At 41.9% G+C, this 132837-nt stretch overlaps 3 protein-coding genes across 5 annotated transcripts; all 3 read left to right on the forward strand.

Annotated features, from left to right (window-relative positions):
• Positions 1-10942: 10942 nt before the first annotated feature.
• LOC115390943 (E3 ubiquitin-protein ligase RNF38-like) lies at positions 10943-37760 on the forward strand. Of its 2 annotated transcripts, XM_030095000.1 has the most exons (13): positions 10943-11065; positions 11944-12639; positions 26249-26310; positions 30944-31146; positions 31820-32210; positions 32285-32449; positions 32709-32879; positions 33818-34003; positions 34081-34184; positions 34279-34363; positions 34448-34569; positions 34665-34764; positions 35190-37760. In XM_030095000.1, the coding sequence occupies exons 2-13, from the start codon at positions 12021-12023 to the stop codon at positions 35250-35252; spliced, it is 2271 nt and encodes a 756-aa protein (XP_029950860.1). In that variant the 5' UTR covers positions 10943-11065; positions 11944-12020; the 3' UTR covers positions 35253-37760. The 2 variants fall into 2 exon arrangements, with proteins under 2 accessions (XP_029950860.1, XP_029950861.1); XM_030095001.1 differs by lacking the exons at positions 10943-11065; positions 11944-12639; positions 26249-26310 and adding an exon at positions 30633-30861.
• Positions 37761-53987: 16227 nt separating this feature from the next.
• LOC115390967 (neuronal acetylcholine receptor subunit beta-2-like) lies at positions 53988-62838 on the forward strand. The gene is made up of 7 exons (XM_030095033.1): positions 53988-54125; positions 56457-56501; positions 56596-56705; positions 59054-59580; positions 60777-61267; positions 62247-62392; positions 62775-62838. The coding sequence occupies exons 2-7, from the start codon at positions 56475-56477 to the stop codon at positions 62788-62790; spliced, it is 1317 nt and encodes a 438-aa protein (XP_029950893.1). The 5' UTR covers positions 53988-54125; positions 56457-56474; the 3' UTR covers positions 62791-62838.
• Positions 62839-80602: 17764 nt separating this feature from the next.
• On the forward strand, positions 80603-106959 carry LOC115390950 (neuronal acetylcholine receptor subunit alpha-3-like). 2 transcript variants are annotated; one of them, XM_030095011.1, is made up of 8 exons: positions 80603-80824; positions 92410-92549; positions 94491-94535; positions 96657-96766; positions 97632-97839; positions 100058-100669; positions 102919-103191; positions 106688-106959. In XM_030095011.1, exons 1-8 carry the CDS (start codon positions 80767-80769, stop codon positions 106811-106813), a joined length of 1572 nt encoding a protein of 523 aa, XP_029950871.1. In that variant the 5' UTR covers positions 80603-80766; the 3' UTR covers positions 106814-106959. The 2 variants fall into 2 exon arrangements, with proteins under 2 accessions (XP_029950871.1, XP_029950870.1); XM_030095010.1 differs by having other exon boundaries at positions 80701-80824; positions 102922-103191.
• Positions 106960-132837: the final 25878 nt, after the last annotated feature.

The following is a 132837-nucleotide window of genomic DNA, read 5'->3' on the forward strand; positions in this document are numbered from 1 at the left end:
TCAATCTGATTTTCTTTCTATATAGTGGATATTGCATGTACTAATTATACTCTATTAATCCTATTTCTAGGGTACGATGGGAAGCCTCATTATGACACTTAATAATAATAAGAAGAAGAAACAACTATACACAACTACTACTATACTATACTATACTATACTATACTATACTATACTATACTATACTATACTATACTATACTATACTATACTATACTATCGATATCTTATTAGAAATACACACTTTGTTGACGTGGGTGCTCTTTTTTATGCAGAATATCTTCAAACCATTTCCCTTTTCTGTGGAAGAGTTTATTTCATATTCGTTTTCTGAGGTCAGGGTGCGGCTTGGTTATAGCCAAAATGTGCTTCTTTCTCTGCTTGGTTCTTAAATCCTTTCCTTTCTCCCAGAAGACTTTTTTTTTCGTCTTCAGTATAACTAGCTCAGCCTTGCTTTTGGTTTGTTATTTGCAAGATGTGACATTGCATTGAAGGCTGTGCGTGAGGTAATGTTGGCTTTGGACCGCAGCCCCCATTTCAAACCGCTTGCTGTCATTATAACACGACGGGCCTCTTTCAGGCTATTGTATGTTAATGCAGGAACCATTTGAGGGAACGTTCACGTTAAAGGATTTTCCTCTTCCAAGTAGCTGGAGACAAATTTTCAGAACCTACAGGTGTCACAAAACCTGTTAAAAGTTTGATGATTCATTCTGAATTGCTGGTGAAAAAACACCGCCGCAGTGCAACATGCATGCGACAGGACATCCTCGCCCTCCTCCGGCTCTCCCACCAGGCGAATGTCCTCGTCCACCACCACTAAAGAAATGCTCCGTGGGACAGAAACCTGGTGACTTGGGAGGCCATTTGAACACAATAAAACCTTCTGTTGCAAACAGTTTGACATTATTTACCTTTGTTACAAGGCATGTTTCCCTGCCAGCCATCAGAAGGCTCGAAGATTACACGGTGGTCAAGACATGATGGACGTGATAAGCAACAGTTCTCATGCCGGCTGTGGTACACAAGTGTCTCTGGCTTCGTAGTGAGAGGCCCAAACTCCAAACAAGAAAGCTTCGTTCAAAGTCACCGTACTTCAGTCTGATGCTCAGTCTGAACTCCACCAGGCTGTGCTGAACGTTTGCATACCCAAAAGCATGTCGTGACAGTTTGTTCAGAGATTTGTCTTCTTGGGTAAGGCCACACGCTGGTGTAGTGCAGGGGTGTCAAACATGAGGCCCGTGGGTCAAAACCTGCCTGCAGGAAGTTCCAATCTGGCTGTCAACCCATCGAGAAAATTGTCAGAATTTCATATAAAGCACTGATTTAAAACAAAACAAAACAAAACAAAACAAAACAAAAAAAAGTTTAAAAAGAGTAATGGACTCAACACTACTCTGAGACCTGAGCTGAAATATGAGATACACTGTCATAAAAGATATCTATCTGGTTGCTAACAATCTGGTTGCTGTCAAGATCGTATTCATTTTTGGTAGTAATTATTTATTTTTTGTTAAAATATGGACATTTTCAAAACTTATACGCTGTGCTGTAATAAGGAAACACTTTAAAATTTAATCTTAAAGGTAATTATGACACTATTTCACCTGCTGACCCATTCAAGATGGAATTGTGCAGTCCAAAATGTGTCTGGCCCCCTAAATCATGCAGAAGCCACCAAAAGTCACCTGTCAGTAGCTAACGCCAAAAATATTCTGCCTGATTAGAAATCTGTTAGAATCTGGGTAGAGTCTGGGTTTGGGGTTCAGTAGTTCCTCTGATTTCCTCCTACAATCATTAAGGGTTAATTAAAGGTGTGAATGTGTGTGAGTGCGTGTGACTGTCTATCTCTGCTTGCTATGATAAGCACGCCGAACCCTCAGTCATATGAGAGGATGAATGAATGATCAGAAAGCTAAACAGATGTACTTGATGTTCTGCTCAGTGGACATATCCACTCGTATTTTCACCAGTCCTACAATGCATTTAATGTTTTAAAGTCGATCCTTCCAGTCCACATTTACATTTGCATATCATTTCTGTGACTGATGAACTTCAGAAGGCCATGAAATATATGAAGTATTTCATCATTTGCATATTTGCCAGCATCCCTCTCCTGTGTGTCATGCTTTGCAGAGCGATGGAATACCAAGTAGCTATTTCATCTGACCAGCCTTCCCTACAGGATAACCTATCATGTCTTTCCATCAGCATTCATTGTGTGTGGACAGCGCTGGGAGAGTTACACCCGAATCGGAGGCCTATACGCATGCATGGCTCACAATGATTTTCAATGCAAATGATGATGTCCTCATTTTAATAAAGAGGAAATATTGAATATGCACAAAACAGCAGAGCCTGGTGTCGTTAGATTGAGTAGCAATAGCTGCAAGGAGAGAAAAGTGGGAGACCTGCGGGATGAAAATGAGGGAAAAGGAAGTGAACTTGGAGAAAATGGATGAAAATTAAAAGAGAAAAAACAAGTGGAGCATGGCGAAGCAGTGGAGATGTAATTGTGAAACAGAGAGAGGAAGGGAACGAGAAGAGAGAGGGGGCGTTAAAACCACATTTCCCGGTGGATCTTTTGGTAAGGCTGCGTTAAGAAAACTGCCAAAACTCTTAACAGACACATTCCCGAACTGGCACGCACGTATGCATGCCGCACTTCTGCCAAGTCATATGAGATACACCAACACACATCGGATGGAGAGATGTGGCGCTATGTGTGTACGAAATATGAAGGATTTATTGTAGCATTCGGTGAGTGGTGGAAAGAGATCGGGCTTGAGAGGACAGTGAGAAAGAATGAGAGGGAGGGAGAGAAACACTGGCTCCTCTCCTCTGTGTCCTCTAGTGGGTTGGATCTGGCCGAGGCCAAACCCTCCGACGCCGGCTCTGAGGATTGTATGCAGGGGGAGGTGGAGGGGACACAGGAAGAGGCTCAGGAAAGAGAACGGCTGGAAGGATTCCTTCTTCCCACACATAAATGCACCCTCGATCACATGTGCGCACACGCACACACACACACAGCAGAAGGAGCTTTGGAAGGATTCCTTTTTCCCCACTCGCTCTCACACACCCACAAGTCATCACGTTTCAGCTCTTGGCATCCTCCTTTCTCCTCCAAGCCCAGAATATGACATGGCTTTGGGGTTGCATCTCAGCTACATACACACAGTCAGCCTCACAGTACGAGTCACATGGCACAGAAAGTCAAGTAACATTTTAAATATGTGACAAATAAGAGAAAAAAAAACAAAACAAAAACAAACTGTGGTGATTCACTTCATGGTACCTGTTTGAAACACGGAGATTCTATTACTTCCTTCTCATATCATTTTCCTGATTTCAAAATATGACATTTCACAACTGCCTTCATGTGCCTCAGCGATTGGACAAAACAGAAGAAGCCATTTTTAACCGAACTGACTCTCTCGCCCTGTGCTGTTACGAGCCGTTCTGGTGCTTATTTGACATGGTCAGATGGATATTTTGGTATGCTGTGCTCTGCGGTGTGGTGAACCATTTCTGGAGAGTGTGTTTTTCACAAATATCTCCCCCACTGTGACGGCCTTCCCGGAGTCAGGCCATCTAAAGGCCATAATCCCCTACTTTAGGGTATCAGTGGATGGAAAAGTCAGAAAAATAAGTCCTTGTTTTTCAGTATTAATCTGGAAAAGCCCATAAGTCCCCCTCATGCTCCTGTGCGTTGATATGATTATAGCATGGCATCCATTACGTCGTGATCAGTCGCCGTTGAGTGGCAGCGTGAGCCCGGTTTTCATTAAAGGATATTCTCATGTTTTGTGTAGGAGTGTGTGTGTGTGTGTGTGCGCACGTCCGTTCCAACTGATGTTGTGGCAACGTATTTCTTTCTGCCCAGGACCCCACAGTGACAAAAAGCAATTTGCCGTGATGTGAATTATGACATTTTTAGGTGAAGTCAGTCTCATTTTAAGGTGAGAGTAATGGCTGGGTTCAAGTAAATTACAGTTGTGTTTATAGTAGTGTGTGTGTTTATGTGTGCAGTAAATGAGGTGGTAAAGTCGTAGATGGTGAAGCACGTGTTGGCCCTGATTTGGCTTTTTAATCACTGAACGAGTACTGAACAAACACACTGCTCTCAGGACCCGGGTGGGGGTCATAGGACCGCAAAGTCACACAAAACAACAAAGAAGAGACAAAAATGACCATAATATGACATAACTGTCCCACAGAGAGACGCGTAAAGGATTCAAAACTAATGAAACCAGTATGAAAATAATGTGGCTAGCTGAATAAATGGACATAAGGAAACATGAACAGACACAAAACTGTCCGAATAGGACAGGAATTCATCCTAAAAAAATTAAACTGAGTCGGAAAAGAGACTGAAAAAAACTTCAGTGGTGTCAAAATTTGTATGAAGAAGTGAAGCTGTGAGAAAAACAAAGTCATAACTTCACAGACACAAACAACTAAAAAGACAAGAGAAATTCTCAAACATTATAATGTTTGAAATCATTATAATCTCCTCCAATATGAGGCAGATGCACATTCCTTTACAATTTATCCCAACATATATCCAAGTTGACTGTAGTTTGCATCTCATTGCATTATCAAAAGTTTTCCCATTTAGCATTTAACTTTAAATGAGGAAGAGGTTCAGATCAATAAAGGAAGGGTTAAATTCAGACTTTGAGATGTATTGAGTCATCCCAGAGACAGACTGGTCTGCTCGCTGTTGATTGAAATGCTTCATGGTTGTCTGGTGTTCTTCAGGGACGTGTCGTGGTCAGAATTCTTGGTTTGTTTTCTCCAAGTACTCAGGTGTCCTCCCACGGTCAAGACAAACAGTGAGGCAATTAGAAGGTCAGGAAGAGGAGTTAAGAAGCAGAAAGTTGCAGGAACAGCAACAGATACTGGTCCTGCTAGTCCCCCGAGCAAGGCCCCCAAATCCTCCTCAAATACTGCACATTCCTCCCATCTGGCTCTTCATCATGAGTTACACGAGGAGGGAAAATCTCAATGTACAACTGTATACATTACAAATACCAAGCTGGACCAGGACCAGGAGAATCTGGACTGGGAGTCATGACACTCTGGAGGCAAACGTTGTTCTTACTGTCCATCTCCAGAACCGGTGCTGAAGAACGCTTTACTGCGGATGCAGTGCGCTTGTGCAGTAGCAGCATCTCCGCCATCTACACCAGACGGAGCCGAGGGTCTCCAGAAAGTTGTATTTTCACCGGTTTCCACGGAGACGGAGTCAGAGCTTTTTTGAGAACATCCACCTTGAGAGCCATTCTCAGAAAATTTGCATTTTCAGTGACTGTTGTGTAAACGTGCCCTGTGATGTTTGTTTTTTTTTTGTAGTCCACTTCTTTGCCGTCATGTTTCCATTGCTTGAATTTTCCTCTAGTCCCAGTTTATGTGACCTCAGCTTTGATACATCTCCAAAATGCCAGTAAAACCACGATATTCCCACCAAACTCTGTTTAGATCTAACATCACGATACTAACCAGACCAAAATGTTGCATGCTAAACACTATCATTGTCCAACATCATCATGTGGGCACTGATATTTTTAGCTTGCTGGCGTTTGGCTCAAACTAATGCTGTGCTGATACAGCCTCACACGGTTGCTAGCATCATACTGGATGCTCTGGATTAAACACAAGAAGTGAAGATTTCCAACGAATAGCAGACCACCCAAAGGTTTTTCTTGCTTTTTCTTTTTTTTAGCCAAATAATATATTGTTCCTTACTTGTGAATCAGCATTGTGAATCCCAGAATTGTTTAATCCTGCAGAATTGATTTCATCTATTTAATCTTTATTTAATCAATTGTAGCCCTCAGCTTTGATACATCTCCAAAATACCAGTAACAGCACAATGTTCCCACCAAACTCTGTTTAGATCTCACATCACGATACTAACCATGCGTCACGCGAAATATCCAGAAATGTCTAGATGTGGTTTGTACCACAATTCAATAATGCAACTATGAAAACAACATAGTTTTAATTGGGTTTTGATATTTCAGTTCATTCCATATTTTACACTTACATCAAATGCTGTGAACCACTTTATCTGCACTGGTAAATCACTGATTTCATAGGTAATTTAAGGTGCTGGCCTTTTGAAACAAGCATCAAAACAAACTACCACAATATTATTGCATTACTAAGACGTCACATTCAAGCATGTTGATTAAAATGAAAGACATGAGAGCTTTTTAAAATTACATTTTCTGCCATCACACTCAGATTCTTGTCGTATCGTTTTTCATTCAGAGCTTGGCCCTCTGGCAGTGAGGATGACATTTCTGCAGCCGTCACAATGATCACTGTTCAGCGTAAACAGATAAAATGTGGTCCATTTGGAGGAAGTTCATTCATACAAGATTAACTTTATGGCCCACAAGCTTCTGTAAAATCAAGGAACTTGGATCTTATGATTTCTAGCTGAGGCCCCCAGAAACATAAAACTTCCATTGTGTTTTGAAAGTCCGTTTACACAACGGATGGTGCTCAGAGCCACTGAAGACACAACTTTTTGAAAAAGGATGGGAAACGCAACTTTTCAAAAATGCTCACGCTCAATGTGGAAACGCTGCTACTGCAGCTACTGGTTCTTCTGCTCATGTGTGAGTAGATGGACATTAGCAGTGTTTTTTCTCCAGAGTGTCATGACTCCCAGTCCAGGACTCCAGTCTCCTGGACTTGGTAGTTTTAGAGTTAACAATCACTGTAACAAGAATCCAACCTGGTCACCTGGTCTGTGTTAATGTTTTTAGCTTATTTTTGTCGTTGCATGTTTGGTTTCAATACAAAAACAAGTAACAGCTCCCACTACTGAAAACATGAAAACTACATTGACATTACTGATAAACTTTTCGCAGAAAACGATGCATTTTCACTTGATAAGTAGTCGTGTTAAACGGGGCCCCGGGGCCCGGGAGAGCTGATTTGGGTAAGTGAGCAGGGTTTGACTGCGTCTCACTCATTTCTCCAGGCCGGTCTCACCTATTGTTTGGATCTGCTTGGGAAAACAGAAAAGCAGGCAGAAGGAAAGAACCTAATGTGTTGCTTCTTGCCTGTGCATTCTTGGCATAGCTTGTTGCCCTTTTCATTTTTTGACTGTGATTTTTTTTTTTTCTGCCTTGCTTTAATAGTGAAGCCAAGGGTCCACAGCCAGCCAAGTCCCACCGCTCCAGTCTGGTTAAGCCACAGAAAGCTTGGCCTCCTCTCCTCTCTCTCTCTCTCTCTCTCTCTCTCTCTCTCTCTCTCTCTCTCTCTCTCTCATTCTCAATCTATGATGCTATCCACTCCTCTTTGTGTGTTTCTCTAAGTCACTACTTGTCTTTTCTTTCTTGTTCTATTTTTTGTTTTTGCCTGTGTTGGTCAATCTGCCTCTTTGTCCCATTTTCTCATTTCTTTCTTGCCTTGTTCTGACAACACACACACACACACACACACACACACACACACACACACACACACACACACACACACAGACACACAGACACACACACACCCTCTCCATTTCCCTGCCTGACAGTCTGTCACAGCCAGAGGACTGGTTTAGCAGGCGGGGTTCAGCTGGGCTCCACAAACACATGGCACTCAATCTGCCTTCTTGTGTGTGCTGGAATGGTATTTCTTTTTTTTTTTTTTTTCTATGCTGTTAAAGCATTTTTATTTATGCTAACTTAAATTTTATGGCTGTGTTTGAAGACAATCTGTTAATTCAGATCTGTACAAACTGCTGAGACAAGCATCGCACCGTGACGCGCCGTTATTTGTCTAATGCACATATGACATCCAAGACATTGCATAACACTTCACTGGAATCACAAGTCACCTAAATTTTGACAGCTGCTCCTAAAATATTCCGGTTTTCTTCAAAAACATTGACTAAATATGGATTTGGACAGGGTGTGAAAGGGATGGTACTTGAACTTCACTCCTCAGTTTCCCTGTTATGCATCAGAACCAGGGCCTGTTCACACGGCAATAATTTCAGGTGAAAATGCAAACTTATTATGCTATTTTTCTTCAATGGCTTCCACGGTGGAACTTTTAGAAAACGCTCGAGCTCAGTCCCATGTAGGAAATGCTGCTACCGCACTACGGTCTTGGTAAATAGTTCATGCTCAGTAGATGGACAATAACAATGTTGTGTGAATGTGAAACTCTTCTGAAATGAAAACGCAAAAGCGATGCGGTTCCACTTGAAACATTGTCATGTAAACGGTGCCCCACTTGCAAGTACGACACAAGGAATTGTCCAACTCAAACAAAGCCGGCGTCCTCCTCCACTGCGTCTGCGTCTCTGTGATCGGCCTCATTCATTCTGCCACTCAAACCGAAATCTAATTAGAGCAGAATATCAACATTAAAACACGTATCTGCCCCTCTCCCTCCTCTCTTTGTTTCTCTGCTCTTCCCTACAGCTGGTGAGAGTATGGTTTTGTGGCTGCCCCTCCCCCAGCGTTTGAACAAGCCAATAAGAGAGCACGTCAGCAGAATAACCCCCCCCCCCTCAGAGTCCACACACACCATCTCTCCTTTTCCCTTACCACCCTATCCATTCCCAATCCCCATCCCCCAGAGCCCTCTCTACACCCCATCCCCCTTTACCCACTTACTCATCCTGCCTCCACCCTCCCACACACCCAGGAGACACCCCCGCCCGCCCGCTTCCCTTTCTCACCCATATAGAGTCGCCCTCCCTCGTACCCCAGTCCTCCTCTTCATTCTTCTCACCCCTTATTTCTGGACACACTTTTTTTTTTCCTCCATCCTCCCTTCCTTCCATCACACCCACTCGCCATTTTCCCAATCCCCATCTCTGCTGCTGTTCTCCCCACCTTTTCCCTCCCTCTCTCCCTCCCTCCCTCCTTTCTCTGTGGCCTTATCTTATGAATATCGGTAGCACACTGGGTGAAAAATTGATCCTCCCCGCCTGTCTGTGGACGCTGCCACAGTGCATTAGCTTGTGTGATGTGTGTGTGTGTGTGTGTGTGTGTGTGTGTGTGTGCGTGTGTGTGTGTGTGTAGGCTTGCTGCCTGTGGGAGAAAGAGAGGGAGGAAGGGAGGAGTGAGAGGAAGGAGGGAGGGAGGGATATTTGCATATCATCAAAGTAGGGAAAGGGAGTGTAATGAGGAGAGAATGTGTGTGTTGTGAGTGTGTGTACGTGTGTATATTGGGTGCATGTGTGTGTTGATGGGTTGGGGTTGAATGTGTGTGAAATGAGGGAACAAGACCAAGGGAATAGGCTCCGGGAGGCAGGATAGACTGGGATGGGATAAGGTGTGAGTGCCTGTGAGAGGAAGGACAGAAATCACAAAGCTGTTTTCCTTCACATGCGATCTTTCACACCATCACACCCTCCTGCCCACCAACATCAGTATTAAACATTATGCACTGTAGCTTGTCAGGGGGGGAAAAAAAACTTCGAGCTATTATACAACAATATTCACCTTCTTTGTAAGTTTCATTAAATTTGGTTATGTCTCCAGCCTTTCGTTTTTTACAGTTTCAAGTCTATTTTCTTTGCTTACAAAGACATTTTATCTGTCACTGCAGTCAATCTGTGTTTTAGGTGTACTTTTGTTTCCTGTTAATCTGCTGTTTGTCTACATTTATTTTTATTTTATTTTCAAACATTCCCAAAAATACAGTGTTAAGATAGTTTTCCAGAGTGTGAGCATACATCTGTCAGTGTGAATCTATAAGTGTGTGTGTGTGTGTGTGTGTGCACGTACACATGTATGACTTTGTGACAAGGGTTCCACCAGCATTTTGTTTGAGATTACTGTCATTTTTATGAGTTCTGCTTATTTCTGCAGTTGTTTTTTATTTAATGTGATATTTTATCTGATATTGTCACCAATCTGTGTTCTCTGACATTTAAGATATTTTTTTAATGTTTTTTGTGTTTTTGTATTGATTTGTGTCTTGCGTCCTAATGTTTTTGTTTTAATCAAACACTTCCTGATAAGTAAAGTTTTCCCATGTGCATGCATCTGTCATTGTGAATCTAAGTTGCGTGCATGTACAACATTTATGAGTTTTTATGGTAAAGGTTTCTTTCTGGGGATTGCAAAGCATTTTATATCACAGTGCTGCCATGTATTGTATTTTTATACATAAAATACATTTATACAAAAATGAATAATGTACATCCAAGTATACACACACTGACCTACAAATTCACACTAACATAATTACACACAAATATGATACATACATCTAATTCAACATGTCTAAAAAGGGGTAGGAATAGTCCACTACATTATTAATGTGAGCTTTGACTGAGCATATTGATCTCTATAATCTATTTAATTATTACCTTGTATCAGAACTTACTTTCACTGTGTTTTGAAAGTCCGTTTACACGACAACGGTACTCAGAGCCGTGTGATGAAATGTTTGAGAATGTCCTGTAGTGTTTTAGGAGTTCGTTATATTATTAATGTGTGTTTTGGCTGAGCTTATTGAACTCAGTAGTGAATAATCCCTTTAAAAAAACTACATTTTTCTTTTTCCATCACAGTGTTTAGCAACCTGGTAGCTCGTGCAATTTTTCAATACACAGAGATTACCTCTTTTAAAGCAAACTCCAGAGGAAACAGCTGCAATGTGAAGGTTTGCTCTTTGTAAATAAATAATTTAAATCCCCTTTTAGCCTGCCTCTCTCATACCCACTGCTTCTGATTTGACAGGGAGTCATAATCGATGCCCGATAGGAAATAGATTCGATTTAGTACAAAACAACACTGTTTAAAATCGAGTTCACGTGAATGAGCAACTTTTAGGAATTTAGACTGCGAAATTTGAATGTTTTCGTTATTTTCTGAATCGATTGTATCCAACATGAGAAAGTATCAAGTCGCTCTGTTTTCGAGTGTGTATTGGTTTGGTCTGGTAAAATCCGACCGGAGCTTTGACGGTCTGTCACATTTCACGCTGACACACACAAACACGCTCTCTCACACACACATACACCACACAAACTCACTCACTCACTCACACACTGCTCACAATATCATACACACGGACAGGAGAGCGCACACGGGGTAAGTTCTTTAAAAAACAGTGGATTTAAAGTGGGAGATTCCTCCCTAAAGCCGCGGTTCTTTGTATTTTGACCACTTTTGATTCCCTCTCTGCGCCTTTTTCTGCGTCTCTTCAGCCGGGACGCGTTGTGGACCAAACTACCGCCCTCAATTCACCCACAACAAGTTCGGATTTTATATCTTTTTACCACCATCCAAGGGTTTTTAAAGGGATTGGAGGCGTGGGTGGCTAGCTGCGGGATTTTTCTCCGTTGTCGGTCGGTGAAGGAGGAGGAGGAGGGTGAGGAGGAGGGGTTGGCAAGCTAGCCAGCGACGTTACGCAGACTGGATAAACTAGTTAAAATGCTCGCCAAAGTGAATAAAGTTGGCCGAAACTCGGCGGAGGTACGGGGACGGATGCGAGCGGGGCGGCAGACGTGACAACACGGTGGTTTGTACGCTCGGAATGAGCGGAATAACCGCGTTTGTCACAGTGTGCGGTGCGCTCTGGCGCTAGCATGCTTCCCCTCTCAGCGCTAGCCTCTCTCCGGAGCCGTGGCCATTCTCGCCGCTCGCTCGTTACGAAGTAAACCTTCCTGGAAATCATTTAAATGAGTCAAATTTCTGTCATACGTGCGGATAAATCACCCTCGGTTTCCAAACGGTCCGCGCAGTTTGTGAACGCCCGGTGCGCGTCGGAACAGGCTGTTGAACCAGTTTTGGGGAATCGCGCTGTTTTTGGTCACAAACTTGGGGGAAGTTACACACTTTAAGTTTCTCAAGAAGATTACAACATCCACGTCTATGTAAATAAGTAGCAGAAAAATAAGAGAAAAACTTCATTGTTTGTATAGATTTCTTTCTGGTTAACTCTTTTTTTTGTGTGTGTTTTTAAACAGCGTGAGAGGAAACGAGGAGAAACGCAGAAAAAAAAGAGAGAAAAAAGAAAGAAACAGAGGAAATCCCCCGAAAGGAAATGCCAATCGCAGCCGCTGGACAGCCAACGACTCAGGAGCCCAGAGTTTGCCCCCGGCTGCCCTCCAGCCCGGAGCCGGTCCCTAAAGGGGCTGATTTATTCGAAGAGGCGGGGGCGGCGGAGTCGGCGGAGCGCACGGAGTACGGGGGCGCAGAGGGGGGCAGAGGACCAGGGGGTTTCACTTACAGCCACAGCGGCTCAAGGGGCTTTGCACAGCCCGGATCGACCGTCGGCTCTCCGCCGCAGTCCCCAGCCGCGTCCTCCTCCTTCCTCTTCCACCCCCTTCACGCCCACCAAATGGCCATGGAACCCCCAAGGACTCGATCTCGTTCTCGGTCTGGATATTACCAGCAGTACGGCGTTGGGAATGGAATAACCAGCAGTGGAGTTATGGTGTCGAGCCACCACCACCACCATCATCTCCATCATCATCAGCAGCAGCAGCAGCATCTTCATCCCCATCCCCAGCAGCAGCAGCATCAGCAGCAGCAGCAGCAGCAGCTCGGTGCCGGCTGCGCACCGCTCGGAGCTCACAGCCTCTCCGACAACCAGCAGCGAGCCTCTCCCGGCATCCAGAGGCTCCCCTCGGTCCCTGGAGCGCACCGCATCCCCACGGCAGGTAAATACTCCCACTGCCTCTGAATGACAGCGATTCCACTTTACCTTAACACCATCTCTGAGTTGTGAAGGTGTTTTAATACCTTTTCTTGAGAGCAGTGACGTGCGGTGAGGTTCCTAGCAGGTGAGGCACTGGGAACTGATTCCATCAGAATCACATTTACAAATATTTGCCCCCAGCCGAGTAGATTATTCACTGTTCGATCAGCAGCAGTGAAGAGGCTGTTTCAGATCACATATCAGTATTCATTCTGCAGGCAGAGAAAATACTTCATTAATCCGTCCATCTTTAACCTGTTCAGGGTTGCAGGGCGTTGGAGCCGATCCCAGTTTACTGTGGGCGAGGGCAGAGTACACCTGACCATGTCAGCAGTCCATCACGGGGCACAGATAGCCACTCACACCTAGGGGCAATTTAGGGTCACCAATTCTGCTCGCATACAGATTGTTTATGGACAATACACACAAGTAAAGCACGCAAACTCCACACAGAAAGGCCCCAAATGGTGTTTGAACCCTGACCATCACCAACCACTGCACCACCGCGTTGCCCGAGTTGAAAGCGAAGGTGTTTAATACCTTTTTTTTCTTCAGAGGCAAATTGGGACGGCCCCTGGGGTGGCATGACAGTAGTGTCTGTGCATGTGTGAACACACTGGATGTATTTTAATGAGATGGGGTGTTTTATAGTGCTGCCAGTGTGGATGTGGTGCACAGTTTGCGCATACAGTAGGTAATGAACAACAGCAGTGTGTGGTTTGGTGTGGACTCGGGTAGCCTGGAGCCGGTGTAGTTATTCAAGCAGACGGTCTCTTAAGGCATCGTGTGGTATGTCTACTTTTAGTCAATTACACAAATATTGATGTAGCTAGGTAACAAGTCCAACAGTGTGGCGAAGATAATCCCCGTCTACACGAGCAATAGTCTGTTTTTTTTTTTTTATTTATTAAAGATCCAGATAACACATGGGCAGGCTTTGAGGGTTGCTGAGGGGAAGTTGTGAACCTTAATTAAACCAAATTGTTAGCTCACGAGGGGGATGCACGCTCATTTTAAGTTTATCGTATAACTTGTCAGGTAGACGTGGTCTTTCCAAGAGAAACTGCCTGGTTAACTCACGTTTCCATGAAAAGTTAAACCCCGTGGCAGCTGGGTGCTGAATACATCCGAGAGCACTCACACATGGGACCGCACAGCCAGAGTTTCACCATCATCAGGCAAAAAGTTTGTATTATTTATCGTATAAACTGCATCTAACAGCCTGCTTTGGTCAGAACTGAGCTATGTTCCTCACTCTTAAGAAATTTGCTTAAAAAAAAAATCTTAAATTGATGTTTTCTTTGAAGTTTTTACAATTTGCTTGGTGGTTTAGTGGGCCGGATTACAGCCTCTTTGGTGTTGATTTTGGCCCATAGACCTTATGTTTGACACACCTGTTTGAAGCTAATGCCCATAGTTATTTTTCAAGATTTTCAAAAGGCTTACAACATGGGATGCTTTCAGATCAGAATCAGAACGATGTTCATTACCTGACACACATAAGCATCAAAAGGTCAAAGGCATAAAAATATATACATGTGAGTAAAGGAGGGAAGGTCCAGGCTCGGAAGGGATGAATCTATCGTCAAACTGTTATACATATTTTAGGGGAAAACACCTGATCTGTTCGGTTAAGGCCGTAGTCCATTTCATCAGAGGTGTTCAGCATCATGAAAAATCAAAAGCAACTGCTGGGCATCAATTTAGCGAGACAGTTGACAGAGTTTTAAAAGATCTGAATCTGTAAAAGCAGCAAAAGTGCAGCAGTGGCCTCAAGGTTAGAAAATTGAGCTTGTGACCAGTTTCCTGGTTGAAGTCACAACACTGCCAGCAGCTTCCACACTTGGCGTGGACGCTGCAAACTGCTCCCAGGGCGCCGCACTGTGTGTAGTTAAGGTCAGCTATGAATAGGACGGGTCAAACGCGGTGAACTAATTACCCCAATGGGATCAATGAAATGTCTTAAAAGTGGAACTCGGGTTTGGACTGTATTGACCAGCTGGTTTCACATAGTAGGATAACTCATCAAGTGACTAACAGGCCAGTCACTGCTCTTACTCAGCAGCTCATGTATGGTCGTGTTGCGTAGCGAGTCTCAGCTCAGTGACTGCCTCGCTTTTTCTTTGAAACTCAAGCAAATATGTCTGAAAAGCAGAAAAACAAAACAGTGTCCGACCGATCCAAGATGATTTTTCTCCCATCAGTGACAGTTTTCTTACATTTAAATAAACAGCTTCAAACAGGAGGTGTCTGCATACCTGTGTACACACACACACACACACACACTCAAGAAGAAAAAAAAAAGAAAAACTGGGCAAGTGTATGTGTGTTTGTTTGGAGACTGGATTTACCTGTCTGAGAGGGAGAGTTTTAAAAAAAATACTACAGCTGAAACCACATAAACAAAGCGCTGGCTGGACTACCTGTGAACATGTTGTGTGATCAGCCCGTCGGCCTTCGGGTCGGCTTGCGGGGTTACAGGAAGACTGTGTTTCTGTGTTGTTAGAATAAGAATGGAGGAAGAACATGAATGGGATTGTGAATTCACACTGCGTCACTGAAGAAGTTCTGGCCGTCCGAACGCCGCATTGATCGAGTGTGATTTGTGACCTGTGTGCTGTCACAGTAGCTTGGCTTTGGCGTGGAGACGGACTCAGATCAATAGATAGGTTGGCAGTGTTGTATTTCCATCTAAATTGATCTCGATTCAAACAGGAACTGCTGGATGGAAATTCTGGAGATTCACCAACTCGATTCGGAAGCACTACATATTTGTTTTTATGTACTTTCTGACATTGGCAGAATGCAGTAATGTAGGCTTCGTTTATGTCAGGGGCTTCAAACATAAGGCATGTGGGCCACAACTGACCCGTAAGAGACTTCAATCTGGCCCGCCAATCCTCCAAGCAAGTAATAAACGTTTCTCAGAAATCATTGAGTTTTTAGCTAATTTCTTCAGAGTAGCAGAAAAAAGAAATTGGTCCCTAAAACTGTTTGAAACCCCTGATACTGGAGCTTGAAAGCGAAGAAGAGTGTGGTGGCAGGAAGCGCTGGGACTAATTTCTACTTGAATATTGTCTTGCAGAAGCGAAGCAGCTGGCTGGCTGCACCTTTCCGAACACTTTTAATGATCTGAGTCTGTAAAATGGAGCTAAAGAGCCGTGATGGTCTTCAGAGAGGGTTTCATAAAAGGTGCACCTTTTATGAAACCCTCTCTCCAATCCTAGAGTGGGTCTTGCTTGTTGGGAGAAAGTACAAGAGAGGGAGAGATGCTTCATCCATTCTTTTCCTGCTCGTCACCTGCGTTGGGCCATGAAAGATAATGATATCCAGTATTCTTCGGTCCCTCCCTCTTGCACTCTCTCTATTGGTCCCATGAACCTCTTTGTGCCCCAGTCTTTCATGCTTGGTCCCCAGTGTCTCTCGTGCGCAGTTTCGTTCCCCGTTTTTGGCATTCATAATCTTCCCCTAACAGGTTAGGATAACGTTGTGTTATGAGGAAAAAGCTCATGTCTGCACAGAAGTGATAATGCCCGCAAAGAAGAGGAGCACAGAAAATGTTGGAACGTTGGTGGAGCTGCTGCCAAAAGTGGCCCGAGCGAGCGGACACAAACGTCCTGTGTAGCGCTTGATATCCTACACTGAGTCGGACCCACCTCTGTCACAGTGTGTCCTCTCTCAGTCACATTCATCTCTCCCTCCCCTCTGGATCAGCCAACCCTTTCTGCACCCCTCTGGTCCATTTTCTTTGGCCTCCTCCCTCACATTTGTCTAATGGAGGGATCGTTTTAATGGATCGCCCAAAGCGGCGGACACTCCTGCCACTCTAACTCTACCCCTCCACTCCACTCCTATCCTCTCCATCCTTCTGTCTGTAACAGAAGTGGAAACGTGTACTGTTTTTTTTTTTTTCTTTTGTCTTGTCACCCAGGCAACCCCCTTTAGTTCGAAGAGAAACTCTTTCGCTTGGATTGACCAAGTAGCAGGGGTTCCCTGCTCCTCTGTCACTCCGAATAAACGACAAAGCAGTCGGTTTGGTCAGCAGGAGAAGATCCTTGGGATGGTGTAAAATGACCTTATATTTGTTCAAAATCTTAGGGAGAAGCTCTGATCTGGTTCAGGGAAGAACTCCCAACAGAGGAGCAGAAGAGGAAATGCTAAAGGTCACAAAAACCTTTAGAAATGAGAGTAGAGTGCACAAAAAAGAGAGGAGTCAGTTTTAAAAGCAGTTGTTTGGAGGATTTGGCAGTTATAGGAGCACAGTGAGGAAGTGCAGTGCATAAGCTGGAGGAAGGTCAGGCTCAGAGAGGGAGAGAGGGAGGGAGGGAGGGAAGGAGAGAGGGGTGAGAGATAATTAGACTGAAGCCAGGGAGGAATGGTGAAACCAGGATGTGAACACGTTTTAAGGAGCGTGTGGGAGACACGGCATGCCACGGGTGTTAATGTGCTCAATTCACAAAAAAGGAGGAAGTGTGTGTCGCAAGGCAGCAGGTGAGTGTGTTACCTGGGGAGGAGGCGTGGACACGCAAAAATGAGAATGAGTCAGAGGGATTGATGGGAGGGAGGAGCGGTTTGCATGTTAGCTCTCCATCCCTGTTATTATAACCGGTTTTGTGCGCCGCATGCGGCTCGTTGTGCGTTCAGGTCTCTGGTTTTATTGTACCACTGGGTGTAGGTGGACGGGTCGGCTGTCCGGCAAACACAGGGACAATCGCCTCAGTAAACACTCACACCTATGGCTAATTTACAGTTCAGGAACCGAACCCCCAAAACAAAACAAAAATGTTCCGTTTTAACTTGAAAATGTTGTGCAAACGGCAATGAAAACACACAATCTGAGATGGTTTCAGGTAAAAGATCATTCAGAAATTGAACAAGCATCAGAAAGGTGCTGTGTAGAACAGTTTCAACATCGCATTCCTGCAATTCTGCCTCTTCAGAGCTGCAGGACGGAGCATATTTGAAAGGTGTGTGTTTATATGCTCATTTTGTGCGCCAGAGATACTCTCAGTAAACTTGATGGTCTGGAAGGATTTTGGTGCCCCTCTGTTTAAATTTGCTCAATTTTTCAAGCGATTGCTTTGACTCCACATGTGCAGCTAATGGATTCAGCTTGATAAATAGTGTTAAAATACAGTTCAATAACACTCAGGTTAGTTAATCTCGTGAAACTCTTTTTCCCAAGTAAATCACAAGACACTGCACAAACCTCCTGCCTCGTCAGTATCACAGGTACTGCATAAGAAGTAGGTGATTACAAGAGTTTTGTGTGCCTTGTTGCAACTTTTCCATATTCATGAGGCTATTTTTAAAGCTTCTGCTAGTATTCTGATTAACAAGCCACATGCACCATTGTACATGCCTTTTCTCACTAAGATAGTGTTTGTTTCTTCAGTTTGTGAACTTGTGTAACCTTTTCATTAATCCTGGTGTCTTTTCACTGCTGTAGTTTCTTGACATTCAGGCTGGGACACTTGTGCCACGCTGTTATTATTGTTATGTTTTCATAAAGGTATGGCTTCTAGAGACGCTCCACACGCCATTGTCATTGAAAGAGCTTGGATTCATGAGTTGAAGGAAGAGAGAGAGGTGTGTGTGTGTGTGTGTGTGTTCACAACAGATGCTGAAACCTGAGTCACAGTCATGCAGCACAGACATTCAGGCCTTGTTTACATGACAGTGTTTTCAAGCGAAAATGTAAAAAGTTTTGTTGTGTTTTGGGTCTCTGTTTACACGACAACGGAGGTCGGAGCCACCGAAATTGCAACTTTTCGTCAACACTGACTCCGTCTCCGTGTAGACGTCAAACGGTTGTACTGGACACGCTCCCTTGTGTCATGACTCCCCGTCCATGTTCTCCTGAGACTTGGTAGTTCATTGCTCTGTCCACATGAGCCAGTCTAAATGGTTTAGTCGGCACAGCCATGCCACTGATAAGAATTATGTTTAAAAACTAACCAGTCACACTTTAACCCAGTAGTAGAAACCCAGACTTGATGTCTACATTTAATTTTGTTGTTAAAAGACTGATGTTCACATCTGCAGGCATCGGACCAAAGTTAGACTATTTTGCAAATAGTATTAGTTTTTTTTTTTTCAGTGGTTATTCATAAATTTAACATTTTCTAAATGCGCTGGCATTGATCCTGGACTTATAAATTGTGCATTGGTTTGCCCTGAAGACACGGAATACGTTAATTACTTCGAAACGGCGTCCAATTACCTCCTCAGAATGAAGTGTGGAGCTCTGTTTGTGGCAGTAGTGTCGGGATTTATGATGGAAAAAGAGAATTAAGACTGTCATATGTCTCCTTTCCTGCCCATTACTTTCTCTCTCTCTCTCTCTCTCCAATAACGCCGCCTCTCAGCTGGTTTCTGTCTTTCACCAGAGGAACGGGGGGGGGAGGCTGTGAAGACAGAAGGGGGGAGTGAGAGTGAGAAAGTGCACAGAATGTGAAGGAGTTGGCTGTGTGTATTATGTGTATCTGTATGAACTTTTCTCCTGGCTCTGCGTGTGTGTGTGTGTGCACCTTGTTTACTTGCTGCCTGGGTGGGCTGCAGGAGTGGGACTGTCAGAAACATATGCATATAGACAGAGTGACGTCACTGTCAAAACACTCCCTGTCAGGGCTCGCTGACGAGAAGCTGACAGCCCAGAACTCGGCGGAGCGAAGGTACAGTAGATAGCTCCTAAATGAGACTAATACCCATAAATCAACCAATAGGAGCACTCCTTCCACCATGGAGTTGTGATGTTTGTTTGAGTGCTGCGGGGCTGGAATGACTCGCTTTAAAGAACTTTCAATGAGCTTTTCTATAGGAAAGTTATTTTCCATTAGTTTAAAGAATTGTTTTTCAGACTCGTCTTGGGAAGCCACTCTTCTATTGACAGTTCAATCCTGAACATAAACCACATTCAGGCTCCGTTTATACCATGTTGCAAGCCAAAATGCATCGTTTTTGTTTCAGAAAAGTTTTGTTGCATTGTTATTGTCCATGTACTGAGCATGCCTGGAGCAACCATTTACTACGATCGTGACATGCATGCACAGTAGCAGCATTCCTGCCCACTACATTATGGACGGAGCATTTCCAGAAAGTTGCGTTTTCGTCTGTTTACACCACAGCAGAGTGGAAACGTCAACAAAAAGTTCCGCCTTGGGAGCTGTTAAAAGTTGAGTTTTCAGTGGCTCAGACCATTGTTGTTGTCTAAAGCAACTCCCAAAACGCAGCAAAACTTTTGTTTTTACATCATCTTTTAAACAGGGCCTGAGGGTCTTAATTTATAAACTGCAGTTAGCTTTTAATATACTTCTTTGTTTTCTGGCACTGTTTTTCAACCCTGGTCTTGGGATCCATTGTAGTCTGTCAATCCTGAAAATAAACCAGATTCAGATGACTGAGCCATCATTATGTTTTGCAAAAAGCCTTATAACCACCTCTGACTCGGATGAGTGTTGGAGTACAGCAGTATGTTAAGATATGAATACTTTGAGATCCGTAAGGTCACCATGGAGTGAACTTGTTTGGACACTTATTTCTGTATCATATTAATAGGAAGTCAGCTTATGATTGTGACATTCGGTGAAGCAGGATTATACTTTTGGGGGAAATGTGCCACTGAGGAGGAGGAGGAGGAGGAGATGTTTCCTGGTCATCCATCCATCTATTCATTCATTTTCTTTTCAGCTTAATCCAACTTGTGGTTGTGCGACAGTGGTGCTGTGAAGGCAGGGTAACGGCGATGCAGAAAGGCAGACTGTCACACTTTCAGCCAAACTGTGACTCACCAGTTAGCCTCAAGTGGTTGTTTTTGGACAGTGGGGTACCTCGAGGAAGGAAAGGCTGAAAGCACAAGGACAACATGCAGACTTTACACAGAAAACCAGATATAGTGAGGCAGCAATGCCTCCACAGTGCTTCAGTGGCTGCATGATGCACATGGTGATGTGATTCTGTAAACACATCTCAAAACTATATTTTTATGTATAAAGAACATTACTTCTGTTTGAATTCAGTTGAATTCAGGGGTGTCGAACATGAGGTCTGTGAGCCAAAACCACCCGGCAAGATTCTCCAGTCCAGCGAGTTGATAAATACAACCATAAAGCTACAGCTGTTTTTGGGACATTTCACTGTATGTTTCACCAGTAGGTTTTATTAAAGTTGGGTTTATGTTGAGATTATAGTAATTTTTAGAAATAATTGTTTGCTTTTTGCAAAAATTTAGGTAATTTCACCATGCATACTCTGCACTACAACAAATAACCTCAAAGTATAACGGTTATTATACTGCTATTTTACCAGTCCGGCCCATAAAGCTGGTGTGTATGTGGCCATGTCTGTAGGGGTGATGTTTAAACGCCTTGTACACACTCATGTTAGCCAGTATAGATTTTCATTTTTGGCCAGTATTTTCTGCCAGCGCTCGTCCTCACATTCAAGTGTGCCACGTGCACACACACACACACTGGTGTGTTTAGCAGTCTTTGGGACGTCAACGTTAAGAGAAGGAGTGCAGGAAAGAGGAGCAACCTCAAGGACTGCAGCAGCAACAGAAGAGAGAAGAAGATAATGAGAAAGATAATGAGAAGGGAGGTGTAGGAGGACAATGAAGTAGGAGAGGGGGAAGATTCATTCCCACTTCTATACGCTCGCGCTCGCACTCGTTCGCCATCAGGCGTGTGTGTGTAGCAGGTAATGGAAGGGCAAGAGTTGCACGCCCGCCTATTTTAAGCCCGAATATCAGCTCGTTACTTGACTGCTTTACGCCAAGGTGTGAAGTGTGCTGTGACATGTGTTCAGCAGGCGGGGTGATGCGAGAGGTGTCTGTGTGTTTGCGTTGCACATATGTTCAAGTCTTTGTACTTGCTGCACATCCAAATAAGAACAAGGGCTTCAGAAATCAATGCGGTGTCTGTCCATTTAGCCACGATCAAACTGCAGAGCTGATGATTTGTTAAACGCGCCCGTCCGTATCTATCATCTTATCCGTCCGAGCAGCCTCTCTCTTCGGCAGCGCTCTCCTCTGTTTTTCCATTTTGACATGAGAGAGGAAGAGATACTTTTAATAGAGAGGAAAACTGCATGATGGAGATCATGGACAGAGATGGTGCGATAGGGCCAGGAGAGGAAATGTGGATGCTGTGCGATAAAGGCAGCTGGAATACAGAGAGCGACAGGCCGGCAGATAGGGAAATAGATCGGCGGCAGGAAGGGATGGTGATGAAGTGATGGAGAGTGTGAGGAGGAGGAGGATGTGTAAGGAGGGTGTCTGAGCTGAGTGCAAGAGGGGTGGTGGTGGGGGGATGAAAAGAGAAGGGAGAGGTGAAGGAAATGGATAGAAATAGCTGATGCACTCTGAGGCTTACAGAAAATCAATAGCAGTCAAGAGGGGAAGCCACAACCCCCACCCTGCTCCCTCGCTCCGGCTCTTCTCCCTCCCTTCAGTCGCTTCCCTTATGCTCTTTCCTCCACTCCATGTCTGTTCCCATCTCACTTTCCCCCTCAGTGCTCTCACCCTTTATCGTGCACGTTTCAAGTCCCGTTCCTCTCCTCCCGCACCTCCACCTCGCCCTCTTCCTGTCACCCACCTTTCTGTCCTTCACACTCCCTCCTCATCCTCTCCTGCCACGCCGGGTTTCAGGAACAAACAAGCAGGCTTCAGCAACACTTTGTGCAACCGGTGAGAAGGCGTGGTTGAGTGTGAAAACAGGATGGATTCTGCAAACTTCATTCACTTTGCACATTGAAGTATCTGACACAGGCCTGGTGTGGCCCGGGCCATGTGAGCCCAGAGAGACGGTGACACCAGTGAAAAGCACTTCACATGTTACATCAAATACAGCTGCCGCGCTTTTATATTTTTAGTGCCCGTCAGGGTACAGTTATCTATCTTTGCCTTGTTGGCAACCAGAACTGACAGTTGCTACCGTGCAACAATCTCACTTCATATTTATTAATATATGAAAAGCCAAGGATAAAAATCAAGAGTTTTTTAACAAAGCGTACATCTAAGTATTTGTGCACTGAATTCAAAGTAAAGCCACTTGCTTTTTCTGTAGAAAACATGGCAAAATGTTCAAATATTTAAAAAAAAATTAAGAATTTGACTGACTATGCAGGAACATTAACATCCCTACATTTAAACATGCAGCATAATATCAAGGCCCCATTTCACATGACAGTGATTTCAAGTGAAAACGCCAAAACGCAGCCTTTTGAAAACTGCTCCCAAGGTGGAACTTTTTGAGAACCCTCGAGATCTGTCTCCATCACCGTGCATTCACACCACAGCCGTAGTAAATACTTGTTCTGCACATGCTCAGTAGATGGACAATAGCGACCTCCACAGTGTGATTGCCTCTCTGTGTTTTTTGTGCTGGATACACTCTTCCTTCTCCCTCCAGACCCTACAGTTGCATAAAGCAGTGCGGCATATGGATGGATTTTATCTGTCTTTCGCTCTCGTGCATGCCCTTGTATGGGGTTTTGGAGGCGTTACTTATTGCTTTGACAAACCATCAGCCACACGCCTCCAACTTCTGCATTACTCATCGTCAAGCACCCAGATCTGCTTGGCCCTCCTCCTGTGCTGGAGACTGTTCGGTGCATCCAAAGTTGGCATCCATTTTCGTTTCTTTCTCTTGTCAAGAAAAACAAGACATTTTAAGAAAATTATGTCACATGAGGTTTTATGGTTGGTTGTTTGCAAATGGACTTGATGTATTTATCGCAGTTTTACTGTTTGCTTTGCCCCATCAGCCACGTTCACTCATTCACGCACACATGTGCTACTGATAGAGATGAGGGAGCAGACTCTAGACATCACTCCAACATCTAGAATTCCAGTTTTCTTTTAAGCATTTCTGTTGTGACCATTATCCTCTCATCTTTATATCTTTTGCCTGTTCTTCCACCCACGTTTGCGAAACCTGGCCTCACCTTCCAACAGGCTCATGTGTGAACTGTGCTATTGTAATGTGGGCATTCCCGTCACGTTTCCTGAGCTTACTGGGGATTTTCACGAAGATGCACATCACCAGAACTATACCAGGAGTGCCACACGTTTCACTCGTTCAGAGGCCACACCCAGCCCACTTTCATCTTGAATGGGTAAATTCATGAAATGATCACCTTTAATTTTAAACTTTAAAGTTTCTTCTTGTTGTGGCACAGATGGAAATGTATAATTTTTTTTCACTAAAACTGAACAGTTGCTACTGAAAACGACTACAATTTCAACATAAAACCAATTTTAATGAAACCATCATGTGCAAATTCAGTAAAATATTTAAAAAAATGCATTTTTGTACAGATTTAGTCTGGCAGCATGGCTTTGAGCAAGGTTGCTAGCTTTCATGCTGATAACTCAGTGTTTTCTTGTGCCCACGACTCTTAAATTTGTTTTAAAATATATAAAAAAAGAGAAAAAAAAATCTCGTTTTCTTTGCAGTTTTTAAAATTTAGCTGGTTGTTATTGGCTGCACTAGAACGCCTTTCATACAAACTGCTGAATAAAGTGGAGAGCTTTCCCCTGAAGTGGGGATCGTACCTTTCCAAGATGCAGGGACCAACCTAAAGGTCAGAATTGGATGAGCTAAGGAGAGTATTTGGTCACTGGGTGAGAAATAGTTTACATGTTACAGACAATCGCCAGCCAGATGTCCCCTTCCCCTCTTTTTCTATTTAATTTAATTTTATTTACATATATATTTTTTTATTTTATTATTTTATTTTATTTTCATTTGTATTGTCAGTTTTTGTTCTGCCACTGGTCTACTATTGTACTGAAGTGAAATTGTTGCGATTTGTATCTACAATGGAGTGGTGTATTGGAAAACTTAATAAAATGTTAATCACAAAAAAAAAAAAAAAAAATTAGCTGGTTGTTTAAGTGGGCTGAATTGGAGCCTCTTGTGGACCACAGGCCCACGGGCCTTCTGCTTGACACCCCCTATCTTTACATTTCATCATTGATCTCTCTTCTGTTTTCATGATTTAAAAAGACCCGACACTCATGCGTCTTTAATGCCACTTGATCCATCTTGCGGTGGCGAGGGTTTGGCGCTAATCCCAGCAGGCTTAGGTTGAAGTCAGATGCTAGAAACTCTTTAATATCAATTCCAACGTTATGATGTACATTAAATCTTACAAACCAGTGTTGTTAAAAAATTTGTTGAGTCCATTTTCCCCGTGTCGCCTCACATTGTGCTGGACGCTGCAGTGGCTCGTCCACCGTTCCTTGGGGCTCGAACTGCGGACCGCCGTGTGGTCTGTTCCTCCAGCGGTGGACACGATGTCATTGAAACATTTTAAACCCGTTCTGTAGCTTTAGCGCCGTGCTCTATAGAGTGACTCCAACTGAATGACTCGTCCCTGAGTCAATTTACAGGATTCTGACAATGTGCAAGTGAGACCACATTCAGGGAGGGAGCCGGATTTTTGCCTATTGTGATGAGTGAATGAGTGTCATACAGAGGGGCACCGCGCTGCAGGCGAGTCCCGTGAATGCATCACCGGCGCCCGGTCCCAAATCATCGCAGTGGAACTAGCCTTTTCGCTGCCTTTCACAACACTAATATCAGCTTTTCTTACCTTTTCTTTCCATTTATTTTTGCTTGCTCTGGGGATTTCTGCCTGCCTCGTCTTTCTCACCCTCCTTTCTCTATTTGTTGTCACTCATGGCTTTTCTTCAAACCGGGTTGCTGCGAGCAGGCTAAAACTGCACAAACAAACTGCCAATAGGTGAAAAAAGCTGTCTTTAAAAGCTTTTTTTTTTTTTTTTTGCATCTTTTCTATTCCTGTTTAGTTTTCTTCATCCCTGTTGTAAAGGTAGCCTTGTCTGGAGTGCCCTTGGGAATGCTTACCCTTGGGTGTGTGTGTGTGTGCCGCCGCTACCATCTGTGGCGAGGACGTCCCCAACCAAAGACGTGCCCGTGACAAAGGAAAAACAAAAAACCCAAATAAATAGAAAAGACAATAAAAAGATGAAAGGATTGTGGAAAAACAAAAAGAGTAAAAAGTCTTCGCTGTGGTGCAAGCGGCAGTATCATCAGAAAGCTTCTCTAATCCAGGATTACTGTGTTTATTTTGTGTGTGTGTGTGTGTGTGTGTGCACCTAAATCTACTGCCTCTGATCTGAGACAAGAGGATACCATATGTGTTTCAGTCACTTTTGAGCCGTGCACACGGTCAGCAGCCTTCCACACAAACATGTTGTCATTGTTTTCTGCTGCCTTGTTATTGTTCCAATACAACTTGGATTTGGTACAACAACGGGATTAAATGTACTGTATTTAGATAAACAAGGGTATCCTCACAATGTGTGTGTACAATAGAGCTATCGCGTCCAACAAAAGGTTTTACCAACATGTTTTGTTCACTGTATTGTAAAATAATCCAGTCATTGATGTGGGGAACACTGGGAAAAGAGTTGTCTATTTTTTTTTTAAATAAAAAATGAAAAATAAATACTTTACCTGATTAGTTTGAATGATATACGACTTTAAGCTCTTACTACTCATGTTCCAATCTAAAACATGCAAATCTGTTTTGATCTGTCTGCACAGGAGCTTCTGGGGGGTCCTACCACTGCCACCCAGAGCACGCATACGGAGACGAGAGTGACAAGGTAAACCAACCACCTTCCAACATCACAATGTGCACCTGTCGGCCAAAACATTATGACCAGCGGCAGGCGAAGGGATTGAAGCTGGTTAACAAGTTATCATGTTGTCCTCAAAGTTCCCTGTTGAGGCCCGACATGACCCCCAGTCCACGTTGTCCTGGACTTGATAGTTGCTGAAATGATACGTTTTCAGTTGTAATGTTGTTGTGTAAATAGGACTTGATGCATTCGGTCCATATTGACACCTTGCCATTTCAAAAGATTCCACCTCAGAAGCCGTTTTCAAAATGTGTTTTCAGTGACTCTGAGCAAAACGCAGCCAGAGGTTTCCCTTTTCACCCAAACATTGTGTAAACAGGCCCTGATCGTTCTTATTCTCTAAAAGAAATTACACACCGTTTTTAACAAGGAGAAAAATTACACTCTATCTGCTTAACATGGTATTCCTCGTAATTTTAGCAGCGGCGTACAAGTGCACTGGAGTAAATGATAGTCATTGTCATAAGTGAAGGCTTGTCTTAATGGCAAGCAGACTAGGTGGAAAACAGAGGAGGAGGTGGAGGAAGTGGAGGAGTGGGAAGGAGGCAGGATGCTGTGGAAGGTGTTGCAGAAAGCTTGAAGGGAGAGACGGGGGGAAGGAGGGGGGGAGGCAGGCGAGGCCAAAAACAGGGAGGGGGTATTGCTAATGATTTCACCTCCAGCTGTGGAACTTGGTTGGAGTGAGAGAAGCAAAAGGAGGGGAAGAGGTGAGGGAGGGGAAGGAAGGGAGGAACAGTGGCAGAGGAAACAAAATGGGCTTTGAAATCTTGTTGATGGAAAGAAAATAAGTGGGGGAGGGAGAAGTGTGTGTGTGTGTGTGTGTGTGTGTTACTGGAGGCTCGTCTGCAAATATTAATGAATCTCTAAAAGCAAGTGGCCATATTTGCTCAGTGTGCGCACTTATGAACAACTTCTCAGGGCAGAATGGAAAAAAAAAAAAAACAGATCCCAGTTGTATTTCCTGGGTGTATATTTGCATGCACTATGCGAGTCTCTTTATTTTGGTTCTCAGCAATGACAGCGAAGCCACAACAGCTGTTGGCCAGTTACTGTGTGTGTGTGTGTGTGTGTGTGTCTTGGTGTGGAAGTGCACATAGATGCATGCAGTCCCCAAAGGTGGACATGGTGGAAGAGAACGCGTTGTCTGTACTTCTGCTGGAGGATATCTGTCATGTCGGACTCTGTGCACACACCGCATGTGGACTCTGCAGAACGCTGGATGTGTGTGTGTGTATGTGGTATCCAAACTGTGCGCAGTGTGCTTCAGTATCAGCCACAGGGCAGCTGATAGTTTCTCTTTTCGGTGCTGGGAGTCGGTGTGTCTGTTTGTCTCCGTGTGTGTCAGCATGTTTTCTTTTTCTGCATATTTTGTTGCTTCAGTGGAAACGTGCTCCAACCAGACACGCATGTCTGTACGTTCACAAGAAGCACTCGATTAGAACATAAGGTCGCATATAGCATATTGCTTGAGGACACACTGCTTTGTCTGACAAAGGTCCCCCTCCCTCTAACACGGGCAGACAGGCCCATCAAACTTTTATACTAATGGCCGACAGTCTGCATGTGTTAGGACCAACCGTGTGTTTGTCTGGCTGTCCGAGCACCTTAATGTCCACCGTAGATTTCAGACAGAGGTCCGTGAGAGGACGAGATGGACGGGACGGGAGCGGGGGGGCAAGAAATGAGAGTGCTGGGGGACTGCAGAGGGTTTGAGCTTATCTGATGGAAGGAAAAAGGGGGGGATGGGAGGAGGCAGTGGAGAAAGGCGGGGAGGGTGGAGGAAAAGAGACTGGCTTAGATATGAAAATGGGCACAGTAGATGTCCCTAGGGTTTTGAGGTTGGGGTGAGGCTGCAGAGAGGTTGTGGGGAGCCGGGTCGGAAGAGAGGGGGCTTAATGTCGGGAGGAATAGAGGAGAGTGGGGGTGGATGGCTGGTGCCCTCCATCATGAGCTTTAATGGGCACCCAGTCGATAATGTGTATCTTCTGTAATGAGTTTAATAAGACGGCTGAAGGAAAGCCTTTTTTTTCTGCTTTAGCTCACTTGACGTGGTGCGTTTGTATTGATGGTAAGCTTTACTGTATACTTTATTTAAACAAAGTGTAGATTTTCTATGGTATTTTGTTCATCCACCAATCGGCGATAACATCATAACCACTCAAAAAAATCAGTCAAACACGGTTAGTTCAGGGGCCACGTACAGCCTTGTCTGCTCTAATAGTGCCATAAAAGCCTTTACATTTAAACTTTAAGCTTTCCCTTTCTTGTGGTCCAGAGTATATAAGATCAAAGTGTCTATTTTTGCAAAAATACAAATAATTGCAACCGAAAATTTAATGAAACGATCGGTGTAAAACACAGTGAAATGTCTAAAAGAAAGAGAACACTTCTCCAGTAGCTGGTGCATTCTGCATGTTTTTACAGACTCTCCCTGAAAGCGTGGCTTTGAGCCTAGTTTGACAGCAGTGCAGTGGCTCGCTTTCATGGCAGCATCACTGATATCTCAGCCCGCGTCTCATTGTTGTGTTGTGTTCACTACACAGAAATGTGTTTTATTTGAGATTTCGACAATTTTCTTCATGGTTTGGCAGCTGGATTGGAGCCTCTTGTGTTCCAATTTTAGCCCACAGGCCTTATGTTTGACACCCCCCCCCCCCGGTCAGGAGGTGGGGTATATACTGTCTATCGGCGTCTGGATTATGTGAAACCTTGAGTCACAGTCTGATCCAGCAGAGGAGTTACTGCAGAAGTTAATTCTGGTTGTGCATCAGATTGTTGCATAGCAGGCTCAGAACGGCTGGACTTACACAACATTCAGCAGGTGTACGCAAGTCCCAGAGAAGCTCGTTACAGAACAGACAGGGCTGCTTTGCCTTCAGTGGATTTAAAGTCTCCGTCCTGTGAAGATATGCAGTTCGTCTTGTTTGTACAGTTGGATGTTCGAGTTCGACGGTGCAGAATGAGGTTTGTAATGCCAGAGTTGCTACACCCACTCGAGTTTGGAAACACTGTGCAATTTCTCAAGAATCCCAGGTCAAGTGTTTCTGTTTAGGTGAATTTTGTGTTTAAAACTAATACTTAACAAGTGAAAAAGGTGAAAATTACATGAATTTCAGTGTTTCTGCTGTTTCCGTGTAAACGGATGAAACGGAACATGCCTTTGGGAAGTGGATCAGGCTGGGAAGACTTCAGCTTTGCAAGAAGTTGGACCACATTGCTAACGAACCGTTCCACACGCGCCACATGTTCAGGTGTGTGATGGTTGAGCCGAACAGGGCAGAAAGAACAAGACACGCTGCTCAGCGTGCGTGCGTAGGCCTCCTCCTACCCGGGTTAGTCATGTTGGATCCGGTTGTTCCTGAAGTTCTCACGGGTTTTCTTTCAGCTCTCATTATCTTACACCCTCAGCCCTCCACTTCTTCTTTTCTTGTGTCACACTGCCAGCTCCGCAGCCCGGTCCTATCACGTGCTTCATACTACATGACTGAATGGAGTCATTATTAATGTTTGCCTTTCCCCATAAACCGGCCGAGCTTTGGACACATGCAGTTCGACACGCGAGCCGTGAGTGAGCGGCCCGTCTGTCTCTGTCTGAAGGTATTGTTCTTTAAAAGCTGTAGAACTCAAACGGTGGCAGCTGCCCATGTGTGAATGTGAATTTTGCGCATGTCTGCAGGCGTTTCCATAACCGCGCGCGCGCACGCGTGTGTGTGTGTGTGTGTGTGCGCGCGCGCTTCAGCAGTCTGCACTCCAGCTGTTTCCTGTTAGCTATCACACTGCTCTCAAGGTTGCTGAGCTGTATATGTGTGTGTCTGCGCTAAAAAGTCACAGCCGCTGAGTCATTTTTATCACACTTTAACAACGTGTCTCTCCCACGAAGACGGGAGGTGGAAGCGGGGATCAAGCAAGTAGAAGGGGGGGGGGAGTGTGGAGACGGTAACTGTGGGGAAAAGAGTGTGTATGTGTGTGTGTTTGTGTGTGGCGTCTCCTAAAGAAGCTGTGTGTTCCTCAGAGCACAGCGAAGGTCCTGGGAAGGGAGAATGACTAAGAACTGACACATGGGTGTGTGTGTGTGTGTGTGTGTGAGTGTGTGTTCTTGCCTCACCGAGTGCCAAGTATGAGAGTCACTAACAGTAAGTGAAGTGACTCAGAGATGAGCCGATGGGACTGAAGCAGTATATGATAAGTCCTGAGTCAGTCTCAACCTGAAATGACTTCACGTTCAGCTATGCTTTTTCCTGTGCCGTCGCTCGCCCCTTTCGCGCCGCGGGAAAAACAGCGCTCGCCCGCCTTTCCAGTCCAGGGTGTGTGCTTGCAATTCGCACACGGGCTTGTGAGCGCTTGTCTTGTGTTTGCGTTTCCTCGCTCCGAGAGGAAGTGACTCGGAGCCCTCAGGGCCCCGACTGGTGAAATAAGCTCCACACATACGAGCGCATATCAACACACGCCGGCTGGATCGTACAGGAAATGCCACGAATCACAGAGGAGCAGAGTGTCCGTGCAGGAGTATGGATTGTAAGCCGGAGGGACCGTAAATGGATTGATTGGATATGAGTGCTATGGGTCACTAACCGCTGTACCCTCCCTCCCTCCACAGAGCGAGGAAAGCCCCAGTCCAAAGCGCCAGAGGCTGTCCAGCCAGTCCGTACTGGAACAGCTCACCTCATCCGCACCCCCGCCCTCCACCCCCTCTCCCCCCATCCGCCCCTGGGAGTCGGGACCCCCGAGCCGGAGGCAGCCTTACCCCCACCCGCTCTACCACCAGGAGAGATGCCTCACGCCTGCCCGTCACAGGCGGAGGTGAGTTCCCCACACTTCAACTTGAAAATCGATGTTTGGCAGCAGCTTTTTCTGATTTATTGCAGCTTGTTTTTGTTGAATTTGCACATTGTGCTCAGATGGAAACATTTCGATTTTTTTCTTTGGGTTTTTCATGTTTTATGAGCTATTGAGTTAACTTTGAAATATTATTTCTTGTTTCTATCTTCACTAAAGCATCTTTAAATCCAGTTTTATAGAATTTATTTTATAAGGCGCTGTTGACATGACAACCTTTTCAAGTGAAAACGCGTTAGTTTTCTTCATCCCAGAAAAGTTTTAAGTTTATACAGTAATGTTTTGGAAACGGTTTCCAAAAAGCTGCGTTTTCCCCTGTTCACTCAGATGCATAGTCAGAGTGTTTGTAGTGTCTCTGTGCACTATTGTCATGTGAACAGGCCCACAAAATTCTCTGTTTTCACTTGAAAATGCTGTGTAAATGAGCGAGAGTCTGCTCCTGGAAGTGATTGATCCCGGCTCAGGTAGAAGGAGTTCATTTTAAATTGATGGTTGTTGCGCTGGTGTTGGTAAAACCCATTTTTTCATCAGTGTGAAGAACTCCGTGATCTCGTATTACGTCACTGATCTGTTGCCGTCGCTGGTGTGAATCACGGTCTGACCCTGGCTTGATTTCTGTCCCTCTTCGTGTCTGCAGCCCTCCGGCGAGGCGCCAGCGCGGACGGCTCTCCAGGCCCTCTCGCCACTTACCCCCTCACCATCACCACCACCCCTCCTCGCAGGCCCCCGCCCCCCGCCCGTCCCCGTCAGAGCTCCAGGATGAGAACTACCACCACCACGCGCTTCCCTCCGCGCACCAGGCGTACCCGGCGCACACGCCCAGCGCCTACGGTCAGCCGCCTGTGGCCGGCGGCGGGGTGGCGGGCTCAGAGGAGCCCCGCGCTTTCCACCCCCCCACCCTGTCGCCGAGACTCCTGCACCCGGCCGCCCACCACCACCACCATCACCACCACCACCAGCAGCATCACGCCACGCCGCCGCAGCCGCCGCAGCAGCAGGGAGCCGTGGTCATGGACTTACACGAGCAGGTCGGTCTCACAACTTTCCGGGGAGTCGCGGCACGTGAGCCAGGCGGTTAACCGAACGGCGGTCTGTTTTCCAGCTCCAGCAGGGCAGCGTACCAGTCTCCTACACTGTGACCCCCGTCCCCCCCCACGGCCTGGCGGCGCCGCTGTGCAGCGGTCAGCACCTCCCCCCCTCCTGCTCCTCCCAGCAGCAGGTGCCCACCTGCAGCGTGGTCTTCAGCACCGGACAGCACTACCACCCGGTGAGCGCCGCCGCCTCCCGGGATGGCGTGGGCTTGTTTGTTCATATGAAGAGCACACTTTGTACTGTGCGCTTCCAAACATGACTCAACCGCAGAACAAGCAAACTGTGCACATAAAAAACCAACAGGACGCGTTCCAGCTCGAAGAGCCGCCTTCCGTTTTCTTAGTTGTGGCTGCCACCTTGTGGCAGAATTGCAAACTGCAACTGCTGCAGAAATAAAGTGAATTTTCTCTTCTTCTCTGCTGCTCTTTTCCCAGATGCTGCAGGCGTGCTCCATGCAACATTTGCCGGTTCCCTACGCCTTCCCGTCGCTGCTGTCCAGTGACCCTCAGTTTCTGCTCCCGCCGCCGCCTCACCTGTCCCACCACGCGCCTCACCTCCCCACTCCCGGACAGTTCCTGCCTTTCCAGACGCAACAGCCCAGATCGGTACGGGAGGATTCAATCTGTGTGGCTGATCTGATGTCAAACTGTGATAAATACAACAAGACCGAGGAGATACCGAGGAAATGCTGTTATTGTTTCTTATTGCAAGAATACAGGATTTGTAAAGACTTTAAAATGCAGTCAATTATATAACTCTGAATATTCTGCCTCTTATTGAATCAGACTACACAGATGTTTCCACAGCCCCTGGGCTCTGATAGTATTTGGCTAATTAGAAATTATTTTAAATTCAAGAATTGACCCAAAAGTGAAAAAGCCTTGGTGTCACATCATTTCTGGAGTGATTCCAGTATATTATAAGGCTGATTGTTCAGAAGAAAAGAAACCAACGTTCACTCTGAAAAACTCTTAACATTTGTGAAAAATGCTCCAGGATTTCTGATTAGCACAACAGTCTGTCTGACATATTTACACAGCTCTGTTCACGGTTAGGCGTGGCCTGTTTCTGGCTTTATTTCACGATTCAATGTAATCTGTCATCTATTATCCTCTATATTTCAATTAAATATTTGTACAGTGCCGAATACAACACAGTCATTTCGAGACACTCTTAACAGAGAAAAGCCAGAAGCTCCACATGAGCAGCTGTGTCAAGGAAAAACTCCCTTTAAAAAGGAAGAAACCTTTGCAGAACCAGGGCTCACATCATTTTCAAAAGGTTTTTGTGCAAATGTGAAACTTTCCTGAAACAAAACAGGCAAAAAAAATGATGTGATTTTACTTTATTTGTTGTTGTGTAAACGGATCCTGTTCAGAATATACACAATAAATCAAACCATGTACTTCAGATAACCTCAATGGCTGTTTTTGCAACACCAGTTGGAATTGGAAGAAGCAGCCGGGCGCTTCGTGCCAGTGTGCTTCTTCAGGATTCAGCAAGAAATCCTTCCTCCTCCGTAACTCCTGCTGTTCATTTTCAGCCTTTACAGAGGATCGAAAACGAAGTGGAGCTTCTGGGAGAGCAGCTCTCAGTGGGCGGCGGCTTCAGCTACGCTCACCATCATCACCACCACCACCACCACCAGCCCCCCTCCACCCTGGGCCCCTCCACGCCGCTGCAGTTCCTGTCGCACCACGACCCGCTGTCGCCGGAGCTGTTCACAGTCGTGAGTGTCCCACGGATCCGCCTGTCGTAACGCGCTGACTGGAACCGTGACGTGACGGGCTTCTCTTGATTCCGCAGCCCTATCCCCACTTCGTGCCCCGCCGCTTCACCAGCCGGCGGTACCGCTCGCAGCAGGCCGTGCCTCCGTCTCCCTACCACCCCAGCTTCCTCCCTTACTTCCTGTGAGTCTTTCTTTTCCTGGGTTGTGTGGGTAACATGCTGACCGTCAGTGAAGCGCGGTGTGTCTCAACGGCGTGCCCTCTGAACCCTGAACAGGTCGATGCTTCCCGTGCCCCCGAACGTGGCGCCCGCCATCAGTCTGGAGCTGGACGTGGACGACGGCGAGGTGGAGAACTACGAGGTAGGGCGAAACGCCGCCGCCGCCGCAGCCTTCGGTCCAGCTCGCAGTCGGCTTATCCTAACCGCTTACCGTGACCTCCTCCAGGCCCTGCTGAACCTCGCCGAGCGTCTCGGGGAGGCCAAACCTCGAGGCCTGACCAAGGCCGACATCGAGCAGCTTCCGTCGTACAGGTTCAATCCCAACAACCACCAGTCTGAGCAGACACTGTAAGTCCTGCTGTGCCTGTGCTTTGTTAGGGGGGATTTGAACCGTGTCTCCTTGGACAGTGCGGTGAAACTCTCCCTCGTCCGCTGTCTTACAGGTGCGTGGTGTGTATGTGTGACTTTGAGTCCCGCCAGCTCCTGAGGGTTTTACCGTGTAACCACGAGTTCCACGCCAAGTGTGTTGATAAGTGGTTGAAGGTGAGAAAATTGTTGATTTCTCCCATTCTCTCTGTGTCTGAGTGTTTGAGGATAGAAATGACTGTTACAGAGATGATACGAGGTTAAGGGTTGAATCCAACATGAATCAAACAATGCACTCTATTGAGAAGCAGAGTCATCTCTCTCTGAGTGGAGTTTGCATGTTCTCCTTTATGCTTACAAGCTTCCTATATTCCCAAAACATGTAAACTAGGTTAATTTATCACCCTAAATATCCACGTGTGTGTTATGTTACCCGTTACCTCACAGCTGTGTTGTTGGATTGGAGAGATTCTCTCTGTTTCTGTTTCAATGTCCAGTGTACTTGTTTTCTGGTGTTTGAGACATTAGTGTAACTTTCTTTGAGCAGCCGGCCCTGATTCGAAGCTAACGGCTGAGTGTATTGATTATGAACCGTCTTCCAGGCGAACCGGACCTGTCCCATCTGCCGAGCCGATGCCTCTGAGGTCCAGCGGGACTCCGAGTGACCTCAGCCCCGTTCCCTCGATCAGACGCTTCCGCCGACACACTCTGCTCCTTCCTGGGACCAGCTGGACCGCTCGGTCTCCATCCCTCAGACCCCGATCAGACCTGGGATCAGCACTTTGCAGCGTGGAGGTTTCTCCGCTCCCCACCCGCCCTGCATACTGTTAAATGGCCTTCTGAAACACACAGACACGGTATCATGCGCAGGTGGACTTTTTTTTTTTTTTTTACCGAGCACTTCGGACCCGCTCCGTCTTCGAGGCGATGGACGAAAGAAGAGACTTTATGGAAACAAAAGAGACTTCTGTATAGTAGTACTAACAAATATTGAGAGTAAATTTGCAGTCCAAAGATTATGATGAGTTCGTTATTATCCTGGTTTCTAATTAAGCATTCGCGACGTGGCGTGCAGAGACTCTTTTTCACTCGCCGCTGGACGAGTCGGTTTGATTTCTCTGTGTTCTTGCATTCCTCAAGCATCCGAGCAGCCTGCGTGCGGTGAAGCCAAGATACTGTGTGTCACTGAGTGGAAAGATAAAACACTTATTTTATTTTATTTGACATGTTTTGCGGGCGGGCGTGCCAATGTGGGTATGAGTGTTACTCCTCCTGTGGTATTTATGCAGTTCATGTGGTACTGCGCATTCATTTGCTAAATTCCGCCTGGATTTGACTCACTGGAGGTCGGGAGGACGTGGTGAGATCAAAAATCAAAAGATTGTAAGCAGGGAAAACTTTTCATCCTCCGTTTTTCTGTCATTTCAACTTCGTCTTAAAGGTGCAGTATGCAAAGATAAAGTAATGCCACTTTTATGCATTAGGTGGCAGTAACGAGTCACGATCAGACCCTGTTTGTGTTCAGTTCACCTCATTTCATTGTCTGTCTCAGTTTGGATGGTTGTTTTTCAGCTTGTGGGGCTCGGTGTGAGATTTTTGGACTGAGGACAGACGGCGTTTACGGCACACGACGTGTTGGAGGCCAGCTGGTCGGCTTCCCAACGTCACGACTGCAACCTGTAGCAAAACATCCATGAGTCATGTTCGTCATGTAAATTAAATTTTACATACTGTACCTTTTTTAAAGTTTTCCCATCTTCATTTCTGTGTGTGTTTGTGTGTGTGTGTGTGTGTGTGCGTGCGTGTCTGAAACGAGACCGTTTTCTTAAAGAAAACAAATCAGGGTGTTTTAACACTGTTCGGATTCAGTGAAGTTTTTGTTCATGTTCAGGCCCCGTTCACACGGCAGCGATTTCAAGTTAAAAACAGGTGTCCGCTTCCATGACAACGATGCTCACAGCTGTAGTACTTGGCGGTTTTGTAGTTGACAGTCGCTGTATTATCAGCTGACATCATTTTCTAAATGTTTCAATGTAAACGTGGAAACGAAAACGATGCCTTTCCACTTGAAGCGTCGTCGTGTGAACGGCGTCTCAGTTTACCAGTTTCCTTAGAAAAAGTGACCGTTTCTGTCTCGGTACCCTGCTGCGAGCGGTCACAGCGAAATCTGCTGCGTTCCGTCAGTGGATGCGACGCCTCTGCACTTTAATATGTAGATTTAGGACCTACACACCTTTTTTTTTTTTTTTTTTTTTCCCCCTTTCTGAACAAACCACTGATGAATATGTCGTCCGTTCTTTGTGCATGTGAGAACAAACGTGAACGCATTAAATATCTCCTTCAGATAACTCTTTGTTTGGATCACATTTTTGTTCCGTCTCTGCTAACGGTGTGTGTGTGTGTGTGTGTGTGCGTGCGTGTGTGTGTCGTGGGGGGACCTGCAGTGTCTTACATCTGAGATGCCTTTTATTAAACTTTGTTTTCCTGTCTCCTCACTGTCAACACATCAGATTCATTTATTCCCACCAGGATTATATTCCCAGAAAATGCAAACTAATATCTGGGATGTCTTTTTTTTTTTTTTTTCTTTCCAATTGTTATTGTCTGAAACTTTTCTTTCAGTGTTGTGAGTTTGTAAAGTGATGTATTATCCACAGGAACCAATGGAAATGGTTGTTCCTCTCCTCAGTTCTTTCTTTTGTGTGCGCGCGCGTGGGTGAGTGTGTGTGTGTGTGGTCATATTTGTGATTGTGTGCATCCGTTGGACAGTTTCTTTGTTGCTTGGTACACTAGCAATTACCTCAGTCCCATTTATTTATGTACTTTTTATTGTTTCTTTTGGAAAAAGATGGCGCAGCCTGTATGATTTCTGCTCGTGGATTAATCTTTTTCATGCAAGTCGGTGGGTTGTTTGAATATTTTTGTTTTCCTCCTATGAAACTCTGTCATTAAAACAGTGTCATAGTAGATTCATTCTGTATTATATCTGTAACCAAAATCATTTGAAGGCTTGTTATGATGATGATGATGAAATTTTTAACAAACATTTGTACATTTTGTATGAGAGTTATTACTAGTAATACTTTATTAAGTAGTGCAATGATTTTTTTAATCCCTTACCGTGTCTTTTGGATTCAAAAGCTGGTTCAATAATAAATGTATAACTTCCTCTTCTAAAATATTGTGAGTCTGAGTGGTTTTTCATTTGTTTCGAGTCAACCCGGCGACCTTCTTGTTCAAAGGGCAAAACCACTGGTTCTCGCATGTGGTTTGTGTTCTCGGAGAACTTCACGTTTTCTAAAGATTTATATCTAAAAACATAACTGGACACATTTGATCCATAAAGATTAATTACTGCATGTTTTCTGTGCATAAATGAATTTTGTTTTCTAACAGACCTTATTTTCAGAAAGAATGCCATGTACAGTTTAATACAATTTTTTTGTTGTAGTTTTGGAGATATTTGATCCTTTTACTTGTGTCACCACAACACTTCATTGTATTTATTATTATGACAAAATAATTCTACAAAAAGAGCTGAATAGGATCAGAAAAGGTTTTTTTCACTTTAAAACAAGTATGTAACAAAAACATTTAAAATGTTTTATTTGACATGCATTTGCTAAGTAAATACAGCAAGCCGAAAGAAAAGAAGGAAAGAAAATCGAAGCATCAAAAAGTTACTGTACTAGTTCAAGAACCAGACGGTTTAAAGTGTGTGCTGATTTATTTTATTGGTTAAGAACAACTCAAGATGTTCACACAAGTATTAGAAACAAGACAGAAACAATTTCTTGCAAAATTATAACCTTATCGGTTCACACGCCCCCATAAAAAAAATCACACGTGTCTCACTGAATTTTTCAGTTTAATTTTCTTTTCAGTCAAATCTCCTACTGAAACATGCTCAATCAGATCTGAGGTGTTTCCAGGTCTGTCCGCTGGGGGGCAGTGCAGCTCTGCTCTACATTTATACTCTCGACTTCAGTTTATATCAGACATTTTTGATTTTTATTTTACAACCTTACATGTTACATTTTGTAAGTCAGGACAGTCAGATATGCTGAAAATTGATCCATGTTAATGTAAAAGTCTGACATTATATTGACAGTCACAGAAATTAAGGTTAATAAACAACCTGGCATAAATCCATCAATCTGTGAAGATGTGGAGGTTTTCAATCTATAAACAATTGAAGCGTAATTGGTGGATTTCAATAAATTGTTTCTTTAAATGTAAATTAAAGAGTAATCCTTGTAAAATTTACGATATTGCATCTCTTTATTATTCTACAAAAAGTGTTTCAATGTAAGGGGGAAAAAAATCCCAAATTTATTAAGAATAAAAGTGTGTTTCACCTCCAAATTCAGAAGGATTTTTGTAAGAATGAGATTATAAAAGTGTGCAAATTCTTGAAATCACTTGTTACTTCAATAAAAAATAATCTCATCTAAAAACTAAGAAAAAAGAAATATTTATTTGAAAAAGAGAAAATGCCTAATGACGCATTAAAACCAGCTGCTTTGTGTCAGATTTGTGATAAGTAGTGTTTGAAGTAGAAAAGCATATTACGCTCCCAGTGAGTGTTTCCATGTAATCCCAGTTTATAGCAAGTGACAATAGACTATTTCTACACGCCATTAGTAGAATTATCTGAAACATCAAATCAATTTAAACTTTATCAAACATTTTTGGACAATAAATGTCAGCACAAAGTACAGGTTTAAAAATAAACAAATAAAACCCACTCCTCTACTCACCCTCTGCCATTACACAAATGAATAAACAAAATGCCTAAAATCCTACAAAAGGTAAAAATAGGACATTACTTTTAAACCTAATTATTGAGATAGACTTTTGACTAAAGCACAACATCTGCAGTTATCTTTATCACCACTAGAGGGAGGTTTCATACGTTTTTTTTTTTTTTTTGTTTTTTTTAAGTTTAGAGCTGTAGAGCTTTCTCTTATAGTGAATTCTACAATTTAATTTAGCAGACGCTTTCGTCCAAAGCGATGTACAACACAAGCAAGAATTCAGACATAAGAAAGAAACCTTTAGTAATTGCTTCAATTGCTTCAAGTGCGATTGGTCAAAGGAGTTGAGTTGCACAATCTGCAGTGGGGTGTCTTAGCAGCATGGTGGAGTAGTGGCTAGCACTGCTGTCTCACAGTGACACACAGAGATTCATTTGTTCAATTCAGGTTGGTGAGTTTGCATGTTTCCCTTGATAGATAAGTACTGCAGTTTCCTTATAGTCTGAAAACACAAATTAGAAGTAAACTGGTTCCTGTAAATTACATAATGAGATGGACTTGACCAGGAAAGAGCAATAGGTACATGTCCTGCTCATGTTTTGGATGAAATATTGTGTGGATCTGTATTAAAACTTTAACATCTCACACTGAGCCCCCCCAGAAATTATTTAAATTAATGTGTCAAGTAAGACAAGTAAGAGTTTATTTCTAGATATAATGGATCACTTCCAGAACAGCAAGAAATGTATGTTATTCTGAGAAAATCGTGCCAAGAAGAGAAAGAGATTCATGTTTCTGAAGACAGCTGAGTGTCTGTAAAACTCATTAGATTAATATAGATTGATTGACATGAGTTGATTCTATAGAGAGGTACTTTTAGACATGAAAAAACATACGTATATGTATGTATGTATGTATATATATATATATATATATATATATATATATATATATATATATATATATATATATATATATATATATATATACATATATATGTATGTATACTTTAAAGATGTGGAAAACTGGCAACTGAAAGTAACCATACACACATGTTCACAGAAAATTTCAATATGTATTTGGTTGCAGAAACAGTTTCACAGTTGAATCTTTCTTTCTTTCAACCCTTGTGTCTTTAAGGATTCGTTTTAAGATTTTTATTGATCAATGCTAGATTTTAACTAGCAGCAGCGTTGTGGAAATGGGGCCTGTGAGCACTGCTGCTCCTTTATATGATTACCAATACACCATCTTGTGGTGCACTCTTGTATTGCAAGACTAAACAGCATCAGCAAAGATTTATGACTTGCAGATTTTTGCAGGAAAAAAAAAATCAACAATACATCACAATGCTGTCCCTGAAATGAAAATGACTGTTTTGGTAAACAGTTGACGAGGACTGTCATAAAGAGCAGATTTTGAGAAATGAGAAACTCCTAAATAGATGCCCCTGATTTACACGATGGTGTCCTTTACGCCTGCAACATCACATTTTAAAACCTTCTGACTACTCCTGTGCAGTGCAGATTTGAGTTTTTCTTTTTTTTTGTACATTGGCTGGAGTTGCACTTTGATTTTTTTGGCTTGTTCCAAAACTTTCTTCTGTCTGAATAATTGCAGCTAAATTCGGCTACTTTGTTATCATCAAACAACATGAAATGGCAGCGATGGCCTCTGATGTTTGAGTTGCATCTGACAACATTTATCAGGTGTGTGGAGAGCGGCGCTGCATCTCCCCAGGCTTCACTCCCGACTCCATCGACTTCACCTTATCACATCACCCCACACCTCCCATTAGTATGCCTTTTACACTCAGATCTACTACTCTCTCCCGACCCCCACCCCACCCGGCCCCTCCGGCTGAGCTGTGCATATCTAGTTGGATGCGAGCCATCCAACTCAGACCTGCTGATGGAGTCCCTCCGCCCTGCACACCACCCTCTGCTATGCACTACTGCAAAGGCGGAGTGCCGGGCGGACTCTTACTGCTCCTGAACTCTTGATGACTTCTCCTTTAGTGTCTTAGGAGGATTTTAGAAAATGATCAGCCAAAGATCAGCTGGTGCATGAAACTTTTACCGCAAACTGACCATCACTCATTCAACAGGATGTCGGCTTTCATGGCTTTGGACTGACATCGGCCTACAGGGTCACTGCTACTTCACATCCTGAACTGTGTTGCTGTTCAGATTGTTTGTTTTTGTGTCATGTCCGTCTTTCTGATGCAGACACAATACGTCACTGAAAGATGAAAGTAAATTACCTTCCATTCTCGCTCGGTTACTTTCCCTGTGACTGATCTACTTTTTAATCTCTTTTCATTATGAGCAAAACCAAAACAACAGAAACAACAAAATGCCAGTTTTAAGTAATTTGTTTGACAGTGGTGCAATTTTATAAATATACAGCGTTTCAAAGGCAATTAAAAGTTTAATTAGTCCCTCAAGAAACAAACTTAGGCTGTTTTCATGACATTTCAAGTGAAAACGCATTATTTTTGTGTTTTTGTTCCCCAAAAAATTTTGTGTTTACACAGCAACATTTTGAAAATGATGCAGTTTTTATGTTGGGCCAGTAGTTGGTGCTGTTGGTTGTTTTAGAAATGAAAGCACACACACAGAGAACAATGCACTATATATTGGAGAACACAGACATTCGTATGGACAGACAAGCAAGTTGGATTGTTATTATGGTGACTGTCAGCTCTCCGGGAGTCCAGGAGAATCTGGACTGGGACTCATGACTCCCAAAATGCAATGGAAGTTTTGCATTGTCACTTGAAAACTTTGTGATGTCAATCTAAATGTGTCTAAGATGCATTTACTTTGCGTATAATGAGTTGATAGGCTAACATTAGCACTTTCACCTGAGATTTGATATTGAAATGTAAAAAAAAAATGTTATTTGTCACTAACTTGCCAACCTTTGTCATGTGCACACACAGCAGACCTCATCTGGACAAATACAGATTAAAAACAGACCTCTATAAAAGTCTTAACACCTTCACCTCCCCCTGTGTAACTTGTTGATTTATGAATCCCCCAGCACACATTGTGTCCTTGCTACAGATACATAAATATGACAGGTGTGATCTGTGCACTTTTATTTATCAGCCTGGAAGCTGCGAGACCGAAGCAGTGATGGAGCAGTTGCTGTAAAATGTGGCACCCTTGTGCCAGTTAACTTGACTGAGGCAGACATTCACTTCCATTACAGCAGATTGAAATCTCCACTGGGCCGTATAAGGGAGTAATGTGTTACTTATATGACTCGGATTGTGAGGGATTTACACACATGGTGCCCCCATCAACTATAGCATAGATGTAGAATTTTCGTTAGTTTAAGGTTTGACAGGAATAGTTCTAATAAATGAGATTAAGTTTAATTGAGAAGGAAACAAATACATAGATTTATGTTTAGTATTATCGGAAAAAAATGACAACTGTACATCTCCAGAACAATAAGAAAGTGACAGAAACTTCCTCTGTATGCTTGACAGTTGTTAGTTGCTGAATCTGTGATGGTTTATTCATCAACCACCAGCAGAAATGTCTAAAAGAGGTGCAGTCTGCTGTTCATGTCTTCCACACATTACTGCCTTCGCGCCCAGCTCTGCCTCTTTCCACCGAGAGTGGTCTGCGACATGACTCTTCTCTTACTGCGATCGTCGCATGTGCCCGTTCCAACTCATAAAAATATTCATGTGTGAACTGAATGCACACCATGCACACAGATATAAAACCAGAGCCCACATGTGAAGGGTATGAACTCCACAACTGGAGGATTTTGAGGTGAGGGTGGAAGGAGAAACACTGAATTTTTCTAGAGATGCACCAGTACAAGTACGAGTACTAATATGTAGCTTCTTGCCAATACTGAGTACTGATAAGTATCGGTAAGTACTTATAAAATGCCATTCGGCCTAATTTATGGTGGAATGGATAAGTAAGCAACAAAAATCTGACCAATCACACAAGGTACACAGACCGCACAGCAGGAGAAAGTTCACCCTGGACAAAGGTGCCAGGTGGGTGAGTTCTGTTCTGACAGAACAGACGTACACTGAACAATCCAACACTTGGTCAATCCTACTTCACAATGAAAGAGGCGACACTGAAGGATGGTTGCAGGCCATGAAAATGCTGCCGCTCCTGGGCAACTGGCTGATTTGTGCACCGTCATGAGCTCAGGTGGTCCGGGATACTGCCAGGTTCCTTGCAAATGTGGCTCAGTTAGGCCTCAGGGTTAATCCACATAGGTCTTGCCTGAATCCCTCTCAGTGAGTGACGTTTATTGGTATGGCCTTGGGCACCATGACCATGGAGGCCCAGCCTCGCAGAGTAGACAATTTTCTTCACCTTCACACACTTTCCAGAGAGAGACAGGTTGTTGCTGCACGTTGCTTTCCTGTATAAGTCTAGGCAAGCGGATGTCCATGGCAGCTGTGGTCACGCGGGGTTTGCTGTCATTGCACACCCTGCAGAGGTGGCTGAACGGCTTCCACTGGGATGCCAAGTGGCACCATCACAAGAAGCTTGGGGTGTTCCAGCAGTGTATCTTGGCCCTGGTCCCATTGGGAGACAGGACTTTGTTCTCAAGAGGCGTCCCATTGGGTATGGTCTGAGCTCGAAACGAGACTGTCACCACAGTGCCAGTCTCTCAGGGAGGGGTGCCATTTGGCAGCATACAGCATTTCAGGGACAGTGGTCTCTGTGGAACAGCACAGATCACATCAATGTGCTGGAACTGTGAGCAGTACACCCGGTCCTTGAACACTTCTTGTCATGACTGAACGGAAGGCACACATTTGAATGGTCACACAGCACCTTGGCCGTCTTCCACATCGGCCACCAGGGCAGCACCATGTTCACCCGGCTATTGCAGGTCTCTCAGCAACTTCTTAGGTGGGCTGACCCCTGTCTGGCCAGCCTGTGGGCCATGTATCTTCTGGGGGACTTGAACCAGCTGGCAGACCCCCTCTCCCATCGGAGTCCTCCACCATGTGAGTGGTGTCTCCACCCGTTACACTCAATTTGAGGTCTTTTCAGCATCGATCATCGATCACTTCACCTCAGAGGTTTCAACCCACGGTCCACTTTGGTTCTCCCCGAGGGAATCCACCAGCCCTCTGGGCCAGGATGTGCTGGTGCACCATTGGCTATAGGGCCTCCTTCACATCCTGCTCCCTCTGATCTGGCAGACACCCCAGAGAATTCTTTAAGAAGGCCACATGCTGTTGCTGGTGGTCTTCTAGTAAGCTCAGGCATGGTTTATCTTGCTGCACAGACTCTCACAGTGAACCATGGCATATCCCCAACAACAGGGATCTGTTGTCTCGACACGGACTTAGGTTGGCACTCCGGTCCTCACCGTTTCCGCTTATGAGTTTGGCTACTGAGAAGCCCACAATGCTGTAGGGCAGCTGTATGGAGCCTGTCAGGAGGACCATTCTGAATACCAGAGTGCCGCCCACCTGGCTGCTGTACGACAATAGGTGGAGGTTGTTAAGTGGTGCAACATCTGCAAGGAGGACCTCATGCTTTGCCCAGTCTCCATGGTCTTAGATTCCTTGCAGTCTATTCTGAAAAGAGATCAATCTCCCTCTACCTTAAAGGTATATGTGGCAGCAATATGGAGCTGCAAATGGCACAGCTGGGAACCACAACCTGCTGTCGATTCTTCTCTGGCTCTGAGGCTTCAACCCTCAAGAGCCCCATGAGCTCTAGCATGGCTCCTGCGCTTACTCCTGGAGGCTCGGTGTCAGCCTCCCTTTGAGTCCTTGGTGACAGCAGAAGCTACAGGGGGGGCATGCAAGACTGCGTTTGTACGGGCCATTACCTCGCCGAAGCGTTTGGGTGAGTTACACGCTGTCTATCAACCCATCATGCCTGAGGTGGCACCCGGATGGTATTGATGTCACGCTATGGCTAAAGGGGGTACCCATGTATTGCTTAGAGAACATTCCTAACTTTCATATTTGGGAACCTCATGTCTTACTGCAACCTTAAAACTAACTTCAGCAAGTTTCCTGTAACCTTCACCATTAACTTGAGTAGTGCTATACTCTCTGATAGTCATTGTACAAACACGTCTGCCACTCATTTCTCATGATACACATTAAACTAGTGCAAGTTACAGTATGTAATGACATTTCTTCATTGTTCCACTGTCCTGTTATTGCCAGTATAACACAGGTGGAGCAGGAGGGAACAAACACTGCCTCAAAAACAGAATTTACAGTCCGTCTATTTATAGTTTAGTTGATTGTTGGAAGAAAGCAAAAGATAAAGGTAGCAGTTTTCCTTGAGAGTTGTAAATTTTTGTCCTGGTGGTCCATCTGGTGAGAACTGTGTGTCTTCCTCTTCCAGTCACCTATGTCCTCTAACATACACAACATGTGCCTAACTACTGTCACCAAATGACCAACTAGCAACAAAAAAACTCAATTAACTAAATAACCTGCCAAAAATAAGCATGAATGTGTAATAAGAAAAAAAAAACAACTTTTTTTTTTTTAGTTTTTGAGCACAAGTCCCAAGAGTTTCAATAACTGCTCAATAAAGGGTAAAATCTGGAAAGATAAAAAAAAAAAAAGAGTTGAGCACAATAAAACCATGAAAACATGTTGGTGTTTGCAGTTATTCAATAATCACTGCAAAAGGAATACACAGTACCAATTAGTGATAATGATTTAAGAGTAAAGTTCCTGCTTTCTCTCAAACTATTCAAAATTTCACTGGCTTAAAGCGATACTTCAACATTTTGGCAAGTTGGCCCATTTAGCACAATTCCTCAGTCATTTCGAACAGCATACTTACTTTTTTTGTGAGGGCGAGCTGTTGTTTATTCAGAGGTGAGTCGGGGAAGGTTTTCGGGACGGACACAATGGAAGTGGATGGTATTTTTGTTCCCCCTCGTCAAACTCATCAAATACACAATCCAACAACCCCAAAACACTTTGGTGGACACGTTATAATCCACACATTCACTACGCTGTGGAACACCAGCAAATAATATTGTAGCGTTACGACACTGAAGCAAATACTGGGAACTACTTTTTCTTTTGAAATCACTACACCCAGACGCCATGTTTAGTAAGTAGTTCCGTCTCAGCAATCTTTGCATAAACAACTCAATCTGGTAATTTTGCATTAATATTTCACAGCGTAGTGAATGTGCGGATTATAACGTGTCCACCAAAGTGTTTTGGGGTTGTTGGATTGTGTATTTGATGAGTTTGACGAGGGGGAACAAAAATACCATTCACTTCCATTGTGTCCGTCCCGAAAACCTTCCCCGACTCACCTCTGAATAAACAACAGCTCGCCCTCACAAAAAAAGTAAGTATGCTGTTCCAAATGACTAACGAATTGTGCTAAATGGGCCAATTTGCCAAAATGTTGAAGTATCGCTTTAAGCCCGGCGTGAGCCTGCATAAGCCCCTTAACTTGATATAAAAACTGACTTGATGGATGAATGAATGCAGTCGTACAGCTTCAACACCATGATGCTACTGGGTGGATGGATGGATGAATGGATGGATGGATGGGTAAATGGATGTGATTTACATTAAATATCAACTGAGCTGTTCTTTATGTTTTTGTCCAACACCACCTTACACAGCTGAAGCTAGGTGACTAGCCTCTCACATAAACACATACACAGAGAACATAAATTGTCCAGTTAACTTAACAAGATTGTTTCTGCACTTTGACTGGAAGCATGCCTTGCAAGAATGGCATGCCATCAAAACCTATCTAATATAATAACTGTTAAATACTTTTCTTGAAATCATAATAATCTGTTCAACTTTTCAATATTTCACTAAAAGTTCTTAACAATGACATTTATTTACCTCCCATGACAGAAAAGCAAATAGAGTTTTGCACAGTATACCGCACAAGATGTAAAGACTCAGATGAGTGAAACTACAATATTGTATAGGTTTTTGGCTCTTGAGTTAGCACAGCCCCAGAGGAGAATGCATAACTGGACGGCTTTTGGTTATTTATTTTGTTTGTTATAAATACTTTATATTCCTTTGATGGCTGACGCTGCCAGGTCTTCCACTGTGGTTTCCAGACACTTTCAGCTCATGTCAGGTAATGCAGTTTATGCTTTTATTGATGGAAATGGACTGTATCTCATTCAAATGTGCAAAAAGTTTAATTTGCATGAGTGTATAATGATGAATATTTCTTGTTAGATCTCATTCAAGAATGATTTCTTTCACTCATGTCTTTTCAGTTTACCATCATGTCATCAAATATCAGTCTTCTACACCTTCTTAACCACTTTAGGGTGACAGGAGCCTGGAGCCAAGAATTAGTGCCACATAACATCAAATGGATGTTTTTGAAGGAAACCAGATCATCCAGAAAAGACGCCCCTTACACACCGGGAAAAACACGGAAAGGCCAAAAGCCTGGACTCAAACTGTAAAGTTTTTTTTTTTTTTTTTAAGAGAGAATGTAAACCACTACATGAAGTCTTAGTGCATGTGCACAATGATGCAGTGTTTGGATACATGCACACACAAGTTATGCCTCTCTGCCATGTGGGATACACTGACTTTTATATTTCTTACAGACATGACAATTTTCCAGTGTCCAATTATTTTCACTAATTGCATATTTGGACTATGGAGTGACCCAGGAGCCCTAAAACCGCACGATTTCCACGAAGTCTCGAGTTGATGCTTATATTTGTTTAAAGTAAGCAAATGAATACCGATCCCATAAAGTTGGAAATCATTTTCATGCTGGCTCGTTCTCTGCTGTTTGCTTAGGTAGACGTAGCCACAAAACTTTAAAATATAGAATTACATTATATACAGCAGGTTATCGTGTTTATTCCTACTTCATCGTTATTCCTCAGCCGATCACTATTCCCATCTGTTTATTATTTCCAGCGCGATCTCAATGTCAGAGCGCGAACAAACACACAGTCAGAAACACACAGCGTGCTTCCCCCTCCTCCTGCTTCACCTCCTCTCTTCTCCGAGCCACTGGGAGTTTTATGGGGGGGAATCAACGTCTTGTTCGGCCTCTTGACGGACTTCAGCTGCCCGCTGCCGCTGGCTGTGACCCGGAGGAGCCGGTGCGTAACGCGCGCCGCGCCCCCCGGCTGCGCGCTCCGCGCACCGCATCCAGCAGCTGGGCCAGTCTCGTAACTTTCAACGGCACAGGATGAACTTAAGGTAAAGGCTGGCGCTTCACTTCACGCACAGAAAAGAGCAAAGTAGATTTATTTTTCCGGGACGGCGGCGGAATCAGCAACAACGTGGCGCACGTGTGGACCGTCGGATTTGGATGGAGAGCGATTTCAAGTCCCAGCTGATGTGAAGGAGCAGCGCGCAAACGGACATCCAACGTCTTGGAAAGTGGTGTGAAATTAAGACTCATCATGTTGCCACTTTCAAACAAACATTTTCGGGTAAAAACATTAAAATAGTTACCAAAGTTTCTTTTTCCCCCCTCTGCTTTTCGCATTGCGCAACCATCGGAGATAGATTGTGGACCATATGTGTGGCAACAGCACGAAAGAAGACTGACTCTGTCACGACGGAATATACATACACCGTGCAATCAGTTCATTTGAACAGTTCCTTTTGGTGTTTACTATTTTTTTTAAGAACAACGTTTGAAAGTTTGCGCAAAGAGATGAAGACCACCAACACTGCGCTCCTGCTCATTATCCTCTCTCTCGCAAGTAAGTTCTTTTATATTCTACATATTTATAAGCATGTTTGGTTAAATAATGAGGAATTTGTGCTTGGGAAGTGAGCAACAATAATTTCTGTGATTTTAGTAACTCTCAGTGGTTTAAAGGAGACCAGAGACGCTGTCCATGGTGCTGATTTGGAACATTACGCACAAATCTTGAATAGATTTGAGTTGCAAACACACTCAACACACCCCCTCCCCCCTTCTCGCGCACGCCCTTTCACGCACGAAACCCACGACTTAATTAGGTTCCGTTGAACTACAGGAGGTATTAACATTTAATCAAACGCCGGAGCTACTTACCAAATGCGCAGTAAATGTTCACCATCACAAGCTAATTTGAACTTTGTCTGCTTAAATTGCCTTACACTGCCTGAAGAAGAAAAAAGAAGGAGCGCAACCTAATTTTTTCTTGAGTAGACTGCTGATTTAGTTAAAAAAATACTCCAACTTCAGCCTGACCTGGTTACATGTCTTTAATTTATTGCTCAGAGAACAAAAGCTTTACAAACTATACGTGTCTTGCATGGTTTAGATAGAACTTGATAAATCAGGCAACTTCATTTGTGTATTACAGTTTCGGAACCAGGTAATCAAAAGGTGGTTTAAATCAACAACAACAAAAAGAAAGAAAGAAAGAAAGACAGAAAGAAAGAAAGAAAAGAAAGAAGTGTTAAAGGGACAGTGAAGCTTTAAATGGGCCCAGTTTGCATGCAATGTTTTCAAATGAAAATGCAAAACCTTCGTTGAGTTTTTTTATTTTTCTATTTTTTTGGTTATGTTTACCCAGCGACTGAGCCTGGAGCCACTGAAAACGCAACTTATTTGAAAATGCCTCAGTAAATAGTTCTTCTGCACATGCTCTGTATGTCGTGACTCCCAGGCCATATTGTCCTGGGCGTGGTATTTTCAGATGTGAGTCACAGTAATAATCCAGACTGGTCATCTGTTCATATGAATGTCCAATATTCTCCCATTGTTAGTATACTGTATTGTTTTCCCGTGTGTGGTTTCATCACAAAAACAAACAACAGCACCCACTAGTGGCCCTACATGAAGACCAGTTTCAAAATGTTGCGTAAACGTGAAACTCTTCTGAAACCAAAAAAGCAAAAATAATAAGTTTTCACTTGAAACATTGCATCTTAATGAAATCCCATATAGGGTTTCTTGTCTACTCAATTTATCATTTAAGAGTTAAATTAAAATGAGAATCAGCCTTTAACTCATTCATTGCTTTTCTGTACTTTTGATATATTTCTAAAGTTGAAACTCCTCAAAACACATTAAACCGATGAGTCAACATCAAGGACAAAACCCCGGTGCTTTCAGTCGTACCTGTGCTTTCATTAAATTTCATTATGTTATATAACAACTTCCCAGTGTGTCTGTGCAGTTTAGATTCCAGTTAGGTAAAAGGCTTGTGGTAATTATCTTACATAACCTGCCCAATCTGTTTGTTTAGTTTAAAATCAGATCATCTCCCTGGAAATCACGAGACAGTTATGTTGTGCATGTTTGCATAGGGCCATCAGTTTTGGACTGAAATGAACCACGGTGACACACTTTACAAAACTTCTATGTCAGAGAGGGTGTGTGCAGTTCATACTCGTAAGTAAAAGCAGATGGGTGCTTTGAATAATTTACAGAAGGCTATTTTATACCTACCACTAAGGAAGCATCATCCTCCATCTTTTAGGGAAAACACACAGGCACTGACGTCTCGCTGTCCCAAAAGGAGGACGCTCTTTTACCAACATGACCTTGATTTGGAGCGTTATTCATAGGGGCTAAAGTTTTGGAGGATGTTTAACAGATTAAAACTGATTTAACTTGGCTGTAAGCCAGGGGTGCACTGCAATATTCATTTAAATAATAGAATCACCGTTAAAATATCCATAAATAAAACAAGTCGTTGTCTATTGTTGTTCGTATATCCACAAAAAACCACTCTGACAAAGATTTCCTCCGACAGCCAACACAGTCATGCATTACTGTGCAGCATCCATCAAGGCAAACATACGCTGGAATCCAGGTTTAAAAGATTTAGAGGGTATAATACACCTAGAAGGCGTCCCGCACGTCTGCGTGTCTTCCACCATGTTGTTGTGAGTGTTTGCATCTCCCTGAAGGTTAGGAGACTCGACTGGGCCATGTTCTCTGTAATGATATTTGGCAACATTCCTCAGGTCTTTAAATGACATGTAGAGATTTAAAAACTCTGCATCTTCAGGTAACGGGAGACATTTATGAGGGTAGATGCACTCATAACACTTTCTAACAAGTACTTACATCTGGGTTGTAACTAATGCCCACTACTGATCTGGATACGTAATAATATGGTGATAATTCTTAAAATAACCATTAAAAACCTTGAATTTCCTTCACATTGGTGTTCACACATCTTTCACTTTTTGATCAGTTATCCCTGATATTGAGATTTCTTGAGGGTGCTCACCACGCCTCGACTGTGCCACCCAAACTGCTTCGTGACTAACCCGCCTTGCGTTGTTGAGTTAGACGAGCTGAGACACTTTTGTAGTCTGCATGCACAATTCAGCTCCTCAGAAAGGCACAGACTTACTCTCTCATCAGCATAGCACCAAATGGCAAGTAAAACGGGCAAACCAGTTTTCACATCTTAAGTTACACAAACTGGAAAAGTTATTTGATCACGGCTATCGATGATTTACCTTTCTGCACAGTTCTTATTTTTTCATAACAGCTTTGTTTCAATAATTTCACACAAATGAATGTAATTCTTTTTTTTTTGGTTGAAGTGATTTAAAAAAACAAAACGTCCTGATTAAAAAAAAAAGTTCAGGTAATGCTGGTTCAGGTTACAACTCCTCCAATGACCGACATTGTGTTCAAATATGAACAAAGAATTGCTGTCATTATTGCTCTATAGGTAAGGCAGGGGTGTCCAACATAAGGCCAAAATCGGCCCACAAAGAAGCACCAGTCAAACCACACAGCATATTGTAAGAATTTCAAAGAAAACATTTCCCTATTTTTTAAAAAAAAGATTTTCCTCAGAGCAGCAGAAACAACGCAGCACTGACACCTGAGCTGAGATATCAGTGATGCCGCTATGAATGATGAAATCTTGTTGCACCAGGTTTGATTAAATTTGAATTTATGTTAATATTGGAGTCATTTTTGTACTATTTGGTTAGTTTTGCAAAAATAAAGACATTTCCATCACATATACTCTGCGCCACAACAAGTAAAACTTTAAAGTTTAAATTTAAAGGTTGTCATAGCAGGATTTTACAAGTTCAAGCCATTCAAGATGAAATCAGACTGTATGTGGCCCCTGAACTAAATTGTGTTTATCACTCCTGATTTAAGGAAAACATTCCTCTCTATGCAATTGACACTGGTTAACCTCAATAATTACCATGCTGAAGACATGCTGTAGTTAAACATCACCCCTGAATGACACCAACTCCTCTTCAGATGAATTCTGAATGTGATTTGTTATTTTTATCTTCCTCGTACACAGACAGATTCCTCAGGTTTCTTTGTGACCATTAAAATAAACCCACGAATGACGGTTTTTCATTTCTAATAGAGGCACTTGCGTTTCCTCAACAGAAGACGCTCAGCCTGACGTGAAACCCCGGAACAGCAGGGAGCTGCTGATAAAAGCACATCTGTGCTCGTTCAGGCTCGTCCACATGTAATCTGAAAAAAACAGATGATTCTCACGGTGCAGAAAGGGAAGTGGTCCAAGTATTAAACATTAGCTGTTGTCAGTCAGCTTGACAGCCGAGACACAAAGTAGGCATTGAAATCCAAGAGAGTGGGGTCAGAAGCATTTTTCCTCTAACTTATTCATGCCATCACTTTTTTACATAACCAATAATTTCGGGGTGAGAAGACACGGCGCTCCAGGGATCATCACAGAGGGAAGGATGCATGAATGACTTGTTTCTTCTCTTTCTCTAAAACCCTGCAGTGGAGCGTCAGATTGCAAGACACACACCCAAACTTTCACTGAGGATGTGTGATACAGCCCGAACACCCTTTGGTAAACTAACTTGTTTATACACACACACACACGCCGGATGTGTGTGTTGTAGTATTAAGAATAAAAAGAAGACGTCTCGCTCTTTGTTCCAGAGTTAGTGGTTCGCTGCAGGACAAACACATGGCATTTATACACAACATTAGTGCCTGGCTGACTGATTGTGTTCTTTTTAAGGGAGTGTGCAGAAGTTAAGTGCCAAGAAGTCTGTAAAAATTAGTCTTTGTTGGTTTTTGATTTATTTTTGTTGTGAAAACAAACTATTAGCAGATAATGAGGACAAAGATTTAAGTTCTTTACATATTGTCATGATCAACTAAATAAAATAAGAAGAAAAGAAAGGTAACAACATACATAGGATGGTTGGAATAAAAATTAATGTTGTAATATAATCACATTATAATGATCAAATGAGCTGCTGCATAATGCAGCCTCGTAACAACTCGTAGCTACAGTCATTTTCAGTAGTAACTGTCTGGCTTTGTGAAAATGTAGACATTTCCATCATTCTGCACCACAACAAACACTTTACAGCCTATATTCAAAAGTTGTTATGACACTTATTTATCAATTCTGTCCACCAGAGATGAAATTGAAGAGAAAATAGTTGGAATCAAAGGAAAAAAGACTGAAAACCACAGTTTTAGATTTAGATAAGGCAGGTGGGAACAAGTCAGAGAAGTTTACTCTTCTTTCTGTTCCTTATCATTCAGGAATTTGTCTGTTCAATTAATTATCTGTATATATATATGTTTTTATTATGTTTTGGTATTTCAAATAGATCTGTTAGACCACCTCATTAACCAGAGGATTCGTATGCCACACATCGATGGAACACAGTCATAAAGGTTTTTCCGCCGTCTATGTTTCCCTGCAGGCAGCAGGGCAGAGAATGCAGAGGAGCGGCTGGTGAACTACCTGTTGGGTCCGGAGCGCTACAACAAACTGATCAGACCAGCTGTCAACAAGAGCCAACAGGTCACCATCTCCATACAGGTCTCTCTCTCCCAGCTCATCAGCGTGGTGAGTACAAACCTCCTTCATCCAGTGAGTCCACGAGGAACTGTAGTTCCATATAGAAAGCCCCCATGGTCATGCTTCCTCTTCATAATCCATCCATCTATCTGCTGTTGTGTTTTATTTGATCAGTGTTGCAGGATGCTGGAGTCCATCCCAGTGTGCAATGCTCTAAATGTGGTGTTCATCACCGACAGGTTGTCAGTTCCTCACAGAACAAACACACAAATGCTCACGTCTGCAGACAATTTGGAATCAACATTTTACCCTCACATGTATGTTTTCGGGCTGTGGCATGAAACCAGAGTGTGTGGGGAAAATCCATGGATCGGATTCCTTATTCGATGTATTTTTGATATCTAGAGAAAAGTGCTGTAATATTAAAGAACTTTAAACTCTCATTCACACTCTTACACATGTTTTTAAAAATTTACCAGCCATAAAAAACTAAACAAATCCAGTCTAAAATAGTATGGAAAATTCAGAAAAAATTAAATGTAGACAAATGAAAGCCCAATAAACAAAAAGCTGCTATATTATTTCTATTGCTAAGCTGTTTTTTTCAAAATATTTATTGTGTTCTATCATCACTTTTGAAACATGCATATCTATGTATAAATTCATTAATAATAAATAAGACACTTTTCCTGTTGTCTTCGGCCATTCACTCTGACCCAACAAGGAACCCAAATGTCTTGTAGCTGACACTGTCGTAGCTTTGCATATCAGCTCTCTCTCAAATTTCTGTCCAAACTCTTTGGAATTCTCAAATTCTCTGGACAAACTGAAAAGAAAAAGGCTCCTTTTTTGGCCATTGAGCGAAATTGTTTAATTGTCTGCTGATAAAATAGTATCCCTCCGATTCTGAGCTGGCATGCGGTTTCGGTGACTAGCTTTGGCTGTGGAGAAGCATTACCCCGTCTCTCATGGCCACCGCAGGTTCTCCCGACACTCGTTGAAGGGAAGACTTTTCAGATGGCAGTAAATCTCTTGCCCTGGACCTTCAACATGCCTCTGTTTGGAAGAAATGTGACTAAATGCTCTGCTGGTTACAATAAAAAGGATGAATGGGTGCAACGTTTCTGTGATTTATGAGTGAAGACGATTGTACAGCCACTGTAAGGTAACACGATACACACATAACCGATGTTACACTAAATCCATGAAGTAACACAAAACAACCCCACTGAAGGCAGCGCAAGGCTTTGCTTGGTCTTCAGGCATTGTTTTTTCATAAAGTGTCAGATGTTACAGGTCTGATAACTCCAGTGTGACGTGAATGATAAGAACATGGCATAAAAATAACTCCGACTCCACATGAAGGGGCTTTTTTTTTTTTCCTCTCCTGCTTTTGCTCACATTTTCATCATTTCACGGTGATCTCACCACTCAACACACATTTTCCACTGCAAAGATTTTGTCTTTTCAAACAGAAAACAAACACAAAGGGTGATACTAATGACACACGTGATGGCTCAGGTCTGTTTGTGATTCCAAAAAAAGGCACGGAAAGCTGACATTGTAGAACTGTGAGTGAGAGGCAGTGCCACTCAGTCTCCATCTGAGCTTTTTCTATTGTGGCATTTCAAAACACTGTCCTTACAAAAGGTTTTTTTTTTTTCTTTTTTTCTGACTGTCATGGGGTTTAAATAGCTGGCGAGCTTGTCAGTGAACGTACAGATCTACAGATTGTCTTAATCCACTCCCACGCCACAACCACAGCCTTCCACAACCCTACACAAGAACGTATAGGTGACAGGTGTGACCGAAAAATGCTGAATGTAGCTTCTATACACCCATACATGCTCAACTCGTCGTCCATATTCGGCACTTATGACTGCCATCATTTTATATCTGGAGCATGACTGAACTTGAGCCAAAACTGGATCATTCCCGAATACAGGCGAATGTTAGCTCACCTTGCTAAAGAGTCACTGTATGAATAATTGAATTGTGGAGTTAGTGGAGGACATGGTCCCTCTCTTTTCCTGAAAGCCTTGCACCCGCCCAGCATCAGTCCCTCAGCTACCAGGAAGCGATGGGACGAGTGTGTCCACTGAATATCTGGATGGCAATAATCCTCCGCCTTCCAGCCTCAGAGAAAGAACGTAAACAACTTTATTGCTGTAATGTCAAAGTAACTGTAAGCTCCTTTGTGACATTTATAAAGCAATTGGAAAGTGTGTTTGTTCGACTCAAAACGCTCATGTTTTTCCATTTGGCACCTGAAGGTATGCTTTGATATTTGGGTTTGACCTTCAGTGTGTTTTGTTACTGCCAGCAGAAAACATAAAGTGAAATGACAAAGCGTAAAAGTCGATTGTTGCTTTCTTGCAGAATGAGCGGGAGCAGATAATGACGACCAATCTGTGGCTGTTTCAGGTACAGGCCCGTACTGTTTCGACTGTTTGCTGCACAGTTATCAAGATGCACGGTTTGCTGGTCAGAAACGAGGCTTCTGGTTCTCTCCCTGCAGGAGTGGAACGACTACAGGCTGAGATGGGACCCAGAAAAATACGAAGGCATCAAGAAACTACGAATCCCGTCGAAACACATCTGGCTTCCTGACATCGTGCTCTACAACAAGTGAGTGTGTGCATGTCAACCCACTCAAGATTTGGTGTGGGGCCCCTAGTTTTGAAAATGGCTGTCACTACCAGAGGGTCAGTTTAATACTGAGCCCATCTGCCACAACGATTCAGGAAAGGGTTGGCACTTCCAATCAATTTAGTAGAAATGCTCCTCTCTGCAGAGGCCGTCAGGCTTTGGACCTGTCGGCGGCTGAGGTTACTGAGACGGCAACCTGTTGTTCCGCACTAAAAGAGTTTATGTTTCCAGCGATTACTTTGCAAGGTCAAAACTAACAGCTAATCTAAAAAAAAAGCCTTTTCTTTGCAGTAGTTTTCTAATGTTTTCATTTTCCCAAATCAGAGCTTGTCTAATTGTTACACTGCCATTACATGGGAGAGGTTAAAGCTCTCTATAATTAAGGCTGTGATTAAGTGATTAAGTGATTGAGGCACTTGTGGAGAGAGGATTGAAGGAAGTAGAAATAAAAAGACAGAGGTTTACAGTCCAGTTCTTGCTGGTATTTATTTGCTTTTTTCTTTTTACGCCTCAGTGTTGAAGGTAGAAAGCAGCTGCAAAGTGAGAAGATGTTTCTAGCATTCAACCAAATTGTTGACAAATCTTCAGTGACTTCTACAGAAGTGCATTGTGCTTGGCTGAATGCATTGATGCATGTTGTTCTCACCAGCTAAGAGCTAACGTTTCAGAGCTTCTCAAGCTGGCCTCGTCCTCTTGGATGCTGGATTCTTTATTCCCTTTCTATTCTGGTGACTGAGGAGCACTTTGTGATGTTTTCCTTCTCAGAAGTGCTGCATAAATTCACTTTCATTGATTCATTAGCGCTTCCGATTTACGCTTTGATTTTCCTGCTGTGACATGTTGCAATATCTCCAAATAAAAATGATTAATAAAAAAAAAATCAAATATGTGGTGAACTGAACTGGTCAAACAACTAAGATTCATTATTTTGGGTTGAAAGAAAGACAGTATGCTCATACAAAACACGCTTCTGCTTCAGTTGTTTGTTTTTTTCTTAATGATTTCTTTAATATTTGAAACCAGTTTGAGAAAGAGAAGAATGGAAATAAGCTGTTGGGAAGTGGAAAGAGAAGCATTCATAAAAATGGACTGGATAAATCATTTCCTTTTAAAAGCTCTACTACGGCTGATATTCTTCTAAACTGGACCAAACAGTGCGAACATTTCCTCAAAGAGGCTGTGACATACTGCAGGAATGCAATACGCGAGGACAGTTAACATCATGGATGTCAAGCTCAAACACAACGCCAGGATTTATTTAGTTCATGTGCAAAGGAGCACATTTGCACTTTTTAGAAAATTCTTATTTTCTTAGTAGAAAGTGCAATAAAAATTCTGTTTGTCTCAGTATTTCTTTTCAGACAGACTTGGGCTTTTCAGTTCAGAAGCAGGTGGAACACTCATGTCTCTGAAGTGTGTAACTGCAACTCAATCAAGCGGTTTGGATTTGATGCAACCTCTCTTGGACAGCTGTATCTTGCAGCGAGTGGCTGATCTGTTCTGAGTCAGCGTTGCCAACTGCTCACAAATGAAAGTAGCTCTTAGCTGTCCTGAAATTTGATATCCAGAAGTCTTAATGTCAGCAGGAAAAGATGAAAAATAATTGCTCGCTCGATCAGGGGTGCCAAACTCATTTCAGTTGAGGGACCACACACAGCCTAATTTCTTCTTGAGTGGGCCAGAACAGTAAAATGGTGCCAAAATAACCTTAAAATTTACACTCCAAAGTTTTTTTTTTCTTTTTTTTGACACTGACAATGTGGAATGAGAAAGTATATATTTTTCAAACCTGAACAGTTAGCATAAAAAATGACTTCAAGCTCAACATAAAAACCAATTTTAATGCAACAAAATATAGTGAAATCCAGCAACTGCTGCATGTTTTTCCAAACTCCCCCTGACAGCATGGCTTTGAGGTTCGTTTGGTAGCAACAAGGCTTTTATGACAGCATTACTGATATCACAGCTCAGTGCTGTTTTTATGTCTTCGACTTTGAAATTTGTCTAAAAAAAATGTTTTTCTTAACAATTTTCCCATTTGCTTGGTGCATTCATGGACCGGATAAGAGCCTCTTGTGAGCTAGTTTTGACCCACGGCCCTTGTGTTTGACACCCCTGTGCTGGAGGGTCCCGAAAACTTGATAACCACGTCTTTACTGTGCTGGTCTTACTAAAAACCCTAGTGGACAAATAAGGAATAGAAAGACAGCAGTTACATTAATGTTTGTATCTTGTAATCACATCCTGTAGGCCGGATTGGACTTTGTGTTTGACATCCTGGTTCAAATATTTTTGGTTTTTTTCTTCTCTCTTCACTGTTCTTCCAGTGCTGACGGTGTGTACGAGGTTTCCTTCTATTGCAACGCCGTGGTCTCCAACACCGGCGACATCTTCTGGCTCCCCCCGGCCATCTACAAGTCGGCCTGCGCCATCGAGGTGCAGAACTTCCCCTTCGACCAGCAGAACTGCACCCTCAAGTTCCGATCGTGGACCTACGACCACACGGAGGTCGACCTCATCCTCACCAGCGACTTCGCCAGCCGTGACGACTTCACGCCGAGTGGGGAGTGGGACATCGTGTCGCTCCCCGCGCGCAAGAACGAGGACCCCAACGACATCACCTACCTGGACATCACCTACGATTTCGTCATCAAGAGGAAGCCGCTGTTTTACACCATTAACCTGATCATCCCCTGCGTGCTGATCACGTCTTTGGCCATCCTGGTGTTCTACCTGCCGTCAGACTGCGGGGAGAAGATGACGCTCTGCATCTCCGTGCTGCTGGCGCTCACTGTGTTCCTGCTGCTGATTTCCAAGATCGTGCCGCCCACCTCTCTGGCAGTGCCGCTCATAGGTTAGTCATATTTAGGTTAATTTTAAACGTGTTCACCCCCCCAAGAAATTTTGAGTTACAGTTTGGTTTTACCATTTGTATGAGTAATTTAAACCTCGTTTCCACTGAAAACAAGATTTGTACAAACAAACTTTTATTTATTGTATTTTTCCCACAAATACAAATCCTTTTCTACACACTCACAAAGTAGACATTTTTGTGCAGATTTTCTTACGGGATGGCAAACATGACCTGACAGATGACCTAATATTGAACCCATATGCACTTGCCTACCTGTATCACTAAATGCTGGCAAAGCCTTCTCAGTGGAAACGAGGCTTTTGATCTTGATTTTGATCTTGCCCGTTTACCTGCTGACTCCTCATGTCTTTGGCTTCCAGGATGGCCTTAAAAAAACCCACACATTCATAAAGAGAACATGCAAACTCACCAAGAATGTCCCAGAGTACCTGGACCTGATGTAACACCCAATAATATAACTAGGTGGCACTAGAGAGCAGATGGGGTTAATTTTTCTATTTTCTAAAATTTTTTTGCCGGTCATAGTGTGTGTGCCAAATTTGGTGAGTTTTGAGGCTGGTTTAGGCGCTCAAGTTTGGGTTCGATCTCCGAGAAGTAAAATAATAAAACAATAGAGACCGTGCCTTTCGGGCAGGGCTGCCAAGCCCTCCGGGTTCCAAATAATAGCCTGTAATGTCATACCTGCCAATAGCATAATAACTTTGGCATTTTAAATGTAAATTACCAAAACTGTAATAGGTTATTTGGTTGTAAACAAATCTGATTATTTTATGATATTTTTTCTTGATAACATTCAAAATGGCCTTTTTTTTTTTTACATCACATTCAGTCAAATGCAGCATTAGCAAGTGCTGAAGTCACAGTAGAACTGGAAAGAAAAGCTACAGAGTCCATATTTCCATGAATTGTCCTTTGGATGAATGAAATAGACGTGTCAAGTATTCAAGAGGCGAACAATCCCAGATTATTTTATGCTAATTTGCTTTTGAGGGCGGTTTATCATCCATCCCTGACAAGGATACTGTACAGTGTGTGAGAGCTCGTAGCAACAGTGGTGCTTCACTATGATGTTTTGGTAAATGAGAGAAGAGAAGGAGATCTGCAGCCTTTTTTTAGATAATGCACAAAGAAAGAAGGAACTCTGACTTTCTTCTTTGCTTCTCTGTCTTTCACAGGTAAATACTTGATGTTCACCATGGTCCTGGTGACGTTCTCCATCGTGAGCACCGTCTGCGTCCTCAACGTGCACCACCGCTCGCCCTCCACCCACTACATGCCCGACTGGGTCAAGCGGCTCTTCTTGGTCCGCCTCCCCACCTTCCTCCTCATGCGACGCCCCGGCACCTCCAACGTCCGCGAGAAACTCCGCCGGAAGTACGCCAGCCGGAACAACCTCTGTCAGAACAACTCCCGCAGCGGCACCGACAAGAGGCAGTACTCCAACGTCAGGCTGGGCGGGCTCCAGACCGACTCCGAGTCCTTCTACGTCAACGAGGACTTGGCCCAAAAGTTCTGCTGGAGGCTGGGGGACCTCCCGGACGGGAGCGGAGGGTTCTCAGACTTCAGGAGAAATCTGACCCTTCAGAACGAGGCCGACCTGGACGAGGCAGTGGACGGAGTCCGATACATCGCTGAGCACATGAAGACAGAAGACGACGATGAAGGGGTGAGGAGGAGAGAAAAATTATAACAAACAGGGTGCAAAAAAAAACATTAATAAATCAAAGGTAAAGTACTCAAGGTAAAGTAAAACTGCTGATTATCATGAAAAAGGAGGATCAGACATATCGTGATAGTCTGAATCTGTCTCTCATTGTCCTCCTCATGTGTGATTGCTGCTCCCTGATGTGTTTCACCTGTCTGAGTGTGTGATTGTCTTCATCTGGTGACTTTAACTGTCTTTTTTCGTGTGTCCCGAAGACGATCACACACTCAGGCAGAGGTGAAACATGTCAGGGTGGAGAGCAACAACCAGACACGAGGAGGGGAAGCCTGAATAAAAACACACAGAATGTAGAGCATATATCACCCAAAATAGAATAAAAAATAGAAAATGTGCCTGCCTCAGTGCAACATTTTGAAATAGAAGTTAAAAACTGAAATGTCCAGTATACCCCTGAAGCAAATCAAGTCTCATTATTTGATATTGTTTGTCTAAAATTCTCCACCCCTAAAAATATCAGGTATAATAAAAAAAACAGCACTCACTCCTGTATGAAGACAAACTGAACTCAACTCTAAATTTGTGGCCTGGAGCTCCTAAACCTCCACTAAGACTTAATAAATATTACAAACATCTTTTTGCAGTAGTAATTGCTGATGGCAGATCTTTGATCAAGCTTCCTCACTCCTGTTTGATACCAACCATCTGCAGCAGTTAAAAATATATCCTGCAGTGCCCCGGGTTGTCTTAAAAACCTTTCTAGCTGAGTTAATAAAACACAGCGTCTGATTACTAATACGCTCTTGGATATGAATACACTCGACCTGCTTCGACCTTGCCTCAGTGAGTTGTGATAAAATGTGTTTTTTTTCGGGCAGAGGTTCAACAATCAGTCAGTTGTGCATTAGATGGATCAGGAGCGCCGTGCAGGTCTGCTGTTTCAGCATCTTACGTAACGTGGCGTAAACCTGTTGTTCTGCAGATCATAGAGGACTGGAAGTACGTGGCCATGGTCATCGACCGGCTCTTCCTGTGGATCTTCATCTTGGTGTGTGTGGTGGGAACGCTGGGACTCTTCATGCAGCCGCTGTTTCAGAGCTACAACACTCCCACTGCTGACGAGGCGGAGTGAGTCTCTCTCTCTCTCTCACACTCACAAAGATCATATTTGGTTTCTTTGCTCTGCATTTTGTTCAAGGGAGTAATTTTTCCTAGAGATGCACCAATTTTAATTTAGCATTTGTTCTTTAAAAAGTAATATTGGTGCATCCTTACTTTTTTTTTACAGATCACTGTTCAGAGTTGTGCTTTTCTCTGAGATGATCAGAACCATATTTAACTCATTTAACTTGAGCATTGAGATATTAACCTTCACCAACAGAAGAGTTCAATTCCCTCAGCTGGGAGAAATGCAATTAAATTGTTAAAAAAAAACATGTTGACCATGCAAACGCAGCTAATTCACCTGGAGGTTCCACGTTTCACCATTATCCTTGTTTTCTTTTCGTAGGTATGGAGATTTTTAGGATTTCTGCTACACGGTAAAGGAAACAAAACAACTGCCTCTCAGCTCCAATTTTCTCCTTCTGTTTACGAACGTGGACTTAAAATGAAGACACAATCATCCTGGTGGATTAATGCATGGCCTCTGTTTGTGCCAGGCTTTGTCTTTAATCCTATCAAAGGGACTCCAAAACCAAAGGCATGACAATCCTGTTAGCTTTTTTTTCTTACTCCTATCAAGATAACGAAGATGACAGCAGTTTTTCCGGCTCAACGTTGCAGACGGAGCGTCAGATTTTTCCTTCCCCCTGTACATAAACTGATGTGAAGCAGGTAAAAAAGAGTCTTGTTTTGGACTGCTGCGCCGGTGTGGGAGCCGTTACCAGACGCAACTGAAGCGGGATGTTTGCATTCAGAAGTCCCGATAAAATCCATCATGTTCTGCAATTTTGTGGACTTAAAAATAATAATTTATCCCAATTCTTGGAAGCTAACCAGTGGAGTGAACTCTAATTCCTCTGCACTCCTTCAATCTTCTTCAATTAAGCTTTATTGAGACAAAGTGAGCACATTTTGTCCCCTCCACCTTTTCTCTTTATGAAAATGTTATTGCACCATCTCTCTCTCCTCTTTCTGCTTCAGAGTTTTGTGTTGTTTTATTTCCCCTCTCTCGAGCAGCGCTGTAACCACTGTCTCCTTTTGACAAATGCAGATTCCGCTTTAGCTCTCCGGGTCCGTGTTTCTCTCACTTGGTTGGTTTATTCCCTTCTTGTCTGTCATTTTTTTTTGTTGCATATCACTTCACAAGGTCTGTAGAGGAGGAAAACTGAAACGCTGTTCGAAAACTTGTATTCAAAGAGAAAGAATAGTGGCATAAAGTATGTGAAGATAGAAATATTGATGAAGTCAAACAGAGTGCGCAGTCTACAGCTGTACACGTGGATATGGATCCACATTTCTGTTGAGCTTTTGAAAAGAATGAAAAAAAAAAAAAATCTGCTCAATGTTCTCAGCCCAGCAGCTGATTTCCATCCATCACCTTTGCGACGGCCTTAAACTGTTTATTGAAAGATTATTGAAGACAAAGCTGTAGCAGCACCTCGTTGTGTACTAATATTGATTTCACACAAATTGTATCTGAACCTGAATAAAACTCTGTGAACTTTCTGTGTGGGTATCTCAGTTGTTTCTTCACATTTCATTGTGATGTATCTTTTTTCTGATGTTTTGTGCTCTTTCGTGCAGATGGATTGATTCCAACGTCTCAATGTGGTAAAACCGAAGATGCTTAAGTTTTCTGTACTATTGAAATGATTCACAATTAAATTCTAGAAATACAGTCCAGTTGAGCTGACCTCTCAGCCAAACTTCTCTTGAAGATGGTTTCCCATTGGATGATGTACCAGACATTTGTCATCAAACTGCATCTTGTGAAAGAGTGGGAAACAGACTGTGGGCTTAGCTCTTCATTTCATGCACTTCATTAAACTAGTGCGGCAAGTTCAACTGAACACAGCAGTCGGACGTGATGCTCATGAAACCAGCACAGCTTTTTAATAAATAGAATAAACTGTAAATTTGATCAAAGTTTGACTGAATGGGTGAAACTTGCTGCTGTGCTTTGGATCGTTTTACTTCACTTTGACCTGTTTGAGGGTGGTCAACGAAACTCCGCGTCCCTGACACAACGGCCACAGTGGCATGATGGGAAAAGTGTGGCTAACCGTGCGCTTCGTATCAGTTCTTATTGGGAGTGTTGGCAGGCAGCTCTTCCTGCTTTGTAATAATGCAGCGAGAGGAGCTTTTATCAGCAGGTCGCAGCCTCAGTCACCAAAATGTTACATCCATTCATCCAACAATCCATCTTCCTACCTGTGTGCTGCAGCATTGGGTCATGGAGTCAGTGTGGGCAGGAGAGAAGCAGGCGCATCCTTGATCCCTGCAACTTTCTCCATCATATCCTCAGAGGCAACAGAAAGATGTGTTTTCTCCTTCTGGCCTCGGGCTGAACGACCATCTCAGATGTTTTACCAACATGTGTAAATTTCATGATCATCCATTCACAGACAGGATTGACAATGTGTCACAAATATGTAAAATGTACAGAACAACTGAAGAACAGACAATGAAAGTTGAAGTGACAGAAAAAAGAAAACATTAACTCATTGCACATTTTTAACAATTTCATTGAACCCAGTCTTCATCACATTACAGTACAGTGTCTCCATAAGAGAACCTTTTGTTACTGCAGTCCATCATGACCTGCTGTTAAGAGTTTTCCCTCGTTTTTGTGTTAATTTAGGCCCCATTTACAGAAATACCGCTACCTTTTCAAATGAAAATGCAAAACTTTCATTGTGTTTTTGGTGTCTGTTTACACGGCAGTGGTGCTCAGAGCTACTAAAAAGACAACTTTTTGAATACCTTTTATATTTTCAAAACATTTTGGGGTAAATACAACTTTGTAATAACACTCAGGGTCCGTCTTTGCCTACTAAACAACATTATAGGAGAAAAATGTATTTATTTATTTATTTATTTTTCATTTCAGAGGAATTTCGTGTTTACACTGAAATGGAAGAAATGTTGAAACTAAGTAGCTAGCATGTTGGGCCATGAGCTGGTGCTGTTGGTTATTTTTGTAATGAAACCACACACACACACACACACACACACACACACACTCACATGCTGCAGGGAACAATACACATGGACAGTAGGAGAACTCAGACATTCGTATGGACGAACGACCAGGTTGGATTGTTATTACTGTGACTGTCAAATCTTAAAGTACCAAGTCCAGGAGAATCTGGACTGGGAGTCATGAAACTCTGAAGGAAAATATTGTTAATGTCCATCAACTGAGCATGTGAAGGTGCACAAATGGAGATGGAGAAATCCCAACTCAGGACATGTGAAAATAAAACTGACTTGTGCTGTCTGGATGTCAAACGAAGTGGACACAGACCACATCTGCATGCAGTGTGAATGTTCCCTCTGTCTGAGTCCAGCCTTTTTTAAAGGATGAGATTGGTACGCAGCCTTGGCTCAGCTGGTAAAACGGTTTGTCTTCCTAACACATGATTCATGGAGTACCTTGCATGGCTGCCGTTATTATCATTGTGTGAAGGGGTGAATTTGACTAAAGCACATTGAGACTGCTGGAACCGTGAAAATGCACTAAATAAACAAAGTCGATTCACTATTACTCTGGACTAAATAGCGCCTTGGCGAGCTTCAGTGAACAGCTGCAAATATCTACAGTCAATCACAGTGTTGCATATTTTAGATTCCTCTCTTTTTGTTCTCCCAAACTCTAGAAAGCTCTTTGCTATCAGGTGTGTCGGAATCAGAAACATGCAGCATGACATTCCTCCAAAATCTCACTGAACAGTACTGCTGCTCAGAAAACACAAACATCCATTCTCATCACTGTGTGCAGCTAAGAGAAGTCTCAAGCATCAGTTGGAAAAGGAGTAAAATCAGGCTTTAAATATTGTTGTTTTGTGTGAAAATGGATTTTACATTTTTCAAGAATGTTGAATTGATTGAAAAAAGTCTCACGCTGACCCACACTTCACTGCACCAAGAGCTGCTCGCCAACCAGCAATTACCGAAGAAGAGGAGGGAGCAGATGTTTCCCTGTCAGTCCTTCTGTTGTGTTTCCCACCATGGTTTACCGCTTTTTGGTTACTTCTCTGATTATTGTAGAATCTGTTTCCACAAACTGGTAAGTTGGGAAAAAAAAAACTTTTTGTTGAATCTGGATCCGTTCTCTTCAAACTCTGACTGACTGATTGTTTCAGTAACTCTGGAAAATCAGCAGACTGACTTCAAGTGAAAACACAGAACTTTTCATTGTATTTTCACAAAGTTTCCACATATTATCCTGAATTTTCTTCTTTCAGGTTATTTGAATCTGCCGTTGTGAACACTGGATCTGAGTTCTGACTGTAGCGTTAGAAGACATTTATTGATCACAGGGGGGCAGACAGGGTCGACCAGAAGTGAACTGAATATTTTTAGACCCTATACAGTGACACTACTGTGTCATTCACACTCATTTTATCTGGATTAACTTTTCCAAAATTGGCTTTCATCATATTTTGATCAAATAGCATCAGATGACTCAGACCTGTAAAGATAAAATGTGGTTTTGGTTTCAGTATTTGTTTGATGTTTTATTTACTTTGAGTAAGCACACAGATTTATAAACACATGCACACAAACTGCAACCCTTCAGATATCTGGAGATTGAATATTTCCATCATGCATTAAATAATATGAACCTGAATAAAAATCAAAAAGCATTACATGCAGCAAAAGGATGGTCCACCATTTCTAGAATTAGAATGAAATCCCTGAACAGAAAAAAATGAAAATGCCATTCTACAAGCATTGGCTGTATTTTTGGAAAGGGACAGTCATACTAATTGCATCTGCTCAAGCTCAGTTTTTCTTCTTTTAATTTAACGGGTCTGCAACCTTTTCAACATCAAGTACCAGTTTGATAATCATTTGTCATTAAGTGTTCTGTAATCGCCAGAAGGACAAAACAAAATTAAGCTAGTGTGATACATAATTTAAAAAAAAATAATTGGTACTTGCATGTACTTGCAATTTATTGCAGGAAATTAAAAACACTTGAAGAGATTGTTTTCACATCCATTTACACAACACTGTTTTCAAGTGAAAACGTAAAAGTAAAAATTTGAGGTTCTATTTATACGACGGCTAAAACAGCTTTTCCAGCTCATCCGTGAAAACACAGAAAATGCATGTTTCCTAAAACACTGCTACTGCGGACCCCGGCTGTAAATAGTTGTTCTGCACAGGCTCAGTAGGTAAACAATAAGAACAATGTTTTCCTTCAGAGAGGGTTGGGGGTTAGAGTTGGAGTAACCCTCCCCAAACCTAGAGTTGACAGTAACTGTAAAAACAATCCAACTTGGTGGGCTGTCCATGTGAATGTCTGTGTCCTCCCATTGTTAATGTTCATAGCATATTGTAATCTAATTTGATGGGTGTCTGGTTTCAGTACAAAAGCAAACACCACCTACTAGTGGCCAAACATGAAAATTACATTGTTTTCAGTGTTCTTACAGTTTTCGATGCATTTTCATCTTAAACGTCTTGCAATTGGGGCCTTAGTTTGTGACACACCGGCCAAATTATAAGATCTTGATTCTAATCAAAAAACATAAAGAGATGTGAAAGGCAGCTTCCACATGAATTAATAAATCTGCCTGGGTTTTGTCGATGAATGGAAAAAGGGTTAAATTCACTTGCACATCTTTTAAATAGACATTGTGAACGCTCTGCAGCTCCTTCTTGCCCATTTGCTTGACAGCACATTTGCTTTTGTTCTTCTTCTGGCCTTTGTGTGTGTGTGTGTGTGTGTGTGTGTGTGTGTGTGTGTGTGTGTGTGTGTGTGTGTGCATGTGTGAGTGCGTGCGTGCGTGTGTTTCTTAGAACATGTGCTCAAATTTGTGAACTCCATCTGCCAAACTAAAAAGGTAATACAGGGTGAAAATAACACTGCAGTCGAACCGACCGAGCGCACAACTTCTTTTAATGTACTGTGGCATGAATGAACACACACACACACACACACACACACACACACACACACACACACACACACACACACACACACACACACACACACACACACACACACACAGAATGATAAGATTTAGCTGGACCAAATCCTTTATCTCAGCAAAAGTGAAAGCAGTGATTTCTTAAAGTCAGCGCGTCAGCAAAAACACCACGAGCATCTCCTGTTCTGGACAGTTATCGACGAAACACATATTTACTGTGGCCTGTCTGCTATGGGTGTGTGCATGAGAAAGTGGACATGGATTTAATAGTATTACAGGGACACCTCATGCTCACATTGTGGCCACAGAAAGCAAAAAACAAAACAAAACAAAACAAAGAAATGTCATTTTTAGGTGAAGACTTGTATTATTAGGTTTGCTGTAACCACAACTGCATAAATGTGAATCAAGACAATGTCACCAAAGCATACTGTAAACATGTTTGAGTGTTTTCAAAAATGTCTTACCTACATTGAGGGGATGTTCGTACAATAAGTAGGTTATGATGAGGTGATGCTTAGTTTTGGTGGAAAATTAGCTGAATAGTTAATTATGCTGAGTTTAAAGTGAGCCTGCAGACAAATGAATAAATTGTAGATGAAGTACATCATGGGTACAAAATGAAGTGCCCAGAAGGAGAAATATCATCAAACTTGTTAGACAGTTCAACTTCTCAAGTGAAAACAGATCGTTCCTGCATTTGACAGCATTTTGAAGACGTGCCATTTACACGGAAATGCTATTAACGATGACTTTAGCATGTTGGACCATGCGATGTTTGTTTTTGGAATGAACCCGCACACGCGTGCAGAGGCTAAACTTTAACATTTAAGTCTTTCTGGTGCTTTATTTGACTTTCACAGGATTTGTTTAACCGCCAACCTTACTTATAAGACGACCTGCTCTACCAACTGAGCTACTGTCGCCCCGACATATTGGAGGATTCTCCACCGATTTCGTACAACATGGCTGGTTTCCCATTTTTGGAGCACTGCGCATGCGCGGCTCCCTCCCCATGAGGACTGTGGGGAGCGCGCACGTCAGCCGCATGTCAGTTTGTTTACATCCGCGGAGCTGGAGCATCGTCTTTCCGCATAGGATTAAAACACATTTGTAATCATGTCGGACTCTTCTTCCAATCATACATAAGAATACGATCCGTAAAGTAGTGTCTTACGTGTTTATGCAACAGAAACACATTTGAATGGGATAATCAGCATGTTACCTGTCCAGCAGAAACTTCCCCACGTCGTGATCAGCCCTAAATCCCGTTTGTGCTTTGAATGTCCGCCGCCTCATAAAGGAATCTCCGAGTAAAACACGCGTTTTGCCCTTCTTTTCTATGGCCTTTCTTCTATCCTCTGATATCTCCAACAATGTTCTTTTTTTGTGGCTGGCCATCTTCGGAGGTGTGCGCGGGAGGAACAAGCCATTTCTGCAGCTTCTGCTTCTGCATGTTGCTCCCGCTGCATGTCACTTCCTAAATAATGCTCTGCGCATGTGCGGCTCGAAACAAGAGCACGTACAGAGGCGGCGACTCGACATGAGATACCTCATCACACAAACGCGTTCCCACATTGATTGGCATTATGACTGCCCAATTACGAGTTGGAACCATACAGTTCTGATTGGTTCTAAGGATCCTCCAGTATACCTTTAAAGTGGAGGTAAGGCTCTTTTGAGATCCTGGAAATGAATAGTAATCAACAGTAATTACACAAACTGAAGAGATATTTCAGTTAAGCAGGACTGAGGGTAGATTAGTTCAAAAGTGTTTCTTTAACTTTGAGATTGGAGCTTATCTATGAAAAATATATGTAAACCCATGTACGGGCCCTTTAAGTGATGGGAAAACACAAACGTGTTGTTTTACTCACGTTTAAAGGGGCTGTATCGTGCTTGTTTAGCTAGTCCAAACCCTAGAAATGGCATTAACATGATAATAGTTTATTTTTGGCACTAAGGAAAAGTCATTTTGCGTGAAATTAAAGATTTTCTGGGGCTAATTCTGAAACCCGGAAGAGAAAACGCTCTGTTTCACTGAAATCCCGCCTCTCCCCCTGTGGACTTTGACTGACAGCGTGCTTCAGCCAATCAGCGCTTCAAAACAAATACGCTGGCTAGCTTTAGCTCTTTAGCTCTAGCTTCTCTACACGCAACGAAACGCGAAAACGTCTTTTCCTGTTAGAAACTCACCAAGTGCAGACCCTTCAGACTCTTGCTCTTGCTTGACTGTTGCTTTCAGACGATGGTTAAAGTTTATCTCCGTAATCGGAGATACAAAAAGCAGCAACGCTGATTTCCGAGGGCCTGCGGGAGGGGGGCTCAGGGGAGCCATCTTCTCCGTGTGACGTGAACGTGGGAAACAGAGCGTTTTCACGGGTGCAGGAGGGGCTGCCTCTCTGAGCAGCAGAAACACGAGGAAAGCTCAAACATGCAGACACAGAGGGGAAAAAAAACGCTTTGGGGGTGTTTTTGGTGAGTACATAACTATATAACAAGGTTAAAACATACAAAAAGTGAATTTTGCATGATACAGCCCATTTAAAGGGGCTGTATCAGTCTTTGCGTGTAGAGAAGCTAGAGCTTCTATTACCATGTTAATGCCATTTCTAGGGTTTGGACTAGCTAAAAAAGCATGATACAGCCCCTTAAAGGATTTTGAAACTCAGAGAACATAATAGTTTGAGTACAATCTATCTTGTGGGAGTCAAACTGCAGAACCCCAAAAATATTATATTGTTAAATCTGTAAATATGTTGATTCACGATTTAGATCATTGTCATCTTTAGTGGGCCAGACTGATAAAATAGTCTCAAAATAACCTTTAAATTTAAACTTTAAAGGTTTTTCTGTCTTGTGGTGCAGAATATACATGATGAAGATGTCTATATTTTCATAAAACCAAACAATTACTTTTGAAAATCACCACAAATTTACCATAAAGCCAATTTCAATTCTGCAAAATGCAGTAAAACGTTTCAAAAAAATCTTTTTCTTTTGAATATTCATAATTAGTTTGGTGGTTTGGCCATATTGGAGCCTCTTGCAGGACAGTTTTGGCCCACATGCCTTATGTTTGACACCTCTGGTTTGGATCATCGATAAGACTAGGTTCAAGGCTCTTTGTGATGGTGGTTAGGGTAAAAGGCTAACAGGAATATAGTGGGTGGGCACCACAAAGGTACAAACGTGTGTGTATTGCGTGTGTACTTCTGTGTGTTTCCATATCGATATAAGGTCAACTGGAGCATGAAGGTAACAGATGTGTGTTGGTGTGTCTGGGGGAAAGACGGACTGGGACAGAACAGACCAGCTGTCATGCTGCGGCGCAGGGTTGTGTAATATATGTCTGTTCCCTCCAACTTAGCGACGACAAGATAAATCGGTCACCAAAAAAGGCTGCAACAGCAAACATGCTTTGAAATACCGTCACCGTCATGCGAAGTGTAGATCCTAGTCCTGAAATCCAACAAGGGAAAGTTCAACCAAACCATTGTTTCGAAAGGAGTTTGTGGCTGATCTCAATTTTTTTCCAGTTTGTGGTCTAATTTCTGGCGATGTTTACCTTTGGGCCTTGCTTGTGCTGCACCAGCCATCCCTTCAAACTCTGTTTCAAACATATTGACTTTAAACTCGATATTTAAAAGTGCAGTTTTTTGCAAAAAACAATTTTTTGTATTTGTATTCTGAAAGCAGGAAAAACAAAAAACTTGCAACCCCCATAAAGAAAAACACCGTAGCTCATAATGGAAGCAATGACTGTCTGGCCGGTTTGAACGGCTTCTCTTTTTATGTTGAAATAACCCGATCTCTTCATCATGAATTATTCTGGTTTGGTGAATGCGAATTCTTCCAACTTCTTCAGCTTTATAGAGATGTTACTTTTGTCTTATTTTCTCTACAAACAGTAGGACTCACATGAAATATTGATTTGGTTTTGTTCTTTTTGCATTTTTTATGAATTTAAAGAAATGAAAACTGAAATAAAACATTCAGCAGCCCCCTGGCCTCCCTCCCCCCAGGTCCTTATTTAAAAAGAGAATAAATTATCAATTGACTCACCTGGTAAAATGAAGGGAAAATGGACATGCTCACATATATATTTTCACGTATATATTTTTAAGGCATTTCTAATTTTTTTGATAGTTTTATGCTCATATTCACAAATTTGTCTGCACATGTACACACATTTCAGTTCAACTTTATTTATATAGCACTAGATATAGCACAGTCATTTCAAGGCACTTTAACGTCATGTAAATTTGGCAAAATAATAAGCTAATAACCTGGTTGGACTTAATTCCACTGAAATCTTGAGTAATGAAGGAGCAATGTTTGGCGACTTGCCGCCTCGGTCTCTCTGTAATTACTTTCGACCATACACTGTCATCATCCACCGATCTTTATGTGACACGGATATGAGTTAAACTTCGGCTTCACTCCGCTTCCTTCGCTCTGGTTTCTGAATGGACTCGGTTTTTAACAGAGCAGCACTTTTCCGGGACAGTGCTTCTTAACGGCTCCGCGCCGTCTCCCTCCTCCAGCCACCACTCAGCCCAGATCATCTGTGGAAGCAGAGCTGGCCTCACTCAACCCTCAGCTGGACCGGCTCAGTCAGCCCAGCTCCTCAGATCAGCACTTTTCCCATCCAGCACACACTCGAGCTTTCGTCCATTCGAGAAAGGATTCTAAATGAGGAATAATGCCTCTGTGATAAGGGGTCAGAGCTGCGGGTCCAGCACAGTGACGTGAAATTCAAGCAGTATTCCCAACATTTGATGATGGACCTTGTTTTGTGAAAGATGTGGTGTGTGAATCTACAACGTTTATCAGCTGGCCCAGACAGAAATACATATGAAACACTGAACTTTTTATTACCTGTGCAAAAAAATAACAGAGCTAGAATAGCTGAGGATTCGGTTGGCTCGTCTCTCTGTTCACACAGGGCTGCACAGCTGCTGTCTCTCAAACAGTGTTTGAACCCATGAACTTCTCACTGTGAGGTGAGAGTGCTCGACACTGCACCATCATGTAGCCCAGCTGTTATGAGTCAGCCAAAACCAAATGAACACGTGTCTGTCTGGTCGGGCTAATTCTGACTCGTGTACAGTTTTTAAGCAGGATATAAGCACTGCACCTTTCAAATAAACAAAAAAAAAACGTCTTGTTGAGTAAGACATGCAGATACCATAGAGCAGAGGGTTCAAACACAAGGCGATAATCAGTTTTCTTTTTTAGAAAAGCAGTACTACTAATGAAGTACAATCCTGTGCATTTTCTTTCATCTGTTTCTCTCTGAAACAACAGCAGCAGATTAGGAATTTTCTGCCTGTGGTAACTGAAGCCAGCATGCTGATGGGAGACGTGAAGTTTCCTCCAGTTCGGCGGGGTCTGTCGGAGCCTCCTGCAGTCATCCGCGGGGCTCGTTCTGCTCCGTCTCCTCGCACCAGAGCCTGAAGGCAGAAACACCACCGCTCCTTTACACACACTCCACCAAACCTGGACACATGCCAGAGCCCATCTTCATGGCCAATTCCTTCTTTCTCTTCCTTTTCCTTTTATTAACCTATACCCGCCTCTCCGCATGCTGTCTCTCTTTCTCTCATGCTCTCTGTGTTTCTGCTCTTACACTCCCCCCACCCACCCATTCTTTTTTCATTCTTTTGTAAATTGCGTGTGGAGAAATAGAAACTAAAAATACGCCGCTGATAAACCCAATTATCTGTCCTTTTTCACGCTACACGCCCAAATAACTGCGAACAAGGGACGAGCCGTGTGCCAGATACCAGCCTTCAGCCTGAATTCCTGCATGTTTGTGTGCATACACCTGTGTTGTGCACTTCACTGACACAGTTTCACAGATTTCTGTGGCTGCTATGTTATTTCAAAAAAACTGATTATGCTTCGGTATATGAAGCTGAATAATTCTTTTTTTTTTTTTAACATTTTACGTGCTCCGTTACGTAGTGTTCATTCAGTAGTCCATAGTGTTTTCATATGCAGAAACAGACGACCAACGCAGCTTTATATTTAATGACCTTCTGCCACTGACGGCTTAAGTCGGACTGACCCACTGAATCATCAACTTCCTGAAGTGCATGGTATCTAAGTGTGTGTGTGTGTGTGTGTGTGTGTGTGTGTGTGTGTGTGTGTGTGTGTGTGTGTTTGTGCCGTTGCAGCGTGTTGGATGGAGACTACCAAAAAGCAAGTCAGAACTGCTTCACTTAAACAGAAACACACTGGATGACACAAAACAACACAAGAGGTAAAACAAATAACTGATACCACTTTTTTTAAGGACCAGTGCAAATATGATTCCTAACTTTTCATAACTTACTTGCCTAAGGGCACAGTAGACTGTAGACTGAGGGATCAAGCTTTTTGTTAATGAGTGTATCTGTCCTTCTTTTATCATGTTTAGCATGTAGCATGTAGCACAGCTCAGTAAAATCCTCCTGGATCCACTGAGCAGTTAATCTAAAGAGCGACATCAGGCTAACTGCTGGTCCAATTGCCTCTGGTGATGAGGTTGCTGGAGTTGTACCAAGTATCTTTCTCCTCCTCTTGATATTTTGCCAGAACATATTTTAGAGTCTGTCTTACTTTTGTCATTATCAAAAAAATGAAAGAATCTCTAAACCTCCGACATCGCTCTTCCTCGCTCGTCTACCTGCTGCTGACGTTACTGATGTACGATATCATGTAAAATTTGCTGGCCTGTATCAGGAAGGTTTTTACCCTCTTCTTGTAACAGCTTGTAAGTATCAACAAAACTTGTCCTTTACAGTTTTGATGCGGAAAAGCGGCTCAACACTGTTTTACTCAGTATTGTATTTTGCTCCAAAAGGTTGCATTATAGATTTTATGTTCAGACTGTAGTAATCTTCAATAGTAATTGTTTGGTTAAGTGAAAATATGAACATTTTCATCACGTACACTCTGTGCCACAACAAATAACATTAGAAATAAAATTCAAAGGTTATTCCGGCACTATTTTACCAACCTGGTCCACTCGACATGGGCCTGAAGTGAAATGTGTTTGACATCCCTGGTTTAGATTCATTTAAATGTCACTGAATTCAAAATTAGCTGATATTTTGACTACCTGACAACACCGGATTTGTCCTTTTTATGAGTTAAATCTGATTTTATGAGACATACAACTCATTGCATCCATTTTTACACATCGTCTCAATCTTGTTTGGAACGCCTGCTGTAATTTCTTCATTTAGGATATCCAACACATTCATTGTGTTGACAGAACATTCAAGATCTAATCATACTTGCCTGGCTCTTCAGCCGCCACAGCCATGAATAAAAAAATATCCGGCTCTACAGATCGTAATGAGTGTGATGCTCTCAGACAGCACTTATGAAGCACGAACAGAGGTTTGAGCTACTTGAAGGGTTCTCTCTTGCCCGTGGCTCGAGTACGACTGAGTGTCAGATACTCCTTCCCTGGCAATCACAAGCTGTAACAGTCAAACTGTTGCCAAACTGGTGAGCTGCCACGCTAGTTTGGGATTTACACGCGTCAGTTTACGATCCCTGACTCACAGTCCGCTCGTGCATGTGAAGACTCTCATAAAGCACACATGAGGAGAGATACCAGGACGCTAAAACCACTGAGCGCTGCTGTACATACTTTCTGCTTCGGGGCAAAAATCTGTGTCCCCGATCTGATTCGGTGCAATTACAGTCAGCACCAGCCAGCCCATTTCTGCTGGAACATGTGACATTTCACAGTCCTGGGGGAAATTATTTTGCAAAACCAGCACAAAATCATGGCAGCATGAGTGTATGTTTATGTGTGCATACTAACTTTTGGCTCAGGTGTAAATGATTGTCCCTGCAGCTGATGTAAATCATCTTTATGTAGGTCTACTGCAGGTGCATTCAAAGCTACACACTCACCTTGCAGTTTGTGACTATATGGACCTGTGTGGGCAGAGCTAATCAAATTACTGCTTCCCTTCATCAGACAAATGAACAGATGTACTCTATGTACATGTTTGTTTGTGTGTAGGTGTTCACATTCAACCCATAATCCCTATTTCAAGAACAAGATTGCTTATTTTGGCACATTTGATGTCAGTTAACGAAGACGCAAACAGTTGTTTTGATAGATTCTGCGTGAATAGTTGTTAAATTCTCAACTTAAAGCATTGCAATAAATAAAAAACTAGTTTTGTAAACTGGAACCCAACAGAAAAAATAAAATGCAACTGCAAATCCAGTATATTATGAATTTATTTTGTGTTTATGCACAGTTTCCAGTAAACAATGGCCAATTATGCTAATATAGTTAAACTATAACATTTTCCATTGCATTTACTGTCTACTTTAATGTATTTTGAATTGTCTTTTTTTTTTTTTTTTTAGCAAAGTGGTTCCCCTGAAACTCTTCCTGTTTTGTGCTCAAAGTTTTCCATGTTTCTAAGTAAACAAAAGCACCAGACATAAACAATATGTGCACCCTGCTTTGTTTTGAATCATGGAAAATGAATGTTTGCAATATTTAGTGTTGCGTAAAACTGCAGACCTCACGCTATCATTAAAGCTCTAACATAGAAACATCTGGAACAACGGCCTCCGGGTCAGAGTTGTTACCCGACTGAATATAAGCTCATCGTCAACATATGTTCAAGCAGAGCTGGAATTCTCACACACAGAGAGTGACACTCTTTTTGTTGACTCTAAACTCACTCTCAGGGCTTTTTTCAAAACACGCTGTCATTTTTAGATCAATGCTGAATGTTATGTGACTCTCAGTGAGAAGAATAAATTATATGCTTTTATATCAAAAAGACAGGAGGCAAGAAGAACAATCGAAAGAACAGAGATCAGAGTTAAAGGAAGATCCACCCATCTGTCCATCCATCTGAGACTCCTGGTTACTTTTAAAGCAACAATGGTATTGTTTAACAATTCCTCTATTTTGATCAAGTAGTTTCCATGTTTCTGGTGTCGTCATAATGTAACTATTAGTTTATATCAGGGATGTCAAACATAAGGCTCCAATCTGGCACATGGTGACAATCTCAAAGAAAACTGTCATCTTTGAAAAAAAAAAAAAAAAAAATTACGAGTAGCAGACACAACCAGACACTGAGACCCGAGCTGAGATATCGGTGATGCTGCCATGAACGCTAGCTACCTGGATGCTATCAAACTAGCCTCAAAGCCATGCTGTCAGGGGGAGTTTGCAAAAACATGCAGAATTTCTTTTGGGCATTTATTTTGCTCCACCAAGTTTCATTAAAATTGGCTTCATGCTTCGCCCTGAAACAGTTCAGCTTACTTGCTCTGGGCCAAGTGGTTGTAGCAATGGGACCGACTGAAGGGTCTCAACTGGAACCCAATGGTGAAATTGTTTATAGAACTTCAGTGCAGATGTGAGAAACTGTCCATTTATTTTCAAATCTCTTCTGATTTTGTGAGAGAGGGTGTGTCCCCTCCTCTGTTTAGACCCACTGTGATGTTTCACTGAAGAGCGGGTCTGTATTATTTCTTAATCTGGGTGGTCTTGAAAGAACAAACTGAGTACGGCGACCTGCAGGGCAGTCTCCATCTCTGTCCTTTGGAAGATTGACCTTACTCCACCAAAGCTTTCTGATATCTCTGCCACACCATCTAACAAAGGCTTCATATCCAGCTCCCTCCTTCCTAGAAGCTTCCAGAAGCCTCTGATCACCTCCGCTCCATTAAACCCCCCTCAGTGAGACGATCATGCCGGGAAGAGTAAAAAAGAGCCATCCAGATTTGAAAATAACAGCACTTTTCTCGAGGTCAGGCGATGTGGCGCAGATATGTCGATGTAAATAATTCAACACGGTCTAAAAGTTGTAGCGAGGGAGATAGATATTTTTGTGCGTTTTACTGGAGGAAGGAAGATGGTACGCTGTGAGAATGAGAGAAGGTGCAGGAGGTAAAAGCATGCTGAAGGTGTGTGAGGCGATAGGAAGGAGCCAGCAGAGAGCACAGAGATGAAAACTGAGCGCAACAAGAAGATTGACAAGATAATAATATGAATAGTAGAATGAACTGAGGACCGACGTTGGAAAATTGGGATCGCAACTGTAAACGGAGGACGATGCTGAGGAGGAGACAACAGGCTGACACTAATGGCTTTTGGGCCTGGTGCATGCAGCTTTTACGTACAACATGAATTAAACATGGCCCGGGGCAGAGCAGCGGGACAAACCATGGTGCATCACGCTAAACAATCCTGGCAGAAACATTGATTCTCACCTAGTTCCTCCTCTAAACTTCTTCACTAATAAGGCTGGCGAAGACAAGCGTGTCATGACGCCACACTGTGAGCTCAGCACATGTCAGATGGCGACACCAGCAACAGCAAAAGCACATTATCCCCGTTGTGCTTATTCTCTTTCTCCTTCATCTGTCCGTTTTTGTGCGGCGCTTGTCTGCAGGGATTAGACTCGGTAAACTCCTACCGCTCAACCAAAAAGGGAAGAGAAGGAGAAATGCACAATGTTTTGATGGTTTTGCTCGTGTTGAAATGAAGTTATACTGACTGCTGTGACATCTCAGACTGGAAATACATTGTTTTGAGGGCTGAGTCTGTTTATCCTGGGTGATGTGGCGGTCCTGGGATGAAGTCTGTGTGTACACATGTGTGTTTATAAGCACACACACACACACACACACACACACACACACACACACACACACACACACACACACACACACACACACACACCTGTGCTTTATGTATTTATATCTCATGTGGCACATCTGCTAGATTTACCTGAGGCAGAACATCATGAACTCCACCATTTATACACAGGTCATCACCACTGATTCAGTCAGTATCATAACCTCAAAACTCATTTCACTCTGTCTTTATTGCTCATTCAATTAAAATGTTGCATGAGTTGGACACTAAATTTGAGCCAAATAAATTCAATTCAATAGCACTAAATATAGCAGAGTCATTTCAAAGCACTTTTACAGAGAAAAAAGGAAAATTTTACATGAAGCAACAGTGGAAAAGAAAAAAAGCAAAGGAAAATCTCCCTTTTAATAGGAATAAACCTGCAGAACCAGACTCAGACCAACATATTCATTTGATGTGAACATATTTGATGCACTTTTACTTATAAATAAAGCAAAATGAATTTGATAATGTTGCATAAGGACCGAAGTGTCGTAACACAATGAAGAAGAAATGAAACTCCACTGAAAGTCACCTCACATAGCCTACATTCAAAATGCTGAGGTGTTCATCAAAAACCTGTAGTGTTTACGGTTTTTGTTGGCTCGGTGTTGTAGTGGTTGGCACTGTTATCTCACAGTGAGAATAATTCTCCTTCCAGTATGTGTTTGACTGCCTGTTTGTGCAGTTTGCATGTTCTTCCTGTGTGGATGTATGTGTTCTCTCCTGACTGGCTGACAGTTCTCCCTCACGCTCCTCCAGAGCGGCTCCAGTATGGTTCAGCTCGGCTCGGCCAAGCGTCGCCTCCTTAATTATCCACTTTGTGTCACGACGTCAATTCCAGCGTGTGAAATGACGGGCTGGAATTAAATTTCATCTGCGTGATATGGAGGCTGCTAAACAGGCACCTGGGGAGCGCGCGCTGCGCGGAGCCATGCGTGGGAGCGCACAAACTTTCCTCCTCAGCGCAGCGCAGCGCAGTGCTGCAGTTTAGTGGCTGAGCACAGACACAGCAACCTGTCAGGGCTTTAATAACGCAGCGTGGAGTATGGCAAGACAAATTAAACTTTAACCCATGCAAGGTAAGCGATTTGTGTAAAAAAAAAAAAAAAAGAAAGAAAGAAAAGGCAAATGTTTCACTTCAGAAACGAACGAGCGCTGTCCATGGTGCTGAAATTACATTTACGCATGCATTTTACACACAAATTGGATTTTAGCTGGGTACATTTACAGCTTTTATAATTCTAAAAAGAATTTTCTGGATTTGCATATTCCTCATCATTATTGCTTTGTAATAAAACAACAAAAAAAGTACATTTGGCTTGAAACTAACACCATGTCTGCAATTAACAGACGCCCCGATTCACAGTCGTTCCCTTTATTGTTGTTTTAACAGTTGTCGTGGTGTGCTCCAGAATCAGATGGCATCTGTTTGGGCTGCTTCCCCTCCCTGTGCGCCTCGTCCGTATGAATGCGCCAGAGGGGAGCTGTGCGCTCATAGGGGAGGGACGAATGAAGCCAAGTTCGGATCCTATCAGGAAGGAGCGCACCGGCAGTGTGAGACAGGCGGCACCAGGGGAAAGACACGCGTTTTCCATGCCGCTACACGATTTTCCTTCCTCTCACTGATTACTTACTGCTGTGAGAAAATAAAAAAGAAAGAAAGAAATACAAGAAAGAAAGTGGAAAGGAAATCCAAACGACGCGGTGGAGAGATGCAGCCAGTTGTGAGGTGGACTTTGCTGCTTCTTCTCGTGGGTTTCAAGGCTCAAGGTAGGTGGGAATCACCTGGGGTGTGGATCTACATGATGTACGTGTTATGTTTCCCAGACGCATGTTTGGGGATTTATATGTTTGGAAAGAGAGGAGACCGTGCGCCTTTGCGCGTCAGTTTGGGTTTCTTCTTCCTCTTCTTTTTTTTAAATGATTTTATTGAAGAATCGTGCTTTTTCGAAGTTTGTCGTGGTGATTCGGGGGGTTGGAGTTAATGCAGGCAGCGGGAATTCATCATTTTGCACCAAAACACAAAAATGCTTCAGTTCCATGCCTTTTTCTGTGTGAAAATGACAAAAAAACACAAATAAATACTCGAAGAATGAAGTGTGAGTAATCGATTTCACCCTGTTATATTAAAATATATTCTCTCTCATCACACAAAGTAGGCCATCAGTACGAGGCGCAGAAGAATGAATTTTGATGAATGCAAATTTTGTTTTGAGGCGTGAGAGTGATTTGACGAAACCAAAACAGATTAGAATTGGGTTACAGCATATGTTTCCTTGTTTACGGCCATCGAGAGAGTTTTTGGAGGCCTGTGCAACATTTTTCATAGAGAGAGAGAGAGAGAGAGAGAGAGAGAGAGAGAGAGAGAGAGAGAGAGAGAGAGAGAGAGGGAGAGAGGGGGAGAGAGAGGGAGAGAGAGAGGAAGAGAGAGAAAGAGAACTGATGGCAGATTGTTTTAGTGAGAGGGCTTGATTGTCTGCAGGCATTTGATAAGAAACATTGCAGTGTGGGACTTTGAACTCATCTGATATCCACATTTGTTTTGTTTTACTGTGATGGAAGAAATGAAAAAGTTGCTCCATCAAGTTCTGTTTCCAACTGTGCTTCTTCAAATGTCATGATGGCTTTGATGAGATGAGGACTTAGGGTCATTTTAACCCTTTACAGGACTCTGTAATAATATGGATTCCTGGATAATAAAGCATCAATCAAATGATCAGTTTGTGTTGTGATGAAAAGCATGAGGTGTCAGGTCTTCTCAGGTCACTAATTCCAGGAATCCTTTACAAACAGCACAAACCTCCACATTAATAGTCAAGTGTTCTGTAAATGCCATTAAGTTTTTCTTGTGAAATGAAAATGACACAAAGAATTGTTGAAGCTATTTAGTGTTAAAGTAAACTTTCAAAAAGGAATCAGGGAATGAGAAGGTCATTTCAGGGGAATAAACTAACTTAGTTATGATGAGAATGATTCTGTTTCTTTAAGCAAAGGCAGGGGAATGGACAGGGAAAAAGTCCTCAGTGTGAAGGAGTGCAGGCAAAAAGAAGTCAAAAAGAAAAGAGAGAGGAAGGATTCAATGTCAGAAGAGGAAAAAGGAGTCAAGGCAAGAGTGAGGGAGGGAGGCCGATACTTAAGTGGGAAGGAAGGATTTGCGATTATTGAAATGCAGCCTGCATCTTAATCACTGACCGCAGCTGAGCTGAGCGTCTGGATGTGACCCGGAGCCACTCTGTGGAAAAGATGCAGGGACGCTAATTATGCCGCGGCATTTCAAAGCATTAACGTAAACATTTGCTCCGAGGGCATAAATAGCAGCTATCTGATTTATGCACGGTGGCAGATAGGCTTTGTTATGGTTTATCAGCTGGTACACACATTCTTTATTCCATGCATGACCCCCTGAGTCTCTCTCTCTCTCTCTCTCTCTCTCTCTCTCTCTCTCTCTCTCTCTCTCTCTCTCTCTCTCTCTCTCTCTCTGTGTGTGTGTGTTTCTGGTACGTGATTCTTGGAAATGAGTCAAACCATTCTGACGACCACTGATGTTTTCTTACCTTGAAGTAAGGTGGATGTTACAGAGTTAACAGGTGTGGGGTGGCCCTCCTCTGGGGGCGCTAGAGAGCTCTGTGTCCTTTTCACCAACATGATTTTTTTTTAATTTTCAGTTTTGAAGAAATTACAAAGAAATATTACTTTCAACAATTCAAAGTTAAAAAAAAAAATTACATCTGATTTTGCAGATCGTACAATGAATGCTCAGTAACTTAGTGTAATGACAGTCACACTTCATTTTAAACGAAAGGCATACCCTTAAAAGACTTTATTTTCATTAATGTTATGAGATGAGGGTTTGAGGGAGCAAGTGATTTAGTCTCTCTGTTGAGACTCATCCTCACACTGTGGGCAGTGGTGTAAAAAGAAAATAGTGTTTTATTGAAGTTTTTGTTGTGGTACAGCGTATACATGATGGAAATGTTGATATTTTCACAAAACTACAGAAAATTAGCAAATCTCAACATATAGCCAATGTTAGTGAAACATTCTACGGAAAATTATGGAAAAATTTCCAAAAAAACATCTCATTTAAGTTGCACGTGTTTCCAAACTGCTCCTGACACCACGGCTTCGAGGCTCGTTTGATGGTAACAGATGGGACTGGCAGGATATGGTCACAGCTGAAACCTGTATGGAAGATGGATGAATAACAACAAGCATAAAATGCAAATCTTCGAACTGTCGGAGGAAGCTGAAAACCCACGTGGCGACATTAACACATTCATTTCGATCAATTAATTACTGGAAAAATATATGGTGTTAGAAAGAGATGAACAGAACTTTTCTCACTGCACCTGAGGAAGTTCCACTCGGTTTCCAACATATTGATGCAGCAGACGCATCAGACAACAAATATCGACACTTATGAGAAGATCTGTCATTGACTGGCTCCATTTATTTTGAAGAAAAGTGCTCTTGCATAATTAAAGTAATCATAATTCCCTGAGTGTACAACATGTTCACCTGTTTGCTTTGTGAGAAATGAAGGTTACAAATCTCCAAACTTGTAAATCAACAAGTTTACATCAGTGAGCTCATTTTAGGAGGAATTCCTCACAATGAGGATTCATATTAAACTGTAGTCATATTGAAAGGGCCTTTGTTAAGTGATTATGCTTCGTTGTGCCAACTGTGACACCCGTTGCTGACCCCTGACCCCTGAGCCCGATTCTGACATGGGTCCCCTTGCTGTGAGGCTGCAGCGCTGTATCACACACGCCACTTGTGCTCTATTTGAAACAAACCTGGGTGTGATTGTTGCGTTAGTGTGGTTCATTTTTAGAAGTGTGTGTTCTGACTCTGAGTCTAAAAAAGTTAGCCTTGCTCCACTTGTAAATGAATCCTCATTAAAATTATCCAGCATGCACCGAGCTGCATTTAGCTCTGCTTACTGACCCGATGCAGAGGTTATGTAGCAGAATAAATGTCATGGCATCTGTCCTGTATGCATTCTGTTTGTTCTGGTCTGATGTCTGGTCAGATTTCTGGAGTTTTTATTCAACTAATCATGTAAACGGAATCATGAATTTCACCATTTCTTCTCTGGGATTCAAGAGGAGATGATTTTAAAGTTAAATAAAGTGAAACAAAGCTCACAGTGAGAGTATCAATGTCATCCAGTTAAACCATACCAGACGTTTTGACAATAACAGGAACTTTGACTCGTATCTGTGTGAATACTTGGAAAACAAATCCGACAGTTGGACTGATGCATGCAGAGTTTTCAGTGAAGTGCATGTAAATGTGTCAAGTGTGTTTGTTGAAGTTATCATATAATTCTATTCATTTAATGCTCTGTTCGTGCAATGTTATTGAATGAAAACACAAAACTTTTGTTATATTTTACTTTAACGTTTCATTGACTTTGTAATTCAATTGCTGTTTTATCAATAACATGAACAGAACATTGAGACTTGGTTCAGACTTCAGTGAAGCAGCATTTGCATCAAAGTCACCTGAACCCTGTTTACACGACAGTGTTTTCAATAGCAAACTGAAAACTTTTCTCTGTTTATGCAGCAATGCTCTGAGCCACTAGAAACTCAATTTTTTGGAAACGCTCCGACTCCATCTCCTTGGAAATGGAGGAAAACGACTTTTTTGAAATGCTGCTACTGTAGTAAATAATTCTTCTGCACATGCTCAGTACAAAACAGGTCCCAGTACATATTCTCCCGGACTCGGTCGTTTTAGAGTTGACAGTCGTCTGAAATAATCCAACTTGGTCGTCTTTTCATACGAATATCCATGTTCTCCCATTCTTCATGTTTATAGTGTGTTGTTCTCTATGTGTGTGTGTATCACAATTTCCTTTTGTTCAGTCAGAAGTCATCCCATTACGTTATGGGACCACTAACTGCTGTGCTTCTCTTTAGCTCTGAATCATCAGTCACATCATTACGCATGTGAAAACTGATACCACCAACTGATAACATCTTTAAATGAGATATGAGTGTACATATACCGTACTCATGTTTTAACAACATGTAAAGCAAACAGCATTTTTTTTATATGTTTTTGTTGCAGCTCTATTTATAGTACATCAAGTCACACAGAGTGTAACAACATGTATATATACCCAGTATGTAATTTGCTTCTGGTAGTTTCGCACTGCTGCTGATGTGCTCCTTCAGCCTGTAGGTATATTCAGTGCTGTCCTCTGTATTCAAACAGAGGCTGCTCTCCTAATGTATCTGAACGCATGAGTGATGATCCAGTCAGTGAACTGTGTGTGTGTGTGTGTGTGTGTGTGTCTGTGTGTGTGTGTGTGTGTGTGTGGTAACAAGGCTTATATCATAGGAACATTTATAGAGCAGAACAGAGAGCAGAGGAGGCGTGGCTCAATACCAACTGACTCACAGACGAGTGTTTCCAGGACGCCGCCGTCTATTTTTCCCCACATCTGCTTATTTTAGTGAAATTTGTTTTTGAGGGTCCAGAGTTTTATGAGAGTATAGAATTTTGGGAGTGTTGCATAAATTTCTTTTAGAATGTTTCCAATGTAAGTTATTGTCAAAGCAATATTTCCAGGTCTTGTCTAGAGTTTGCATGTTCCCCCTGCACCTTCTTCTGTCAGTAGGAGCAGTTTTCATTCATTGTTGAGCGACTTTAGCTCAGAACTACCTCCTGGCCTTGTATGTAGCTGGCAAATGGAATAAATGAGAACTATTTGGTTATTATCAGAGCTAGTCTTGACTTATTTTTGGCGTGGCAGTGGCTCTTTTGGTCGAGTGGTTGTCACTCTTGTCTCACAGTGAGACGACCGTTGGTTCGAGTCTGGACTCTGGGGCCATTCTGTGTGGAGTCTGCATGTCACATGTTCCCATAGTCTGCAAACATGCATATGATCCCTCCGATGTGTCCGGAGTGAACTGTGCTGTATGATCAACCTTTAGATGGGAGCTCCAGCCCCTCCGCTGATATATAACATGGATGGATAGATAAATAGATGGTTATCCCAGTATAGATTTCACTTTCCACACCACCAGTGCCTCTGGGTGGTTCAAGGTGAAAGCGACATTTCCAGAACCTTAAAGAAGGACGTATGGTCTCTTCAGGGTCTTATTTATATCTAATAGGGACAAAATGTACATTTCCAAATGAAAGAAAGCCACCTTTGAGATTTTCATCTACAAAGGCTGAATGATTCCCTTACATGAAATGTATTCAAATTCATGTAACCCACTTTTTGGTGAGGGAGCCTTCAGGGAAATTTCTACAAGATCTGCTCATTCTGGAGGAGGAAAAACTTGGCAACATTTGTGCAGACAGATAAGTGAATGGCTCACAGCTTTCGACATATCAAATATGGATCAATATCCAGATTATCTGAATTTAAAAAAAGGAAGAAGACAGACTGGATGAAAAGGACAATTGAAGCGAGGCGGGTTGATGGGTTTCTGCAGAGTGCTGTGAAGGCAGGAAAGAGGAGCATTCTGCCTTTCAACACATCTGACACATCTCATCCAATCCTATTTACTGCACACACACACACACACACACACGGTGCAATACCTGCTCCACCATCCGATCTGCTCTGGCTCTTTACACCTATCTCTCACTTCCCTGACACACATCCTCACAAATCTCTCAAGTTCTCAACTTCATATTACTCACTTTTATCTGCCTTGTCACTCCTCTCTCTCTCTCTATCTGTGTTTGCAAGCAGAGCATTTTAGCTGACCACAAATCAACTCCTTTTCTGTTTACCATACAAGAGAACACTTTTCCTCCTTCGTCTCTCGCTATTTCTCGGTATTTCCCGGTTTCTCGCTCGCCTTTAAAAGCATTTGCATGCTCCGGGGAGAATGAAGCCTAAATGGCTCTCTTACACCAGCTTCTCACAGCCCATAAAATGCTCTCTTCTCTTCCTTCACTCATTATCGCTCCTCCTCTTCGTCTCCTCCTATTTTTCCAACTCTCCCTCTCGATTCTCCTCTTCGTCATCCTCCTGAACCCCACTCATCCATCCTCATCGTCTTTCCTTCTTTTTTTTCTTTACAGTTTGCGAATTGACCTCCAAACCTCACGTCTTGGGTGCATTAAATATCTCACGGGATGTGTTTTTGATGAAGCTTGCTGTCTAAGTGAGTTTTGACAGATTCTGCACATTGAGTTGAATTATTGATACCGAGCCTTCGAGTACATTGAGTGCACAAGCTGCCGGCCTTACTGTATCCCTCTCTTCTCTGTTGAAATCTCCATTTCCCTCACCAAAAGAAATGTTCATCAAAGATTAAGACAAGTAGGTACAATCATAAATGCAGTGCAATAAAAATGGCATAATTTCATAGTTGCATCAAAAAGTGCCATTAATGGTATATCACGGTTTGTACTTCAATAATACCTTCATGTTTTAACTACATGGTGACATGGCGCTCAAAGTCATAGAAAATGTAACCTGATTGAGGACCAAATTAATTCTAGTTGCAAGATAAAATGAGATTCTCTGAATGAAGAGAATAAATCATCCATAAGATGATTAAATGGGTTCATGTATGGAAACTGTTTAGTTATATATTTGGTTGTATATATTACAGTACATAGCATTGAGCTTCTTTTATATAACAAGGAATAGAATTGTTCTGTTGCTGTAATAAATTAGTTGAGCTCAGTTTCTTAAATCAGTGGGAGGAAGATGCTCTATCATCTGATGCTGATGTAAATCACAGTCAGACTGAATTTCTGCAGTTTCGCTAATTTAATTTAAGTAATCAGTTAAGAGCAGGAATGTCACAATAACATGCATTACTTTATTTATCACAGAAAAACAGAATTTTTGCAAACTGAAATAAATTTGTCATCATAAATGTTCAAAAATAAAAGTTTTATTTTGAAAGTATACAGTCTTAATTTCCTCTTTTGGTTAAATTATTTTTAACCCTTTATACCATGAAATGTCTTAATCCCAGGATGAAAGAAGCCATAGAAGCTGGTGGGTGAGACTGGAGGGCCGCTAATTGGATGCGTGGAGGAGAGCGAAGGGGCATAAATATGAGAAATCCAGATGAAAGTGGTTTGAACCTGTCGCTCATTTTCTGTCATAATTGGTTCGGCATGATTCTCAACATGGAATTCATCTGACCATATCAAACTGTGCATATGTGCAGGAGCACGTGAGTGTGTGAGAGTGTGTGATCAAAGAGAGCTGGTTTAGTCACTGGGTGTGAAGCGGAGAGCTTTTTTAATTACACTAACAAGTTGATGAAGCACCAGTTCGTTTCACTCCTTCTAATTTTTCCTCCTCTTTGTGTTGATATTTTAAATCAACTGACCTTTTCATGCCCTCCTTGTTTTATTCTCCTTCACTGTGGTCCAACTCACATCACCCATATGTTGATCAGATGCTTCAGAGCTCCTTTTAAACGCCATTTAGCATAGCATTAGCACACGCTAAGCAGCAATCAGAGAGAGAAAGCCATGAAGTGTGGATTCACATAATCTTCTGAGTGACATCTTAAGAAGGCTTTGCTTCCAGCCTCTCCTCTCATTTTTGGGTGTTTTTTTTTTTTTTTAAATCGCTCTTTCTCTCAGGAGGGCTGTCATCAAGAGTTCAACAGCAGCTGGGCTTCTGGTGTCATTGTTGTCTCCATGAAAAGGGCCTGTATCTTCAGCCTTTGAGGAAGGGATCTTGATATAATAGGGTCAGTGGTGTTTCATCATTAGGATTTCAAGGCCTTCGCTAAATAAATCCGTTTTAATTAAAAGAGTCTTCTGTCATCCAAACTCATTTTTTTCCCAGCATTTCACTCAAATGAGGAAACAATTCAGGCTCCTCAAGGCGAAATCTTTTGGTTCCTTTGAGGTGACACCAGTTCCTCTCATTGTGTTTTCTTTTTCTACTTTTTCTGCTGCTTCTCTCATGCTGCCGTGAATCTGTTCTCCTTCATCCGTCGACCTTCAGAGCTGCCCTGCAGATGGAATATGTGGTATTGATCTAGGCATTAATGGAGGGTTATGGGAAATTAACGGGTCTTTCCAAGTGACGACTCGTGGAGCAGCGGGGGGTCCGGAAGGTGGGAGAGTGGGTGATTCGTCTTCAGACGGCAGCAGCGATAACTGATGTGAGTCATTTGGATTGGAGGAGGCGAATGATGAGGGGAACTGTGAGCTGTCGCTTCGATATGGTTCACTTTGAAAAGTGCAGCAGCTCACATAGCCTACAGAGGCTGCTTTATTTTGCCAACAAGTACTATTCTTCTTTCATTTTGGTATACACTTTAATAAAAAAAATATATTCCATCTGCACATATTCCACTTATAAAATTGAGATTTCTAATAATAAAAATACCTCCATGTGTAGATCATTCTTACATATAAGAAAAAGTTTGAAAACGGAATACAGCATGGAAGTAAATAAAAAAGTTACGGTGCCGGTCGCGCGTCCCACTCGTCACCGATCTATTTTTTTGTCAGAGCTAAAAACTTTGAGCACTTTATCTCCCGTCTTCAGGCTACAGTCTGCAACTCCTCTGCTCAATGTTAAAATAGCTTGCTGTGCATTTTATGTCGAGGTAGACTGAAATTCTTCCCAAGGCGTCTCAGGTTCCTTCCTGGATAGTTGGTAAACAGGTCTCTCCAAGTTCTGGCTCTGAAACCAACTTTTTAAGGTGCGATCCCGACAAACACAAACCCAAATATAGCTAAATGATGATGGATTGTAAGGATGAAGCCCCGCTGCTGCCAACACAGATGAGCTAAATTTATCATTATTCTGGAGAAGAGAGGAGAACATGCTCGTCACTGTGATTCATTTTAATTTTGTGATTACATTTTTATTTTGAGTTTAAATTAGATTCTATTCTTGGATGTCTTGGATATGGTAATACCTGTCCACAGAGCTCGCTAGCAGACGGAATTACCTCCAGGGCTTTTAAAGAGACACACCCCAAAGCTTGTTTTCGCTCTGTGATGAACTGCAGTCATGCCGCGCTTTCTTCATTAATGGATTCGGGTCCCTGATCATACACTGGAAAAGGCTTAGATGCTTCCGCAGCTTAGGTGCTTCACTGTAAGATCCTCAAAGCTCAGAATCTGCTTTCGGCCCTGACCTTAAGGCTTATCCAACCCAACCTAGTTACAGGCAAACAAATGTAACCGGGGCAACAATGTACACTCAAACAGCTCCACAGGCATTGTGATGACACAGTGTTGAAACTCCAGATGCTAAACGTGAGTGCAAGTCGTGGTAAACAGGAGGAAAGCATATTCTAGTTGTTTCTGCTGATGATCATAAAGCCAACTAAATGGGGATTTCTGAGCACAGTTTACTCCCACAATCCAAACACATGCACATGAGGTTGACTAGTTGAATTTAAGAATTTGTGAGGTTGCCTCTTTCAGAGGCTGTACCCAGCTTTTCATCCAGAGCCAGTTTATATGTGAAAACAGTCCCAGTTCTGCTGATTTTGTTCGGTCTTGTTTTCCCACATATTTCATGATGTCTGGTGTAAACTCTCTCCCTGCATCCTCTGTGCTCCTTCTTGATTACCTTTGATCGTTTTCTTGTCATTCCTGCCTCACAGTGCATTAAAGCCCTCAGTCCGTCCCTGTCTTGATTTACAGGTCTGCTAGGCAGTTTTTCTGCACATGCATGAATGAGTGCGATCCCACATCCCGCTTGTGCTCCTCATTTTTTTGAATTTTATGGTGTTTCTCCAGCAGAGTACATTTATGACACTATCACCTGGATCACATGCAAACATGATTTACACAACACTCGGACATGTCGTTCTGCTGTAGAAACCAGAGGTTCAATTGCAACATACACAGCAACGTTTTCAAGTGAAAACGCAAAACTTCTGTTGTGTTTTGTCTGTTTGCATGACAATGGTGCTCAGAGCCACGAGAAAACTGCTCCCATGGTGGGACATTTTTAAACGCTCTGGCTTCATCTCCATGTAAACAGGCGAAAACAACACTTTCTGGAAAAGCTTTATCTGCAAAGTTCAATTTAAAGTTTGGATTTTCTCCCTTTGTGTATGTGTGAGAGTGTGAGTGCATGTTTGATCAGACCACAGGAGACCAGCAACATATGATTTATGCAGTTTACCTCTGTTTTTGTGTGTGTGTATGTGTGTGTGTGTGTGTGTGTGTGTGTGTGTGTGTGTGTGTGTGTGTGTGTGTGTGTGTGTATACAAGCAAGGAGTGATTGACTGTTCCCAACAGGCTGTTGCAATCCTGACAAGAATGGCCAACTCCTCCCACTGGGTTCTTCCACACTTAAAGCTGATTTACTCACAACTTTTTATTTAATCTGTGAGACTGCGTTCAGTCAAACTGAAGGCACCATAACTAAGCTACTGAAATACTTCCTGCAAAGTCAGCAAACTACGGTCCATGACTTCCTCCCCACCTGCAGGACTATTTATGTGACTGTCCTCCTTCTTTTTTTTTTTTTTTTTTTTTGACTTTGTCTCAGTGTGCAGAGATAAAAATCAGTTCTGTCTTGTCAACACTCTGAAACTACCACAAGCAAACAAGATACAGTTTTATCTGATGCAAACAAAGTTTTGTTTTTCTCTGCTTTTTGACAAATTCCTTTCAGGTCTCATCCACTAATCTGCCCGACAGCGATCAACAAGCATCAAATTGTCGATGGTATGCATGCAAATAAAGCTTGAGCAGTCAGGTCATGATGTGAACGCACAGTGTGAGCACATCAGTAAATACTCTGGTACATTATCTATCACTTTGCAGTTTAAATACAGTACGAGTGGAAATACATCAGTTTGAATCACACAGCCATCTGAGTTTGTGTTTATGAAAGTTTGCACTCGTAAAATCACTACGTCTGAGTCCGTAGTGCTGATGTGACATGTTGAAAGAGATGTTTTCTTGTTTTTTAGTGTTTGTGAGACTCGGCATGTCCCAAACAAACATTTCAGAAGTCATCTTGTGTCACAGATTTGTTTAAAGTAGACTCTGAGGATTCAAGCTCAAGAGCGTAATATAAAAAGACATCTCTTTGGGGCAAATCATCAAATTTCATGAAATATTAATTCCCCAGATTTAAGAGATTTGTTGATGTGCTGCTGCATCAGAACTGGACTAGGCTTAGCTCCTCAGTCTTTTCCTCTCAGTTCCTTCTGAACGTTTCATGTAACATGACTGGAGTTGATCAGAACTGACGTGGAGGATTGTGAATGATAGCTGTAATTAATCAGAATAAACCTTTTAGAAACCCATGATGGCTCAAGTAATCAACCACATTTTTCTTTCAGTCTCTTTGGGTGTCACATTCATTTAGGCACTCACTGATTGCTCTCTCTCTCTTTTTTTTCCCGTCCCCTCTTATGCAGATTGTGTCTCGTCCAAAGCGGAGGATCGTCTGTTCAGGAAGCTGTTCAGACGATATAACCAGTTCATCAGACCTGTGGAAAATGTCTCTGACCCCGTCACCGTAGAGTTCGAGGTCTCCATCTCGCAGCTCGTCAAAGTTGTAAGCTTGGCATCGCCCACTGACGCACATACCGAACGGGAGACTCATTTCTGCACCGTGTCAACGGTGTCTTCAGCCTGGCTTTGCAATCTCATCTCCATATAGCTCATTTTACAAGCAGGGTGCAATTTGCCTGGATTGATGGGAAGAATGTACCCCCTCTCTGGTTTATGTATCGTCCCCATCTGCTGAATTATTTTTTACCACATGGGTACATAGATGGAATCTCTCCTGCGTGGTGATTGACGTTACTTCATCTACAAACCAGAATAAAAATTTAAACACATATCCTTCATACTGAGGACCCATTTATACAACATTTTCAAGTGAAAACAGAAGAGTTTTGTCACGTTTTCTGTGTCTGTTTATGTGGCAACTGTGCTCAGAGTCACTGAAAAAGCAAGTTTTTTCGAGAATGACTCAAAAGTGGAAGTTTTTGAAAATGCTCAGACTCAGTCTACGTGAAAACAAGGGAAAGCACAACTTGTAGATGTCTGATACGCTGCTGCTGCGCTTGCACACCACATCTGTAGAAAATAGTTCTTCTGCACATGCTAGCTGGACAATGACAATGTTTTCCTCCAGAGTATCATGGCTGCCAGTCCATATTCTCCTGGTCCTGGTCCGGGTCCCTGTCCAAGTTCATATTCTCCAGGACTTGGTAGTTTTAGAATTGACAAGAGTTGACACCATAATAACAATCCAACTTGGTCTGTATAACCCCATCGTCATTTATCTGTGGTTTCATTACAAAAACCACAAATACCATCCTCTAGTGGCCCAACTTGAAACTGCACCATCTTTAGCGTCTGATGTTTCCATGTCAACAAACGTAATTTTCCAGTTTTCCAAACGTTGTAATGTGAACGCAGAAGTTATTGGTAACGAAAACACAAATACAATATGTTTTCACTGGAAATGTCGTGTAAATGGGGCGTGGGGTTTGTTGTCTCAACTTTAAATTCTTGTGTTTTAATAAGTACTTCGCCCTCCTTCTTCTGACTGCTGTATGATTTCTTTTCATTTGTATTCTCCCCCTCCTGTCGGTCCATTCATCAAAATATGTTTATGAGCCCATATGAGCAAACGTGATCACGAGGAAAAAAAAAGTACATTTCACTTTTAGCCTCCAGTCGGCACTTTCTATAGAGTCCACATGAACAACAACAACAAGCCTTTTCATGGTATATCCTACCTTTGAAAAAAGGAGAGCCGAAAGATAAGCCGAGGATTGAGGGAAGTGAAAGCGGGAAGTGAATACCGTCTTTATTTAGTCTGTTCAATTTCACAGATTCAGAAAATGTCAGACAGTGTTGCCATACACTGCTGTTTTGCCTCGCCCGTGTTAAGTTTAATGCTGGCAGAGAGGAGGGGGGGGCTGCACATCCCCCCCCTGTGAAAAGAGGTTTTCAGCTCAGAATGGAAATCCTCAGATTAAGAGAAAATTGCCTGCAGGAGCCTTTTTCAGACCAGCCTGATATGTAGCTCTATCTGCTTGCTCGGCAAGGTGAGATTAATCTAAAGGTGAGCATGTGGAGGAATGAGTGTGTCCCTGCACACATTTCCATATGTGTTTGTGCACAGGATGTGGTTGATGCAGCTCTGTAGGTGGCTCATGTGAAAACATGGAACTCACAGGAAGTTGACTCAAACCTGAAGAGGGGTCATGCAGAGGAAGTCACATACGTAACCTTTCCATCAATTATCGACACACCCACAGAGTCACAGCCGACCTTTTCTGTCCGTCACCTTCAACTGGAGGAGACAAAGATTAGACAAGCATTTCCATTTCTTTAGAAAGACTCTTGTAAAACTCCCCTCCTTGCATGCGCCTCTTTCGTTTCCTTGACCGGCTGCACATGGTCTTCCAGATGCTTGAGCACATGAATGCACAGGCTTCTCCAGGCTAACAGGCGGTTTACCTGCTTTCTGTCTCTGCAGGATGAAGTGAATCAAATCATGGAAACAAATCTGTGGCTCCGGCATGTGAGTACTCACGTAAACGCACACATCCACTCTCAGCTCGAATTCACACTTTGATCGACCTTGACGGCTGCGGAGATGGAGGTAAACGGGGACAGAAGAAGGTCACGTGTTAGCACATCTCAATGCATATAAAGCAGCCATCAGTATTGGACGCCGCTTGTTTCTTCTCCGCCTCTCAATGCGGATGCATATGTCACTGAAATGCTAAACACGGTCGGGATAAAGGCGAGGCAGGCAAAGGAAAACAAGGATGTTTCACAGTGCAATCAGCCGGTGATCAATGTCAGCATTATTGTTAGTCACGCTCCGACTCTGAGCAGATCTATAAGCCACAGACATTGAACTCCTGACCTCACGTTGCCATTTCACCCAAACAACACTTCGTCTCTGTCCAGCGATATCTTCTGCTTCAGTTTTCCCTTCTCAGTCTGTATTTCACTTTAAAAAAGAAAAAAAAAAAAACTGTGTGCATGTTGCCTTTTAAAATCAGAAGAATTGCTCCACATGGTCAAGCGTGTTGTCGGCACATGTGAGTGGATCAGCTGACGCTCCAATTAAAGCTCATTGAAAGGCCTGCACATGCTGATGCTATTTGTCGTCTGTGGTGGCTGAGATGTTTATTTATAACAAGGCGTCGCTAATGAGAAGCTGTGTCAACACTGGAGTCACTGATAAAGACTCTGGATCACCGCCACTGGGTTTACAGTCGAAGCCGTTTCAGAAAACCCCCCTCCATGAATTCCTCACCGCTGTTGTGCAGCAAAGCTGCAGGGGGTGTTTATACAGTCGCCTCAATGTTAAGTGTTTCTAAAACGGTTCACTCCATAGTCCTTAAAACCAAGCTCTGCTCATTACCTCCAAGTCGGGGATTAGAAAACGATATTGATTTGTATTCTGCACTGTGCAATAAGCAGGGAATGTTCTCACATGAATGAAGACACACTGTAACCACCTGATCTCTTCACATATACATATTTTTATCTACCTCTTTCCATCTCTGCTCTTTAACCTGAATCTACAGCTGTGATTTCTGTCATCTGTGTGGTTTTCTTCTTTTTGTTGTTGAAAGTCTCCTTTCATCCCACAGAAATAGAAATATGACTCAGATATTCAAAGACTGTTAGAAAATATGCAAAAGACTGAAAGAGAGAGAGCAGGTGTGTGTGAGAAACTTGATGATCATGATGGTGGTGTGTGTATATAACATGATGACATATTTCGATTGATATATTTTTTTTCTTTTTCGCTTACTTTTTTAATCAGCTTGTGAGTTCTGGTGCATTTATTCTAATGTTCACTGTCTTGGAACAAATATGAGCAAATGTATCAAATAGTATTGTTTTGATGACAGCTTGTCATGTTGTTTTTTACACACACTTATCAGGTTTACTGTTAGAGGGGTAAAATTAGACAGTTCACTGATAAATGAAATATGTTATTTGATTAGTTGTTTTAAAAAGCATCTTCATTTCATTCATCCCATGACTTGCGTTCCTCTGCAGACCTGGAAAGCCATTAATGGAAATTGCGTTGATCATCCTACGTTTGGTTCGTTTCAGTGACTGTTGTTTCCTGCCGATAATAAGCCGCACACCTGAAGCCACCCAATCATAATGTAAACTCCCTGGATAGATAAATGGAAAAGCCAGCGTAGCATGAAGTGGTTAATTAAACAGCTCCCAGGTTTTAACTGGTTATTAATCCGCCTGGCTAATGAATGGATTCATCCTGAATGGCATGCAAATAGCCAGGAGTAATGGTTCTACGGCTCATGAAATGTTACCTGCAGAAACACTGACGGAATAACAAGTGGACGCTTCATCCAGGCTTAGTTACATGTATGATCCCGTCCTCTGAGGACTGCTCGTCAAAAGCTGCCTCAAAAAGAACATTTTCATTAGAAGTGAGCACAGACTCAAATGAAAATTGAGTATCTTCCTATAAAAATGAGACTTGATTTCCTTAATATCCTTATTTGGCACTACAGTAAAACATCAAAGGAGGTTCTGCCTGCAGTATAAATATGTTTTCCCATGAAGGAACGCGTCTCCGGTGACTAATACCGTCTGCAGTGTACAATACGAAGCGTAAAGCTCAAAATCTTTTCCTCCCCTCCTTCAGATTTGGAACGACTATAAGCTGCGATGGGTGCCGGCAGAGTTCGACGGGATCGAGTTCATCAGAGTCCCGTCGAACAAGATCTGGAGACCCGACATTGTTCTCTACAACAAGTGAGGATCTCAACGTCACTGGGGCCACGCTTCATCAGTCAGTGGCAGCATATTTCTCATTAGGAAACAGGAAAACAATAGAACTGGAGATGTGGTTTATTAGCTCATTAAAGCTCCACAATCAGAGGAAAAGCAAGGGGACTCAGACTGACGAGCATCAGGAAGTGTCGAACACCACACGATGTTTGACGCTTTCCATTCTGTATTCTGACTGTTGATTTCTGGTCAAACACATAGAAATCTAACCAACACCTTTATACGTTCACTTTAAAACTTAATTTGCTTACTCTGAACATGTTAACTCAGTATCTCTCACAGATTTTTGTGAAGATCAAACTTGACTACAACAAAAAAACCATTACAGCCAAAGGCTAAAGTCGCTCGGAGTAAATAAAACAAACACCTTCAAGGTAGCTACCAGATTTTCTTCCCCACATGTAGAGCTTCAGACTTGTATGGGTAATTTTGAGAATCGCTGACTTTCTGTTAAATTTAGGAGCATTTAAGTTAAAGTTTTAGAATCACAAACACCTTTTATACCTTCAGCTTCTACAATGTGCAACAAACAATAACCTAATTAACATGAATGCGCTGGTCTGACGGCTGATTGTTCAGCGTTCAGACTTACAATAGTGGCTCATAATGGTAATCAAATGCAGTTTGGTATCTCTCAGTGGCACATAATGTGGCTTCTTTCTCCTAATGCCATCTTTTCTTCTCCTCTATCTGCTTCCTCCTTTGAATTTTCCCCACTCATTGATATCCGTGCCTCCCTCTAAACTTTGTCCTTTTCCAAACTCTCGTGTCTCCTCGCGTCTTCTCCGCCACATCCGTCTGATTAAACGTGCCCACGCCTCACACCCAGCGCTGTGGGCGACTTCCTGGTGGAGGATAAAACCAAGGCCTTGCTGAAGTTTGACGGCACCATCACCTGGATCCCGCCGGCCATTTTCAAATCCTCATGCCCCATGGACATCACCTACTTCCCCTTCGACTACCAAAACTGCTCCATGAAGTTTGGCTCCTGGACGTATGATAAAGCCAAGATTGACCTGGTACTCATCGGTTCCAAGGTCAGTGTTTGTTACTGTGCTTATAAATATCATTTTCAGCCCGCTTGTTCCCAACTGTGCATCATATTACAAATACTCAAACACCGTACTCTCTTGTAAATGCTTGCTGTCTTTGCAACGATCTGTTCAGTATGAGCAAACAGTCAAAGCTTTAAGTAGCTGTAACATTAGATGAAATAATCCTGACAACGATGTGATTGCCAAATATTTGTCGCACACTGTCATAAACACTGTCACCTTGCTTCAAAGATGCGAGCGTGATTTTTCTTTATCTCTAACACGCCGCTCATAAGTTGGGCTGTTTCGCTCAGCAGCTCCAGGTTTAATCTCCTCTTTTTGTCTGGTTGTCTTTTCACGCAGCTTTATCAGAGCATGTTGCTCCATCACTTCGATGTTTCATCACTGTTAAATTTCAGTGTTAACAATCCAACAACAAGATACTGGATGAGTTATAATTCCTCCAAACGTGGAAATTCCATGTGATTGTTGGTGGGGAGGAGAAAGTAAGAATATGTTTAAGAACATTTTAAAAATGAACAGAACAGTCAATAAGCCAACCACTATAAACTCTCCCAGAGATTTGATTTGTATAAATACATAATTTATGTTATAAATCTGCCATTTTCAATCAAATAAATGAAATTTCTATTCATCACAAAAAAATGAAAACACCCGTTTTTTTCCATTTCAACACAGAAGTGACTAATAACTATTTTAGCTTTAATTTAGCACATTGTTTAAAGGTGCATTGAGGAGTTTGCACGTTTTATGCGAAACCGCGCCCCCTGCAGGCCTTGGGCGTAATGTAGCTTTGTGAAAAACTCGTCCCTGTGCCTCGCGTGCACGGAAGAGGGGAACTCCGTCTTCGCTCGTTTAGCAGCACTCAAGTAAGATTTAAGTTTCTTTTACCTGGTGGAGTCTGTGCTGGAGCTGTGGCAGTGCTGGAAGCCGGTCTTTTCTTACTTTCTGGAAGATCCTGCTCAGTTGTTGTTCACTAAGCATCTGGCGGAGTAATGGCGGTCAAAGCGAAACTTATCCAGCCGGAGAGCGCATTACGTCATTCCTTTCAAATTCTCCCCCAAAAAATTCTGGTGCCGGACCGGCACTGCAACTTTCAAGTGACAATTTAGCGCTGTTAGAGGTACTTGCAATGAATATGTCAGGGCACATTGTACACATCATTAAAAATGTGTAACATATTTATGGTGGAAAATAAGTATTTTTAAGGTTGTAAAACTCCTTAATGCACCTTTAAGTATCTGTACTCATACTTATTTTTCTGACAACTTTTCAATTTCATTCAGTACATCTGAACTCAAATGTCTTTCTATACATTCTCCTAAATTGATTTATTTCATTGTTTTTACCTCTACGAGGGGGATTCATAGTAAAGCGATAAAAGCATTATGAAGTTACACTCTTAACAGCCGACTTCCTGTCTTTCTCCCCAAATCAATGTCTTGATTGAAGTTCAGTTTTGTACAGAGTTTCGTACTTTTTTTTTTATATGAAATTTATGTATATAATGTATTTACATTTCAGCACGAATGACCTTTTCTCTCACTGGGACAGTTCACCCCTGATGGACGAACCAGGAACTGCAGCTACTGTTGCTAAAATCTTTCTTTCTTTTACACTCTGAGAGGTTTTCCTACGGTTCTGATTGGAGCCTGTAACGAGCCACAGACTATATGTGGGACACTCCCGTGTTAAAAGCCTGCCGTGATTTATTCAGACTTCAGCATCTTTTTACCGATTCACTGTTTTGGTCCCATTTACACGACATTTCACTTGAAAACACATTGTTTTTGTATTTCCGCTTCAGAAAAGTTTCACATTTGCATGTCAACGTCTCGGAAACATTCGTCTGTTTGCATAGAAACAGCAGAAATGTTGAAAGTGGATTTTTCATGTTGGACCACTAGTTGGTGCTGTTTTTGTAATGAAGCCACACACACACCCATCACATTTTGCCAAGTTCACACTGCAGGTCTTGCTGCTCAGTAAAGATTTCTGTGAGCCACATTTACCTGCAGAGTAAACGCAGCGTGAGAATGTAGGTATATCATCCAGACGAATGTAGTTTTTAACAGTTTCATATCTTCTTAACAAGGAATGACGCCTACAGGCATAGATACTGAAATGATTGAGACTCTTTCAGACACTTTCTCTGTCCTCTAATCGTTACATGAATTTCAGCTCTTCATCTGTGTCTTAGGTGAACCTCAAAGATTTCTGGGAAAGTGGCGAGTGGGAAATCATCGACGCTCCAGGCTACAAACATGACATCAAGTACAACTGCTGCGAGGAGATCTACCCAGACATCACCTACTCCTTCTACATCCGACGCCTGCCGCTTTTCTACACCATCAACCTCATCATCCCCTGCCTCCTCATCTCTTTCCTCACAGTGCTGGTTTTCTATCTCCCATCTGACTGTGGAGAGAAGGTCACGCTCTGTATCTCCGTCCTGCTCTCCCTCACTGTGTTCCTGCTCGTTATCACCGAGACCATCCCCTCCACATCGCTGGTCATCCCGCTCATTGGAGAGTACCTGCTCTTCACAATGATCTTCGTCACGCTCAGCATCGTCATCACTGTCTTCGTGCTGAATGTACACTACCGCACGCCGATGACCCACACGATGCCGTGCTGGGTGCGCTCGGTGTTTCTCAAAGTGCTGCCGAGGATTATGTTGATGCGGAGACCGATTGATGAGGACAGCAAGGCTGGGGGGTTGGACAGCAGTGGGGAGGCAGGAGGAGCTGGAGGGGGAGGAGGAGGCGGAGGAGGAAAAGGAGGGAGGAAACGGAAGAACAGCTTGATGCAGGTAAGTAGTACTTATCTTATAAGATCATCCATTAGTAGTAACATTATGCCCACCTGCCGGGTCTTGTGTTGACAAACAGCCCTGAGACACAATGTGAACACTGTTGTGGGGTATCTGACACTAGCTGATTTCACATAAACATTCAGCACAAAATGGTTACCTGCTGTCTAATATATTCCACTCACTAACTGGTACCATGTTAAAAACGTCATAATTTTTATGGTCAATCGATGTCAACACGACTCTGATGTTTTTGATAAATGAATCTGAATCTGAAAACTTTGTAACTCTTGATCATTTTACAGTAGAAGTGTCACAAGACTATTGTATATTGTATTTTCTGACTTTTATCAATCATGATCATCTATCAGGAAAACCTGTGAACAAAATATTTCTACATATGCAGCCCCAGCTGGTTTAAAGGCAGCCCTCACAGTGATGCCCAGAAATGGTAAAGCAATCAAGATGTGTCAGTACTTTTGAAAACAGTTTGAAAGTCAACTGCATTTCAAAAAAACAAAAAAAACAAACGAAAAAAAACAAAAATCTAATCAAATCACGTCAAATGGCATCAAAATAAATGCATTCAAAGGTAGAATTTATTTTGCATTTTAATGCATTTTTATTCAGTAAGAATTTAATTTGGGACCATTCAATTTGAATTTTCATACCAATTTAGAAGTTCCCATTCTTATTCTCTTCTTATCTAATATTTAGTTGAAATTACACGCTCTGGTAAAGACAATAAAATTATTGTGGACGTCTTATGATCACAGTTGGCCACCCTGTAAACATAAAAAATAATAGATAAAGACTTTGAAGATAAAGAACCTTATAATCAGAGTAGTAAGTCATCAGTGAGCACAGTCCACTGTTTCAGTGACAACGAGTCAATAAAACACACTTTCATTAGTTTCTTTTTGGCGATTTTAGTCAATAGTTTCTGTCAATTCTGGTCCACATTTACGACATTCCCGTGACATGTACAAGTTAAGAAAAATGTCCAAAAGTTCCCTCTAATCTATTTCTTTTAAAGGTCCACAAACATTGTGTAAGTGTGCACTCTCCCAGATCACTCTCACAGTTTACAGAATTCAAAAAGAGGTTTTAAATAGTGCAGTGAAAGACGTTCTCCAACTGCCATTGTCAAAATTGGCTGTAATCAGAATGTAATTTTACATCCGTTGCGTTCACTTTACTGTGGCTCGTGGAGAAATTCTTTTTTCTGAATTTAACCCAATCTGTTCATTGTTAACTACATGTGGGGATCAGCCGGCTGCCACAAAGGATATGGGGGTCAAGGGCCTTGCTGAGGTTTTCATACCGTGCGTTTACATGTGACTTTTTATTCCTCTATAAATCAGATTAAAGCCTAACTCTGCTCTAAAATGATCACGTGAACTCCTGAAAACTTTGTTCGGCACTGTCTTGTAAACTGGGCCTCAAACGGTTAAAACCGTCCCCAGAGTGTCCATACCCACTCCAGGATCATCCAGAGACCTGTGACTGACAACTAAAATAATAATGAAAATGAATGAATCATTCTGAAGTTACACTTTTTTGGTTGATTTCATTGTTTGCTGTCTTTAGTGTTCTCACTGAAGACACATGCAAACTTTCAATGCACGCCACCGATTTGAATTAACTCCCTCTTCAGGGAGTTTTGTCTGTGCAGCTGAATGCATCTTAAATTCAATCAAGTTTGTTTCAGCAGTGGTTTGGGAAAACATCATAACCACCACTGAGCTCTTTTTATATAAACAATAACTGAAGCACTCACGGTGTGATTGAGGAATAACTAAACCATTTCCTGCAGTAATATTCAAAATGGTTCCGTATAAATTGTCCCTCCTGCTCCTCGGGGAACTCTGGATCAACTCATCCACCATACTTACAGTATCTATAACCATCCTCAAACCTGCTTGTTGGGTCTTAGAAAGGTTTTTTTTTTTTTCTCTCTCCTTTTCCATAAAACAAATCCCCGGGACATAAAGTATTCACTTTCTCCAAGTCCTGCCAGGTGAATTCAAAAGAATGAAACTTTTCCTAAAACAACTCAACACGGCTCTCACTGAAAGTGTTCAGATGGATTCAATGAGTTCCTGACAGAAAATGGGCCTTTTTTATTAAAGTTTTATACCCTGAATGTTACTCTGCTACCTTCCCATAAAAAAAAGATGCATCTCATGAAGGAAAGTGTGCTTTCAGGTTGAGGTGGAACTTAATGTGAACTCGGTTTGTGATCCCAGCAGGTCGGAGGAGGATCCCTCAACTGCCTGGAGTTCGGGGACGGTAAATTCTCCTCCGTGGAGGGCTGCACGGGCAAGAAATGCCCCTGCCCCTGCCAGCACGGGAAGGAAGCCCCAGAAACGCCGGAGAGTGGGAAGATGACGCGTCAGCTGAGTCCGCAGAGCATCAACACGGTGGTGGCCTTCTCCGTGGTGTCGCCGGAGATCAAACAGGCCATCGAGAGCGTCAAATACATCGCTGAGAACATGAGGAGCCGCAACAAGGCCAAAGAGGTGAGCCGCTGCTGCTTTCACTGTCACCCATCGCTCTGAATGTCCAACAGAGTAAAACACAATTTAATGCAGCAGTAAAAGGTCCTTCAGAAAACACACACCCTCTCATCCGGAGGATGAGGGTGAGGATCCGGCCTTTCCTCTGCACTCTGAGACACAGCAGGCAGCTGCTGTAGCCAATCAGTTATGACTGAGATCAATGAGAGAGCAGCATCTGACAGATAAAATAGTGCCATAATAACATTTACAATTAAACTTTAAAGGTTTTTTTGTTGTTGTTGTTGCTGTTGTGGTGCATGGTAATAACAAATTCACAATTTTCACAAAATACATAGAAATGTTGAAATGCATTATGCATGTTTTTACAAAATCATCCTGACAACTGTGAGACTAATGCTAGTTTTCTGTCAGTGAGGTTTTTAGCTTTCATTAGAAAATATGCTGCTTTGGACAGTGTTGGTCGCATTTGTAAAACTAGATGTTAGATTGTTACTCTGTAAGTTAAAACGGCAAGAGAGATCGGTACTCGCAGGAAGACATGACTGTACCAGCATGGTTATTTTATGTCTAATAGCAGGGCTCTAATAGGAATCCAATAGGGTTATTATCAAATGTCGTCACAGGGCAGGACGTCTTTGTGATCCCTGAATGAGCATCTCCTCTCAGCTTGGCATTAATCCATCTAATCCATCTTTCTGTCTGCACATCCATCATGTGGCACTTTGCACAAGTCCTTCCTTCGTCAAAATGATCATTTTTTTCAATTAGTAGGATGGTTCCTATCATGCTGTGCATTCTAATGTCCTGCACGGTAATGTCATTTAATCAACATGTTAATGAAAAATGTACTTCGGGGCACATATCTGGTATTCTTTCCAGGCTTTGCCACCTGTTTTCTCTCATTTAAAAAAAAAAAAAGGTAAAGTCATTATTTCAAGAGTACAGGTGCACAATATCTTCCCTTGAGTTTTGTTTTATGAATCCCTCCAGAAGCATTTGTCCAGCCAGTGTTTGTACATGTGGAGGAGTCATGAAAGAGAATCCAGAGACTGAGTTGCTCAGTGGAGCTGAATGGCCATTATGGATAGAATGTAGATCTGTAATGTTTCTACTTTAACATCAAACTGTAGACACTCTACTTTTCACTTTGCGGCTTTTGATAGCTATTTTCATCTTGAAATCGATCGTTTGCATGATGTAGTGTCTGCATATGTACAGCTGAGATGTGGAGCAGCAATTCCAGGTGCAGTTACTGACAAATGAATGCTTCAGTGTTCATGAAAACTACATTTATTGCCAGTTGGTCTATCAGATAGACCAACTGGCAATAAATGTAGAGTTTTCAACATCAGATAGACTTTATCTGATGCTGCACTCCATGTGCCTAATCTACTGAAGCGTTCTGCATCTAACTGCATGTGTAAGCGTGATATTGCCAAACATACGAGGGGCAGCTGATCCGCAAACATGAAGCACACTATTCATTTTGCAAATTTGCTTTCAGGAAAATGGAACATCGGGCATGATTCCCAAATACTGGGAGGACCTTATGCAAATTGGTGAATGAACAATGCACAATTTGATTTCCTATCTCTGAAAATATTTTCATTGTTTATGGTCGCCTTTGTTTTTACCACATTTGAAAAAGACTGGCTCTGCTTTCAGCACAGATGCTGCCGTTCTTATGAAGGGAAAAGCCCTACTGGCTCCCCATTTTTTTAGTTTACAAACCTAATTTTAAGATATTTTAAGAGAATGTACATTACGTTTTTAAAATGTTTCTAGCCATTGTATAAAATGTACACAATCATCTTGTGCATACCCCTGTTTGTGAATGATGTCCCAAACGCTAATCACCTGCAAACTGCACACAAACTGAGAAGGCATTTTTTTTTTATTTATTCATGGTTTTAGTAAATCTGTGGTGATACTGCTGTAGCCACGCGGTCCATTCGTGCACACAGCATAGGAGTACTCTTACTCCAGTAACATAGTCTTTTTCCTCTTTTGATACCTGTAGACCAGCTGGGAAACACACATGGCTGCCTTCTAACCCTCACTGTAATTTCCCCACTATTTGATAGATGGTACACCATTTTAGTTGATGAAAATGTTTGTATTTTAATAAGTCCAAGGCGCTGTCCATGGTGCTGAAATAGCCAAGCCACCGTTATGGTGAAGACCATCATTGGGGCGCTGTTTTAGTAAGTCTAAGGCGCTGTTCATGGTGCTGAAATAGCCAATGCACCGTTGTGGTGAAGATCATCAGTGGGTCACTGTTTTAATAAGTCCAAGGCGCTGTCCACGATGCTGAAATAGCCAATCCACGGTTGTGGTAAAGGTAAATATTACAATGCTCTTTCATGAAAAATCAAAGGTGCTGTCCATGGTACCGAAATATCCAAATGACAATTGTGATTATCAGTGAGTCGCTCTTTAATGATAAACACAAGATGCTGTACATGGTGCTGAAATAACCAATTGACAATTGTGGAGCAGATAATCCATGGGTCACTGTATCCTTAAAACCCAAGGTGCTGGCCATGATGGTGATATAGCCAATTGACTGTTCTGGTGCAGATTATCAGTGGTTCACTGTTTTAACAAATCCAAACAAGCACTTCCAAAAAAAGACAAAAACAATAAGATAAATACACAATACAGTGAAATGTCCAAAAAAAAACTTGTCCTACAGCTGTTGCATTGTGCATTTTTTGCCAAACTCACCCTGGCAGCATGGTTTTGAGGCTAATGCTAATTTGATAGCTTTTATGGCAGCGTCACTGATATCTCAACTCTTAAGACACATTAGAGATCTCGTGAGATCCCGCCCCATCCCTACTGAATACGGTTGCATAATGCAGTGCTTCTGTCTTTATTATTAATCTACAGACTCTAATCAATGCCTCAACTTTCTTATGCATAATTCAGTTATGAAAAATATCATACCACCAAAAACTGTCGATGAGATGCGTTGTAAGAAGAGCTTAACCTTCTTCATGAGTTAACAATAGTTTGAAGCGATATGGTTTGGTTTGGGCCGAGAGCTTCCACTCCTCTCGCTTTCTGCCTGTTATAAACACAGTGAGTGAAACCTCCCAAAGGGGCGAAGGAGCCTTTGATATGGAAAAACTCAGTGCTCCATCAGCTTTGTCAAAACGCCTGTCGCTTCTTTTGACACTGCGGTTTGAATCTGATTATCATAGTAATTTCTCCCACTGTAAATTATGTATCAATTTTCTGTTGACTTTCAAGAACTGCTCAGCTTTTTTCGTCTCTTTTTCCTCCTTCTTTTCTACTTTGCCTGCCGTTCATAATCCATATCTCTCCTCACAACCTGGAAACCCGCTGAGACTCTGAGTAGCCAGTTTCCCTCTCACCGTGCACACGTCTTCACCTGGTCTTTTGTTTTTACACACTGACACTGGCCTCTCTTCTCACACCTTTTTCTTTTGTCTCCCCCCGCCTCCACCTCTCTCCCCCTCCCTGCTCACAGGTGGAGGATGACTGGAAGTACGTTGCGATGGTGATTGATAGAATCTTCCTTTGGGTGTTTGTGACGGTGTGCGTCCTGGGAACCATGGGCCTCTTCGTCCAACCACTTTTCGGCTTTGTCTCGTAACTGCGAACCATTCAGGGTCCTCCGCCGCCCTGTGTCAGCCAATCCTGAACAACTAATGAACTCTCAGCGGACATATCAGAAGACAGAGTCCTAAAGCACTATTTGGTGTGCTAGTTTTGCTTCAAAGCCTTTGCAGGGAGAAATAACAAGGAAGCAGTGATATAATGTGTACAAATTCTTAATTTATATAATGTAATGTGGTTTGTTATAATCCTTTTTGCATTTTTTTCATGCACAAAACCAGAGTTTTGGTAATGTAACCAGTTTAAAGTAAAAAAAACAAACAAATTGTAATTACAGTTACGACTTTGACAACTAATCATTTTAATAGCTGCTAATCAGGAAAGTCACTCTAGGTTTACTTTTGTTTCTTTGATAATGTGCAAATAGCTGTGTTATGATGACGTGACACATTAGCTGAGCTGTCAGTCTCGCAGCTGATTGAATTCGTGGGAGGAAGATGCTCTAAAATCTAAAGTGCAAACATACAAACAGGTCTTTGAAAAGGAAGGAAAATGTTATTTCGGCTCAATGCCAATGTCACGAATCGCTGAGCGTTTTTTTCTGGCATATCAGCCAAGATGCTGAAGGATTTTTGAGGTGTTCCGACCAAGGCTAAAGCTAACTGTCCACTTAGGCTCGTTTATGCTCTACATAAATACTATACTGCTATGCTTCCACTGGGGGGCAGCGCCGAGTCGAGGGACTCTGTGTCAGCAGAGTAGCAAAAGTGATCCTGATAACATTGTGACTGTTGAAGAAACCATAGTAGTGTTATCATTTGAGAAGGAGAATAAAGATCCACACTGCCCCCACATGGAAACCGGTGGTATTGCTTTGTTAATCTGTATCTGAGAGCTTCAGGAGCTACAGAAACATTTAACATCGAGCAAAAATGTGCCTTTGGAGAGAGAGACAGCAGCTCTGAAAAGCTCATGCAAACATCAGTAATAGTTATTTCATAACCAAGTTTTAACATTTGACTGACAGAAGCATTGGCGTTTGAAGACTTATTCCCAAAACTGTTTCCTGCATACCTCAATGCAGTTTTTAGTGATTTTGTATCAATCTCAAATTTTACCCACTTCTTTCATATTGAATCTTCCTTCAGCATAAACATTTTTTTACACAATAAAAATTCAGGATAACATAATTAAGTTCCTCAATGTCAGTAGTTGTGAAGCTAGTTTAGAACAGATGCTTGGCTGAGATGGAAACGTGGCACATTCAGTAGTCCTTCAGGACCTTCTTTACATGAGCAGGCAATGTCGGAACGCTCCACATCCAGTAAATAAAAAGCAGACTCTTCATCCCACTCGACTTGACCCTGCTGCAGCTCTTCTCCTGAACCGACTGACGACTGTCATCCCCGCTCCCCGCTCTGATCCATCAAGCTTCTCTCTGTCAGAGCCAATCGCACTTGCCGCTCTTTTTGTATCCTCATCAGTTAGCGTTCAGACTTCTGGCATTCTAGGCTGTTTTACAAACAAGGGCAGGCTGTTCTGTTCTGTTTTGTTTTTTTGTAATTAGGAACCATGTGCTTATAAGTGTTCTCTCTGATTAATGTTCCACAAGGTAATTGGTTGGCCTGGTAAATACAGAATTAAACGGATCTTGATTAGTTGCTCCTGAAATAGCATTGCATTCATTAATTCACTAGCGTGTTCAATCATCCAATTCCATGGCTACTAATTTCATCTTTTTTCTCCCCGGTATTGATTAGGCCTACTATTAATAGCAAACATGCAACTCATAAGAAACATGCATGACAGAAATTTTGATTGCTTTTACCGCGGGCTGTTGGATATATGGAATTAATTTTGATGAAAAACAATTTTGGCTTTTATACAATTTGATAGAAGCTTCATTAAAAAAAATCAGGATGATCATTTCTAGCTGTGCAACGCATGTAAATGTGACAGAAATGTAACTGTCACTATTTCCATTAAAGTGGTTCAAGATTGCCCCCAAATTGCCTCAAAGTGAAGATGAAGACTTCCCCCTAATTCTCTAAAATGTTTCAGTGAAGTCAAACTGTTTAATAACACAGACACACACAGAAGCATTTCAAAATGAAAAAAAATAGTTGACAATTTCCCAGGTTTGCTCTTGAGTCTAGATTTATTCTGGACTTAAAATCTAACTTAGGCAACCTCGAAGCAGCCAACGCCTCAGACATTCTCACATTTTCAGTAAACATGGGCCATTGTTGCAATCTACAATGATAAACTGGTACAACGGTAAGCTTGGCCCATTTTCATGACATCAAAATGTGAAAACTGTCAGTATTCAGAGAATTGTAACAATGAGACACGATACATTGACTTGCCTTTTGGAAATCAAATTCCCTGTTTTGCATCCATTCCTCCGTTCCTGGATATTTTTTTTCTTTTAGATCACCTTTATATGACTGAGGCCCTGTTTATACTACAATGCTTTTAAGTGAAACTCCAAAACCTTTGCAGCATTTTGGGGTCCATTTACACGACAACGGTCATAAGAGCCACTGAAAACTTTTGGAAAGTGGCTCTCAAGATGGAACATCTGGAAAACACTCCAACTCCATCTCTGTGGAAATGTGGGAAAATGCATGTTTTTGGAAATACCACAGTCGTAGTACAAAGTTCTTCTGTCCATGCATGAATAGAAGCTCATAAACAATGTTTTCCTCCAGAGTGTCACGACTTCCAGTCCAGATTCTCCTGGGCTTGACAGTTTTATAGTTGACTGTTGCTGTAATAACAATCTTACCTGGTCGTTTATCCACGCAAATATCCGTGTTCTCCCATTGTTAATGTTTATAGCTTATTGTTCTCAGCAGCATTTGTGTGGTTTAATGATCAAACAATCAAACTGCAGCGTCAACTCGTGGCCTGACATTATCATTTTCAGCGTTTCTACCATTTCCGTGTAAACGGACACCGTTTCCACTTGAAACGTTGTTGTGTAAATGGGGTCTCGGTCTTTTCTGTAGTTTCAAAACACCTGGAGTTGATAATGGTGAAGTCTGCTGTCTGAGTAGCTTTTCTCATTTCATTTATTTTGATTTGTCTCTTCAAGCAGCTCTTTGCCGAATTTTTACAGCTTTCATATATATTTGTGTCTTTTATTTAATTTTAGATAACGGTGCAGATGTATGAACTAAACAAATCAGATAAATTGATAGATATTCACAAAAATCACATCACAATTTAAAAATTCATAACTATATGAATCATCTAATATAGTTGCCTAAAACTACTAAAAGATCAATTGAAATATTATTAAAATTAGCAGTGGAAAACGGATGGATGGATGGATTTTTAAAACTGGACTTTAAGCCTTTTTCCGTGCACACTTACAATTTTTGCTGCTTTTATGCAGCTAAAACTCTTTCCTTTGAGATTATCACATTAAAATAATAATTTATTTTCCTTTCTGTTATTCTTCCATAAATATCTGTGTCACTGATAAATGTTAGTTTTTGATCATTTAAGCATCTTCAACATAGACTTGAACATTCTGAATTAAAAAGTGATGTTGGGTATCTTATTATCTTTCGGAGGGCTTCATGTGTCAGATGAGACTGTGAAACATCCCTGTAACATATTTTTAGGTCAGCCCTTGTTTAATGTCACTGTCTGCAGATTGATGCACCATTTTCTATGAATTGGTTTGTCTGGATTTCGTATCTGCTGTAATTAAATGTATCCGGGATGCACAGGCAATGCTGGAGGGAAGAAAATGTGATTTCACAAAGTGTCTCTGCCTTCCTTTTGCCTGACTGTCTTTGAATTTCAAATAAATGCAATATTTATTCAAATATTGTGAAAAGCTTTAACCCATGGGAGTTTTCTAACATGTTAGCACACTTTATTTGCACGTATAAATTTGTGCAGATTAAATTGTGGGGAAACAGTCAGACACACTCCGATCCAAACTGGTGGGTTCACTTTAGGAATACAAACATCTTCCGATTGCTCGATGAAAAAACAACAGGGAGAACATGCAAATGCTGCACATAGAAAAACAAACCCCATGACATTCTTCTGGTGAGGACTGAGAGGTCTAATCGCTGCCCTGAGGTTGTTTCATTCTTATTCTGTCCATGTCCAGGAAAGTGAGGATGCCGATCGCTGAATGTTCCATCTTCGATGAATGTTTGAGATGTTCAACAGTCTTTGCTTGAATCGACATTTTATTAATTATGTTTTAATTCTATTGGTGAAACATGATGGGTGCAGCACCTGGGCTCTTGCATGCTGAATGTGGTTTAGCACGTTCGTCTGAACTATATGAACATCTTATCTGAGTAATATTTTATCTGGATGGAAACAAATTGTTTCCTAAATCTTAACTATAATCTTCAACTTTGATATTTTCTAATATGTACAGACGGCCTCCTCCGTAAGCCCTGATGCAGTAGTGTCAAACACATTTTAACTCAGGGGCCACATCTAATCCAGTTTCCGTATCTAGAGTGTACCGGACGGGTAAAATAATGCCATAATCACTTTTAAATTTCCATTTTGAAGGATTTTTTTGTTGTTGCTGTGGGGCAGAGCATGTGATGAAAATGTTGATGTTTTCACAAAATCAAACAATATTGAAAATAACTCTCATTTCAATATAAAGTCAGTTTTAATGAAACCTTCCTGTGCAGAACCTCTCCTGCAGCTGTTGCATTCTGCATGTTTTGACCCACTCCCCCTGCCGGCATGGCTTTGAGGATAGTTTGATAACAGCGAGGTAGCAGGTTTCGTGCTGATATCTCAGATTAGATCTCACTGCTCTTAAAAAAAAAAAAAAAAAAAATCAATGTTTCCTTTGTAATTTTTACAATTTGTTTGGTGGTTTGGCCCACAGCCCTCATGTTTGACACGTCTGCACAAATAACTTATACATTTGAATAAAACCAGTTCATGAATGAGCTTCGATCCTGAGAGAACATCAGTTTTTAGATTGCTAGCATATTTCACAGCAAACTGTTTTTACAGATGATAATCTCTGAAAGTGTTTTTGGCTCTTTTCCAGAATGATTCCTGCTCTTATCTAGCTTCGAGTGGTAATCTGTACAACCTTTTAACCTTGTTTTAAAGCTGTTTCATTCACAATATCGCATTGAATTCACATTCCTCTGAACCATTTCCAGCTGCTTTCCATTACCCACAATAGCAGCCCATGAGGCATATAATCAAGCCTTCAAGTTACTATGATTCATTAAAATCTGGACATTTCAGCCCCATGCAAACAAAAAGCACGAGCATCCATGACTCAGTCGTATTTTCTTTACCAAAGGTCAACTTGCCATCTGCGCTGACTTAGTCATACTCAAAATTAAAACAAATGTATTAAAATGAGAATATTTGAATGATCTTTTGTAGGATATTTACAGTAATACGCTTTCTGTGAGCTTTTTCACTTGAAAGTGTTTAGTGATAAAAATCTATGAATCTATGTATTTATGTCTATCTGTGATTGCTCATTTTATCTTCTGTTTCCAGCCTCTGTTCACCTGTAATGACTGTATCCAGCTTAGTAGATCAGTCGTCTTCACACTGAGGACAGAAGCAGAGTACAGCCAGACATAAACCAGAAAAGACAGGCTACGCAAAAAAAACACACTACTTTTTTTTTTTGGAATGCTAAAATAAGGGTTACATTAAACAACATCTATATTCGTCTTAGTGTTATATTTAGATTATGTCCACCGATTTCTGAAAAGGTCAGTCTGGTGTGAGCCAGCCTGTTAAAACACCAAAAAAAGCTTTTTAACATAAAAGAAGGCCGTGTAAGGCCCATCGGCATTCTGACGGAACTTTATTAAGAATCTCTACTTATTGTAGTATCAAATTGAAAGCAAAATCAGTAGCTTTTTGTTTTTTTTAACAAAATTGTAAATAAATTGAGGCATCAAGAGTTAAAAGCAGTTCTGTTTTGAAGGAGTCATCAGCTGGAGAAGTTGAAAAATGTCATCATCCACTTAAATGGGAAACAATGAGTCAAAAGTTTCCAGAATTTCTAAAGTGAAAAAAACACTGAAAAGCTAGAACATAGTCGACATGTCCCGAAAAAGGTGAACATTTTGAAACTTGTATGGGGAGCAAGCAAAGAAACACAAAGAATGCTCAAAAGAATAACAGAAAAGATTTTGAAAATAGATAAACAGTGAGAGAAACCAGGCAATAACAACACACACACACACACACACACACACACACACACACACACACACACACACTCAGCTTAGTTACTGTTGCTAACTGGGATCATTCAGACAAGCCATCGGAGCTGACGGCATGTTTTTATCTCAGTTTCTAAAGCTACCGGTACTTCAGACGTTCAGCTTTTGCAAATCTCAGGGCGACGTCAGTTGCGACGTTAAATACACCACAGGAGAAATCAAAGACGGATTGTGTCAGAAAATTCATTGTCATAAGTTGTTTCATGTGAACCCTAACCCTTTCCTCTCTGTGCCGAATGACTCGTTTCTGCTGCTGACTCTGCGGGGGATTGTGTGGTCTCATGGTCTGACCTTCGCTGCTGTGAGAGAAGAGGTAACTGAGACAAAACAGTCTTAGCTCTGCATGCATCTGCACTGGGTAGAGAATCATTCTTTGTTCACTTTAGTTTATAAAAGCTGAACCGTTTAAGTTAGAGGCTGACGACTCCTTGAACGGCATCTTTGACTTGTTTCATCTTGGAAGATTCTCTAATAAAATCTCTTCTTTTCAATTGCTTTCAGTCTGAATTCTGTGTTTCTGTCTCCTCCTGAGGGTTTACTCAGAGTTTCCCTGACAGCTCGCTTTATTCGGACAGATTTCCAGCATCCCTCTCATCGCCAGGATCGGGACCGAGACATGCACACAGGGAAGGGGCCACTCTGGCCTTTTCTAGAATTAACTCCCCCGACTGAATTGCTGCAAAATGAGGACAAGTAGAGCTACAGGGCCACATGTGGCTCCCGGACCTTATGTCTGCAGAGTAGGTTTAAATCCAGACGGAACCTTTCCGTACAGAGTTTGCATGTTTTGTCTGTGTTTGCCTGGATTTTCACTGACTCCGAAGTGTGAACGTGAGCGTGTGTGGCTGTGTGACTCTGTGATAGGCTGGCTACTTGTGGTTATATACTCAATGGCCAATGTCTCACACGGCAACATGAACTCCTGATTCAGTGATTTACCACTCGCAGCCTTTTCAGCACTGCTTTTCAATTAAACGTATTGTTTAGGGCCGCAGCCTGCATCCGACAAAGGCAGCCTTCCTATGGTAATTAGCATCATAAACAAATACCTGCATGAAAAACGGGTTTAATGATTCATAGAATCTCACAGGAGATAAATGACTCCATTTAAAAAGACAAGGGCGACAAACAATAGCTTGAACTTCCCTCCTGTGGTGAGTAATCACGCAAACTGCACCCCAGTTTTTTTTTTTTCTTTTGTTCTTTTTGTTTATGGTTTTCTGGAAGAAAGAGAGGGAGGGAATGAAAAGGGAAAAGTGATAATGAAGCGTTTCAATGACACAGCTTCACACAAATTTAACTCTTCAGATCTTTTGCTGCAATATGAAAACCTTTGAAAACGATGCCACCTGCTAGACAGAGTGAAAATGTGGTCAAATGGACAGAACAATTCCCCACATGCTTTAATTACATACAAGGACAAAATGCTCTTTCATTATTGTAATCAGCTGGAAAAGCTGATGTTGGAGTTGGCCCGGATTTCAGACAAAATAGGATAAAAATATAAATTTTCTATCACATATGGCAGCTCTGCTTCACTTCTCCCACTTATTTTAAGTCATGAAAACTGCATAAAATGCATATAGTGCTTGAAATAAAGCCATTAAACCCACAGGTACTGAAGGAAATGATTCTTTGAAGACTTTTTGAACGTCTCTGTGTGGTATGATACCCAAAGGAGTGGAAATGAAGCATTTTTGGCTAAACAAACTGAGACTTATGTCAGGGCTCGAAGCGTGGGGGTTCAGTGGTTAATCTGGTAAATACATGGGGGTGTATTTGGCTACCTAACTAACAAACACCTGGGACTGTGTCAAAGAACAAATCCACCAGCAGGGATTTTACATTATCCGTAAGTGTAAAAAGAAAAAATTAAGAGAATTTGTTTTCAAGTCAGATGATCACATTCAGGCGACAAAACTGATGATATAGTCTATTAACTTATATTTTAAATTTATGTTTCACAATTACTGAGAACCATTTCAAGTTTAATGAATGGCATGCAGACATCCAAAAGTTTTCGACTTTCACTTGGAAATACCCTTCTTGCTATGCCAATTACCTAGAGCGGCAAAGAAGATAAAGAAAACAGCAAATGATCTCCATGTGAACGATCTACACATGAACCAGCTCCTTTATAGATTCTAATATTTTTAATAAAAAGACAAGAGCATGGCTCTTTACATAACAGTTTTAGGTCAGGCCAATAAAGACAAAACAGACACGAAGAAGTGTGCCACTTTAATGAGGCACAGTAAAACCATTCTAGGAAGTGGCGCCTACAATAGCAGGCTCTTGGTCACGCAGGTCAAACGGAACTGGAATGTCAGGCAGAGTCGGAATTACATTTTATGAGGCGATTCATGTCATATTTTCCTGCAGGATGTAAAAGAGAGCGCAGCGCTCAGTCCTAATAGGGAACATTATCATATGTATTACAAATTTACATCTGAGTCCCTCTGGAAAATTGGCTTTTTATAGTACAGTGGCACATTAGATCATGTCATATGACTTTATGAAAAGCCAAGTAGTGAAAATGGATGAGGCAGAGAAACCTTGTGCTCCATTCAGAGTAATATTGGTGCAATATTTACATACGTAATTAGTTTTTATGCTGCCAAGGCTGCCAAGGATTTATGATATATATGAACACTTTTATCTGAGGAGGATTTTGTAGAGGGAAAAAGAAAATGATATTTGATCATCCAATTGACAGGAAATGACAATCCCAAAAATTATGGTAAATATTCCAATTTAAACACTGTAATAAAATCTTTCTGTAGACAGTTGTCTCCAAACAATTTCATCAGAGGCTTTGTTGCCCTGAGCGAGATTGCTCATGCAGATACTTGTGCTGTAAGAGGGCATAAAATTGCTGCGTGACAGTTTTACATTAATTTTCCATGGCTGGTTTTATTACATAAGTGTAACATGCTACGCTCCGTTTTGAATGCAATACACACTGCATAAAAAAGAAGAAATTCATTGAATCCCTGAAGGATTCACCTCAGAGTTATAGACATGGGGAAATTTGAAAAACATTCCTCTTGAAAAGTGATGGAATTAAAGGGAATGGTCTCACTGTGTGTCTGCTGAAAAGAGTGAAAACAGAAAAGTAATGACTGTGCAATATTCAGACAAAGCATCAGAGACATTTATCTGGAGAGGAAATTACAAATGTAGAGGCTATGAAATAGCCTCAGGTTCCTGAAATCACAAGACTAAGGATCATCAAGAATTTCAAGCTGTGAGCAAGTTTCTTGGAGACAGTTAAGTCCTGTTTACAAGACAATAGTTCATCGGAGCCTGAGTGTTTTCAAAAAAATTGCATTTTACATGACGACTGCGTCAGCGCGCTTTTGAAAAGCTTCACCTCGGGAGTCGTTTCCAAAAAGTTGTCTCAGTCGCTCCGAACACCTTTGTCAAGTAAATGGACAAAACACAGCCAAAGTTTTGCATTTTCACTAAAACAATCGTCATGTAAACAAAACAGGTAAAATTGGCCAAGACTGATGAAAAATAAAAAGAATTTTTCAAAATGCAAATAAAGAGCAAATAGCCACCATTCATTACCGTTTTAACCTTAACAACTTCCTAACTTGAATATTTCATCCTGTAACTTTAAACTAATAATGAAGTCAAATAAAATGGTGCACATTGTGGTGGACATTGATAAAAGTTTATGTATGATTTCTCATAATCATTATATCTTTACCTCTTTGACATGACATTCGATAAAATACACTGTAAAAAAAACCACTGCTCTTTACCGTGTTTCTTTTCCTTTATCTAGCATGAGCCCAGATCATCAAAGAAGTCATGTTTAATTATTTGAACATAAGGCATTATACAGTAGGCACCACGAGTAAACACATTGTTGTATGACTATTCAATGAATCTTTGTCCATATAGAAATGTTTCTACTTGTTAAATGTGAAACATATCATTACTGTTACGCCCTGTGCTCCTGTGGACATATAGGCGTGCTTGGGGCCTGTCATGTCGTTTGTGCTTGCCCTGTCTCACCTGCTTCTGTCTGCTCCTCATGTTCTCCTGCCTGGTCACCTGCCTCGTTACCGCCCTAATGTGTTGCACCTGTGTCTCCCCTATTCAAGTCCTCCTCCCCTTGTTTGTCTTGTCAGCTATTTGTGGGTCTGTCCATATGTTCCGTCCATGTACCATGCCTGCGCCAGCTCAACTCGGAAATAAAGGAGTTTTGATCAACCTGTGCTGCCTGCCCTTGGGTCCTTCCACCACACACCGTGATAATTTTAATCAGATACAAATGATTTTTTTTTTCCTGCTTTTAAAGCCATAAAAGTTTGAAATATACTACAAAAGCAGGGATGTATTTTCCAGTTCCAAACTATTTAAATGAGAGCCTTTAATTTTGTTTTCTGCAATTCTGACTCAGGCCTTGAACTGCACTTACTGCGGAAAAAAAAAAAGCTTATTTTGTGGATGAAGGTCTTTGTTGATGCTGTATCAAAATTTGACATTGCATCAAACTCATCATCGATAAAAAACTCACTTATAATTTGTGTTCTTTGCTTTTTTAATGGTTTGAACCTAACATTGTGCAAACAAAGAAACAGTTTTCTGTTGTCACAACAGTTGATGCTCCATGTCCACGTAAAGCTTTGTGTAAAACCTGTAAAAACTGGTGTTGATGGCCCATTTACACATTTTTAGGTGAAAATGAAGAAAGTGTGTTGCATTTTGAGAGTCCATTTATAAGACAACATTGCTCAGAGCCACTGAAAACACAAATTTAAGAGAAAATAGCTTTCAAGGTGGAATTTTTTTGAAAATACAACTTCCGAAAACATTGTGGTTTCATCTCCATGTGGAAACGCTGCTATTGCACATCTGCATGAATGTCCGTGTACTTCCATTGTTAGTGTTTGTAGCCTGTAACTCTCTGTGTGGATGACTTTATTGCAAAAACAAACAACAACCTACATTGTAGTGAAAACATGAAACTTGCACAGCAGGCAATCTCCATCTCCATAATCTCTTGTAAATAAAGAAATAAGTAAAGATGCACATATGCACTCTGCATGATTCGTCAATGGTGTGTAGTGGTTAGCACTACTTCACTGGTGTGACATTTCCTTGATTTGATCCAGACTTCATGGAATTCACAGGTTCTCAAACTGGATATGTTTACAGTTTTCTGTCAAATTCCCCAAAATATTGCAATTTAATCATTCTAAATTTTCTATCAGCCTGAATGTGAGTGTGTGTATCCCCTGTGTTGTGATTTTGTGATGCATTTATCCACAGTGTGCCCTGGCCTTTCCCAGTGTTACCTGGTATCAGCTTCACTGCTCCACAACTGGACTAAATAGAAGGTTTCATTAAAATAGGCTTTAATTTGAAATCATTAGTATTTTAAGATGTAATTGTTAGTTTTTTGCTAAAATATAGATATTTTCACAATTTATAGTCTGCTCTCTGTTGCATCATAACAAAGCAAAACCATAACTAAAAGGTTATTATGGCATTTTTTTTACCTGTCCGGCCCACTCAAGATGAAAATGTTCTTTACGTGGCTGGAGAACCAAAAGGAGTTTGAAACCTCTGGTTTAGAAAATTCTGAATATACAACTAATGTGTCTGTTGATCCGTAACAGCCTCTACTTCTGATATAGAAATAACAATAATAATAATAGTAATAATAATAACTCTCACAACATCCCTATAATTAAAAAAAAAAAAGGAAAAAGCTCACTGATATCCTACAAGTGTCACATTTTCTCTTTTCCACTATTTTCCTACTGATCCTTCTGAAGGTGTTTCTCTTCGTGGAACTTCTCTTAGCTGTAGTTACGAGGGCGTTGCTGACTTTCCCTCTCTGACAGAGCTTGTCGTGGGATAGAGGACGAGGAGGATTAAAAGAATAAAGACAGAGATGCGGCCCGCAGCAGCGGGGAGGTGTTTCTTTGATGGCTAGCGGAGGCAGGAAATCGCAAGATTTATTGTTCTATGTTAAACTGAGAAACTCTCATCGACGCACTTCAGACAGAGAAGTGGGAGGGACGTGTTCGAAAAAACCTGTGTTAGTGTTGTGAATTCACAGCAGAAAAAAGTCTGATATACTGAGAGCACTTTCCAGATGGAGCCTTACAAAACAATGCAATAGTGTATTATTATAAAACTCAGTGTAAATATCTGGAACTGAGCAGCAATAGCAAGTTTATTTGAGAGTGAAATTAAAAGTGAAGTCATCTAGTTTATGGAAATATGCAATGAAAATGAAAACTGATGCCAACACAAGCTGATTTTTTTCAACAGTTGGCAAGAAAAAATGCACTAAAATTAAATTAGCAAACATCCAAACTGCGATTCATTATTATTTGTTCTGTTGTTTATTCTAAAGTGCTGTATTGGTCTGAATTTAAGACAGATGAGCCTGACTTTTACCAAACAAATATTAGAAACAACATTATGGAGATCAGATCGTGTTTCATGTTTTTTGAAGACATGATCATTTTAAACAGCTGTTATTAATGTTTTTTTTTTTTTTTTTTTTTAACTGCTAATGGGACATCAACAGACCTGTGACTGCACACAGACACGCCTGAAAACTGCTCAGCTATGGCCTGGTCGCAGTTTTAGGTGCAGTTGCCAGTTTCTAATGTTCTCAGGATATTTACAGATTTCCTGTCTCACTGTTCATCATCACTAACAACCAAAATCCATTGATCCCTGATTAGTTCACACATTTCTCTTATAACCTAATGAAATTAGATGAATTCCTACACAAATATTTTTCCAAAATTTCCTTCTTTTTCTTTCAGTGTCAAGAAAAAAATGACATAATGTAATTCAACTCTGAGAGGTGGGGAAAATCATCACAAATGGCACTTGGGTCATTTATAATTCAAGCATCTGAGCACTTTTCTGAGCTCTTTACACCCGTTTTTATTTCAGATGAGTGGCTGATTCAGCTATTCAGTCATGCCTTCATTTCTGAGAGCAAGGAAGAAATAATCAAGAGTACATTTTTTTCTATACCCAGTCACTGTATGGCAATCTGCCCACCATAGATTCTTTCAGCTTGTTATGTGGAAGAAGGGAGTTTTGCTGCTGCTTTGTGGGATCATTGAAGGCTTTTCGAGATAAATGTTTCTAATTCCACCTACTGTCACATTCATGGTTTCAGCATGTTTTCTTCGGTCATCAAATATGCAGAAGCCCTGACTTTAATCTTCCTGACATGCGAGTGTGCTGCTCGTGTCCCGGCGTCCTCACGTCTCAGGCCGCTTGTTTCCTCCGTGTGGGCCAAAGGATTGGGGAAAGCTTCGTATCACCGCTGGGGTTCGGAGAATGCTCGTGTTCCCTTTACATCACTACAAAATCTTTGACCTATAAATGTGTTTTTGGGTCAGCAGAGAAATGTTGACAAGATGTGAACACACTGTTTGATAACACAAAACCTTCTGTGTCTCTTCACTTCAAAGCTTGTGCTCTACGTATATTTTTAAATCAGCTGATCAGCTGAAAGTGTTTCCTTTACCTAGTGTTTAAATTGTAATATTTAATATGCAGATGACACTATCATAGTCTTCCTGATAGATATTACCCCATTATTAATGAGTTTAGAAGGGATTTCTGAAAATATCTATCATAAATGAATCATGAAGTGTCATATTTTCTTATAAAAATGCAGAAATTGCTATAATGAATTAATTATTGAACGAGTTTCAACTTTTGATCTAAGAGCTCACTAATGGGAAACCTTCACTGAGCAGAAAGAAAGAATGAAAGACTCAATGACAAAATATGAACAAATACACGAAAATTACATAAAATAGAAATATGCCAATACACTTTACTGTATGAAACACTGACTGACTGGTTTTTAGGTTGCTTGGTTAAAGTATAATTGCTAATAATATTTGCAGTTAATTAGATTTGCTACTTCAGAAATATCAATCAAATTGGATTAAAGAAATTATTTTTTTCAAATATTAAAACTGTTTTTGAACTGTTTATCTTTCAGTCTGAAGATTTTTCTATTCATTCATCAGAAAGCAAAAGGCTGTCTTCATTTAAATACATATTTTGATGAGGAAGTAATCAAAAACCAAGATGTTTACTTGTGAAAGAATACATTAATCCTTTACAAATTACAGCTGGTATTTAAAATGGGTTGAAAGGTAAACACTTCAGTTTTTTAAGCTCTAGTGCGCTCTGAAGGTCACTTCAGTCGAGTACAGTCCCATGATCAACGACGAGATGTGACGCATACAGATTTGAGTTCCGTCCTCCTGTTGCCGATCGTACTCGATGATGACTTTTACTGCAGTGCCACAAACTGCTCTAAAGAGCCCTCCAACATGATAATGGCTCTTTAATGAGCCACTCATTAAAAGTCTCATTAAAAAGCTCTATAGAGAAGAGACACAAGAGAAATGTTTTTATAATAACACAGTGATCATCCCGGAGTATCCTCCTTTTCCCCTTTTATGCATGAGAAGGAGCCTTGTACCATCTGCTATTAAAAGCTGTGAATTTAAAAGAAGCTCTTGCTACACTGCCTGCGATTCAGTTTTACTGCCTCAATCAGAGCCTCCGCCGAGATTTACCAGGCTCACGTACAGAGAACAAGGTCTGATTTCCCAAAAGCATTCGTCATAAACGCTCCGTTAGTCTTGTTAGTGGAAGAAAGACTGTTGATGTTCAATATTTAAGCTGAATTCCCAGCCCGGGATGCAGAAGATAAACTGATGAGCTCTGTAGTTAACATTTCAAAATCTGGTGACAGAAAATCGAAATGGACCACAGGCGTATCTCAGTAACTCATAAAACATCTTTTGAAATCAGAAAGCGACTGCATCCAGTGTGTGTGTGTGTGTGTGTGTGCGCATTTGTGCGAGGATGATAAAATGCAGAGGTTGAAGGCATGTTTTAAAGTAGTCTCACTTTGAAGTGCATGGGTTTTGTAACAGGAATCATATTTTGGGGGGAGTTACATCCAATTTAATGCAAGTCTGCCTTAAATAAAGATAGGTAAATGTCATTCCCCCATAAGGCATGAAAACATGGATGTGTGTCTGTGTGTTGTAACCTGTTAACTGGGATCACACTCAATCAGTTTCTGTGTGTTTGAGCTACGTGATGAGAGCGCATTTCAATTCCGATTTATGTTTTAAGGTTGGAATGAGCACAAGTCGGAGCGGTAGTCATGGCACATAGTGTGAATGTTTTGGAAAGTCGTTGCACAACCTGTGTGCGTGTGTGTGTGTGTGTGTGTGTGTGTGTGTGTGTGTGTGTGTGTGTGTGTGTGCGCGCGCGCGCGTGCGTGCTTGCATTTCCCTTTAGTGACAGAGTCATGCTGATGTTGAGAGGTCACTTCTTTTCTTGTGAGATAGCTCCAGTCTCTGTGAGTCAGGTATGAAAGTGTCTTCATTTTAATGACGGCTTAGTTTGAAGATTTTAGTGTGTGTGTGTGTGTGTGTGTGTGTGTGTGTGTGTGTGTGTGTGTGTGTGTGTGTGTGGGGTTGACTGTGTGTGAGAACCAGGATGAGCACTGCAGTGAGAGAAGGGAGTAAAATAAGACAGAGTGAAGGAGTCTGTTTGAGTCATACCTTTGACTCTCAGTCCAGAACATTTTTATGACAACTTCAGTGGCAGAGCGGAGCAGAAGAAGTGTGTACGTTTGTGCATTTGCACATAAGAAGGTACGCAGCTGCAGAGAGCGAGTCGTACTGAGTCAGATCTCTATTTCCCTCTGTCAGAATATTTTCCTGACAGCTCCGGTAGAAAGGAGGTAGAGAGACAAAGATGAGATGACAGACTGGATTTACTTAATGCCAACTTCAGTCACTCTGTGCAGAGAGCATGCATGTAGGTATTGTACAAGGTTTTTATAGGTGTTCTTCTACTTTTTCCTTCCCATAAAAGCCTCCTTAGATGTCCTCAGACAGGAAACTTAACAATCAAAATGTCAGCTCAGCTCTCAAAGCCGCTGGTCTCACATGACTGATGTGCAATCATGTGACAGCTATCAGTATTAATAACGGACGGAGTGTGTCTTCTGTGGTCCAAGTTGGATGAGTCTGTGTCAGTCAAAGCCTCAGCTTTCTCCTTCTCGGCTGTTATAAGTGGCCCTTGATGATTCTAATATGGTCCATCTATCTCGTAGTCTATTCTTTGATTGCATCGAGTGGTTATCTGAGTGATTGTTGCTTCTGTGTCGGTGCCATGAACGAGTTTGCCCTTCCTCTTCTGACCTCCAGTACGGACGTTGTGATGGAGAGAGCTGCCTGCCTCTCACTGGGAGACTCTCTCTACGTCTGTGTTAACTGGTAATACGAGAAAACACTCTTCGGTATAAATATTAGTGCCCTGACATGATCTGCAGCACTGGGAACGCTTGTGTGAAAACGCTTGATCTCTGCGTTTTTGTTCCAGAAAAGTTTCACATTTACATGGCAAAAAAAAACAGGGATGTTCTGCAACAACAAAATACAGCAGCTGAATTTGTTAAAAGACAATTCTTAGCAGTGCAACAACTTTTTTAGTCTGAATTCTTCTTCCACCACTTGTCAGCAGAAATCCTCTCCAGCAACTGCAGTGTTGTCGGTGAACATTGTGTTTGCTTTGCTGCGTCATGTCATATAGGTCTCAGAAGCCCCAAAAACATAATATTTAAGTTGGTTCACCCCAAATTCATCCTTTGTTCGGAGTTTCAGTGGTCTAAAAAGTCGCTCTGATAGGCCCTCCTCAGAACAGGCTGTTTCTGAGCCTGCTTACCGGCATGCACTTGAACACATCTGGCCAAGCCCACTCACACACACACACGGTTAGGGCACAGTCAAGGGGAGGAGTGAAATCCCCTTATTTCAGGATAAGCAGGCCCAACTCAAATTCGACCATTTCAGCAAGCATTTTCACAAAATGTGGTAAGACACGGAGGAAACAGACAATTTCAAATTTGAACCTCATAATGAGGCTACGGCAACACATACTACTATAAGAAACTCTTCATTAAGTGAAAAAAGCATGATATGTCCCCGTTAAATCTAATTTCTCTCTAGATTGCTGTTAATTCTAAGAACTGGGGTGAAAAAGATTTTTTTGGTTAAAAAGTTTAAAAGCAATTTTAGATTGATGAGGGGAAGTGTTAAAAGCTCAAAGGTGCATTAAGGAGTTTGCACGTTTCATGAGAAACTGCAGCTTAGTGAAACACTCGTGCCTGTGGCTTGAAGAGGGGAACTCCTTCCTCGCTCTTTTAGTAGCGCTCAAGTCAAATTTAAGTTTCTTTTGCCTGGTGGGGTCTGTGCTGGAGTTGCGGCAGTGCTAGAAGCCGGTCTTTTCTTACTTTATGGAAGATCCATCCTCAATACTGCTCGGTTGCTGCTCGTTAAGCATCTGGCGGAGTAATGGTGGGCAAAATGAAACTTAAGGATATCAGGTCAGTGGGAGCACACATTGCGTCACATCATCTCAAATTCTTTGCAAAAAATATGCTGGTGCCGGACCGGCACTGCAACTTTAAAGTGACAATTTAGCGCTGTTAGAGGTACTTGCAATGAATATGTCAGGGCACATTGTACACATAATTGAATATTTGTGGTATATATTTATGGTGGAAAATAAGTATTTTTAAAGTTGAAAAACTCCTTAATGCACCTTTAAGTCGGGGTCTAAATGCGTACCAATTGACTACAACATAGCTGACTGTAGTCTTAACTCATGTCTACATTACAAGTTTCTCAGACATACTTGTTCAACTTGTAAGCCATACTTCCCAATTCTGGCCCAGTTATCAATAACAGCTTGTTCTGCTCTTAGAAGTAAATGCTTGATCAATCATTCATAACTTAAAAGTTGAAATTTAAAGACTAAACTCAATTGAAGGAAAGCTTTCCCATTTTGTTGTAATTTTTCGAGACTTGTCTGTATCCTCCAGTTTTCTCCTCTTGAAATATTGGAAAACGTCCTACATGAAGTGATGAAGGTGCTCCTGAACGAGGGTCATGTTAGATTACATTAATGAATTGTCACTTTATTTTCGCCACCGCTTATTTGCGGCTTTTAAATCGTGTTATTGGCCGGCATCCAAGTCATAACTGGAAAACTGAAGTTTCTCCAAATGTTTTATAATGTGCATGGCCTGCCTTTGACTCATAATGATGACGATGAATCAGATTTACCGTATTTAGTGTGGCAGTGAAGGGACTCAGTGTTTTTATCAACACAAGTAATCATGAGGCCAAATGAAGTTGTGACTCTTTGAACATCATCAATAGTGTTTGAATCGATTCACTAGTTACTTTCTTTAAAAAGCAACTGAACCACTTTACTAGTTAAAAATGAAGATTTGGTAGCTTTGTGTACATCGGTGTCATTTCTGAATCACTTTGTAAGTTCATCGTGGTTCGAAGAAGACGTCACACTTCATGGAAAAAACAAAACAGAATTATAACATTTAGTACAAAGAAGAAGTGTAAACAAAACAGTTGAGATAAAATACCAACATACAGACAACTTTTAAAGGTCAGCTAATGGTTTTTGAATCCTGCAGATACAGCTTCAGATAATCTTAATGCTAATGATCATATTCAGTGAGTGGGAACGAGAGAGACAGCAGCTCCTCAGATATCATGGAAAATTCTCTAAATGTGTCATTTATTATCAGTAATCAGTTACTTGTGCATTACTGCTAAAAGTAGTTGAAATAGAATATCGAGGCCCCGTTTACATAACGATTCAAATGAAAACACATTGATGTCGCATTTTCTTGTTGGAAAAGTTTTGTGTTTACAGGAAATAATGTCATTTCATGGCAGAAACACTGAAAAAGATATAGTTTTCATGTAGGGTAATCAGTGGGTGTGAGCTGTTTACAAAAAGTTGCATTTTCAGTGACTCCAAACACAGTTGCTATGTAAGCCGAAATCTGTTTTGTGACAGGGGCCCTAATTCTCATTCAATTCCTAATTTCTCATTTACCCTTTACTGACCCGCCCGGGACAGGCACTGGGTCTAATGTGGCCTTCAGGACATAAATGTAATGAGCAAGTCTCATCGACAGTACACTGCAGTGATGCAGCATTATATGTAGGGTTCATGTTAACAAACATGCTAAAATGATTCCCTCCTCAGGGATAAAACAAGCCTGTGTCCATGCATCTGTGCATTTGTCAGTTTCTTTTCTAATTGTCCTTAATGCCTTTAAGCAGGGAGCTGGTGTATGAGTGCAGCCAACAACATGTATTCTCCGTCTCCCTCGTCTCCACCCCTGTGGCCTCAGCATGTGCTGGGCAGCGGGCCCAGCAGGGTCCTCCTTGCTTTTCCGTATCATTGATAATCGACCGGCTCGGGGACTGGAGGAGTAGAAAGGCACAGCAAATGCTATCCTGCCACTGCAGCTGCTCCTGGCTGCCACAGCAACTGGGGCAGAAAATCAGACTTATCGCCTTGTCATAATCAGCATCATGGCTTCCGATCTCGCCGACCCTCGGTGTCCCTCTGCCAGCATTGTTTTGTCTGCTTCTATTTTTGTACATTATTTATTTGATCCTATCTTTTTGGATGCTAATTTGCAATGACACACCTGTTTATATCTAGCCCTGTTGTTCCTAACCATCTGAGACATGCCGTTTGTGTTTCTACAGACTGGAGTTTACATTAGCAGCACAAAGCTCGCACTTGTCTGCAGATTTAAGGCTGATAATAATTTTTCCATTTCTTTTCAGGTTTAATCCATTTAGATTCTTCCTTATAAATCTCTGGTGAAAAAAAAATTGGTTGTTTCTGTTTTACATGCAACAATTAACATTCAAATTGAAAAAAAAGAAACAGCTGTCACCCATTATTGAGGAGAAGCAAAAGCAGAAGGTTTAAAAAAGCATTTAAGAAAGCAGGTAGCTTTTTGCTCACACCTGTTGTAGTAACGGTTACAGCAAGAAAAAGGATAGAACAAAGAACAAGAACAAGCAATAAACTAGAATTTGCCACTCAGAGAGCGCAGACCTCCGCCAACAATAATAAGAACACCATATATAATAAAACAACATTGTGACCGGGGGTGTGATCGGAGCAGAGCACTGCGGCATGCGGCGTGCAGTATGCAGCGTGCAGCGTGCAGCGTGCGGCATGCGCATGCTGCACAGGCCCCCTGTTGGCGGGCCTGCCCAACTATGTCAAAGACTGCCCTATCTCTCAATGATAAAGAATCCTTTAAAAAAATTCCTGGATCCAGACAGTGATCCGGATCATCACCAAAATTTAATGGATTCTAAGTTAGCCCAAGACCCTCCTTTCCACAAAGTTTCATTGCAATCCGTCCATAACTTTTTCCGTAATGTTGCTAACAAACCAACAAACCAACAAACCGACGTGATTACATAACCTCCTTGGCGGAGGTAACGAGTTGATGTCAGATAGCAAGCTAATAAATATGTTATTGGAATGGAGTTGGGAGCACAGACCACAAACTTTTGATTCTGTGCAGTCGATCCTGCGACAGGTTAAAAAGAGAGGACGGAGCAGAGAGAGCACAGACTCCACAAGACGAGACATATCTAGTTTTCATTTATATGTTAAGGTTTTCAAGCGAAAATGCAAAACTGTCTTCATGTGTTGGGTGTCTGTTTACATGATGGTTGGGATTTTTTTTTTTTTTTTTGGCTACTGACGATTCAACCACAACATAATAAATTGATCAAAATGCAGGTTATGGATCTGATATTTTAATAAATTAACAGAAATGCTTTCAGTTTGAAATTGTCGCACATTGTTTTTGAAAAGAAGAGGTGAAGAGCCCAGAATCCATCTCCTCACCATGGTTTTCCCTGATGGCTCTCCTCTCCCAGGAGAAACTCATTCCAGCTGATCACGCAATCATCGCTGGCTGATTGTGCTGGGTGAAGTGGCTTCACAGCCCTTTTATCATCCCCCTCAGCTGTGTAGGGGGTTGTTTGAACATGGCTCTTTGAGTCCTTCACCTAATACATGATTTAGGAGAGATAAGACTTTAAAATAATAGAGATAAAAAGATATTTAGCCATCAATAAGTGATACATTCAATAAAAATATCAGGAAGAAGGTGGTTGAGAAGGAGAAACTCGTTGGAAAATTGTGAAAAAGAAAGAAAAGAAACAACCCGCCCAGGTGTTTTGGGAAAGATAATAGCATGACATAATATGAGTGTGACAAATGGCAGCAGCTGAAGCTGCTGGCAGAAGCTGTAGTCTGGATTCACATGGATGTCATCTTAGTCTGATATTTAGCTGCTTATATGCTTATGCTGCAGTGCACAGAGTTCAGCGTGATATTGAGCTCATGCATCATGTGAAATAACCTAATAACATCTTCAATACGTTTTTTTTTTTCCCAAATAAATCCACTCTCCTACATATCCCACAATGCCATGTGTGTGACCAATACACACACTGCTCACTGCCATTCGCCCCCCTTGTACAATATTTTCAGAAATAAATGGAAATGTAGCGGATTTATAGGTCAGGATGCAGCAAAGCAGTCCTAATGCATTATGGTTCCTCCACCATGCTGAGCTGTTGGTCCGGTCTTCATTTCCTTGTAATTTTAATAATGCCGTCTGTAAACAAACTGTTTCTTAAGCATTGATGTTGCTGTTTTTGCCTAATCGTTCCATTTAACATTTTCCCGGAAGGCCTGCGGTTTGTCCAGGTTCAGTCTGTGTCTTTTCCTCAGCAATAGCCTCTTCCTTGGTTTTTGGTGCCAATTTTGGTGACCATTACTGTATATAGGCAGATGAATGGGAATATATGAGCAAACGGCCACTGGCCCAGCCTCCTGTTTGGGTCGTGGTTTAGCGTTCTCTTGCTATTTCGACTGAAAAGGCCAGTGAACACATACTGACGTGTGAGTGCTTAATGGTAGTGCAAATGACCAGAGCATGGCGATTTGTTTCTGCGTGTGTGTGTGTGTGTGTGTGTGTGTGTGTATGTGGCCAGGTGTGTGTTTGCTGTGTGGTTCATCATCGCATTCATCCACATTTACAAACAAACACATTCAACATTTTTCAATTAGAAAGAAACACAGTAATCTAAAATAATGCTGCATTTCTTATCAATGAAGGACAGATGAACTGTTGTGATTCAGTTGAAGAAGAAAGACTGGAAAATAATTTCTCTGTTAAAAATTCCTCTGGAATTTGGGTAATGTTTAAAAAAAAATGATGTTTTTCTTACATAATTAACACATTGCTCTGCCGACCTCCCCTCAGCGCTGATGACCTTAAAGTGAACTCATTTTCTTAATTAACTTGGATTAGAAGTGGAATGAGACTAATTACTGCAGTAGTCTGCTATTTAAATGCCGTCCAGAATCCACATTTACCTTAACAAGGCTCTTGAAGTATCCATACTCAGCTTGTTGCATGAATGCAGGATGGTTTGTTTGGGTGTTCGATACATAGGAAGGTTGTGTCTACTCCAAAGACGTGTGTGTTTGGTCTTTGCGTGTGTGTGTGTCGGTGTGTTTTTGCCTCGTGGAAGAGCCTTGGCAGTGGCAGAGCAGTGATCAGGTGTCAGATTAAGACGGCATTAAATGAGATAAGGTAACCAAAGCCACCAGAGTTGCACATTTTCCAGCATGTGACCTGCATTCATGAAGCGAGCGCAGCCTGTGTTTGTGCGGATTGCGAGGGAGACCTTAAATCCGATGCAGTGCTGGTGTGTGGGTGCTGAGTGATTCACCTTGCAGTTCCTCTTCCAGCTGCCGTTAGCTCAAACTTAATTAGGGGAGAGAAAGCAGGAGTCCATCTTCTTCACCGGCTCGCCATGAGTTGTTTACGAGTCAACCAACTGCTTATTTGATTGCCTGAATAAATGACACAAAGCAAATGAACGTGAGCTCGCGGCACTCCGTCAGATGGTACGGCTGTCGGCCCTTTGCACCTCGATAAATCACCCAGCCCGCCCCCCCTTCACACTCTTCACACTGACAATGCATTTTATATTACACATGAGGGAACTAAAACTGCTCTTCCCATTGTAAAACCTGATTATATTCATGCATGTCCAATTTTCTCCCCGTTACATCGTCATTAACAGGCAGCAGGAGCGTATTGAACCAGGAGGAGATGTATATTTCTCAATTTCCCAACAGTGTATGGAAACTCTCAGCGAGATCGATAGCTCGATCACCCCGTCTGCTCGGCTTGTACGGCAGGTAATTAGATAGCTTGTGCTACAGTAAGTGCTCATCCTCACCACTTCACCTTTTATCAGCGAAAGGTGATAGCCTCGGGATGACAGCGCACACAAAATAATTGCACAGGCATCTCCAGCGTTGTGTCTTCAGGCTCGCACCAGAATCCACGATGCCCACATACATTAAGACGTCTGATCAGATTTGCTTCCAGGATGTGACGCAGTCGAGAGTGCAATATTGTTCCACGTGCGTTGGGATGCTTATGTTCACTCCACTGCACGGTGTCTTTATATCATTAGCACTGGATTCAGTTATGCCTGAAATGTTCTCTGAGCTTTGTGCCTCACCCACAGTCTCCTCCGACAAAGAGAGCGCAGGCTGGCACGTATAGCCGGACGTGGCATGCCACGGCACGGCACGACTGAGAGAGTGCAGAAGGCACGAAGCATCAAACCACTTCTCGCTGATGAGTTATGATAATGCACCGCCTATAAAGTAGTGTGACGGGCTTCTTAGAGGAAGCTTACAGGTCACTGCTTCCTGAAAGATGATCTCCTGTCATTTATCAGAAGCTAAAGTGCTTCGCAGCATCTTTAAGTGTTGCTCATCAAGTAAGCCCTGTGCGTCATTATAATCCAGAGCTTTTTCTCTGAACAACTTGTTTCAGGGCCTTTGGATTCATGTTTTTGAGCACTGAGGATAACGTGAAGAAAGCATGTTGAACACTGTCCATCCATACATACTAGAGATACTGATGCCACTTTTTCAAAGGTTCAAAAGTGCGAGTACAAACCTGTCTCTGTACCGATCACATTCACCCATTCTTACAAACACTGACTCTCAAATGGAGGCAGTTTGGGGCTCAGTGTCTTGCTCAAGAACACTTCAACACGTAGACAGACAGGGAATCGAATCGGCGTAAAAACATGCATGCACAAGAAGAATACGCACGGAGGAAGATCCAACTGTGAGACACCAGCATTAACCACCATCACACTGTGCAGTCCCATGCGGAGTTCCACTTCCATCAAAATAGAAGTGTATTCCAAAGTTCAGCAAAATCAATGCTGGCACAATCCCAGCTAAACAAATAAAGTGTGTATCCCCAAGAGTTACAGGCTTCTTAGTATTAAATGTCTTTTCTTTGTCCTACTATTTTCTGCTCTGAATCAGCAAGCAAACAGTCTGTTAGAGCACAAAGAAAATGCAAAATGACAACTCCTCTGAGGAACCGTTTGATTAATATTTATTTTTATCATAACTCTGTGTTCCCTGCAAAGAATAGCGTCGCTGTTTGATGTGGTTGCAGGTCCACGATAGCATGGTTTGTTTTTTTCCTCAGATCTAACAGCAATCAATCAAGCATATATGATATCTTATAATGCATAATAAGCATATTAATTTCTGAGCAGCATCCAACTGCACTGTACGAGTAAGGCCATAAATTTAAGTAAAAAAAAAAAAAGGTAACACTTTACTTGAAGCCCCCCTGCATAACACATTATAAGTACATTCATAACGTATTATAATGCCATTATGACATGTGTAGCTATAGTTATAAACATTCATAGATGATCACAATGCCAGGACCAAACCCTAACCCTAACCCTAACCCTAACCCTAACCTTAATCCTATGCTGTATACTGCTGTATAGTGAGTTATAAAGCATTGTGATCATGTATTAGTGTTTATAACTACTTATAATGTGTTATAAAGAGGGGCTTCAAGTAAAGTGTTACCAAAAAAAAAATCTAAATTTACAACCAAAACTACTACCTATTGTAAATAAAAGATTATTCTGGCAGCTATTTCTACAATCACAAGAAAAATGTAAGCCTCAAATCTTTTTTTAAAGACAATTAGGAGTTTTTTTCAAGTAAAAACATCGTATCTTATTAAGAATTATATTATTTTAGTGTACTCTCTTTCTGCTTTCATACGTTCAAATCATGAACAAAAAACGGGTTGATGTGTATGGATGAGTCACAAGAACAGGGATCTAAAGTAAAGCAATTCATCTGACACTGTTATTAAGTGAAATACATGGGGCTAATTAATACAGGAGTAAAATCTGATGTGTGCTTATTGATATGTGTGAATCTGTTATGAGATCTGATTTTGTGTACACAGATAAAAATGTGGGTCTACACTCGGTCTTGGGATGCTTGATCATCTGGAGCAGCTTCAGCTTTCAGTTTCAAAGTTTGCTTTACTGGTTTTTCAGCAAAAAGATGCATTCAGCTCTCATTTTTTTCCTCATTTGAAGTCATAATCTGATTAACTTAATCTGTTTTGATCTTTTGACTGATTCATTTTTCTCTTCAGTCTGGCATGAAGCTATTTTTTTCTCTCACAGCTGACGTTGCAAGGTTACTTTTCTGCATAATTCAGTCACTTTTAATGGTATTGTTTTTCTAACATCTGAAATAAATGATATACTTCTAAAGTAAATGCTCAAAGTTAGTGGCTTATTGATGTAAATTTGAATTAAATGCTGACTCAACTATTTTTAAGCCATTAAAAACCCTTGTTTACTTCCAGTGAAACTCATCGTTTTGCATTTTCACTCCAAACATATTTTACGTTTACACTGCAACTTTTTGAAAATGAGGTCAATTTTTTAAATTCAATTCGACCATGTTG

The sequence above is a fragment of the Salarias fasciatus genome, chromosome 6, assembly GCF_902148845.1.
Source record: "Salarias fasciatus chromosome 6, fSalaFa1.1, whole genome shotgun sequence".
NCBI lineage: Eukaryota > Metazoa > Chordata > Actinopteri > Blenniiformes > Blenniidae > Salarias > Salarias fasciatus.

Excerpts from the sequence above, each read along its gene's own strand:
- LOC115390943 (XM_030095000.1), top strand. The coding sequence starts at position 12,021 with ATGCCAATCGCAGCCGCTGGACAGCCAACGACTCAGGAGCCCAGAGTT. Across the intron at positions 34,004-34,080 it reads CGCCGGAGCTGTTCACAGTC|CCCTATCCCCACTTCGTGCC; the intron begins GTGAGTGTCCCA and ends TTGATTCCGCAG. Across the intron at positions 34,765-35,189 it reads GTGTTGATAAGTGGTTGAAG|GCGAACCGGACCTGTCCCAT; the intron begins GTGAGAAAATTG and ends ACCGTCTTCCAG.
- LOC115390967 (XM_030095033.1), top strand. The coding sequence starts at position 56,475 with ATGACGACCAATCTGTGGCTGTTTCAG. Across the intron at positions 56,706-59,053 it reads GACATCGTGCTCTACAACAA|TGCTGACGGTGTGTACGAGG; the intron begins GTGAGTGTGTGC and ends CTGTTCTTCCAG. Across the intron at positions 59,581-60,776 it reads TCTGGCAGTGCCGCTCATAG|GTAAATACTTGATGTTCACC; the intron begins GTTAGTCATATT and ends TGTCTTTCACAG.
- LOC115390950 (XM_030095011.1), top strand. The coding sequence starts at position 80,767 with ATGCAGCCAGTTGTGAGGTGGACTTTGCTGCTTCTTCTCGTGGGTTTC. Across the intron at positions 80,825-92,409 it reads CGTGGGTTTCAAGGCTCAAG|ATTGTGTCTCGTCCAAAGCG; the intron begins GTAGGTGGGAAT and ends CCTCTTATGCAG. Across the intron at positions 92,550-94,490 it reads TCTCGCAGCTCGTCAAAGTT|GATGAAGTGAATCAAATCAT; the intron begins GTAAGCTTGGCA and ends CTGTCTCTGCAG.